The sequence below is a fragment of the Cyclopterus lumpus genome, chromosome 16, assembly GCF_009769545.1.
Source record: "Cyclopterus lumpus isolate fCycLum1 chromosome 16, fCycLum1.pri, whole genome shotgun sequence".
NCBI classification, from domain to species: domain Eukaryota; kingdom Metazoa; phylum Chordata; class Actinopteri; order Perciformes; family Cyclopteridae; genus Cyclopterus; species Cyclopterus lumpus.
This window is the reverse complement of record NC_046981.1, coordinates 11,843,996-11,980,452: the sequence shown is the minus strand read 5'-3', so window position 1 is coordinate 11,980,452 and position 136,457 is coordinate 11,843,996. Positions and strand designations below refer to the sequence as shown.

The window sequence follows — 136,457 nt, the reverse complement described above, 5'->3', positions numbered from 1 at the left end:
AAGATATTCATAACATATGTAAATATAATATTAAACTAATATACATTAATTTATAATCTCTTGGCTGCAGCCCTACAATATTGAAGAAATAATGTTTTTTCAAAATCTCACAAATTTAAATCTACTTGGATATCAGTGTTTCAAAACTAATTCATATTGCAGATTGAATCAGCACATTTCATACACTTTATGCATTGGTAATCTGTGGTTTGCAGGTGACTGGCAGTTTATGTGACTAAGTGGGGAAATGCACACAGCCCCATTCTGAGGCTAACCTTCGTATGGTTAGCAGCTCACACACTCGCACTGCGCATCTACCTCCTGCAAAACCTCAGGCGATGTCAGTGTAGCATCAGTGTGCCACGGATAAACACCACAGGACGTGTGTGCTGTGCTAATGTGTGTGAGAAGGAGGCATATCTCACCTGATGTGCAGACAAATACAGGCCAACTGTATACTCACTGCAACCTCAATCATGCAAGCTGTAGTGGAAAATCACTGTCCTTTAATTAACTTTGATGAAAAAGCTGAGACACCCAGTAACATAACAGTGTTGTTACATGCATGCGTAAGTGTGTGGTCAGCTCATTTTACCTTGTGAAAGCTGTACTTTACTTGTGCCACTTCGTGGGTCATCATCGGGTTGTTTCTACATGACTTGTCAAAGAGCAGACACCTGTTAGCCGTGCCTCTACCCGCCCGATCTGGAGCTATTATTGTTGTCAGGAAACAGATGTGAGTTCACACACTGGAAAGAAAGTCTGTTTGTGACTGTGGTCATGTGCGTCTGCACGGTATGGCTGTGTGTGAGTGTTTTTGTGCGCGTGTGCAGGGTGTGGGCGGGTGGGTTTTGGAAAGTCTGACTTGGCATTTCCTACACCCGGTTACTGCCCCTGACGTTGGGTTAAATGCACAGCCGTGTCTGGCCATACTGTACTACTGCACCACACACACACACACACACACACACACACATCAGAAGGGTGGCAGTGCACGTGAGCGTTCATGTGTGCCTAGGAGATGACCTTGGTCATCTGTGGTCAAACCCAGTGAGCTGGGTGGGAAGTGGTTACATATAGTTTGGCATTTGATCAGCCTCTTGAAGTCGAGAAAAGGCACATGCACACAGGATCAAATGTGCAGAGACATTAGGCTTAGTGCACCGTCAGAGTAATGCAATATGATGTGAGGTCGCTCAGAGCATGCAGACACACATACACATGAATCACTCAAAGTTTCGGGGCACCACACAATCATAGGATAAATTAGATAAATTAGTTCCAGATGAAGTACAACATATAGACTGTGTTAATGACATTCTCATACAGATGGCTAACACATACACACGTGTGCACGTACACACACAGAGGAGCTCCAAAAACAGCCACCCTGGGAAACGGTGAATTCCCCAAACCACAGAGTGCATGAGAGGGTGAGGGGAGTCATGGGAAAGCAGGATGCCTGCATGCAGTGCCACTGAGTGAGCAGACTGGGCTGGAGCTAAAACAGACAGAGCAAAGAAAAGACGAGAGCAAAATAATACGCGTCCTGATTTGGCAAGGAAGGATGACAGCATCTGATGGTTCAAAGGCCCATGAGTGAGATTTATCCACTGTGGTCGGTCAGCTGGCCGGCCGGTCCAGCACACGCGTAGGGTGAGGGAGGTCGATTACAGTTCTGCTTCCAGCCTGACACAGTTTGGGAAAACCCAGATCAGAGGACGAAGTAGGTGTCCGGGCCTTCGAGGTCAGGCAACGCCTATGGCTCCACCAAATCTTGGGGCCCAGAGGAAGTGGGGGGAGGGGGGCTAGCTAGGTGGAAAAGCCTGAATAGCAGGACGGGATTGTGGATCAAGGTGAGATGGTATCTGGAGGTTTTTACTTAAGGATTGGGGGAAATTAAAGCTCGAGACTATAAGAGTCTTTAGTGTTCGGAAAGTTCCAGCCAGTTTACTCAGTTTACTGACGTCTATGAAAAACTCCAAAGGTTACAAATCACGTCAAACAGCCCTCCTCTCATGTGTGGTCACTCTGATTGTTTAGTAAAATGTTTGTAGCATAAACTGCCTCCCCAATAAAATGCCTTAATGGCTTTGTATCAAAAGAAGGGTTTCACTTCAATCACTATGTGAACTAATGTAAAAAGAAATGTTAAAAAAACGAAAAAATATGAGTACTTTATTTATAGCTTCAACTGTTTTTGCAGCAACACAACTTTACCCATCCATCTCTTTAGTATCACGCCCCCTGAACTTACTTTGAAAAATCTGTCCGGCCAAACAGAAGCTGCCTCTGTATGCAGGATGTTTAAGTTTAGAGGTATATGTTCTCAGTTCCCTCCTTTTAACCCCCCAAAACACACACACACACACACACACACACACACACACACACACAAACAAACACACACACACGCACACACTTTCGATCTTTGTCATTTACCTCCATTTACTCGCCCGCTGAGTGACAAAGCAAAGCGCGTCTTTCAAAATGATAACAAAGCTAGACAGGTGAGCAAAATGGATATATTCTATTTATACGATGTATGCTTTTCAGATTTCTTTGCATGACACACAAACACTATCAAATATCAATTGAGGTTTTCCATATTAATGAATAACTATCCTAGTTTCGCTAAAAGTTGTGAAACTGAGAGTGAGAAAAAAAGCAGTGAATGTTAGTCGTCTTCTGAATGTCCATCACTCACATATTGTTAACCACAGGTTTGACGTGAGTTTATTGTGCTAACTTATTAGGATTCAAACTTGAATTCATGTGTGAATCATCCGACTAACAATACGTTAAATTGTAATTTCCTGAGTTTCTGAACAGTCTTCTCAGACTTTCCTGGCATAACATTTCTGAATAATACTAAGGTTATTTGTCACGATTCACAGAACAGCAACATTTTTGAGAATGGCATTCTTACTGATGAAATGTTGACTGGTAAAATCAGAGCGCCACATTTTTGGAAATGGATCTGGTCTTCAGATATTATCGAAGTTGCCCACATGTCATTGGCAAATAAAAAGGGAACCTTTTCTTCCTTTGTCTCAGTGTGCTTTTGCCCCAAAAAAAGTTCATCTACCATTACAAGAACATGCGCTGGGCAAGGGGCCGACATGAGACTTACCTCTGCTTTGTAGTGAAGAGGCGAGTGGGGCCAGACTCCTTATCCTTTGACTTTGGACACCTCCGCAATCGCAGCGGCTGCCATGTAGAGGTACGTAATGTCGGTCAAGATGGGGAAGCATGTGAGAGGCGCCTGTTCAGGGGAGTATAACAAGTGAAAATAGGGCATCAGATTGTTTCCTGTTCTCTTATGTCTTTATAGCTGTTGTTCCTACGCTACCTGGGAGCCTTGTGCCCTGGTTTGTGGGGTTGCGGAGGCACCGGAGAGAAGAGGCTCAGTTACTCCATCACCTGGTTCTGCTCCTGGTCTCCCTGCGTAAACTGCTCCATCAGTTTGTCCCAGTTCCTCAGCCGGACGCCCAACCTTCGCCTCAGGATCTTTGTCTCTCGCCTTTACTTCTGTGACCTGGAGGACAGCCGGGAAAGAGACGGCCTGAGAATGCTGAAAAAAGCTGGCGTGCAGATCACAGTCATGAGTTACAAAGGTGGAGGCATAAATTGGTGTGTATGTGGTTGAGATATAAAGAGAGAGCGATGTGTAATTCAAGAGCCAGAAACAACTGGAAAGTTAAGCGAGCCAAATTCCACCTAAAAATCCATTGTGTGACTTATCATGGTTGCTCTCTGGATGTCAACAATTTGATCATTTAGAACTTTTTTCCTCTCACTTTTCAGACTTCTTCTATTGCTGGCAGACCTTTGTGGATCGCAAGAAAAGCAACTTCAAGGCCTGGAAAGAGCTGCACCCAAACTCTGTTCGCCTAGCCAGAAAACTCAACCGCATCCTCCAGGTAGAAGATTTCCCAGACTTCATGTTTCTTTTCAATTAAAAGGGGTCAGTCGAACCAATAATGATTAAAGAATATATCTGATATGTTTTCTTTCTTTCTCAGCCTTGTGAAACAGAAGATTTAAGGGATGCCTTCAAGCTTCTTGGACTGTGAACAATACATCTGACCTCCTCAGGTGTTAGAATTAGGTCTATTATTACATCTGTAGTGAAAAATAAATGTTGGCATTGGTCCATCACGACAACTGCTGACACTGAGAATGAGAAAAACTGAGAAAAATAGCGTAAGTTATGGCAAGGCTTGTAACGTTAGCTGCTGCTTGCTTATCCTGTTACAATATGGATATATGAAATAAAACAATAAGACCATTTTGTGTTGTTGATGTATAGATATTTTTGCAACCATAAGTGACAAAAGAGGGAGAAGACAACAACTCTGACAAAACCCAGACTGGACAACACCGTGGAAGCACCAGCCAATCACAAGGCTGCCACGCCCTAAAGTGTACCAGGCTTCATGGGACCACCATTTACTAAAATAACATCATACAGTATTGCAGCAGACTTAAAACATGAGGTAATAAATCAAGTGAAGTACGGCCCTTTTTTTCATAGACTTCTATACAATCTGACTTCTTCTTTTTTTTAAACTTTTTTAAGAGTCGCCCCCTGGTGGCCATTAGAAATAATGCAAGTGAGACTGCAGAGGTGTTGTACATGTTAACACTTTATGTTTCTGTCGGGTAAATGCTAATTACTTCTTCCAAACTTCAGGTAAAAACACTTGTGTACGTTTTCTCACAGTCTCTGAGCCCAACCCACACATACTCATTTGATGTCACTTGAGTAATTTCCCTTGACTGGACACAGGCTCAGTCGTAGGCTACGCTTCATGATGAGTAAACTAACCTTAAGATCTGGGGAATGCCCCTTTAAGGAGTAGCGCAAACAAGTTGCGCAAACACACCGTCTATTACGGTACCGAGCCGTTAACGCCGCACGGACGCGCCACTCACCGTCACCACCACCACCGCCGGCGTGCACCGACTGAGTAAAAGTCAAGATGGCGACCGAGGGTCAGGCTGAGTACGAGTCGGTCCTCTGTGTCAAACCTGAAGTCTGTGTTTACCGAATCCCACCGAGAGCCTCCAACCGGGCCATCAGGTGAGTGAGCGGCGGCGGCGGCGGCCCGCGTGCACGAGCTGCAGCCATTCGGTGCCGTTGCCTCGGCGACCTACACTACCAACTGAGCTCATCCCATAATCTCGCAAGCAACAGCGGTGGTGTTTTTTTTTTGTGGGGGGAGGTGGGGGCTGGTTGTTTTTGCTGTGTATTTACAAGGTCATCGTGGGAGATACGTAACCAACGGTTGGGCTTTGCACCCACCGAACGGGGACGAGATGGCTCCGCGTCCGTGTGTTGGTGTGATGCTGTCGGCCAATGGCACGGAGGATACACACCGCTCACGATGCTGGAAACCACTTTCAGCGGCGTCAGCATTAATGACACGTTATTGTGCCACACAGATTCCCATCGTGCGTGTCTGACCTTAAAGTAGCAGGTGGTAACCGAATAAGCAGCGCAGCATCCCTGCAGCTGCAGAGAAGTCTTGCTCAAGGACACTTCAGCAGGGTCGACGCTGCACGATGACAGAGGGCTGTCACGTGATTAATCAAACTGAAAGACAGCGGTGTCCCGTCAGACGGCTCTCGTGAGCTTGTACGTGGCCATGCAGGAAAGCTGTCGTGTAGTTGGAAAAGGCTGCCATTGAATTGTTTATCCCACACTGCATTGTCTGGGTGCTCCACCTGCATCGTAGTGGACATCACACCAACCAGACAGTAGCACCATGAGATGCACGATTGGTTACCAGTGACCATATGTACAGCGAGTAAGGGTGATGATGTAATATAGCAGCCTTAGGTCTAATGCCTTAGTCACATTCTGCATAGACAATAGCCAAAATAGAACTACAGTGGGTCTGAGTGTTAGGATGAATCATAACAGACGCATGCGTCTCAATAAACCGCTGTCACCCGCATCACACTACATCTCCCTGTGTGTGTGTGTGTGTGTGTGTGTGTGTGTGTGTGTGTGTGTGTGTGTGTGTGTGTGTGTGTGTGTGTGTGTGTGTGTGTGTGTGTGTGTGTGTGTGTGTGTGTGTGTGTGTGTGTGTGTGTGTGTGTGTGTGTGTGTGTGTGTGTGTGTGTGTGTGTGTGTGTGTGTGTGTGTGTGTGTGTGTGTGTGTGTGTGTGTGTGTGTGTGTGTGTGTGTGTGTGTGTGTGTGTGTGTGTGTGTGTGTGTGTGTGTGTGTGTGTGTGTGTGTGTGTGTGTGTGTGTGTGTGTGTGTGTGTGTGTGTGTGTGTGTGTGTGTGTGTGTGTGTGTGTGTGTGTGTGTGTGTGTCCCAGGGCTGCAGATTGGAAGCTGGATGCTCCCGACTGGACAGGACGCATGCGTGTGACGGCCCGGGGCAAAGTGGCCTACGTGAAATTGGAAGACAAAATCTCTGGTGAGGAGGAAGCAGACAGAGCGGTGTCATTGTTTACTGGGCGCTGTTGTAAATCATTTCACTGTGTTCGCCATCCCCTTTTCTGTTACTCATCTATTCCAAGGTGACCCAGCCCACATCCAAGCATGCCGTTTATTTTGGAGCAAACAGGGTGATAATCTCTGTCTTGTCTGTGCCAGGGCTTTTCAGGTATTGGCATGCTTGTTGTCCAGATTATACTTTTATACTAAAAATGCTATATAATCTTTACAAGCATCAGCCACACATTTAATTGTTGCCCCTGTTTTTAAATCCAGACGTATCTTTGTTGAGATTTGGCTAAGTAAATGTGAAATAGATCTCCTCATGATCCAAATTCCCCATTGGGCTATTTTGCCAAAAATAAAACAAACATATTTCTTGTGTTCTAACCTACAGGGGAGCTGTTTGCCCAAGCACCAGTGGACGAGTACCCTGGCATCACAGTGGAAACAGTGAGTGACTCAAGCCGTTACTTTGTGCTCCGCATCCAGGATGACAACGGTGGGTAAACAGTTTGTTGCTAAGCTATAAATATTTGGTAAATGTGCTAATAATTTAGAACACGTTTGAACGCCAATTAAACGGTTTAATTATAGTGTGGAGAGTATTGTGAAAAGCTGCCGGGTTTAGTGTGTTTTGTTTGTCATAACTTGCACATCCCTTACTGATCTCTACTCTTTGTTGTGTTTGTTGTGTTCATTCCTCTCGCAGGCCGCAGTGCGTTCATAGGCATCGGATTTGGAGACCGAGGCGATGCCTTTGACTTCAATGTGGCTCTTCAGGACCACTTCAAGTATGCAGCTGCTTCATCGTCTGTCATGAATCATAACCCCTTCGGGAGTGAATTTATTTATTCTAGTTTATTAAACTATCTTGTAATCATCTTGTTTTTTTCCCAGGTGGGTGAAACAGGAAGATGAGTTTAAGAAGCAGGCGCAGGAGCCAGACACAACCCCAAAACTGGACCTGGGCTTCAAAGAAGGACAGACTATCACTCTCAATATAGGGGTAACCTTATTGTCATTCAATTTAATTGTTATAGGGTTGGAACAATAGTGGAACAGCAAACATGGTTACAGTTTGACGAGTAAACCTCCCAAATGTATACAACTATTTAACATATTTTAACTTTCTCCTATGCTGTGTTTTCTTCTGCAGCACCATGACACACACACTCACACACACACACACACACACGCACGCACGCGTGCACACACACTCATGCAGATTTTTTTAACCTTTTCCAGCAATCAAAAAAGAGGGACAGGTCTCGCCCGCAGAGTTCAGGTGGATTTGGGCTTCTTCCACCGCCTCCTGGGGGCAAGTTAGCCCCACCTCCTTCTGCCAGATCTACCAATCATAACACACAGCCATCTGCAGGAGGAAGTGACACTGGTAGGTAATTAATACAAACACTACAGTATGGAAAGCCGACAGGGTCATACCCCAAGGCCCGCCGTGCGTCTCTGCCTGTGGCCAGGACAAGATGAGCACCAATGTAACATGTAAACATGTAGATTGCACTTAAAACCAGCATTGGCCATTTTTACACAGCAGTAATGCGACAGCCTCAAAGGCAGTGATGCAGACGGTAAACATCAGTGATGCAGACGGTAAACATTGAGTTCAACAACAACTTAATCTAACATTCTGACGGATTTCTTCGTATCCTCAATTCAAGTTTAATGAAGACTAATTGTTGTTCCTGCTCAGCCTGCGTTAGTGTAGTCTATTTTATTATCCACAATCTCAGAATCAAATAATCAGAAGTAAGAGCTCTGCGTCTTACTTGGATCAAAACAAGCCTTTGTACTTAAATATTGTGGCCCCCATTTCCCATCATGCTTAGTGCTGGACCGAGCAGTGTGTTTTTTAAATTTGCAGTTTTGTGTTTCAAAATGCAAACATTACTTTTGCATTTGTCTGTTCAGAACAAAGTTGGTTTGGTAATTGCCAAATCTGTGCACAGTGTGTAGTTTTAGCCATCAGTTTCGTGGCTCTTCAATTTCTTTACTGCGCAGCTCGTTTCTTCTCCCGTATCTGTTGCGTGATTGAGCTTTCACTTTTTCAGATGTGCTGCTTTTGATTTAAGTTTGTCAGGTCAAATAATGTTAAGCAGACTGACAAGAATTGGTCAGTTGGGGACGTTTCCAACAAGCTGTTATTTTATGCTCTGAAGCTCAAATATCTAATTCCGCCGGTCATATTCTGGCCTTCTTTAATTTGAGAAATATTTGATTGTCATGAGTTATCAAGCAATCGTTAATCGTTAGGGAGAAGGGGGGACATACTCACCTCGACTTCATCGACATTGACATGGCAATGTGTGTATTTGGTGGTCTGACGGCAGTCTTTGTCTATTTATCTAACATTTTATCTTTTGGTTATTTGATGCAGATATGATGATCTGTATGCTTGTAACAGGTTTTATAATTGGCCTGTACGGGTTTTCAGGTTTTTTTTCAGGGAAGCTTATGATTTGGGCTGTTTTCTATTGAATTGGTTGGGTTTTAAATTGTGATTGAGTTGGAAACTGATCTGCGGTTGCTCCGCTTATGACTGCGAGTCAAAGCTTGTGCTTGGCGTAGTGTTCATCAAGTTGACGTGTATTGTTCACAGTGAGGCACGGCCCTGCATCCATCTACTGTAATTACAGTCTGCCGGGTTTTGTTTTCTCATAACTTGGAAATAGATGCATCAAGATCGTGTGTGTGTGTGTGTGTGTGTGTGTGTGTGTGTGTGTGTGTGTGTGTGTGTGTGTGTGTGTGTGTGTGTGTGTGTGTGTGTGTGTGTGTGTGTGTGTGTGTGTGTGTGTGTGTGTGTGTGTGTGTGTGTGTGTGTGAGAAACAGTGGGAAAAATGTGTTGTCATTCTCAATATCATGAGATTATACAATTTGGAGACACATTGTTGTTGTTTTGTCTAACATATCTATCAGTAAGCCGCACATTGTTCTCCCCACTGACTGGCGAGAGCTCAACCCGATCTCATCTCTAAATGTAGAGATCTGTCTAAAAGTCTAAAAGAAGGTTCAACTTTTAACATTATGGCCCGAAGGATTCATCGCGTTGCAGCGTTGCTTCCACGTCCTCCTGCAGGTTGTTGTCGCCCGGTGCAGCGGTTTTATGTCCAGTGGGGCGCAGAGTGAAACCTCGGAAGTCATCCAGAATGAACTTTCATGTTAACGGTCGGAGGAAAGTTATTCCGATGTTGAAAGCTTGTATTTCCTTGGCACCATTGGGGACTGTTGTAAAGCGGTTTCCAGTGGAGCGCATGTATCCACAGTCTTTACAATGAAAGTGGTGAGTGCAATGTTAGCAACACAAGCCAAAACTATGACGGATAGACTCCAGTTGTAAAGTAATGGAATTTGTCTTCCATTAAATATGATTATTTATCAGGATAATCCGCAGACAGTTTTCATTGGAACGACTCTATACTAAATACAACTCATGATAATGTTGTAAATGATAAGCTGTGTGGATTATCCAGAGTACATTGGAGGCTCATGAAAGACTCATTGCTTGCGAATTTCTAATGTAACATTTTATTGGTTTTAGTTGCACAAATGAAATCCCGTTGACCTCCATTGAGTATCAAATAAATATTAAAACTCTGTATGTTTAGATACCATTGGGTAGGATAGCGCTGTATGTTTATTTGTCTTGCAACATAACATCATTTCCAGACTTCATAATGGGTGGAATTACTCTTAAGATAGAAATTGTCTTGTTTAGGAACAAACCATCACATCAGACATCTATAGTTCCGTTACCATTTCAGAGATGCATGATGTTTCTGTTTCTAACCACCAGGTTGTTTTTTTGATCTGGATGCCAGTAACTCAAACTCCGACTCCACCACGACAGCCAGCTCTGACCTGTGGGGAGACTTTGACTCTGTGTCCCCGAAGTGAGAAGGGGTACACTTTGTTTTTCTCCCTCTTCCAGCTCTCTCTGTAAATGTATGAAGCACCTTTTTTTTTTTTTTTCCCCCCGTTATAGGGTGCTGTTTCTCTCCCTGCCAAGCAGGGTAACCCCCTTTACCAGTTTGTTCTATTTTAGTTCTCTTGGCTTTTGGTCTTCACCAGAGATCCACTCAGACCTCACAGTCCAGTCTTAATTTAGGCCATCATGCTCTCCATCCCCATGAGGATCCTGGTCCCTCTCCTTCTGTATCTCCCCTCTCTTGTTTTCCATTTTCCTTGTTTGAATTTGGCTTTTGCCCATTTTCCATTTCATGTTTTATTTGCTGATTTCTATCGTATACATACTAGAAATACGAGCAAGGGAGACATCATTTGAAACATCTGATGATGACTACATCTAATAAAATAGGATAATGAATGCATTTTCTGTACAGAAAAATATTTATTTTCAATGTATATATTGTCAGTAGTTTGTAATTCTTGTCATTGGTGTTGTCACCTGTGTGTTCTGTAGCTTAGTTTTTCTCCCCAGCAGTGGGACTCACTATATGCACTGACTGGCAGTCGAGTCTGTCTGTAGTTGGTAACGCATAAAGTCTCGTTGAACACTCGGATTGTTTAAATAGACTTACACTGCTGTTCGAAGGTTTGGAGTCACCTATTCTGTTATATTCAATAATGACTATTTTCAAAGGGATAAATAGAGTATGATTCAGACATAAAATCATCTTCAACTGTTGCTCAGATGGATCTTTGTCTCTTTCTGCCCTTTTCAGTTGTCAGTCTTCTTGAATAATTGTACAGCGTACCAAAAAAAAAAAGACATTTTTTGCTAACTTTTCATACAAAATAACAGTTATTTGTAAAGAGGACAACCTAAAATCATGACATAAACTGTCACAAATCCAACTTTCTTGGCAGGTGATCTCAAACTTTTGAACAGCAGTGTAGGCTAAGAGTTTACCACACAAGGATTTTTACTTGAAAGAAGCTGATTTACAGATTAGTTGTGCTCTCCAGCGCCCTCTAGTGGCTCTACAGCATTATTATGAGAGATGTCAAATTGAGCTGCAGCTGTTGAACACATATTTCACCGGGGATGGGTCCTTGGCAATGTTGTAAGTGTAAAGCAGTGCGAAATAGGAATAATTGATGTGATAGGGTGTTGGCGAAAGAAATGGAGGCTTCAAGCACTTTTATCTTTGTCTCAAGGAGAAACAGAGGAGGTTTAGTCCTTGTTAAGTCATCTTTACTCAGCTGTTAAAGCTGCGACTGGTGAGTCATTTAGGTCACGACCTCTCTCCTCCTCAATGAATAGGTCTGTGTTTTTGAACTGTCCCGTATGTCATCTCCTTAATTCTTTATGAGAAGGTGGTCCGGTCGCAGACCTCAATCACAGCATGTTGTACAAACTGAGTTTTAACTGTGAACTTCAATTCCATGCTGAGCTGTAACGTCGTTAAAGGTATTCTGATGCGGACGAATGCAACCTGGGACCAAGCTAGTTTGTTTGATGCAGTGTTTTGTTGTTATATAGTCATATACAGAGAGATGGAATATGTTGCACTGATGTCACATGTGGTATGATGATGATGATGATGATGGATATTGATTGGAGCACACATAGATTGTGTGAGTGTAACGCTCTAAACAATGTTTGTCAATGTTTGTTTACTGTTTAAATTATATGCATCTCTCCCAAATGTGACTTGTTATTCAAACTGTATATGTGTATGTATATGCAAAGGAAAACATAAAAATATCACTCAGTGGCCATCACTTTAATTTTATTTATTTTTTTCTCCTGAATAAACAGAGCGAAAAATAACAACTCATTAAACAAATAACTCATGAACAAATGTGGTTGTATATGTTTCTTTTGTGGTTACATTAGTGCATATAATACTGGATTGTATTATGAAGTACACCGATTGGGTCGTTCTTTGTACAATGAAATGACTCAGTGCTGCTATAGGCCCATTACTATAGTACCTTAAATGGATTGTAAACGATAGAAGACATATTAAAAACACACAACTGAAATGAGCTTCCATATTCAGACACAGAAGACATAGATATGACTCTGCACACACGTGCGTATGTGTGAAAGAAAAAGACAGCCCTAGGTGTTGAGTGGTGGATTTACGGTGTTATGGGCTGTTTTTATGATGACGTCCCTGGTTTGTGTCTCTAAGAGAGGCTCCATCCTCCCAGGTGGTCACATCTCCATCCTGGGCCCCATCAGGCCTTGTTTGCCCAGGTTTTGGGGTTGCTATGGCGATTGCGACAGCGTTTCCTATTAGATGACCTCTCAACACGCCTGGGCCACCCGGACAACTCTCTGCACAGTTCGGCTGTAATGTGCAAAACACAGATAATTTCTGTACGTGTATGATCACGTCTCCACAAGCTTGTCTTACTTGCAGAGCTTCTCACCTTTCCGATGCTCGTCCTGCTCGCACACGGTCCTCGTACAGACCTCGTTGTTGATCACGTAGACACGAGAAAGGCTGCGTCAGAAACGGGAGATCACATGAGAGCTGTAGCGATTGAGGTAAACACCATCTAATAATCCATTTCATCACAACACTGACGGGTGCTATTCTGGTGGTACATTTAGCTTACATTGTTAATATGCTAGGACATAAAGGCCCCAAATTGATTTCTTCAATCGGCTTTTTATTATAAGCAAGAGAGGCTTCAATTTTCACTGTTTCCTGCCAACGCTAGAACAGTGTTGGCTTATTTCACATTTTTTCCTGTGTTTCAGGTTTGGCCGCTGCTCTTAACTGTGTTTTAGCAACAGCTGAATTGAAATCTGAGGACATTTGAGGGTTGTATACCTAACCTGACCAGGAGTATCATATTTAATAAAACCCTGCACAGTCCTGACTATATATAAAAACTAAGCATGCATGTGTTTACTTTTCTTTTTAGTACTCAATGACTTTAACTTTTTAAGGTACATTTTAACATTGTTAGGGTGAGAGTACTTTCTCCACTTCTGATCTCCGTACTACTTCATGTGTGTTTTAAGAAACACATGAAGCTAGAATACGGCAAATTAATTGCTAACTTATAAAAGTAATTCTCCATGTGGCCTAAATTGCTCAATTAGAACTGGTGTTTTGTAGAAACATTGCAGACCACCTGTAGAGACAAAGAGCACCGATACATCTCTTGATGGGCCGGTGGACCGAGTACATCCTGGTGCAAGGATACATCTCCTCCCTACAGTCTGCAGAGACCGGAGAGACAAGACATATTGAAATTGGACCAACCGCAATGACAAGATGAAGCATGTGTCAGAGGTCATCTCCAATCTGCTGTCACTCACTGTCCGGCAAAAGGCTCCCAAGTGCATCAGTACTCTCTAAAAGAAGCAGAGAAAACAAGATCAGATTGGGAAAATACAAGTGACCCATTGCAACGACTCACAGACTGACGGATGCCATGCAGCTGATCTAAACGTGTGACTTTTAGGAGAAGAGTATTACCGGTCTGCTGGTCTTGGGCTACAGCTGTGAGCGCTGTGGAACAGAAACCACATGAGGGGAGTGTTTCACAGCATAAAAACAAACACAGCGACTCAACCGTAGTTAAACAAGATGATTTGTGTGTCCTGTTTGGCAGCGTTACCGTGGAAACTGCAGAGGAGCAGGACCACTGGAAGGCCGCCCATTCTTTCAACTTGTCAGAGTTTGAGCTTTTATGAGGCTGGAGGAAAACCGAAGAGGAAAAGAGTCAGGATGATTTCACAGAGTGGAACTGTTCAATATCCTCACTCAGGATTTTTGTTGCTGTTGCTGTTTCCTTTTATCTCATTGCATATAAATGCTCCCAGATCACTGTAATGTTTTCCCCAAGGTTTTGCTCCAGCTGAAAAACACAGAGTAGTTTCCATCGTTATAGAGGAGCGTGATGGCATTTTGCTGTGGAATAGTCTGTCCTACACTTTATTTATGTAGACTTGGACTGCTTGTGATCAGCTAGATAAAGTAGTACAGGAGGCAACTGTCAGAGAGAGTTTTTTTTTTTTTTTTAAATGACACACAACATTTTTTTTTTCCTCTGACAACAATTGTGTGTTTTTCTCCTTGCCTTCGCTCCGTCTCTTCCCTCTCTCCGCCCTGCATCATTCCTCTCGTGATGTGTCAGTGTAACTTTGGAGTCCAAGACGTGAGCTCTCTCAAAAGAATGTGTTTTCTTGTGCCCTATTTGAGCCTCCCCCCCGCCCCTCCTCTGATACAGTCGCACATTCTTTTCCAGCTTTCTTTTCATACAACATATTACTGCTTTCCAGCTGTACAATCATCACAAAGTCCCTCTGAGCATTGTTAGTTTTAGTTGATGATCCCAGTCACACGTTTGCAATTACTGAATTGAAACTGTGGTTTGTCTTGTTTAACTCGGTGGCTCTGTTGATCTGTTTGTGAGAGAGGCATGTTGATCACCGCTTTTACTCACTGAACTCTGCATGCAAGCGCAAATCACTCCACAATGAAATATAGATTCTGTTTACATCTCATCAATAGTAAATATCCTTCCATTGATATTTTTGGATGTGAGATATCCTGCATGTGAAAATAGAGGAAAATAGGTAAAATGAAGCATAATTAACTTATACTCACAACCTGTGCTGTCTTCCACAACTGCTTTAGTTTTATGAATCTTTTGTGTTCTCTTGTTCCCTCTCCTTCCCTCTCATCCCTCCTCCCTCCTCCCCCTGTCCTCCAAACCATTAGATTTTTGTTTTTTACTTTTTTCGTCCTGCCCCAATCTGGTAAAAAAAAAAAATCGAGCATGCAGCTATCTGATGAGTATTTCCTCTTTGGTTCACACAAACACCGTTATATTGCTTTTCTTGTGCAGGCATTTTATTAGACAGATATATTTAGTATGTTGGTGTCTCATCACCACACAAAGCTCAATATTTACTGTCATCCTCCACAAAAAGTATGGCAGTTTCTCTTGTTTATAGGCTCCATTGCATTTGTGAAGGCACTCAAATTTGACTTTTGCACTACTTACCAGCAGGTGGCGCCGTGCACATATAATATGGTCTTTGGTCTAAACAGACAATCTTATGCAGGGATCAGTCAAAAACAATGACTGAATTGATCGAACAGCTAATGCTATTAAGTGAACCACTGTAAGGATCAGAGAAAGTCTCATGTTTTGAACACTTTGTTTAGTGTTAAAATATTACCTGATTAATTGTTGAAGTTATTGATTAAGCAAAAACACCAAATATTCTGTTTTATATCGATGTAAACTGATACTGTTGCTCAAGTGGTGATGGGTATTTTTTATTATTATCTTTTAATAATTTACAAAATAAACTATCAATCAATTGCAAATGCAAAATACAAATACAAACAATTATTTCTGGTTTTTTTCTGGTTTTGAGAATGCATATCTTCAAGGGAAGTGTTCAAAACACCTGTTAAAGAATATAAAATATATTTTCTTTTAACACAATGTAACCCCATATATTAACCTGTCGGCTTTTAGAACAATTTGACTTAAGTCACAATATTGTGGGTTGGATTCTTGACCTTTTAACTAATAGGACACAAAGTTTAAATGGAATTCTGTCGGACCAAGTTTGCTCCTCCACTGGCTCCCCACAAGGATGTGTGCCTTCACCCCTATTATTCATCCTCTCCACAAATATGTGTCAGAGCAGGTATGAAAATAGGACCATTTTAAAGTATGCAGATGATACTGTTATTGTTAGTCGGCTCCAGGGCAATGAGACCAGCCGCGGTCCGGTCATCCACGACTTTGTGAAGTGGTGTGAGGAGTCGTATCTTCAATTCTTCAATTAAACATATCCAAAACTAAAGACATGATACATTGATTTTAGAAAACATGCCCACACACATGAGGTAGTATTCATTAAGGGTCAGACAGTGGAATGTGTGAAATCCTACAAATATCTTGGGTCAATTATTGACCCAAAATTGAATTTTGATGCAAACTGTGAAGCCGTGTGCAAAAAGGGGCACCGGCGTTTGTTTTGTTTGAGGAAACTGTCATATGACAAAAACACGATGACTTTATTTTATCGTGCTTTTATTGAAATGTAATGTGTGTCGAGATGAATACCTCACTTTCACTTTTCCAGTCTACCTACGGGTACAAATAAAGTAACCTGAACCTGAAGGAGATCACTACTGCATAGCATTGCTATTTATACTTCATTTATTCTTGTGAGTGGTTTGGGAATATTGTGCATTAACAGGTGAAGAGAGTTGTAAAATAAGCACTACAACTTTGTTATGACTTTACAGGAGCACATTTTTCTGCAAACATATTTGCTCAGTTGACCTCATTAGAAAGAAATATCACATACTGTCAAAGAGGTTTCCTCCCTGATAAGAAGCCCAAAGTGCTCAGCTACTCATCTGCTCAAGAGACAACTTTGACCCACGTTAGTAACAGATGGGTATTAAATCTTGCACAATTTAAATCATTGATGAACTTCAACCATTAGAATATAAGGAATTTGAACAAATCTTGCAGAGAGTTTACGTGTGCATTTGTGTGTAATTAAACATTCGTCATATCTGGCCCACAATTCCTTATCAGCTTACTTCAATTATCCCAAGTGGTATCTGTGCGATGATGAAAGTGACTATCAAGGCTATGGTTCCTGACCCTTTGTCTCAGAGGCCCTGTGTGTTGAAAAGATGCTTTTCATTGGCACTGTCGCTGCATCGGAAGGGAAACTTGACTCTGCATTGACTTGGCTAATATAAATATTGCTACACATTCCATTGAAGTCACAACTCTCCCTGGCTCTCACCCTACGGTAGGCCATGTCAGTTCAAGAGTGAGACACTCATCATCCCCTTGACTACACGGACTCGAGGTTGAGTGCCTGTGCGGTGGTCCTAACAAGGTCGTCTGGGCGAGGCCGATGACAGCTTGACAGATGGAGGCCATGTAAGCAAAAGAGAGGAGGAGGGCAGTCAAGAGAGACGATCGGTCCTTTGAACATCAACCTGCCTCTCTTCCGAAATGCTGCTCAGGTTATTGGGGATCTAAAAAGAATGGTTTAGGAAATCATGCCAGATAGTAAACACATGATAATCTTTAGACTTGTTTATTAGTTAGATGGCATTTCAAGAGGCACGCCAGCTCTGCAATACTCTACCACCGACCTCCTTTTCACCCCACCTCCTCTTCTCTCTGACTGTATAGCTGGTAGCGGTTGTGCTGAGTTTCCTATGCAGGACAACACACGCACGCACACACACACACACACACGCACACACACACTGCAGCAAGTGAACGCTCCCATTAACACTTTGTGATTCTCTGTATGCTCACTCATGAATGATTACATGCTATTCAGTGTTGCTCATCAGTGGTGATTTGAGTCTCTTCTGGTGAATCAGTGTCATTACTCTGGATCCTGTTTAAGCATTTAAAGTAGTGTTGGGGGTAAATCAGGTTGTGATGACCTAAGTGTCATCTTTACTGCGGGGATACATTTCAGACATTCGGCCATATGAACTCTTTATTTGCTCCACACTCACCATCAATCTGGCTCTTGTTTCCGTGTCCAGCTACCACTCTCACTAAATGTGACATCTTTTATCAGATATCTGTCTAAATATCTGTTACACCTGACAGCTTTTTCCAGCATGCTTCATCCATGCCACATGTGGCAACCTATGTTGCGCAAGAGAGAACTCAAAACTCTCCTCTAAAGACACAAGCAAGGGAACTCACTTACAGTTTGAAGATAATTTATAGGTAGTGAATGTGACGCCATGCCTTCACGAAGTATAAACTTTGTGCCCAAGTGAGCTTCATTTGATACTGGTTGCATGAAATCTGAATTTTGCTGACATTACATATCTAAATCTGATGATCTCGGGTTTCCAGATCTTCACAAATGTCTAAAGGTCTGTCGTAACTTGGATGTACAAACATGATTTAAAGTAAAATAAGCTGCATCTCTCTGACATAGTCGTGAGGACCTGTGTGTAAAAGCTGTGCTTGTTTCTCCTGTTTTCATCATTCCTGTGATCCGTCCTCTCAGATTTGCACCTCGATCAGCATCTTTCTGTTGGCACTCTATTGTCTCCGGTCCGCACCATGTGTTCCCATTTGTCAGGCTGTGGTCCTCCATTGACCCCACCCGAGTGTCACATGAGCCGTGTGTCCTCTGTTTCCTGGTAAACAGCGCATCCCAAACAGCGGCTACTAAAAGTCTTAATGTAAGCATACTTCGGGACACGGCTAAAGAAGCTGTACGTTGTTTCTACCGGAGACGAGAAGGGAGTGAATGAAGGGGAGACAGGTGTCACAGATAGACAACGTAGATGTGACCACAGAAGCGAAGATGAAAGGGAAAGACAAAGGCCTAAGTGTCATAAGAGGAGAAACACAGGAGGAAAAGTAATCAGCACGAGCGCCAGGGATAAAAAGAGAGCACAGTCGAGGGAATTAACAGGCATGATGGGTCACAGTGTTCTAAGAGATTGTGCTGTTACAGGCCCGCAGGCACCAATGGTAGCCTGACTTTTGCATTTGAGGTCTGTGCAGTGCAGATAGTCAGAGGGAGGTGATGATGTGCACGGTGTGTAAATAGATGGGTCTGGGATCTATTTATAAGTCCATCTGGAGTGGCTCTAAGCAGGGGTTAGCACATGCCCTACTGACATAACACACACACAACCATACTGCACATTAGCAGCCGGCTACCGACGAGGATACACTCCAAACTTGAAACTGAGACGCAATTTGAATTTAAAGTTAATTGTCTATGATGCAATTTAGTTGTACTTTTTGCAGCGGTAGTAAATTCAACTCCCTCTATTGTGAACACAAATTAATTTGAACGTTGTATTTTCTTCTTTTACAGTGGTGAACAGTTGTTAACATCGTAGCATAATTAAAAATGAGGAATGCGGGTGATTTTTCAACCAGTAATTGTCCTGTGTGACAGATGTAGGACAACTACATGCGTGCAGATTTCACGTGAGGTTTGTTTTAGTGTCAACATGTCAATCAATCATTTATCCAAGTACAGCACAGTATAATATACTATAATAAAAGTCATTTTAGCTTTAGTGTGGAAAACATATTTTAAATAAATAGTTTAAACAGATATATGTTCTGTTTGCAGTACTTTCTACTGCTTATCTTTTATTTTTTTCGACATTGCTATGCACTAAACAGCAAGACAAATTCCTTGTATGTGAAGACATGACAATAAAACTTGTTCTGATCTTTGATTCTGATATCTTGTTTTCCCTGCTGCAGGTAGTACTATGCCCTGGATTTGCATCACATACACTTGGAAGAAGATCGCGGTGGTATCACTATCAGCTTGTATTGTTCAGTCCACTTTTAGATGTGCTTCGTCTGCAGCACCTGTTGCTTCAATACGTCAAAGATGTCACTTCAGACGTACACTTTCTACAGTCTCTTGTAAAGGTTGCATAAGTTGTCAATGATTATTCAAAAATAATTGATTTAAGTATTTACAAGATGTGTTTACGTTTCAAAATTGTGTTGGAGGGTTTATAGCTCACATTGTTGTATGACTAAATTATTATTATTATTATTATCCATCCATCCATCCATCCATCCATTTTCAATACCGCTTATCCTCATTAGGGTCGCAGGGCGCTGGAGCCTATCCCAGCTGACATAGGGCGAAGGCAGGGGACACCCTGGACAGGCCGCCAGTCCATCGAGGGCACATGTAGGGACATACAACCATTCACTCTCACATTCACACCTATGGGCAATTTAGAGATCAATTAACCTGCAGCATGTCTTTGGACTGTGGGAGGAAGCCGGAGAGCCCGGAGAGAACCCACGCTGCCACGGGGAGAACATGCAAACTCCACACAGAAGGACCGCTCCGACCGGGAATCGAACCCGCGGCCCTCTTGCTGTGAGGCGACATGCTAACCACTACACCACCGTGCAGCCCATTTTTTTATTTATAATAATAATAATAATAATAATTATTATTATTATTATTATTATTATTAATAAGACATTACATATTTATTTATGAGGTTTACTAAGTTTATTTCAGTTGCAGCAGCAATCTGACAACCATATAGCATACAGCTTGATCCTATTAAAACATCTTAGCTGGTCACTTGCGCTAATCATATCAAATGATAATATATTTTGTTTTGTTACATTTCATAAACTGTGAAGTATTTATCTAAAATACAAATGATCTTAATTGTGTAATAAGGGACATATCTGTAATTGTGCGTGATCTTTAACGTTTACTTTATATGACACTGTATGTGTAACTCATGAACTGCTTCTCATGAGAAGTTTAATACAAAGAGTTTATTTTACAACAATTGCCATACAGATGTTTAAAGGCACTATGATAACACTTTTAGTTTCAAACTTTTCTTGTACTTTCTATGGACTCTTTTCATTATAAACACACATATTCACATATATACACACAGTGGAATACATCATAACAATATAAATGGTACCTTTAATAAGGATATTTATAAAAAAGATATGAAAATATAGCACCTTATACGTTTGTACTAGATTTAAGTCTTGAACTATAGACAAAAATACATGTTTTACAAACATGTTACATTCATTAAAAACCTAAACATTTTTATAATATAAAGTTTATCTCTCCCCTCTTCCTTCCCGCATGAGCTCTTCTTCGACACCTGCTCCCTCTCTTATTTTTCTGGCCTCCTTCTCTGCCTCGTCTGCCTTCCTCTTCTCCTCGATCTCTGTCTCCATCAGCCACGGCCCTCCCAGGTAGCTCAGGATCTCCTCAGGGTTCCCTCTGTGTTTGGGTTCAGGGTGGAGCAGCTCCTTGAAAAGAGTCATCACGAGCGGGCTGAGGCCCTCAAACTGTGAGGGAGGAGGGTTGTCCCTTTGGTTCTCCTTCATGATTGTATAACTGTCTATTTCCTCCTCACGCCTCCACTCACCATCCCTCATCTTCTCCTCCTTTTCAGTCTCACGGTCAAACCACTCCTTGAATCTACGATAGCCACGGTCGTCGTGGGTGCTCTCCTCCCAGGGGAAGCAGCAGGTTAAGAGGCAATAGACGAGTACACCGAGGGCCCAGCTGTCAATACATGGCTCCACCGTTATCCAAATGTCCTCCATCTCCTCCTCGGTCCCTTCCAACTCCCTCTCCTTCTGAGCCTCCTTGGCAGGTTCCACCTCAGGAGTGCAGAAGGGAGACTCATACCAGACGGCACGAACAGTAGAGCCAATGGCCCGGGAGAGGCCAAAGTCACCCAGTTTGACCCAGCGACAGGAACTGTCACACAGGAAGATGTTCTCAGGTTTGATGTCGCGGTGGACAAAGCCCAGGGAGTGGAGATGTGTGACCGCTCCGCTCAGCTGCGCCATCACCCTCTGGACACACTCTTCATCCACCCCGACCTAAAAGAAAAAGAGAGAGGCAGTCTGGGTCAGTTGCCGAAAACACACTCTATGACTTATTACCGCATTACATATTTGATGACAGATCAAAATGAGGTGAGGAGATGCTGTCAGAACAACATCTCTTGAAAACCCTCACGGTGCTTCATTCACCTCCATGAGGGGGCCCTTCTTCTTATCAGTACTCTATTATGTTGTGACCCAAACGCAGAGGACGGCTGCTGACATAAATGAGAGCTCAAAAGGGCCAGCAGTTACATTTCCCACAAAATCCCTACGAGAAAGCCACCTGCAGACATTGAGTGTAAGCCTTTTGAGAAGCTACTGTAGCTAATGGGTGGATGGGAATTATTTGGATATAGATATAGTGGTTCCAACCCGACCAAACATTCAAGCTTTTGATAAAATGCTCTCTTCTTCATTTTACAAGAAAAAGACTGGACACGCCATGCATGGCATTGACAGCACATTTCACGCCACACATCAGCCAAACTGACCTCTGACACTACCACACTGTAGAGGTCACCGTATAGACCAGCTTGCTGGGCAAAGACATAGTAGGACGGCGTGGAAAAGAAGATGCCAAGGGCCCGTGTCAGAGAAGGATGAGTGCAGTAGGAAAGGGAGAGATTGTATTCACGTAGGAAAGAGGTGAGCGAGGTAGACTGACGAGGGAAGAACTTCAGAGCCATAGGCGTTCCTGAAGGGGATGAAGCAAGACAATATGCGTTGAACATCACAACATCTTATCAGCATTGGTTAAAAAAACGGTCATCAGTCATGGAATGTGAGTGTGGTCCTTCAGTGACACTGTGAACAAATATAACTTCCCCTTTGGGTCGACTCTGTTACACAGCTAAGCCTCGGTTGCAGCAACTCTATCTCAGAGAACGTCCCTAAGTGCTTCATTAACGTTACAGCAACAGAAGTGCAAAAGGTTAAGTGAACACTATCAAAAGGCAGATCTCTCCTCACGTTACTGCACCGCATACCACACATGACGTAGAAGATAAGCAGTGGAGATTTACCATTTCACCCTTTTCAGATTCAGCAGTAGAAAGTTAAAGGCATAATACAAAAACTCTTAATTGAATATATTAGGACTGGGACACCAACCTCTCTTTCTGTGTACGGCTAACATGACCTTTCCGTAGGATCCCTCTCCCAGGAGCTTCACCACCTGGAAGTGATCGGATACCTTCAGATTGGACATGGACTGAGCTGACAGGAAGCATCGCTCATCAAGTTCCTGAGCTGCTGCCGCCTGGACACACACACACACACACAAACACATCTATATTCATATTTATGGTAGTGATGATCGGGTCAGTGGCATCAAGGAGAAAGCAGATCCACAGCTTGACAGAATGAAAAGTCTAAATCCGTCACCTGAACCTTCTACACAACTGTACATTTTAAATATGTCATGTCACTAATAGTATTCTCATGAAGTTTGTGGTTTTCTTTAACTTCTTTGCTCCCGTCCTCCTAATCAGAGTCAAATGACCATCCACCTGTCATCCCAGCAGGGATTAGTGGTGCATTCATTGTGTTATGTTATCACGTTCTTCAGATCTGGGATGATCTCCATTGTCCTAAAGGCGGGATAAACTGCAGACGTCATCAACCCAATGTCTTATCAGGCTAATCACAACATGTGGCGCTGTCACTCAGTGTCCACCATCATTCACATTCATGATGACTTTCTTTGAAGTAGATCCCTGCACCACATACTCGAGCAAACTAGGAAGGCTGAGAACAGTTACCGCGCACCGCTTAACACAAAAGATAAAACGATAACATGTTTTTAATTTTGACCTTCCACGTGTTGCGTAACTGAGCTTGGTGGTTAACCGATATTCGATTAAATTGTTCATCTGTCTCTGCGAACAAATGTGACATTGTGGTGATTATTGCAGTAGTATCAAGGAGTTTTTCTTTCTGATTTGGATTAAGATTATTTTTAAAACAGAAATGTTCCAATCACAAATAAATCTCTGATGGTGATGATAAGAGATCAAATGGTGTCGTATGAAACTTTAGATTTTATTTGAGTTATTTGATGACAGCAGCTTTAAAACTTGATGTCAGTTATGAGTTACTGCTCTAGAATTATCTGATGTGCAGCCAAAAATAAGACAGCAGGGTTCAGCCAGATAGTGCTGCTTGGCACAGATGTTATCAATACATCTTTATTTTTAAACAGAGCCAATTATGGGCCACTTCAGGATCAATGGTGTAACGATTGATACAGCTCCCTCCAACAATGCTAATTTAAATATGTACGCAAAGAAAAAACTCAGAAGTTAAAAATGGCATTATAGACATAAAATAGTGCAGAAGTTAAATTATAGTGATCAGAAATAAGATATATCCCAAATAGCCATGTTTGCATCTATTCATCTTCACAGTTTTGAACTCAAAGTGTTAAATTCCTGAATTCTAATCACGGTTGTGCTTCGTTCACAGAGTTGTTCACACTTGTCCGGGTTATCACATTATTACATTCCTCGTCAGCTCCTCATTCCACTCATGCTACAAATAAAATAATAGTTCATTACGTTTGGAGGCACTGAAACATTAACCGTGACGGATGCACCGAAAACATTTGCTGCACCAGGTGCATCCTGATATTTGCTGTGTCCTTGTGAACTGAGGTGATTATTTATCAAACCCTATTAGTTAATGGCCTTGGTATAAAGCGACAAGTGATCTGAGATTTTAAGAGGGGCTCTCAAGAGCTAAAGCCATTAACAAATCAACATTGCTCAACATTGCAAGCTGAAAATCCTCTCAACAACATTGTCTATCAAACCTTTGCAGCGTCACAGTCATTTTGCAATAAAAAGGCCTCAACGGATTTTTGCCATTCCTGCATGTCATCTCATCATAAAGCTGCAAAAACACTCTTGCAATATGATACATAAAACACCAACAGTTTGCACTGACAGGAAAAAAGTGCATGTTTTAGTTGCCACACTGTGATACTTTTATGAACTTTTCATTTAGGTGTGCATGAAAGCATCTGTCAGCTGGATTCATGCTCACAGGAATAAATTGCAATACTTACTGTCATTTTCTGTTCAGTTGGTTGATCTCTGCTCACTTTCTTTCGACTCTTTTCAGCATCTAAAGACGTAACTCCTGGTTACGGGCTATACTGTTTTTTTAGAAGCTGATACTTTAACTGCAATAGAAGCTGATATGTTTCCCTTTTGCTCCGTGGGTCCTTCCAGGAGCACAGCAGCTATATAGTGGTGGCTCATAGATGTTTTCAGGAGACCAGGATATTGACTGTGTGAATGCACACACACACACTGGGCGCCCTCCCTCTCTTTTCTTTCCCCTGTGCCAGCTCTCTCTATCTCGGCTTCTCTCCTGTTATGCTGGCAAATACGCGTGAACCAGCTACTAGGCATTTCAAACCTCTCCCCCCCCCCCCCCCCCTCCTCCACACACACACACACACACACACACACACACACTCTCTCCCACTACATAGCAGTGCCAATATTCCACCATTTACAATCTGTCACTCAGCCTGACCACATTAACCTGTAGCTATCTCCTTCCTCCCCTCTCCTCAGCTGTCACTCACTTTCTGCAATTTCAAATGCACTCTGATCCTCCTCCTCTTTCCATGTTTCTATCTCACTGTTTCTCACCCTCTCAACCAGTCTGAGTCAGGAATTCCTCACACAGTGTAGAATCTCTTATTCAATCAGCAGGTATGCTGGAATGATTGGAATAGGCCAAAAGGCTGTATCCGTGATCCCTGAATGTTACTGGGAATACTGGGTTACAGTTAAGCATGCCATTTTACTGTCCAATATCACTGTTCTTTCTTCCTGCACTGTAGGCTAACTCTGCAGGAGGATGTTAATTTAATTTCCCAATGACATCCTCAATTCTTTTAAGTCTACATGAGGAACATCTTCAAGGTTTTTATGTGCTATTTTCATTTTGTTCATCTTCCACTCTCTTGTCATTAAACCCATCTTGCTTTATCTCTTTCCAAGTGCATATTATTATCACACACTGACATGGCTGACATCTGAAAATATGTCTTACAAAACACCTTTGTTCAGTTGTATGCTCTCTAGATGCCAGCTCTGTTTCCTACAGCTGCAGGTCAAGCCTCACCTCCAGCTCCCACAGCCTCGACACCCTCCTCCTCTTTCTGTCCACTCAGATAGATTTCCCTTGGTACTACATACTACAGGACTATACTTTCCACTGGCTCAATGGCTGTTTGTTTTGTAACACAAACATCGGCTGCCATCACAACGCCGGGTCGCCGATCAGATTACTACCCCTGCTGTGGTTATGTGGCTGGCTGTGACAAACATGTACTTTCATGTTTGTGCTCACACCATAGGGTCCTTTAGCCCCTGCTGTGACAACCACCACTTAAACTCAACTTTCATCACTTTCAACAAAGTTGGTGCCAGGAGAGGGTCACTTTCATTCACAAATGCAGGGCGTAAAACACACACACACACACACACACACACACACACACACACACACACACACCCACACACACACACCCACACACACACACATATCAAGCTTAAATGCACACAGTCGCCTGCTACATGAATGTGGATTCATGCACACATGCACAAGAGCACACACTCAGGACAGCTTTATTGACAGTTACTGTCAAGTTACATAATGAACGCCTTTGCTATTTGGTTACATGTTCGTATTTTTGAGCTAAAAAAGGAAATTGTTTTTGCTTACGCGACAGATGAGATTGTCTTCTCTTTCATCTCTTTCACTTTAGATAGTATATAGTACAACACACACATGATATATTAACTGAGAGAAGACTGCAAGATTGTTTCCAAAAAGTTGACAAGTTGATAATTTCAGAAAATCCTAATCGTTAGTCATTAACTAAATATATGAATACATTAGTTGTACAGGTAACAACATGTTTACATTTCCTGATATGTTTTGTGAGACCAGTGCAATGAAAGAAATAACATAGTTTGGAAATTATGGAAACAAATCTCAAAGAGTTCAAACCCTGAGAGTTGGTTTTATAATAATTATATTATTGGTTTTTTCTTATTGTGCAATTCATGACATCTCCTACAAATAACAATGTCATGGTATAACAACATGATTAGATCCAACCCCAAATCTCTCATTCCTCCTCAGTGAAGATAACACAACATATAAAAAGCACACTTTTGAGAATTAAGGATCATCATGTTGTGGGTGATGTTTTGGTTAAAATGATAAAGTAAAGCTGCACATATAAAAGGACAAAGATCTATGAGCTTCATCTCGACTAGATTTGACTGCTGAATTAGATTTGTTTCTTAAGAGAGTGTTCTCATTAGTTCATTTGGGGTGTTATTCTGTTTTGCTAATATGTGCATCCAATTTCCATCTAATTTCCATTATTGGATGAGCCATGCCGTCACAAACTACAGAGTATGGGCAGTGAACATAAAGGAAATATAAAGTTTCTCTGTCACATAACAGTGAAACAACGTGTGTCAAAATAGCTTTTATGCCTGTTCTTAACGCCTGCATTTGTGTTGATGTTTTCATGAGATTAGTGTTTCCAAAGCAGAACAACACAGTTATATAGTTTGCTTGAGTCATGCTGCAATGATTCCTTCAGTCCCCTCCTCCCTGGAGAGAAGGCACAGATAAAAGGATAAAGAGTTGGAAGATAAAAGGGGAGTTTGTAACACACATGCACCCCAGCTGTTACTGTTGTTCTGATCTATGAGGCTTACCATGTTTTATTTATGGGTCCACTTACAGGCAAATCTGAGGGACGCTGTTCTAGTTTCACTTGATGTTAGAATTAGTTCAACGATGCCTCTTTGTGGACAGTGTGTGCTATTACATTAAGGAGGAGAAACCACACACAGTGTCATGCCTTATTAATGAAGTTTAGAAAGTGAATTTGGATCGAGATTGGTCTTAATTTAATCAAGAATGCATGTTGTTCAGTTTTGTATGACTCAATTCGATGTGACCTGTTCCAGATTACAGATCAAACAACTAAGGATAGTCAATCAGCATGCTTATGTGTCTCTAAAAAATACTTTTGTTTGACGAGCAGTCATACTGAGAGTCTGTGGAGATAAACATGATGTGTTTATAACTATCTGCGCAAAAAGAAAGCGTGTAACCTACATTGCCTGAAAAATGAATTAAAGAAATAGCCCTGTGTGTAAGAAATATTTTAAAGATGTATGGCTGCTCACTCAGACAGTTTAAGTACAGCTATCACACATTTGAACAAAGGCAGTGATGACGGTGACAATGTTTCATTCGGACTTTGGGCATCATTTTCACAATATCTAAAGTTTAGATGTAACAACCTATATCACAATGAACCACATGCCCTGGGTTATGTCTACTAAATCAGAAATAAGGAACAGGCCATTGTAAAGTGTTTAATATATTATCACAAATCAATAGTCAATAATGAATTAATTGAGACAGAAATAATGTCTGTTTTAGTTTTCAAAGAGTAAATAACTAAGTGGTCTCCTGCTGGTGCCCAGAGTCAGGACTAAACACGGTGAGGCTGCGTTTCAGTCTGGAACAGTCTTCCAGAATGTGTGAGACAGGCCTCAACTCTGACAATGTTTAAATCCAGGCTGAAAACGGTTCTATTTGACAACTGAAAGTATTTTATATGCACTAATATATTATTGTTTTTATGTTTTTATGGAATGATTTTATTTGCTTTTTTGTAATTTTATGCAGCTGTAAAGCACTTTGAATTCCCTTGTGTACGAATTGTGCTCTATAAATAAATAAAATATCTCACCACTCTCAATGGTGTCTCTTATAATTGTCTTCTCGGCTCGCCACATGGGTTTATAGGCCCAATCAAGTTCAATCATTTACCTCTGATAGGCCTGTATGAAAGCATACAAAACATTAGCAATCTGAACTATTAAAAGAAAGAGGGTGTGATTTATTTCCCCTACAGAGACAGTGGGTGGATTTTGATTCAATTTAAACCAGACAATCAATCAAACGTTACGTCCCCGGCTCTCTCTCTCTTTTGACGGCGTCAACCATTAACAAAACGTCGTTTTGTACATCTTTTCATTCGGGACTTTTTTTAATGTTCACTATTGTAACGCTAATTAATAATTCATGAGTCTTCTACTACATCCCAGCAAAACAAAGCTACAGGGGGTGCGGTCTTTCCTGTCGTCGGGAACGGAAGCGGAAATTCGGCCATCTCCTCGTACATTCAAGCTACACCAGGGTCAGTACTCACTTGATTGGGTTTTTTACTGTGGTGTGGTCGTCAGTATTTCTTGACATTTTAGGTATTGGTTTAAACGTGTGTATCCGACATTGTCCCGAAACGGGACGTGTCCTTGTTGAAGCTCGGACAGTTTAGCGGTCCAGTTGCGAACTAACTCGCAGGAGCTAGCTAGCTAACGGCTAGCTTGCTAGCTAATCTTCTCCAGCAGCAGCAAGTGATTTTTCTTTTCATGAGTCAAACTGACCGGTAACGTTAACGTCCGTTTCTAATCTGCCGTGAGTCGGTGTTGTGACGGGAATATTACATTTAATCTGACGTTAGTTTGTCTGCCAATTCGTACCGAGCTCCGCCCTCCTGTCCCCCTGTCCATACTTTACAGACTTCACTCTGGTGTCAAAGACTACTGTTTCTATTCGCTCATGTGAGAATGGGAGAGTTCCCCTTGCCAGGTGGCGGATGGACGCTGACACTTAACGTTTCATGAGAAACTAATGGTAGTGATTGCTCGTAAACGTGTCTTTCGCATACAGCTTGTCTGACAGTTGGACAACGTCAGGCTGCCCATTGCCTCTGTGTGACACCCAACGTAAGTCAACGGTGCGGGTGAGCGAGCATCACGTCAGTTGACGGATTTCTTAATGTTGCATTGCGCGAGCTAGCTTAATAACGTGAGGTGCGACAGGTGCACATGTCTGGTAACGCGAACAGTTTTCAGTTGTTGACGTTGTCTGGATGGGCAACGCGAACAGTTGTTGACGTTGTCTGAATGGGCAACGTGAACGCAAACAGTTGTCAGTTGTTGACGTTGTCTGGATGGGCACATCGGAACGGTAGTTGTCATTGTCTAGGTGGGCAACGTTAACACGAACAGCTGTTCTCAGTTGGTAACGTTATCTGTGTATGCTAACAGGGTGTGGGTAACTTATTCGTGGGGCTGTTCATGCAAGTGAGAGGGAATAAATTGGCTTAGCTTTAGTGACAACTCTTAGCCGTGTTGCTGATCTATGCAACGCTAACTGCATATTATAACACTACCTGCGATTTATTGGTACTTAATAATCCAGCTCGCTATCTGCTGATCTAAGTGAGGTCCATGTCAGTCACAATACACAATAAAGTGATCTGTATGTGTTGTCCCTCAGGTGTTTCAGCTTACATGTAGTTAATTAGACCACCCGATGCCCTCTTCTTCTTTTTTTTTAAGTGTCAGAGATTGTGGAGATATTTGAGACAACCTGGAATACAAAGGGCACGTTATGTCCCTTTATCAAAGATTAGTTGATGTGTCTGAACTTTGGTACAGAGCTTCAGGAGTCTCTGGGGCTGGATTTTGCAATAGTTTGCTTATGTTCAGTTATGCAACATGGTTTCCCATTTGTCCGATTAACACATCTAAACACGTCCTATGCTGTATGTGTCAGGCTTGGTTAACCCACTTTAAAAGTAAACCGCACAGTTGTGTCATAGTATAGCACGTTTGTCATATTACTAGTTTACCAAAGTATATACAACCTGAACAAATAGTAATTTCCAAATACATATATTCTCCAAACATTTTTATTGTTGTTATTTAATCAATTCACTTAATTCAAAACTACACAAGCATAGAGTAAGTTATGGTGTATTTAAGACTATGAGGAACAGGTATAAAGTATATTGTCTTTTACATTGCTAGAATAAACTTAAATAAACTCGTTCACGTTTTAAAAGAATTTTAAACATTCAAATTGTGTCAGTGAAAGCATGCATCTGGTCAGCAACAATGTGTAAACCTGCTGTGTAAGCAATCAAATACACACAATGCTCACAGAGGGATCCAATATTGTGCCACGAAATCATTCTCCGCATGCCATTACACCACTACCAGCAGCAGACAGGACTCTATGGCGTTAATGTAAAATTCAGATCCTGATATAAGTAATGTAGGAGTGATAGGAGCTTTAACTGTATGTTCTGAGATGCCCTTACACATATTGACTTGTTAAGTTCATATTTGAATATTATCTGTTGGTATAAAAAGTCTGTGTTTTGACCTGCATCTTTATCCACACTGTTGGAGTGTTTTTGGTAATCCATCCTAGGTAAACTCGCAATCCACTGGATGTTAGCAGCCAGGTAATATGAGTTCAAGATAACAGTTTATGATGTTAACAATCTAATTATAAGGAATGTTGATAATTGAAAATAAGTTAATGACTACATGTTGAGCAGGCAACAGATTTCTAAATGCAGTTTCTGTTCAGACAATAGTTATTTAGTACTGCTGTTGCATTGCTTAACACTGGTAACACATATATAGGTTAGTTCAATTATTGTAATTGATAATCTGGCTCATGAATGAATCAGAAGTTGGAAATGTCAACTTGAACATAAACCATGTGTCTTACTCCTAAAACATGCTGCTCCTTGTGAATCCCACTGCGGCGATAGTTATCTTGTGAAGTATGAGAAACAACACAAGACAACTTTATCCTTTCTGTGTGTAATTGGTTCCGGAATAGTCTTAACTCTTTCTTCTTCTAAAGAGAGTAAATAAGGGCTTCATGACTTGACTTCGATAAGTATGATGAAGTGTGTATGTATGTACACACACATATATATATATATATATATATATATATATATATATATATATATATATATATATATATATATATATAATGTGTCTATCTATCTATCTATCTATTAGGCATGTGTGGATCAGCAACATGTGGTTTTATTGCTAAATATCTGCAGTGTCCCTATTTCCTCATGCTTAGGTCAGAGTTAAACCTTGTTCTTATCTATTTGTAGTGATTTAGCAGTGATCTCTCAGTGCGTTCTGGTTCTTTTGTTAATGTTCATCTCAATCTTGCTCCATAGTTTTGTATTTCCTTACGCCTGAGGTTTTGGGACCCAATGTTGCCACGGGAAGAAACAGACAAACTGAGGAATAGCACTCTGTGAATGAGTGGCACGCAAGCCAGAAAAACAAAAAAGATACCAAGAGGAGAGACCCTAATTCTGCATCATTCTTGTGTAACAGGTGTGCATGACACTGTGTCTCTTCCCCTGTTGATAGCAGCAGTCACATTTCAGAATGATGTCTGCTATAGACACCTTCTTTACCACTCTTTGTGTGATTGTTTTTCTCAAGGTCTCCTGCTCTTTCATCCAGACTCTTGCCCTTGTATACATCTTCTCTAGTCTTTTGAACCTTTTGTCTTCTCGGTATTTATTTTTTTGGGTCTTTTTCATATATATATTTTTTTAAATAACAATGTGCTTTGCCTCATGTCATTGTTTGTTTAGCCGTAACTATATTTTACAACCCTTCTTCTCCATCTGCTCTTCAGATTGCAACAGAACTCGACGGCCAGACCGTTGCCATGTCGACCTCATCGCTACGGCGACAAGTAAAGAACATCGTCCACAACTATTCAGAGGCTGAAATCAAGGTTGTGTGTCCCGTTTATCTGTCTTTCTTTCTTTTCTTACACCCACATCCCCCGTATGTCCATGGCCTAAATGTAGCCCATGTATCTCCTTGGCACGTATGACATAACGTAGCTTCTTATAATCTAATGTTAATTTGAAGCAACCTCCTCACTCTTTCCCCTGGTTAAACATAATGAGCCAAATCTAATCATTATCTGTTCATTAGGTTTGCATTGCTACTCCGAACATTGTGGACCATTAAATTGTCACGAAGTATTGGCCCTAAATTATTCTTATCACGGACAGTTTTGATGGAGGATGATTTCAAGTTTGTCTCTTCCTGTGTTGTCGTCCAGGTTAGAGAAGCGACATCCAATGACCCATGGGGCCCCAGCAGCTCTCTGATGTCAGAGATTGCTGATCTGACATACAATGTTGTGGCCTTCTCGGAAATCATGAGCATGGTGTGGAAGCGCCTCAATGACCACGGCAAGAACTGGAGACATGTGTACAAGGTTTGTGTTGACGTTTGGAGTCATTGTTGTGCAACACTTCACCTGTCGCTGAGGATGCAGGATGTATCTTTAAATCTCGCTCTACTGCCCACTACAGAGTAAACTAACGAGCGTGTAGGCAATGCATAAGCAAGGGATTTTAGGCACAGCCCAAATATCGCTGCTGTTTTATGAAATGTATGAATCAGATTTTATTATTTTCTAGTCTTTGTGTGTGTTTGGGTATGTATTCAGGTGTGAATGAATGTTAAATCTAATGGGGTCTGCTTGTAGCCTACGCACTGCTTTAATATTTGTATTTCTATATTTAATTATCCTGATCTTTTCTGTGATTTTATATTTTCACCAGGCTATGACTCTTATGGAGTACCTGATCAAGACTGGTTCAGAACGTGTTGCCCAACAGTGCCGAGAGAATATATATGCAGTCCAGACCCTCAAGGATTTTCAGTTCATAGACAGGGACGGCAAAGACCAGGTACAAAAACACACCCGTGTCCACAAAGCTGCAAAGACAATTGAAAGTGATTAGAGAGTAAGGTCCACCTTTTGTGGAATGCAGGCCCGCTTTGTCAAACATGCCACTTGAGTCATCCAAGGGCATTTTACAATGAGTTTCTGACCTCTTGTGCAAACAAAGCCAGCCGGTAAATTTGTTATGGGTTGTTAACTGTTAACAAACTGTTAGACTAACAATAAGGTGTGCTGGGTAAAACTTTAACAATACATTTACTGTGCTGCATGGGAATATGTGCTGATACCTGTATTTTCTTTCAGGGGGTGAATGTGCGAGAGAAAGCCAAACAGCTGGTGACACTACTGAAAGATGAAGAGAGACTAAGAGAGGAGAGGATCCACGCCCTCAAAACCAAAGAGAAGATGGCACAGACCTCCAGCGGTGAGATTGGTACTTAAAATAGATGTTTTTAAAGATTAAAGCAATATTTAAAGTTACATTATTACACTCTGGGAGAAAGGTGGGCTTACAATAGCATAAAAGGCCTTTAGCTCCAAGTGGCTGAAGAACTAATACAAGCTCTCATCCACGCATATGCTTCTTTGTTTCTGCCCCAGCCTCCTCAGCTCCCACGGCACCCAACCTGGGGGGCAGCCTGTCAGTGGGCTCCCACTCTGGAGGGGCAGACCCTGAGCAGGCCTGGCCACAGAGCACTGGAGAGGAAGATCTGCAGCTCCAGCTGGCCTTAGCCATGAGTAAAGAAGAGGCAGAGCAGGTAACACAACGCAGCATATTCAAGACAAGCACATCTACATGAATGTTCTCCAAGATATAATTTAAAGCATAACTATAACTAACTACAGCTAAGTTTACCGTTTGTACATTCATGTGGGAACCTGTGTACTCAGAGGGATATTACTGATATTATTCACTACATACATCTAGCATTGCACTCACTATGTAATGCCTGACCTCCCCCAGACTAGCAAGGACCCTCTGGAGGACGCAGAGCTCAGCTATGCAATCACACTCAGCAAAGAGATCCAACAAAAGGTCAGGGGCAGGGAGTGTGCCCTGCTGACTGGCCATCCAGTCATCAACTTTCTGTCTTTCTGTCAATTGGAATTTCTCAAACACACATATTGATCAATCAATTAATCTATGCTCATATTTGTCATGTGTCATCTCCCTCAAGATACAAATTTGCATCAGACTACAGTAACTTTGAGATCATTTAGTTTGGTGTAGTGTCACTTTCTCTTTATGGAGTTTGCCCTCATAAAACATGTTAAAAGTAGGTGCTTATCAAATCCATGTCAAAAGTGAGCACCCAAAGAATTGATTAACTCTAATTTGATTTTTTAAAATGTGCATGGCCTTGGCAAATATTTCTCATAATTGACTAAATCAAACACGGATTGGTTTGTAAGCACTGATTATTCTTTCCTTCCTGTCATCCTCACTACTAGCATGCATTTAACTGTAGTCCTGATTTGAAATGGACACTTTCCTTTACACCTGTCTCCTGCTGTTGTAACTTCCTTGCACTGGGTTCACTGTGGGCAAACCGAGTCAGCCTGTTGTATGCAAGTGATCACCTACTGCTGCACAAACACTCCCACTTTAAAGGTTCATGCCATTGTTATTGTTTCTTAGTGGCACAATGAGACTAGGTGATTTCTATAGCAGAGATGGCTGTCTCCTCATGGATGAGTCAGTGTTTTGCGGTTTTCATGTTCAATCGTCCTTGTAAAAAGGTAGGATAAAGGTGGTATTGAGTAGGGAGCCCTGGGGCGATCTCCAAGGGGGGAGAGAGGCATTTAAAATAATAATTTAAAATAAAATAATTTAAAAATTCCACTCTTTTTCTTTTTTGTAACTTTGTGCGCTCGACCGAGCTTAGCTAAGTGACTGGTACCTATTCCTAATCCACAGCATTATGAGCAAGTGAACCACGAGCAGCACGAAACAGATTTTTTATTTTTTATTTTTTTTTTAAAGGTCAGCAAGTGAACTAACCACAGCTGCTTTGTAGCTGTCCCCGCTCCTACAGTTTGTTGAAACTGCATTTAAACCTCAGTATTCTGTTCATGATGCTTTAATATCCTATCCCACCTCGCAACAAAAGTTCTACAGCTCTCAATTTTAGTTTAGGTAGCCATGTCACAGCAGTTCTGGATGAGGTTATTTTCTTTGTGAATCAAGCATCGTCTGATTTGATCGTGTTGATCACTCGTATAATAATGCAGTGATTTGGTTGATTTGTGTTCATTTTCAGTTGACTGAAGACAATGATTTAAAGATCAGGTTTTCAGTTTCCCCCTCCCAACAATTCAGACTTAAATTGTGGAGTTGTAAACTGATCCTAAATCTGTACCTGTGGTGTGCTTTCCGAGGTTGTGTGTCTCAGGTTGCTGACATCAGTATGTCTGATTGGCAGGAAGAGCGACTGCGTAGAGGTGATGACCTGAGACTGCAGATGGCCCTCGAGGAGAGCAGGATGGAGAAAGCTAAGCCTGAGGACGTATGTGTAAATTAAGAGATTGAACCCTTAAGAAGTTTCAAACGGCAGTGGTAATGTTCATAACAACAGCATGTTCAGTTTTACTAAAAACATTCCATCTGTGTAACACATTGACAATGTGGAAGATATCAAAATCACTTGGATTCTCTAATAATTATTGCATTACTTCCTGTCCAAATGAGGCTTTGGTGTCCAAAGCCTCAATGTTTGTATTTATATTTGTATTTCAGGCCAGTTAAGTCAAATATAAATAATATAAATTAAATGCATCATTATTATTATTATTATTATTATTATTATTATTATTAATATCCATTTGATGCAGCTCATCAGTTGTCAGTTAAGATGTTGTCTGTTGATCATACGCAGACATAGAAGATGCCTTTGGGCTCACACACTTTTGATTGCTTCTGTAATTATCATTATATTCTGTTTCGGGGTGAGGTATGTTGAGATAGCCTCTATCCTTTTTGGTGTTTGATACTGATTTTAAAGTTTTGGCTTTAAATTTGTTCAAACTTAAAGATTCTTGAATGCAGTAACTGGCTGATAAACTCTAGCAGTGTACGTGTATGCCAGTGTGACTGTAAACATGTCTACATAGTGCAGAATAAAATCATAGAAATCTTGTGGCAGTTTTGTCAACATTTATTTATTTATTTATTTTTTCTTGCACAGGGGGCTCTGATGGAACTGGGTGCCGCGGACCCCTGGGGGGCTTCCGCTGCTGCCGGCGGCTCCACTGTCGGCTCTGCCGGCCCTTCGCCTCCCCACACAGTTCCTGCTGCATCAGGTCCGTGGGGCACAGACCCCACAGACCCATGGGGGATAGCGTCACCCACATCTCCTACAAATTCTGACCCCTGGGGTGGGGGAGCCCCACCCACTATAGCCCCTCCTCCGGACCCCTGGGGCGAGACATCAAACAGGGTTAACAACGTCGACCCCTGGGGGAGCTCAGGTACGCAGCTACAACACTGGTCACATACCAACGCTGTAGCCAGTCAGTCAGGTTTGTGGGAACGCCATCATCATCGCTGAGTTACAAGCAGAACCGTGTCCTGCTCTGATGATCAAAGAGGATGTGAAGACCTCTCCACCCTTACTCCTCTTCACTCCACCGGTCCATTTCCTGTCACATTACTGCCTTGTTACATTTTCTCTAATGTCACCATGCTGTCGTATCTTTCTCACTCACCTGCTTTCAGTTTGTAACGAGGAAAGCAAGCATGCTAAATCCATTCTCCCTCTGTGTCTAAACCAGGGATTTGTATCCTCTTGTTTCTACTCAGGACTGACTGGCTGTGTCTCAACCAGAGCTGTCTCTTCTCTTACCCTTTTGTGCCTTTTTACTGAATGGGGTAGCTGCTGCTTATCATCTCTCCTTTACCTCCACTGAGCTTCAGATATTGAGTAGGTGAAAGTAATATGGACAGCTACAGAAAATCTGCTCATCTGTCCTTGTCAAGTTACTGGGACTGCAGAGGTCAAGGAGAGAAAGGCCAGTGTTGGAACCCAGCCCACCTCCCTGCTTTGTGGATTGTAAATGTACCGTGTGGTGTTAACCCTCCCCTCCCCTGCGTCTCCTCCCCTCCCCTGTAGCTGTTACCCCCCCCAGTGCCGACCCCTGGGGTCCCCCAGTGCCACCCAGCACGTCCTCCTCGGGGGGGCCAGTAGACCCCTGGGCAAGGGACGGGCCTGTCCTTGTCTCTGACCCTGTCACCTCCGACATCTGGAGTGCCACCGCCAAACACACAAATGGCACAGGTACATTCACACTTAAAGCTACACGGACTCACAAACACTGAGGTACTGGTACACACTTTTAAATAAAAAGGGATTTTACATTACACACAGATTTTCAATTGCATGCACACAATAATTGTCTTGTCCCACATTTCATCCTTCTTCATCTGTTCCATATTGTGTTTTTTAAATGTTTTTTATAAGAAAGACAGTTTTTTTTTAAATTTTTTTTATTATTTACTGTTTCTATTCCACCTTGTTTTCCTTCTCAGGAGACCCAGGGCGACGAGGCTCTCCAGCAACAGGCTGTGACAGCACAGGCTCCCCGGTGCCCTTTGACTTTTCATCTCTTGGTTCTTCACTTCCTGTTCGTAAAACTCCTGAGTCCTTCCTCGGCCCCAACGCAGCGCTGGTGGATCTTGATTCCCTGCTGTCGTCTAAACCCAAACCCAAACAGCCACCGCCTCCTTCTATCTCTTCCTCTTCAGCGCACAACCCCTTCCTCCAGAACACAGGTTAGTTAGATCGTGAAGATCTAATTAAAAGTCTTTACCCACAATGCACTGCCATTCACTCACTAGTACGGAGAGAGTTTGGCAGGAACAAACTGGGTTCTTCTGAACACACCAAATCCAAAGCAAACAATTAACAGACCAACAACAAACGATATTCACGTTTCAAGCTGATCCTCTTATGAAAGAGCAACGACTTGATGTTCAGGAAATGTTTTCATTGATCACTTAAGGAAATATTGTTGACGAGATTAAGGAAAGTAAATCATGTATAGAAAAGTGTTGCAGATTTCATAGTTTGTAACTTTACATGAGAAAGTGCTGTATGAGTACACCATGGCAACAGATTTGTCCAGGGCTGCAACTATAACTAATTTTTCATTATCGACTAATCTGCTAATTATTTTCTAGATTAATCGGATTAGAGTAGATTTAGATTTTTTTCACCAATGTCCGTCACTTCCAATACATTTTTATCACAAATGTAAAACAAAACAAAAACAGAGGCATATTATAATCACTCTCCAAATTGAAACACAAATTGCACCAATTCATGGCTCCTACAGTTTTGTTTTGTGTGACTAACATTCAGTCTCATAAGACTGAGAAAAGTGAAAAATATTCACACTTTAGAAGTGGAAACCAATGAATGCATTTTGATTATCAGGATATTTGCTGATTTTATTTTCAGTTTATTAACTAATCAGTTAACTGACTTGTTTCCAGATCTGAAAACCTTGAAAATATTGATGCAGAGCAATTAAATAAATTATCATCAAATGACTCTTTTGAACTGTCACCTCTGACTCTCAGGCTCATCTCCTGCTCCTGGCATGGCAGTGACTCCGGGCAGCACCATTTCCAGTAGGGGGGTTTCTCCAACACCTGCCTCTTCCAACCCTTTCGGCGTGGCTCCACCCATGAATTGCATCTCACCTCAGCCCTCATCACTTGGCCTGAGCTGCCTGCGCTCCAGTCCTGTGCCTCCCAATCCCATGCTGGGCATGGTGCAACCAGGAATGGGCCTGGGGCCAATGAGTGTGGGTATGGGGGTTCCAGGAATGGGCCTGGGTATGATGCAGGCCAGCCCCATGGGCATGCCCTACAGCGGGCTCTCGCCAATGGCACCCCCAGGCTCGGCTCTGTTGGGGTCCGTAGCACCTCCTCAGCTGATTTTGGGTGGGCCCACTGGAACAGGAGGAGTGATGGGAGCAGGAGGATCAATGGGAGGTGGAGGAACGACGGGAACGAGCACCAACCCTTTTCTCCTTTGAGGAAGTGTCGCCACTACTTTGCTCACCTGTTTAAACCTCCTCTGTCGTACCTGCTGCCCCCTTTATTCATCTCCCTCAACACAATTTGTGTCCAAAAAGAAAGAAATGTGTACATCTCTATATTTAAAGAAAAAAGGAAAAAGTCAAAAATTCAGTTTATCCTTTCCTTAAAAAGCACTATTTTATTTCAGAATAATTTACCACATTTAGTTCCTTTCATTTCAGTATGGGTTGTTTGTGGGTGGGAAATAGAAATCTATTTATTTTTGTTTTAATCCTGTTCTGTATCGTTCTTCATGTTGTGTGTTTTTTGTTGTTTTTTTGGTCCTATCTTGAGATGAAGGTAAGTTTGTGAGAGCAGGAGGCTTTTTCACTAGTGTCACTCTACTCTGTTGTGATAGTACTGCACTGAGAGAGAGGTGGAGGGGGAGGGCACATAGCCACTAACAAACTGAACAGAGAAACTGTACCTGCCTCTTCCTCTTCTCTCCCTCTAGAACGAAGACAAACACTGAATCACTGAAATGAAGAGAGTGCATGAAGGATCATTTTTAATGAACTCCAGTCACAGAAACCGACTGAAAAACCTGCATTAACATTACAGGCACAATGTGGTCAAATTGTTTCAACTACTTCACTTTTAATTTAATGTTGAAATTAATAATAGATTTTGTTTTCCAATTTTTTGGGAAACAAATAAACAAGGAAAATCACACACTGATGCCATTTAAATCAAATGCTTCTTTCTTTTTTTTTCCCCTACCTTTTTTATTATTGTAGAAAACTTAAAAAAAGAGACATCTGTGGTCTGATGTTGATAAAGGATGGGATGTTTGTTGAATGTGTGTTTGCAGAAATGTGCGAATGAGAATATGAATGCTTATTTGTGAGAATGCAATAGTGCAAATGCCTGTTTCTGTGTAAATGTATCAATATATGTCTCCAGTTTTCTTCTGTCAGACCTTTTTTCAGAAGTGACTGAAGGAAGAAATGACATCCATTATTTTTGTTTTTAAAAATTGTCACTTGTATAAATACTATGTAATGTTGGGATTTCAAATGAGGTATTATAAGGGTCACATTTCTCTGCCAATCATATTTCACATTTTCTTTTTTTTTTTGGATTTGTTAATCAGAAGCATTATTTTTTTTTTCCCAATCACATTTCAAATGGGATCCCTGGTGTCCAGGTGTCCCAGAGCACCACTGTCCAAAGACAATTATTTCAACAAATGAAAGGAAGAAAACAAAATGGGACTTGACAACATGCTCCATGCTGTTCTTTTAATTTAGTTTGATGAATTTATTGTTATTTTATATCAACAAGAAAAATATCTCTTTTATCGGGTAAGGTTGAATTTTGTGTGGTGATGATTGTGAACATTCACATTTGAAAAGTAAAATGGAAAAAAATCAAAAGGAATTTATGAAATAAAACAAAAACACAGGGTGTGCGTTTGGCTTGTTTCATGCTTGCTCTAGTTAATGTCTAAATCACATACACATGTCTTTTGTTCTGCAGAGAACAACAAATAATGTTACACTTTATTTTCTTTTGTGAACATGTTTATAAATCTAAAATCCAACATGAAAAAAACACCCTGCCAACTACCTGCAGAAGCAAAGCTAAAGGTTATATTACAGCATATGAATTTGAATAAAGGTGAAACATTTTACAACTTTTTTTTGACCTTGTAATACAGCGTTTAGTCATTTGTGACAAACTTAGTCCCACACTTGCTCTCCGAGAAGATCCAAGTGATGCAACCTCTGCAGAGAGTTTAGTGAGGCCGCCACACTTCTCTGAAAAGTTCTGTTGTAATCGTTTCTCCACACAGACGCTGAGGGTTAACCGAGCAGAGAATCCCAGTCAAAGTCATCCTGGATCTCCTCACTGTTGCTGTGCAGACTCTTTAATGGAAGACGCTGTCGAGGTGTCATAGACTGAGGCTGCATCCCAGCTGAGGCAGAACGAGAAACACTGACTGAGGTAGTAGCACACAACTAAGAGGAAGTTAGAAATGATTGGAGGAATGTATGTCTATTTAAATAACTTCTCCTTACTTGGTTGGCCTGACATTAAAAAAGGAAACTTTTTGAGCATGAGATTTGTGTCTTACCGGTTGTGTTTGCAGGCTGTGTGAGCTGTGGTCTCAGAGGACCCTGTCCCTGCATGTGCAGAGCCCTGCGGGGCGGCTGCACTCCACTGGCGGGGTGAACTATGGGAGAGTAAGGGAGGGGTGAGGGGTGAGTGAGGCTGGCGAGGATCGGGGGGGCATTGGAGGTGAACGGTGGGACCTGTAAGGAGTGAGGTGCACCGAGGGCTAGTGGGGAGTTACTGCCAGAGGTGATCATGCCTCTATGAGTGAAGAAGCGATTCAGAGAGTCACAGAGGGAGGTGAAGAGCGCCGGGTCCACGGCCCAATCGCAGAGCTCCGCCTGCCGCATGCTCTCCAGCAGGTCTAGTGACAGAAAGCGAGGGACTTTTAGGACGACACATTATCAACAGGAGAAAAGGTCAAAGATCAAATGTAACTACAGATGATGTTTTTACTCAATATTTCTATCCTTTTGCAAATATCTCAATAATCATATTTCATTATCTGCCAACAATTACACATTCTGGCCCATAAAATGTGTGTAAAAGCTGTTACTTTAGCTGCGAATGACAAACAATGTTATTAAAGTGACACGTAGCCGTGAAGATGGTCTTCATTTTTATTTGTTGACGTTTTGAGATATCCATCTCTTAAGATTTCTCCCTGCTCCCCAAACAATGTAAACAAATGACATGTAATTGGTGGCACTCAGCTTTTAACAGATTTATGTCCTTTATGAATAATCTGCCAATTATCTCCTCAATGAATCAATAGTGTTCACTTTAAAATTGCCAACAGAATTTCCAGGAGCCAATGGGGAAATCTTCAAATTGCTTGATTTATTTGATCATCAGTCTAAAACCCCAATGTATCTTTATATTTTAGAAACAATTGTTTGGTGTTTTTACTATGAAAATGATTAATCAATGGTTAAAGAATAATTGGCAATTCATTTTAATTGTGCCTGATTGACTTAACATTTCAGCTCCTGTATTCATTAGCCTAATATACACAGTCTTATGAATGTTCTGTATGACCAACACTCAGAGAAAAATATCTCAAAACCTCAGCAGATAAAACCAAACAACCCCCATTTAGTGATTTGGGTGAAGCGACCCATTGAACAAGACTCTGGTAAACCGACCTGGGTGACCAGAGAGGTCTATGTTGGCCCAGTCTAGATTGCTGGCAATGCGGAAGCTCTCCTTCAGAGAATCTGGGTTAATGAACCAGTCAGCTGGCACCGCTAAAGTGGGAGGGAGGAAGGTAACTTTAGAAAGCAGTGATATTTCCTGTGTTGTGTTGCTGCTTTTAATTCAATGCAAGCTTTTTCTGGGGTTGAGACTCACTGTGTTGTGGAATGCGCTCCGTCTCAGGTGGGTGTGCAGCTGGTGCAGGTGGTGCCGATGGTGCATGTTGAGGAGACATTGGTAGCAGAGTCGGAGTGTGAAGTGGAGTAGTGTCATTGTTCAGAACCGCCTGCGGAGCAGCATCCGCTGGATCCAACATAAAATAAGTCATTCATCCAAGCCGCCCACGTGAATAATGTACACTTTACAGAGTTAATGGACACACACAGTACTCACACTGTGAGCCTCCCCTGTCCCGCATGGTCTTGACGAGAGATTTGAAAGACGCAAACAAGTCTGGTAAGTTCATCTCATCGAAGCTGAAACGCAGCGGAGGATCAGCGGAGGGGTTTAAAGAGGCAACAGAGGGAGACAAAAGAGGGGGTCCTGACACTGAATGAGGAAAGGACAGAGTGGCATCAGAGAAGGAGGGAGCCGCTGGAGAAGACATGTTGGCAGCGGGAATAGAAAAAGTGGTTCCGGGTGGATGGCGAGGTGGGAAGGAATTGATGGAATACGTGGAGGCAGCAGGGTTGAGCCCAGCTGAAGGAGAGGCAGCTTGATGATGGACGGGGTGGGTGGACACGGGGCTTGGCATGTAGGGTGACGGTTGCTGTGAAGATAAGACATTAGATTACATGCTGAAACCCTGCTGCACTGTGATAAAGAGGGAAGAGCGTGACTCTACCTTGCATGGGGGAGGAAAGAGGGAGGCGGGGCGGGGTGGCTGCTGCTGCTGCTGGATGGCTCCCAGCTGCTGGTGGTCTGTGTGGGAGGCTGGTTGTGGCGGATGAGAAGAAGCTCTTCGCTCTGCTCGTGTCACCGGTGTTTGAGCAAGCTGTCACAGCAAAGTGTTACGATTTGCAAAGGTATTAAAATCCAATGGGAAAGTAAAAGTAGCATTACTTTAAAAGTATTGGTCCACCCAAAATTATTATCATTATTAATAATTAAAATACAGAAAGAATTTTTTTTCATGTAGCCGTGTTTTTACATGCCTGATTTTTAGATTGCTGCAATGTCAGTGAATGCTGACTTATCCCCAAAAATGTATGTCAACCATTTTTTATGTTAACAATTTCTTCATATGAAGTAGCCCTTACTAAAACGGCTGACAGCATATTATCAAGATTAATTTTCAAGATTATTTTTTTCTGGAAAGACATTGTTTTTAAGTTTAATTTATCAATTTGCTGCAGTGGATGCACACAAACTCATGTATTCTCAAAACCTGGACAAAGTCAAACCAAAACCAGTATCTGCATGGCTGAATAGCAGTAGATCAAATGAAATTAGGAAATGTGTTTGTTTGTTGAACTGACCCTTTAAAGTAAATAGGTATCAGGAAAAACTGTGTTCCCAAACTAGTACATTTTTTGTTTAAAAATCATAATTTGCTAAGAGACTACTGATTACAGCTGTCAGGTTAATGTAGTGTAGGAACATTTAAATATTGGGAGTTGTACTTTTTTTTTTTACACTTTTGACATTTGAAGAATATAGGTTCGATAGTTAAGACAAGTTAATGAGTGAGTGTATCAAACCACATACATCCTCCTCTGGATAGGGACGCTTATGTGCCCTCACTTGATTCACCTCTGCAGGTCCATCCATCGTCCAATAGGAACCCTGCAAATCAGCACAAGTTTCCAGCTTTACTCTTTGAGGCAATCCATCTCACATGATGCAAATATATGCTGACAATGTCATAATATAAAAAGTGTACACAAAATAATTCACCTTGCCAGGGTCACTTTGTGGCCGAGGAACTTTCCTGAAGCATTTATTAAGGGACAGATTATGTCGAATGGAGTTCTGTTGAGGACACAAAGTGATCAAATAAGTCAGCCGTGCACCTGCCGACGATGCAAATATTATTAATATTGTTTACAGATTACCAAACCAATTACTTTAAACGTATACTTTAGTAACACAATTATTACTATTCTAGTAAACTAATGTGTTACTACTTGAAAAGCTTACTTTCCATCCGCGGCCAGCACGGCTGTAGTAGGGAAACATGTCACTGATCCAGGTGTAGATGTCATTCAAACTCAACTTCCTTTCAGCTGCAGCTGCTATTGCCATGGCGATGAGAGTAGCATAGCTGTGAGGGGGTTTCCCTTTGTAGTTGGAAGAGGAGGGGTCCGGTAGAGAGGGTAGAAAGTCTCCTCTCTCTCTCCCTCTGTCTTTTTTCTTGTCCCTCTCGCCTCCTCCTCCTCCTCTCTCTTTTCCGGAGCGCAGGCTGCTGATTCCCAGCTGAGGCAGCCAGTCAATACTGGTGAGACTGGAGTCCAGTTCAGAGGACATCGTCTCTCCTTTTCTCTGTCCTGGGTCTGAGGGATCCGAAGAGGGAGCACTGGATCAACACGTCCTTCTATTTGGAAACTGTTGCGACACAAGGAAAAGCTTTAGTGGATTCCCCTCTGCCTGTTATGAACGCTGTCAACCATTAAGTTCCTGTTCTTCCACCTGGCAAGTTCAGACGCTCTGTCTGCTTCTCTGGAAACAATAGCTGCTCACAAGCATTGCATGACAGCATCTAGGTGTGACAATTTCACCCAGACTTTCTATTTTCTGAGGAAAAAGAACGACTTGCTTACCTCTATATAGCCACTCGAGGCCCAAGGCCTTAAAAATGGTTCATATTTGATGTCATCAGCTGTGCTCAACTGCTGACAAACTGGTGTCTGTTCTTCCCTTCAGGTCTCTCGTCCGCATGTTGATCCCCACGCACACCTTTGGTTTGTGAAAGTTTGTGTTCTTTTGGAAAAATAAACACAAAAAAACTTACCGGAGAGCTTCCTTTTTCTCTCCCTCTGTCCTTCCCCTCCCTTTCAGACTTTACCAGAATTACGTCACTCACCCCTCCCTCTTTGTGACATCACTCTCTGCTACCGCCTCTGTGAGCTGGCCCCTCCTCTTCAGCTTCTCACAGCTTGAAGTAGAAGTCTCTGCAGCTTTGGGCTCACCCGGATATCAATAAAGAGGAACAACCTGTACGTGTGTCCTCAAACTGTTTTGACCCAGGAGACCCTCACAAGGCATGAGGCATGTTTGACTTAGAAAAATGAACACAAAACCAGGACAGCTTTATAGCAGCATCACTTTATTAGTTGGTTGGAAGCAGTGAAATTCTGCACAGTATATCTCAGACAGAATGGCAGGTGATGATCTCCCTACATAGCGCTGAAGAAGCCGAGGAGGCCGGTGTCGGGGGACGGGTGGGCCAAAAGCCTCTGGATCTGTTAATAAAGAATATATATGGATTGTCACTTTCGTGACTTATGCTGGCAGCATTATCAGAAGGCAAGATCGCTGCAGTATGAAGAATCACCTGAAACTAGTAAGATCACCTGTAACTGGTCCGACAGTGTCAGTAACAAAGTATGTAGGCGGTGTATTAAAGCTGCAGTCTGCACTGTTTGACAGCAGTCGGAGGGTATACTGCAGAACATGTATGTTTATGGCACATCGAAACAAACAAAAGTAACTGGTGTAGTCAGCACCTCCTTGAAGTTGGGGTGTTTGGCGTCTTGAACCAGCTGCAGCAGAACAGCCTCTGTGGTGGTGAGGTAAGCTCCGCTCTGCTTCAGTCGAGACAGAGCAAACAAACGGTCCGTCTGGCTGTGGAGGGAGACACAAACGTAGTCACACACACACGCGCAGTTTCCAGACACACACACACACACACACACACACACGGGAACAGATTTATATTTAATGCAGGTGATATTGATGCTATATAGCAGATAAAACAAAACATTCAAGATACCTTCTGGATGAGACGGCATCAGCCACAATATGAACCTCAATTCCCCTTTCAAGCAGGTCAAATGTTGTGCACTGTGGAAAAACTTATTCATTAACCGAAACTCTGTGGCACGTAATTGCATAACTTAGTCACAAATTGTTGGTAATTCTTAATGGCAATAATTAGTATTTTTTTTGCATAAATATACAACGAACATACACATTCAGGTACATCTTGGAAATTGTTTTAGAGGCTGTGTGAGTAATTCTTTCATTTCTCGGGCCCAATGACAATTTGAAAACAAAATCATGCAAGAATGTATTCGACACTACTGATGTGTATAGGCTTTGTCACCCTTCATTTCAAACCTGCACATAAATGTGTTTCCTGATTAATACAACTGTGGTACACACTTTAAATACATTTCAAACAGAGGGATAAGCGTGCGTCATTGAAGCCTGATGTCAACAAAAGCACACATAAATGCGTTCACTACTGGAAGTGGTCTTCATGTTGTGTTTTATGATGCTGAGACAGAAGAAGTCATTTGAACAGCTCAACTGCAATGATGTGATCTTACTGCAATACAGGCGTGTGCCTCTATTCCACACAGTATAGCCTGCTTGGGGTTCCCCAGGGCCTGCAGCTCCTTCTCCACCACATCTATCATCATGGTGAAGCACGTTTTAGCATGAGCTGCCAGGCCTTCTGCTCCCAGCTCAGGTACCGTGGGACCCAAGCCTTTGGGATACTGCTCTGTCAAAATGGGGGGGATGCCCAGAACACGACTGGCCTGTGAGAATAAGGAGAGAAATAATGAATACGTACAAATTAATTCCTGAGGCTGATCACTTGTACAACTGATAGATAATGAGATATTGGTGTGATGGAGAGTATTTCCAACCTGGAGCAATCTGGCCGCATTGCTGACAATGTTGTTGAACTGGAAGATGTTGGGTCTGAACTTCTCTTGCATGTCACACAGGAAGAGCACTGAATCCTTGGTGGAGAGCCTGCCTACGCTCGCCACTGCAAGAGCAAGGTCACAGAAACTCAGATACTTTAAAGGTACAATTCTAGAGGTATTTAGGGATGGCATTTAAATAGCTCTGAAGCTTTTAACAATAACATCTGAAGAAATAAGCATTGAATGTCATGTTTACAATGTGGTGGCTATACTTTTGAGCTTTATTTGAAACTTCTAGTGAGTGTTTCATGGTGCAGTTTGTGTCTAGAGGTTATCTTCCGTGTGCGAAATATTTCCTCCATTGTGTTGCATTGTCTTCACAACGTGAGACCAACTAGTATCCTGGATGACTGCGGTCCTCGGTCATTTTGTTATTTGAGCGAACTTAAATATAAAACAAATGTTAACTTACTGTTGTCTGAATTGTCCGATTGTGAGGAGGAGGAGAGGAAGTCGGTGACAGGTTTAACAGGACCGTGAAGTGTGCAACTGTCAGGTTAAAGTATAACGTCCCATGTGACGCCTCCTGTGTAATTAGAAACCAACAGAAAATGTAACGTTACCTATTTTACTGGCAAGTGAAATAATGCATTGAATACAACAACGGCACAATATCAACCACATCAACGGAACCCTTACGTTATCATCAAATATGGCAACATGAAAATAATAACTACTCTAGCATGTAGCGAAGAGGACACACAAGTTCAATAGCCTTTCACAGATCGTCCAAGGTGGATTGACCAATAGAATTACGAGTACTGGTGATTGACGTTTCTGTGAACCAATAGTAGCGACTGTGCACCGCGAATCGCCTCGGCAGCTCAGGTGGGTGGGAACCATAAAGTAGCCCACAGTGTTCACATGAAGATGTCTGACAACGCAGAGTCCCCAATAGAAACGCAAAAAGAGGAGTCACAACCGCCTTCGGACGAGTCGACGACAACTGATGATAAGAAAAAAAGTAAGAAAGTGTAACACATCAAATATTCTACTCAAAAAGCGAATAATACCATCTGTTTACGAGCATTGTTGATAGTGTGAGAGGAAGCAATTCCGGGTGTGTGACGTGGAAAATTATTGACAACAATTCTGGCCAATAGGAGTTATTCTTTTTTTCTGTTTACCCAATCAACAGTTAGCTTTTAACACAGTACTTCCGGTTTGAGGAACGTCTTAAGCTAAAGCTAAAATGTATCAAGGCAACATATCTCTTTGCTCTCATATGGCAAATATTTTTCAGAGGGGCTATTTATTTTCATAATGTATCAAATACATGTCACGTTAATGTCAATAGCAACGACACATATTGTACGTAAGAGTAATGTATTAAGGCTAAGCTAACAAACTCCGGTTAGCTTAAACGGTCAAACTCTCACAGCTCAGTTTATTGAACTGGTGGTTTGTTCAGGAAATACTCCTTTTTGTTTTCTTATTATTTTCATTAGCAGTGTGAGGTTGGATTCAAGGGTCGTTTTCTGTTCCATAAGTATTTATTTTGAAACTAATAAATGAATTAAAAAACAATGTTCAACTTTGCCAAATAACTTTAATGTTATTTCGTAGGTGCTGAAGTTTCACGTCTTATTAACAACATTGAGATGAAACCCAATCAGGATCAACAAGATACAGCAAATCATTCTATAGATGTGTAGCCAAGCTTCTAAGATCTATGGATATTACTTGGTCATAGGATTTAAAGTAAAAAATAAAAAATGAAATGAAGTCTCAACATAGAAGGACTGTTGCAGGTTTTTAGTAATAAAGCAAAGTTTTCCGTCACTAGACCTTCATCAAGGCAAATGTTTGACAACAGTGGATCTCAAAGCTTATAATTACAATAAGTAGAAGGGTTTTTATCTAAGTATTCATGGAGACTGTAGTCTTCACAATTGTACCAAACAGGAAAGCTATAGGAAATAAAGATAATTGAAATCAACATCAGAGGTGAATAAAAGAATTGTAGGCTATAATAAAAAAGTTTAAACACCCAAGCGACATGCTCCTTTTTATAGTGCTGATGGCATCGGCCCATTTTTAAAGACATGTCATTCTGCAGTTTCTTTAATTCTCGACTGGATACAAATCAACATCACATCAGTTTGAGTTTTTCCACTGTGGTTATGCGTCACTGGATTCAACTTCTCCAGAAATTCCTCCTAAACAGTTCATGTTTAGATTTGCCCAGTCTAGTGTGGATGGCAGCGGCAGCACTTTTACTTTTTATTTTCTCATTTTTTATAGTTGATGTGCTGCTGAAGGCAGTAGGAAACACTCCTATAATGAAAACAAAGAAGTGGGCCGTGGAAAGGGGGAGGACGATACAGTCCCTGTCTCAGTTCATCTCTCGTTTCCTCAAGCTTGATGGCAGTGAACAATTGGTAAGAATGTAGCTTGTCTGCTCGTTGGTTCACTTTCTGAAGTCCTGCATTGGACAGAGGCTTTGAAAACATGCTTCAGGTCTTTCAGTTATTTACATATAACTACTTCTGCTTTTTTTTTTCTCCAGTTCATTTATGTTAACCAGTCATTTGCCCCCTCACCGGATCAAGACGTAGGGGTCCTTTTTGATGTGAGTACATATAACACACGTTTTAATGTCGGGAGTTTCCTTAAATAGGCATAATACAATTCAGCAAAGAGGATTTAAAAGAGAAATCAAAAGCAGATAAACATTAGTCACTTTTGTCTTCTCACTTTTTTAATGTACTTAAAAACATGAGCATTGATGTTCATTCTTGACCTTTGGAACAGGACGTGGAACAAAATAACTAGACTCCAAAGTCCAGTTACTGACTTTTTCCGAGCGTTCAATCAACCGCAACAAACACAAACTCGATTTCAGTTCGTTTAGCTGATAAAGACCATAACATGTGGTTGAAATCACAGAAAAAGCAACAACTTTAACTTGCACACAATCTTAAACCAGGTCATAAAATTGCAACATAGGTTTATTGAAATATTCTGTTTTATTCAGTAAGTGATTACCGTTAAGAAGTTTTCAATAATGTAAACATTCTGAAAATATTAAATTTTTTATAGGAGAAATACTGTAAATACACGCTCAAACCGATAATGTACTAATATTTAGAACACTTAACCGCAGTATAACTGCATGTTTTTACCATATTTTCATAGTCTCTTAGACCCTAATGTAATTGTCAAGCCTTTGGAGCTCAGCCCATAGGAGTGAAATGTTCATGTGGAGCTTTGACCAGCAGAGGAGGCAATAAGAGGGATGCTCCACGTAAGAAATGCCCAAATCCTTAACCACTGATTAAAGTAACAGCAAAGACCTCAGAGTCCAGAATTCCCAGTCGACATCCGTTCTTCCTGCTCATCAGGTCAATTATATAAAATGAAATTTAGCAGTTAACATTATTGTTTTCACAGTCATTTTGGAGCTGTACTGTTGCATCACTCTTCTGCATTACTTTTTTAACGAACATTTACCATAATGTATTTTCTTCTCTCTTTTTTTCAGTGTTTTGGCAGTGATGGAAAGCTCATTCTGCATTACTGTAAATCTCAAGCCTGGGGTTAAACTGCTCTCGTCACCTCCCCCTTTCTTAAATCATCTTCCAGACATGCACACAATGTTGTTTTTGCCTTGTTTTTCTTTCAGTTTTTCTGTACATACATATTGTAAATAAATGATTGTAACTATATAAAGCTCGTTCAACTGTCTTTTTGAGGAATCACATTTGGTTCCAAAAATATCCACTTAACATTGGCTTTGCACAGCGCTGTGTTGGTTCACACACATATTCACTCTTTTCGTGTAATAATTGAGTCCCTAGTGAAAGTCTAATTTGCATAGAGCTCAGACTGATGTTAAAGGTTTTTGGGAGGTTGTGAAAAGGGACAGACACAGAAAGCGAGGGGGCACTACAGTAACAGATGGACTTAGAGGGATTACATGATTCAGGATGGGTTTGTGACATAAATTCCCAAGAAAGACAGAAAAGAGAGTAGAGTGGCGTGGAGACAGACACTCAGTCGCTCCATCAGTCTTGCATCTCCGTCCAACTATTGGACAGGAGGATTAAAGGGAGGAGTACAGCTGGAGAGGTAAGGGCCACTCCTGGAAGAGGAATACTAGTGACGGATGCAGAGGGCAAAAATGAAGAGGTTAGTGACACGGAGAATCGGTTCAAGATGGAGCAACTAAAATCAAGTTCTTAAGGAGCTTTTTAAGAGCTCTCGAACAAGGCGGACATAACTGAGGACGTGACCGTGTTTTTCTGGGATAGCAACCTCATGTTTGACCCGGAGTGCTACAAGGGACAAGAACAATATCTTTGGTGGGTACTTGTCACTGATTTTTTTTTTATCATAACTAGAGCTGAAAATATTATCGGTCAACAAAAGATTTATAATTCCAGTAAAATTGTGTGTTTTTTTACACAGCGCATCTCTAATGTGAGAATGTGATGCTTTTCTTTTTATGATTTTAACTGAGTAGCTTTGGGTTATCATTATTATTATTGATGTTCAGATAAAACAAGTAATATTAAGATGTTCTCCTTTGAATTCCTATTATGTGCATTATTCACTCTTTTCTCACGTAAAGAAACTAATCAATCATTCAATTATTACTTACAATCCCATATTGCTTTTCTTATTTAATGGAGCATATTATTCATATTATTAGGTTCAAATGAGGCAAATGGTCTCTGTCCATTTTCTAATCAGCTGCTTAGTATTTGTCGAGAAAGTCAAACATCTGAAAAAACAATGAACTTATTTGTTTCTGTTGTTAATTTTCACAAAGAATTTCAAATTTTCTTGTAAGATTACATAAAATGTATATCGGTGTTAAAGTCTTCATGTAAGATTCTGGTTAAATCTAAAGATAAACTTGCATCCAGCCTGTTTATGCTGTGAATTTGCGAACCTATATTGTTTACACTAAATATGTTCAAAAGGTTATTACTGAAGAGTAATGTTAATTGAGAAGAACTGGAGGAAAAATTGATAATATCGGGATAAATCGAGTGCAGGTTACATACTGTGTACAGCTAGCTGTCTTTAACATTTAAAACATCACATAAATTAGATATTTAGGCCGGCCGCCTTCTTCCTTGGCTGTTGTACAAGTTACACATATTAATCAACTCTTTTCACAGATACAGTAAAACATACAAATAAAATCCATGTCCAGAAACATACATATTCTTACAGATTGTAGTCCTTCGTCAACATGTAGCCACAATTAATTCCCCCCCCCCCCCCCCCCCCCCCCCCCCCCCCCCCCCAATGTTGTTACTCAATGTGTTTATGGTCAACATTATTTTAGCTACTAGAAACCACCATGTTCCCATGTAGATCCGGCATTGTGCTGAGTTCAGTTGGTTTAACTAATGCTCTGTTGTATTTCAGGCTCTGTGGGCTGATGGGGAGACATTGCATGAGAGACGGACAGCAGACATGGTCAGAAAATGCACTTCACACTAAAACACACCTAACACAAACAGATTAAAGAAGATTATCAGGGATTACTAGTAAAAATTTCATTTAGAACTGTGGTTTATCCATAATTTCATCAAAAAAAGTAATCTCTTGTTTTTGCACCCCTCCGTCTTGTCTTCTACTGACTCAGGGTCCAGCAGTGGAGTTCATGATGAGCGGCAGGGCCAGGCCTGAGTGAGTTAATCAGGAAGCAGGAAGATATTAGCCGGGATCACAGGATAACACACATTACTTGCTCTTCCATAGCCCGTCTTTACAACCAGGAGGACAGTTGTCTTCAGGCACTTTTATGGCTCACTGATATCCAACAAAGCCATACGTCACCATATGGACACCCTGGTTTTCGCCTTTATGTGCTCTATTTAACTATTTAAATGAACTTTCTTTTGCCAGGTGATGAATTGGGATGAATATAAAGATGTCCACTATCGCCTCTTTAAAACATACTAGTCTTTTTGTATGTTCTTTTGGTACAGTCACACTGATCTATTAAGTACACACACAAAAGGGTCTACAAGTGCTGAAGTCAGGGGATGTATGGCCACAATCATTCACCACAGGGACCAATAGCAGGAGATCACATTAACGCTGCGTGGCCAGCATTCTGTTATGTCCTTGCAGTTCTCCTCGAGTGAACCACCGTCCACCTAAATCCTCTCTTGTTCATTTATTTTCTTCCATCTGTCTTTTCCCACGTGTATCAACTTTAGAGCATCTCATCCACCTACCTCCCCTCTTGCTCTCTTTATCTTTCTCTCTTTTAATCACACTGACTTTAAAGTATCACTTTGTCAGCTTCGCATCGTCATCTTGTGTCTCTACTGCGACATCGTATTTATCTTTCCATTTAAACCTGGCTGCTCATCACCTCTTTAACCCAGCCCAAAGCATCTGTCCCACCCTCACGGCTCCATCTGTCCCGTTTGTCCTCTTCCCACGTGCGTCATCTGCCCCCTCTTTGCCTTCCTTTCTCTCCCCCCCCCCCTCCCCCCTGCCCCCTCTCTCTCTGTCCTCCCCCTGCCTCCCTCTTCACCTGTGTGGCCATGCTGGAGCGTATGTCCCGTCGATCTCGCTCCTTGCTCTCCCTGACCTTGACCACTCTGGCTCTGGCCCTCTCCATCCTGGCTCTCTGCACCTCTTACTGGTGTGAGGGCACCCACAAGGTGGTCAAGCCACTCTGCCTGTCGCCCGTCAAAATGAAGAACTGTGGTCAGAACAACAGCGAGCCTTACACCACAGGTAGATGTCCCATTGTCTTTTAGATCTCCACGTCATTTGTGCAGCTTTATTGTTTCTTTTTTTCCACGTGTACCGTAACTTGGATTGCTCTTCTATTTTTACTGTGTGCATTCGTTTATTTTAATATCCAGCTCCCTCCTGATTTTGACAACTTTTTGAATTTCAAGTGAGGTTCAGTTCAACATTTTCAAGATTATTGGTGAACATACACAGATTTAGCATCTCATAAATGACAATGTTGCATTCATTTTCTTTAGGTCGAACTCTACGAACAAAGGAGCAAAAAGAGTTGAATACTAAGAACTTTTTCTAGCGAAGAAGGAAACAACAAGTATACAATAGATATGTTAATAATGATGTAAGAAGTATTCACAACCTTTTTAAGTAGGTTGTTGGTGTGTTTTTCTATGTCAAATGTTAATCTGCAAAGTAATTAGTACAGCTGTCAAATACATTTAGTGGAATAAAAAGTACATGTGGTGAAGTAGAAGGATAAAGTACTGTACATCTTTCTGATAAAGTACTACCGAGTAAATGTGTTATGTTCCACACTGGTGGACAGGAGTATTTCAGAATATTAAACTATGAGCTGGCCCAAAGCAAAAGTAGACGATCCTAAACTATAAAAAGCTGCCTGGTGACTTATCCTGATGTCTGTAGCAACACGTTCACGGGCAAATCACAATATGTTGTAAACAGCATGAGTTCATGGATTCATTTGTTTTCTTGGCATCAGGCGTTTGCAATAGTCAGGCATTACTAATATGATAACTGACTTTGAATGTTGAAATGTTGTTCCTGACCAGGTGCCATACCACCCATCATCGTCACAGGCTACTCTCTTACAGACATATACTCTCAGCAGGATAATGCACCATTGCTTTAAGAATCAATAATACATTATCCAGTTCCAATGATAATCAGACAGTTGTATCATTTCTGTATTTCTTGCTCAATCTCCATAATTTGTCAAAAACAATCCTGTCTCAAAGTCTATTTACAGTCTTTTCTGGAGCTTTCAACTGCATCTCACGGCCTTCATTAGCAGACTCTGTCTCAGTAGAGCCGATCAAGTAGAATGACCAAACTCTGAGATGTGATTGAAAACTCTTCTTTGTCATTTTAAATTAAGATTAATTCCTCATGAATGTATGAATGAGCCTTAACGCTTGTTGAGGCCTCTGTTGAATGTGCTGAGCGTGTCTTGGTTTGAGTGTCATGTGGTCAATTTGTCGTTGCGTATCGTCTCTTAAATCTTCCAAAACGTGTCGAAGATATAAATTGCAGCTTTCTGACTTTTCAAAGAATTTGGCCTTGACCGTTGAACCTGATTACACCAATATTGGATTTATTTGTGTCCCTTCATAACAACCAATACCTCAAACTAATCTGAGTGGATAAACTCACAGGCTTCCTCCCGTGTGAGAAACTGATTGTCCTCGGTTTTATTTATTTTTAATCTCTTTTTGAACATACCTTGGTCCCACAGTGAACTTAATTATGGGTTTGTAATAATCTGCAGGGTGTGAGGGTAGATCCCAAAGGTTTATTGGTCCATGGGGGCGAGCGCACTGCCTGCTGCTTGGTTTTTACTTTCTCAACAGATATGCTTAATCCACAATGGGATTAACTTCTCTTACTGCATAGAGGAATCATCTTTCATCCCTACATGTACTTTGTTTACTTGTACAAAAAAATCTACCTTTACAGTGGTGGATTTAAGTCTCCCTTATGCTTCTGAACATGATGTACAAACACACACGTGGGACGGCAAGGTGCGAGCTGACAAGCCTGCATGTGACTGAAAACACAGAGGGATGTGACTTTTGAGAAAAAAGGTGTGAATAACACACTTGGTTTTGTGCTCACTGTTTCTCTCGTTCTAAAGCTCATACTCGAACACAGTCCTTGTATGTCTCTGGCAATTGGTGCATAAAGCTTTTGAGGATGGAAAATATTCAGTCAAATAACCTGTTAGGTATTTCTGAGGTGTGAGTGCATTTGCAGTGTCTGTGGATATCATGCATGTACTATAAGTTGGATCATTTGTTGAGGCTGTTTCCTAATAGGAAGAGGGTCATGAGTTTGTTTGATGTTTGCATGATATTGCTCGTGCAGGTCTGGATTGGTTTGAAGAGTAAAGTTTGCCCACAGATGTGCATGAAAGCGTTGCTGTCTTGATGTTAAGAGCTGTAAAGAATTGTTCCACCCAGCGCGTGTTGGGTTCTACTCCTGTCACCAACTCCGTTATCCATAACAGGAATTATCAAGTGGAAAAATGTACCTTGGATGCTCTTTTCATTGTCATCCCCTTGTGCGTCACACAGAGAGTCCCACCCAGAACCCCTTCAACCGCACACTGTCTCCAGCCAGGAGAGACGAGCTGGCCAAGATCAGACAGAGGCAGCTGGCCAATGCAGTTCAGTACATCTGGGAGACGGGAGAAGACAAGTTTGCTTTTAGATACTTCCACACTGGTTTCTGGGAGAGCTGTGAGAAACACAGCGATGGTGAGGCCAAAGCACACACAATCAAACACACATTATTAGTTCTTAGTTTCTTTTCAGTCTCAGTTCTCCACCTAATCGTTGCATTTGTTCTTAAAGAACTGTCTTCCTTTTGTTCATATCTATACATTCGGTTGGCAGGGGAGAAATGTCGAAGCTTTATCGAGTTAACACCTGGAGAAACACAAGGTGAGTTGTGTTTCAGCCGGTATATAAAATAAAAAAAACATGAAATTATTATACATTGTTCTCTATGGATTTGTGTGTTTAAAATTAGTTTGTATTTTCAATGTTGCAGGTGTGCTCTGGCTCTCAGTCATTTCAGAGTTTACGTACATCGGTCTGCTGGGGATGGGCTTCTTACTGATGTGGCTGGAAGTCTTGTGTTCCAAGAAAGAGATGCACTCGCTAAAGATTAATGCCTATGCAGCTATCTGTACTGTGTTATCAGGTGAGGCGCAGTGGATCCTTACATTGCACTTTGGGGGTTTTCTTTAACTAACTTAGAACAATCTCCTCCATATATGATTCTCTATTCGCATGCTCGTCTTTCTTTTTTCTGTCTGTTTTTTTGTTTGTTTCACCCCCCCCTACATATAGGTCTTCTAGGGATGGTGGCCCATATGATGTACACCACAGTGTTTCAGATGACAGTCATTGTGGGCCCCAAAGACTGGAGGCCTCAGTCCTGGGACTACGGCTGGTCTTTTGCGTAGGTGGCCGCTCTTTTGGGACAGTATAAAGCTGCATTGTTTGCTGCATGTTGTTGTTACTTACAGGATGTTCTTCTCTAAATCTCCCCTGTTCCCAGTCTTGCCTGGGTGTCCTTCAGTTGCTGTATGGGCGCAGCTGTGGTCACGCTCAACTCCTACACAAAGACCATTATCGAGCTCCGTCGCAAACAGAGGCTCCGTTTGGAGGAAGCGAGAGCCGCCACTCATGCTCCGTCCTACGATGAGGTCGTTCAAGGAGGCGGGCTCTACTCTGTCAGCGGCCTGTTGCAGTGTCCAGAGGGCATGATCGACGTAGCGTGGGCCCCGAATGGCAGTGTGGTTGGAGTGGGAAATGGAGATGTACCAACGCTAGTTTTGGTAGGAGGCTGTGGCCCAGAGGGGTGTGAAGACTGTGAGAGAGAGATGGATGAGATGGATGACGCCATGGTCCGAGTTGATTCACCTTGTTAGGGGATCTTTTATATCCATCAACTGAAAAGGCCTGAAAAACGGAAAAAGGAATGACGCTGTCGCCGTGCTGAAGACGATCAACGTGAGCAAATACGTCCTGTTTTTCTTTTCTTTCACTATGACTTTCAGTGAAATAGGAACATACAAATTGGTGGTTGAAGGCCGGTCAAATCAATGCATATCAAACTGCAAAGACTGCAATATATAAATATGTCCCACTGACATGCAAGACTTTGTCTGGGACTGTTTTCTGGGTATTTCTCAGTGCCTCATGCTAGGAAAGTAAATGTGTGTCTCTTTATGTAAAGGCATATACATGTTTAAATCATTTTATTGTTTATATATTAACATACAATGTATAAGGACAGTGATCATTTCACTGCTTAGACAGGGTCGATGTTTCTTCTCCTGTTGAAACCAGATCAGCCCGTCCTTTAGAGTAAATATATAATATATTCTCATTTATCGGAGTGGCGACATGCTTACTTTTTCAAGCTCTTCTCTTGCTTATGACCAATTTTTTATGCAATGCATGTATACCAGAGGCTACAAAAAAAACAGTCTCTCTGCAGATGCACAGACGAACCCATACGATAGACACACAGTGAAAGAAAGATTACAGAGATTTTGAAAAGTCTGCTCTCTGATGTTGAACAGAAGATTATGTGTAAACCAGTAATCCCGAGTTGGATGGAAAGAAGGAGGAATAGAGTGAGGAGAGATGGAAAGCATGTGAAGGGATGGAGGGGTGGAGGGGGCAGCGGGGGCAGCGGGTTGTGGGGGGTCAGACTGAAAGTTGGAAAGAAACACAGGCACGCACACCGACAGGCTGCACACACACACACACACACACACACACACACACACACACATACACAAACAAACAAACAAACAAACAATCTGCACCATGAAAAATGTCAGGGAAATAATTGGTTTTAACTGGATACCACGTTCAAGTATTTACTGTGTTTAATGTGAAATTATACATGCAACATTTTCAAAATGAGTGTACCAAAATGTACCTTAAATGTTTGTTGGTTTTACATGTGGGATACTCCTGGATTTAGTGTCTGGGATAAACATAATTGAAAACGTAAGACCTAAAGCGCCATTTTTGTCAACATTATATTATACAGTATGTTTCCAGGTCATAGAAGACAAATAAATTCATATTTTCAAAGCACAGATGTATGAGAAAACCTTTAATGATTGTGAATAGACACCACTTAAGAGCTACCACTTATATTAAGACATTCCTGTAAAAAATATAGTTGTCATTACCATTAATTTCTCTGTAGCCAAAATTAAATGTCAACCATTTAAAAGATTGACAATATAACTATATTTATAATACACATTCTTTATATATATATATTGCATCAATAATAACCATACATCTTCTTTTTATCTGTACACACGCTATAAACACTACGCCATGATGTGCCTCTTTTAGCCTACTTGATATAAATGTATCATCCATATGACATGAACAACAATGCAGAAAAAAAGTATTTACACAGAGGGGTTGAGTGGATCAAAGAGGAAGTGGGAGGAGCATCTGAGGCTGGAAGGAAATTAGGAAGAAATGCCAGTTTAAAAGAGTCTGTGAGTGGGCAAAGTAGGAATGACTTTATTGTTTAATTGGTTCATAGTGGATAAGACGCATGGCATTATCATTTTCAATCACTCCTTGAATGAACTCTCCTTCGGCCAGTCGCTCTGAGGGGGGAAATGAAGAGAAAACAGTAAACAGGATATACAAGTAAGAAGTGTTGGTGTAATGATGAGGTTGAATAAAGCGTCTTTTATCTCATCTAAGAAATCGGCCTTATCTCTTGTGTGAATGACAGTAGCATGCAAAGCAGTAGAGTCACTTAAGGCTCCATGATACATGGCTGCTACATACACAATAACATAATAAAGCTTGCATGACACATGAGATATGCTGTAACTGGGGGGGGGGGGGGGGGAAGAGATGTGCCCCAGGTGGATTTATTGCTTGTATTATTGTTAAGCCAAAAAGCTGTAAAAAAGTAATCTTCACTACAGGATGTGAGAACAGCTGTTGAGGAAAAGGTAGAAAGAGCTTACGCTGATTTCATCTCTCCCTAACATAAGTACATATGATAAGAACACAGTGACCTGATGTATGGACATGCGTGTGTTATTTCTTTTACCGTTGTCTTTCTTTTCGAAGTACGACCACAGCTTGTTGGCTCTTTTCTCTGGTGTGTTCTCATCCTCTGGTAGCTTGCACTGCTCCTCCTTGGGGATCAGCTTAAATATGGCCTGAGAGGGGGGTTGGGAATAAGATGGGTGATAATGCTGCATCATTTCTCTCACACAAACAATGTATGGAAAGTCACATCAAATACATGTGTGCAAGCCATGAAGCGTGTAGCCTGTAGGACAAGTGAGGACGCTCAAGTTAATTAGTGTTTTGTGTTTTATAGAGCGCCTGATGCAAAACAACTTGACATTTAGAGAGAAGCTACAGGCCAACCCTTTTTCTTATGGCTAGTCCCTGATTACTGTCATTAGTCATTGTATACTCTGTAAAACGTGTCAGAATACAACCAAATCTAGTAGCCTACAATTAAATCTTACATAAAATGTAGCCCCCAATCCCCGCATGACAGCTGATCTGCCTCCCAAATGCAGCTAAGAGAGCAATCCTGGAGGGCTTGGGCATCACAATTAAAATGGAGACGCTACAAGTTAAAAGTAAATGAATTAATAATCGAGCCGCCCATGGCACCACATTCAGGCAATCTGTGTCATTTCTCAGAGAGAATGAAGCTGGAATATGCCACTTAGTATCCAGCAGATTGTAAATAACTAAATGACTGTGCACTTTAGGTTCAGGCCTTTAAGTGTGTGTCCCACTTAGAGAGGAAGCACTCATCTCCCACATTTAAGACACCTAGATTAACATGGATTAGTGCCAAGACTCGGGCCACAGGCCAAACACCAAGATGTCCTCTCTTTTCTCCCTGGTCTGTCCCTCCATCTTGCCCCTCTGATCATGTTGTCTATATAGTTCACACTTATAGATGAATAGCATTTACTAATTTATAAGTAATGAGAACATATCTATATCACAGTCACATACACATGTGGATACCCTCAAAGATACACTGCGTTTACAGCCTCTCTTAACTCATCTGTCATATCATATTAGTGTAGGATGCTCCACCAGACTTAACTATTGTTAGTCCTGCCTTCCTCACTTACTTGATAAATGAAAACAGATATTTTGGATTATCTTTCTGGAATAAGGGTGTCAGTTTCTGTGCAAATAGTAGATTTGTTTATTGACTACCTCTGCAGAGAGTCTAATTATGTGGTAGTTTGTTGAACTTTTGGCAATGTGGCTTTAAAATAAAGCTATTTTGTTGACCGGTTGTAGACGTGATGGACACGGACTCAGGCAGGAATTAAATCCCATGACAATGACAGCTGATCTGTCCAAACCACTTACAATGCAATATCGTTAGTCTTTAAAAAGAAGATAAGACACTGTACAACCTCCATCTGACTCAGTTTTGATGATATGAAAACAACGTTTAACAACTATTATCATCGACATGAATAAAAGTAACATGGATTAGACTCAGGGCTGACGAGCAACACAAGAGGAGTCTTGCTTAAGAGTGGGTCTGCCTACATTATCTGAGTTAACCCTGTAATCACAAAGATTATCAGGGGTTTGGGGCTCAAATAGACTGGCTAATTGGGCTGGTAATTAGTACTGAGACTTAGTTTTCCACTTTTCAATGAATAACAACTAATTTGGACCACATGGACCACAAAGGGTGTGGGCAAAGTTAAAGGAAGACATGACAATATGATACAGGCCAACAATAAGTATCCAAAACTATACTACTCCAAACTAAAATGACCAGCGAGTTATATCAACAAAAGGAAGGTAAAGGAATTAAAAGGAACATTGAATATTATAAACTTAAACTTAAAAAACTGCAAGCAATGGTATTTACTTGCGTTATGTCAAGAATCCTCTGATGTAGCTTTGACATCCTCGAATAAAACATTCCTCTTAGGACTACGAGCAACAGAACTTAAATGTCTGATATTATATGTTCATAGCCGCGATAAAGATGAAGATTATGGGAGAATAACATTGTCTTTCTGTCTTTGGCACTCCTAGTCAACACGGTTGATATGACTCTCCATACCATAAGATGAATGAATCTGAAGAGGCAAAAATGTTTAGTGAAAGATACATCATCTTTAAAACTAGAACCACAATTAAAGTGTCGAATTATTCCATCCCTATCTGACACGTCGCTGTGTTCCCCCTCACCTGGCAGATCTCCGTCACCTCCGTCTTGGTGATGTATCCGTTCTTGTCCACATCAAACAGTGAGAAGGCCCACTCTAGTTTCTGTGTCGTTCTCCCAGTGGAAGTCATGTGAAGTGCGATGATGTACTCCTTGAAGTCCAAAGTGCCATCATCGTTGGTGTCAAAGGAGCGAAACACATGTCGTGCGTAGCTCTTGGCATCGCTGTCAGGGAAGAAGCGGGTGTAGATCTGCTCAAACTCTTCTGGTGTAATGCGTCCCGTGGGGCACTGCTTCTGAAAGTTCTCGTACCACTGGGAGATCTCAGTTTGAGTGAATTTGGTGTTGAGCTGGAGGTCCTCCAGGATCTGCTTTGATAGTGCGCTACTGGTAGTATTTCCCATGGTAGTTGCTTTCAGTGTCTTAGTAATCTGTCAGTTCTGACAAACTCACTGGCAAAATATTTATATTTCGTTGTCCTGTGCCACCTGAATTTTCCCTTTTGTTGAAAATATTTCACCTCTCCTGTCGAACTCTGCAAGTGATTGCTGTGTTGTGTGGGGAGCTGATGGCTGGAGCGTGGAGGATGTGTCTCAACAGTGGGACAGTGAGAGATAAGGAGGGCAGGGGGAAACACAAGCCGAGTGGGTTAATTCTGTTAATGCGGGATTTAAGGTCGCTGAGCTTTCCACTAAAATGAACCCCCGTATCCTACTTTTCTCTATTGGTTCTGAAAGTCTAGAAATATATGCAGCATATGACAGTATAGAGTTCATCATTCTGATCTTTTTTTTTATTTTTATAAATGAATAAAATTCTGAGTTATGCCTTGTGGTGGTTTCGGTCGTAGCCTTTATTGATCAATCAACAGAGGTGCAAAGCATTTCACTGTATCCTTCTGGTTACAACTTCGTGAAATTGACAGACATGTTGCTGCTACAGATTCATAAAAACGTTTTAATTACTTTTATGCGCTGACCAACACAGCAGACATGTTGTGGGAAACCCCTGTTTACATGGCACAGGGAGGGGGGGTTAAAAGCTACCTTTAAGTTCTTCAACAGTATGTCTGCTATTTCAGTAGTGGCCTTTCAAGGGGTTTAGTTGACCACTGGGACATAATTCCAGACTACCATCTGTCCAGGCAGTTTAACTCCCCTCTACTCCAATCCCACCTACGCCCTTCACATCATCTTCCCCGCTGGCCGTGCATGACCTCCTTCACGCCCTACGTGAGCTATGATGGCGTTTTACTGACTTTTCTGTCACTAGCCTAGGTTTGTTTTTACTGAGCCCAATGTTTAAACCTTTAGCCCGTCTTTCCTGACTCTGCAAAGTTCTGTTTTGTCGTTGAGCTGCCAAGTTCTCATTATTGTTATCCTTGCTTGGTCCTGAGCTTGACTTTTCCATCCACAAAGTATTGTCTCGTGCCTTTACTTAATTTTCCCTTGACTTTCTTTCTTTTTTTTTTCCAACTCAGGCCCAGCCCTTTGGGGCGCATCATCTCCATCTTTATTGTCCACAGCCATCACCATACTGGACAGTAATCAGAGCATCAAACTCACTTTGGCTGACACATTTACATCATCAGCTGTTTTCTGAGTGTCTGCTTTGTATGAGACTGAATGTTTTATCTGGATCGTCTTGTTATTCCTGACTAATTTGTTTATGTGTTACAAAGTTGCACAAATAGGACAGATGAAAGCATTTGCTGACATCTTTAGTAGCAAAGTTAATTACATTGTATTACACTATATGATGATTTTCATCCTTGTCTTATTTTTGCAGAAGGGTTTTCTTTGCTCCATAAGAATGCTCAGTGAGTCCGTCTATTGGATTACCTGACCCGCCCCATCCCACCCAATCCAACATTCAGCCAATTACCATCATCATCATCCTCTGAGTGCCATTGCCAATAGAATTACCCCCTCCTCTCCACAAATCACTTGCTGACACCTGAACAGAGCTCTAGCCTCAATTCATTGTTAGAATATACAAGGATTTGTGGCCACTGTTTATACTTGTGTTGAAGGTGAGGATTCATATACTATTGATGTTTAACCACAATCTGTAGCATCTAAGTATTAATAATTCTGTAAGTAAGTGTAATTGTTACTTATAGGAATACTGATACAAAATACGAATAGCACATATTACATTGCTTTAAAACAATACAAATAATATATATTTACTTTGCAGGCAGTGAAGCATTATACAGGTTAAAAATAGTGCAGTAACAGGTGGATGTTTATTTATAGTAGAAGTCAACACATCTATATCTGCAATTAGGCCAGAGGCTCACTCCTGGCAGCATCCCAGTTGGCTGGACACGATGAAAGCCAATAAACTGACGATATCAAGCTTCACCTGTGTGACAACATCGCTCTGAGAGCCAGCGCCGCATAAGCGCCATGTCAGCGCTGACAAAGTCAGCAGGTCAGGCCTACTCATTTGGTGTTGTTTGCACCTGATAAAGGACTCAAGCAGAAACAGAATTAGTTTAGCAATTAAAGTAACGTTTTGTGTTTGATTTTTAATTTTTCATGTCCCAAATAACCACCCAACAGCCCCAAAACAACGTGACTTTTCAACATGCCGTCTATAACAATAGAGAAAGCTCTATCATATTCATGCCCAATACTTCAATATAGTTACATTTTGAATAGTACATGTCAGGTTTCAAAGTCACAAGGTTTTAGAAGCAAAAGTACTGGGGAAATAAATAATATGCATCGTGCTAGGTGCATGAGAAATGGTGGAGCTGAACAGGAAAAAAAAGAAAAGAAAAAGAAGAAAAATCCACTCTCAGCCCAAACAATGCTTTGGTGGGACACGTCTCAACTCTGAAGACTGAAAGAAAGAGGCAAAGAGGAAGGGAGTTGTTCCTAGATAAATATCTGGTAATGGGTTGTAATGATGCTTAATGACGGACAAGAGCTTCCTTCTGAACACACGGGAAGAGAGGAACAAACAAACAGTGAAAACAATCTTGACATTTGTGTCCACCATCTTGTGAGGCCTCAGGTTGTGACGTATATGATAAGAGTAACAGCACTCGGGGCCCCTGCTCACATTTCTACACTTATTGTCCAGAAAGAAAGTCAGCAGCACTTTAAAGCTTTTAGAAAATGCTTCACATACATGGACAAAAATAAATCACATATGATTTTAAGGGACCTTTACTTAACACTGACATTTGAGGTCCTGATTCAACACTGAGGTAAGCAATGCCGTACTTTTTTATAGAAATACATATCCAAATGTCTGGTGTGAGCCCTCTTTTATATTCTATTCTACCCAAAAAAGTAAATATATGCATCTATGGGAGATTGTGTTCTTTTGATTTCAATTTAGTATTTAGAAATGTAGTGGGCTTGAGCAATTGTGTCTGCATCACATGATTTTCCATTCCTGACCTGCCATTGTCCATTGGGTTGAAGAGAGTAAGGCTTATGGTCAGGCTTATTGCAGTTCGTGAAATGAGGGCATTATAGTTATCATGCAGGCTCCAATCTGTGTTGGTGCCGAGAAAAAATATTTTCATCTGTATCTGTATGTGAACTTTAACTCAGTTGCTTTGTATCTTAATTCAGTTAAGGAGAAAAACTTGGACCGATTTTTGTATGTATGTGTTTTTTATTCAGTCAATCATTACAATACAACAAGTAAAGCCACAATCCAATATACAAAACAGAAAGACTGAAAAGGTATAGGTAGAATCACAATGCTTATATATTCCTATCCTAAATTCTTATCAATTAAATCAGATAATGAATTTGATATAAGGGGGAACAAAAACAACCTTTTTAACCCTAAAAAATAGTTTTTATAAACAATCCTTTTGAAAACCAAAAATGAGTTCTTACATTCATTTTAGCGTTGTTCCATAATTCAACTCCTACGATAGAGATACATCTTCTTTGAATCCCTTTTTTTTATTTTTTTTACAGTAAACTTACAAACATCTCTCAAATCATATTTACACTCATGAAAACAACCTTTGTACAGTCTGGCAGTGAGTTTGCTTTAGCTCTGTACATTGTCTGCATTATTTTATAATATACCAAATCATTACATTTCAAAACATGAGGTCTGACAAACAATGGATTTGTGTGCTCATAGTAACCAACATTATTCATGATACGTATCGCTCGTTTTTGTAACAAGACTGTTGAATTTATAAAGGTTTCTATACACCTCCACACAATAAGATATGGAAGTATAAGTGAGAAATACATTATATGCAAGGCCTTAGAATATAGTACATCTCTACATGTATACAGTATTGTTATTGACTTTGAAATGTTACCATTTATATATTCAATATGTTGGTTACTTTATAATCAATCACAACCCCGAGGAATTTTATCTCAAAATCTCTTTAAATTTTATTATCACAGAATTCCGTTTGATTTCCAAAAGAGATAATGTGTTAACATCGAACCAAGGTTTGATCATTTCTAGCTCCTTTTCAATAGCAAACCAAAGTTCATACAATCGTTTTCCTGAGCAAAATACATTTGTATCGTCAGCAAAAATGACCCATTTTTATAATTTAGTAACATTACAAATATCGTTAATATAAAGTATAAAAAGTATTGGACCAATCACGGATCCCTGTGGTACTCCACAGGTGACCTTCCTAAATCCTGACACCATGTTATTAACTTGCACACACTGCTGTCAATGTTCCAAGTAGCTGTCCAGCCAAGAGTGAGCTATCCCTCTTATCCCATACTTCTCCAATAATTTACTGTGATCTATAAAGCCTTCTGGAGGTCAATGTAAATACCTATACAATACTCATCATTTTCAACTGCCTTTGTTATTCCTTCCTCCATCTCCATTAGTGCAGTTCTATTTTTCCCTAAATCCATACTGATGTTCAATTATTTATAAATAGATCAAATTTTTGAACAAATAATTTCTCTAATATTTTAGAAGATTGAGGTAGATCAAATTGAGGAAGATCACATATTATTATTATTCTATATTTTCAAAACCCAGCCAACCATTGTTCACACCTTATTTAAAATTGTTGTGGAGCTCCGGAAGTTTCCAAAGATAATAAATGTATGAGGTAATCTTTTGGTAACCGTGTAAATGATGTTAAATACATTGACATCGTTTGAATATTTTACTCGGTGTAAACATCAAGTAGCTTCAATGAAGAGTTGGAACTAGGGATGAGATAATTTTCCAATCTTTAATCAGGTGAAATGAAATGTGATGTCACGTGTATTTTAATCAGGACTATGTGTCGTGTTGTAGGTTTAAGAAAGAAGAAGAAGCTGCAAGAAAAAACCTGTTTGACCATCTGACAAAGAAATAAAAAGCAACCATGACATCCAAGATGAATACGCTTGACCCTTCGACTCTATCGGATGTCACTTCTACTGTCACCTACGACCCTAAATCTGAGACAGTGACCTTACCGGGAGGGGTCGTCTCGGTGGCGGGCATCACCGTGGTGACCGGGGGTGTTGAGCTGTCTTGTGGATCCTGTATGCTGGCCTTTGGTTTCTGGGGAACTCTCATCGGCTTCAGTTGTGTCGCTGTGGGTCTGTGGGACCAACTGAACCAGTCTCAAGGAAGAATCTCTCACTTACTGGGACTGGGATTCGTGATTCTGACCATCAGTTTTGTGGTGGTGGGAAGTGTGGTGGCATTTCACCTCCTGACGAAGAAGAAGAGAGCGACGTCCAGAGAGCAGCGAGAGGACGGAAAAGAAGTTCTTGTAGAGAGTGGTAGGGTAATTAAAAAAGTCACAGTATAAAGAAGAACTATTGACAGAGGATAAGAGAAACGTGTGAAATGTCTCCATCAAATAAAATAGACTGTTCTGTAACCAATAAAGTCATACTGGGCAGGAAAAAACATCCAGTTTTTTTTTATAACATTCACTCCTGCTTCTCCCTTTATCTTTTGATCTCAATTATGTAGAAATGCTTTTTTGGTCTCCAGGATATATCAACAGCTATATATTTACTAGTTAATTGGACTATCAAGATCTTATAAGAAATATGACCAGTGTATATGTTTTGTTGTGTATAATTTGTTGCATTGATATAGATTGAACTACCCAGCAGTATATAATGTAGTTAGAGAGGCGTCATATTGCTGCCTGAAGAACATTTGATTCATTTTTACTTTATTTACTTTACGTCTACTTAAGTGAAATAATGAATACAGGACGATTGCTTGTAGTCTTTTAGATATTTAGGTATTGTTGTACCCTTCCACCGCTGCCTACCACAGTTCATGCTCATGATGCATGTACTGTATTTTATTTTGTTCTCAGAACTATATATTGTATAGACAGACCATGTCGTTTATAAATGGACTACATGTAAAATGTGTTTGTTTGTACGTGTGAAAATAATACTAAACACAAAAAGTATTCTACTACTGTATCATATAAATAATCATATTACACATGTATTCTATCACTGTATTATGGAATCTTTTGAGTGTACAACCTACTTTATGCGTGATGGAGCAGCAGTGATACTGCTCTTCAGGAGTGCTTAGTTAACCTTGGTGAGATTAAAAAGATAACAAGGTATATGTTTCAAATAAGACAGCAGATAGAAAATCCTGCTAATCGATCGATCCACACCAGCAGTTGTTACCAGGATTTTGAACTTCTGTTGTCGCTACTCGTTATACGGCTCTGCTCATAAACCTGACATTGTTCGAGTTACCTCTTTGGATTGCTTTCTTAATTTTGTTGTACTTGGTAAAAGTCACAGACTGTGTATAAGAATGCAAACTGCCCCTTTAATAAAACTAACGGTCATGATGGATATGGAAGATGTGTCATTATGCTCTGTAATGAATGCAATGCAGAGAGGGGATATATTAAGAAGTAAGGTTCAGAGAAGCAGGTCAGGGTCGTATCTTAAAGGGCTACTACGTGCATGTCAACCATGGATGTATAAAGAGAACATAACAGAAAGCAACAACATCAACAACAACAACAACAAAAAACAAAAGGCTGAAGAAAGAAGAAGAGGACCAAGGAGTGTGAAACGTGTTACCTCCATCTGCTGGACAACGAACTGTATCTGTTCATGACATGATTTACAGTCGGCCGACATGTTGGTGTCTCCTGTCACTCACTGGATGAAACATAGTAACTACCTTTGTCCGAGCGGTTTTCATAATGAATATTGCACAGGACATTTTATTTGTAATAATAACACAGAGTTTTGTAAGGATGTCGCTATTACTAAATTGCCTCCTTGCATTAACATTACACCTGGATCCCTGCACCTTTAAAAGCAGCGTTTCACAATGCAAACCTTGTTGACTTTCTGATACCACTCTTATCACTTGGAGCACCACGGGATCAGAGACGAGCTACTTCTCCGGTATGTGAACTATTTCGACAGGTATCCGACTTGGATTGCGTTCCTCCGGTCACCTGACAGCCCGCTGCAAACCTCCGTGGTCACGTGTCATCGTTCAAGTTTCAGGAAACTTTTTTTTTTTTCGCCTTCTGAAAACAGAAAACTGCCCACGTCCCGCCTCTTCTTCCCGACTACTGGTTACCGCAGACAATGACGGCGCTCTGATTGGCCGGTTCCGGGGACCCGTGGCTGTACGTCAGACTCAAACAACAACCCCTTTTTAAAACTGGTTTATGTGTAATTGATATCGTGCCCGAAGGAAAAAAACAGCTGGAAATGTCAGTATTTTCGGGGCTGTGAAATGAAAGTCACAGAGGACTCAGTCGTAAAGGTGAGTGTGTGAAGCGGCAGCCGAGCGCGCGACGACTGGGTTCGTTCTTCGGTCAAGTTACAACTTTGTATGTCAGCTTGCTACCAAAGATCTGCCAAGGTGTCTACTGTCAGTCTCGTTACGTATTTATACAGTATGCCACTTCATGTGTTTCGTTTCCGCAGGTCTGTATTCTTCTTAGCTCACCACGGAGGCTCCGTTGGTTAAGTTTCGACCCATTCAACGTGTCGCGGGTTCGAGGCTGTTTGCGGGTTTACTTGCAAACGGACACTGAGCTTTTTGTGGGAAATGTAATTTCCTTTACACATGCCAAACAACTCGTTTGGGTTGTCTCTCCTGTGCTGGACATGAGGTCCTTCTGAGAAATGCGTAGATATTTTTAAGAAAATGTGCCTTGTGTCTTTATTCTTTAACTAGATTAAAGTTTATTAGCGGGACTCTAAAACCAAACGATGTTTTAAGAACCATACATGAGCTGCATGCGAGTTGCCAGCTCATGCAAGCTGTCAGGAAATAGTAATAATGGTAAAACAATATCCATCACAATTTCCTGTAGCTGAGGGTCAGAATTGTTCACGCTGTTGACATTGAAAAAACAACTAATTGATCCAATAAGTGACAAAAATAATTGGACAAACAGTTAAACAATATATTCAGTTTATAATTACATAAAACAAAATAAAGTAGGAAATCTTCTCAACTGAGAAGCTGAAACTGCAATGTTCATTTTCGCTTGAAATGATATTTCCATGTATTCAACCCATATAAATACATACAACTAATTTGTGTCTGCCCTTGAAAATGGCGACTTTAAAGAGAAATCCATGTGTGCAATCCTGATTACGTTAATGATCTTAAATGGATATCTTTTTAGTGTAACACCAACCATTTCAATTTCATCCTTACTGAGCAGATGCTGTTAAACAAACTGCATTAGTCACAGATTATAATAGCAGATAAGCTCATGGCCACGTTGAACTATTTATAAGCTGATGGTAATTAGGGGGGAAATGCATGCCTAAACTTGCAATAAAATCAGGTGACTGACCTTTTGCAATCAAACTTTGCTGCAGTGTAGGAGAGATTAATGATCATTTTAATTATATTCTCTTCTTTTCTTTCCCAGGATGGACTCTAAAACGCCCCCCTGACATCAGATAAACATTACAGTACAGTGACGACTAGTTGAGTGCAGTCTAAGATCATGCTGCCTTTGTCAATGATAAATGAAGCATAAAGTTGTGAATGATGGGTGGTGCTGGTGTTCGCAGACATGTTAGAAAGCCAGATAAAGTAGTTGGAGTAGGTGGTGAGGAAGTGTAGTCAGAAGAGCAACAGAATCGGCTTAAAGAGTTGTACAGTATTTTACCTTCTGTGTAGAGTTGAGAAACACGTTTAGACCATTAATAGGGGTAATAAAGATAGTTGGCTGATGGAGTACAGTGAGAGAGTGCTTTGTGGGACAGGGGAGGTGGAGCTGGACCCCAACGTTGTGAGTGAAGAGGCAGGAAAACTGTATTCAGAGCTACAGGTAAATCAGCTCCTTTCCAGTTACATGTCCCTTCTATACTATTTATTGTTTTAAAAAAACACGCCATGTTTCTTCTGAATGGTTTCCCACTCTGCTGCTTTGCCCCACCAGAGAGTTATTGAGAACCATGGTGAAGGTGTGGTGGAGTCGCTGGTACCCATCTTTGTGTGGGTCCTGGAGGCGCTGGCCACCTGCAAAGCCCAGCTGAGAGACCGGGAGGTGGAGGCGGAGAGAGAGAAAGCTGAGCGGGAAGAGCTGCTGGAGAGATACAAAGCAGAGAAAGCACTCAGGAAAGAAAGTCAAGAGGTGGGGATTGATGAAAGTGGGATACAAGGTTTTAGGTTAAGTGTTTTTAAAAGCGGTGAAAGTCGGCCGTTGCCTGTGCTCAAAGCTGTTAAAGCGTGTTGTTTTCTTCAGAGGTATCTGGAGCTGGATGACCAAATTGAACAAGAAAGGAGAGCCATGAGGGGGAGGGAAACGGAGAGAGAGCGGCGAGGGAGAGAGCTGGAGAAGAAAGCAAGGGAGCAGGCTGATCATTGTGAGTATTTGAATGCTAACGGTGTGATCTTTCTTGTGCATGTCATGACTAAATACATTTTAAATCTGGCTGATGAAGAGCTACAGCCTCCACAACGTTTTCAGTCATCGTTTTCTTCTTGCAGTGATGGCCTTGGAGGACCAGAAGGCAAATCTGAGTAGAGAACTGAGCACACTGAGGCAAACTCACAACAAGGTCAGATAATGCTGTTTAGTCTCTTGTATCACCACACAGTGACTTATTAAACACATTGTTTATATATTTAGAAGACTTTTGGTCATTAATGTATTTCTTACATATCACTGATGCTTTCTCCTTTAGCTGGCTTACACATATCGGGACGTTTTGGAAAAGAGAAAAGATTCTGAAAGAGATTCTCCTTTAAGGTTATTATCATTCAACACTCCTTTATTTAAAGTCATTGTTTATACTGCAGAAAGTTTCACAAAGAAAGGCTCTAAGATGGCAGTTTGAGACCATTTTACAAATGTAAATTAAGTTTATCTTTTTAGTCACACCTGTGAACACACTAGTAAATTGTCCATGTTTTATTGTTATTAAATGAGACTTTTGTGGAAAGGGTTAGCAAGAAAGCTATAATTTCAACTTTTGAATTAAGTCTTAAAAAATCTATTTAGTTGGAATTTTCTAACTGATATACCAATTGTTGCTGTGTATTAATCAAATATCACAGGCTATAATTTAATAATGGCAACAGTTCTGCATGAAAATGTTGCAAAATGTAGCATAAAAAGTAGCATAAATTGATAAAGTTCATTCAGTTGACTTTTCTTTACTTTGTCACACTGCATGTTGCGTTTAGGAATCAGGGTCTCAAGAATAATGATTTTCCATCCAACCAAGTCAGTATGAATGAAAAGGTAAACATATTCTGATCCTACACATACAACTATATTTTGAATTCATTTTCATACAACATTTGGGAAGAGAAATATCTTTTGTTTCCTCCTTTTGTTGCAGATGATACAAAGACCATATTCACATTCTGGTCCCCCCAGTTTGGAAGATCTAGTGGCCAAGAAACAAAAGGCAATTGACATTGCTGTAAATCCCACCGCAGATAGATTTATCAATGACATCATAAGCTCCACACCTGAGCTGAAGCAATTTCATGGCAGTGGAATTATAAGGTAATAATATGAAACCATAAACTTGTGAATTGCAGATGTCAGTGAAACGAATGTGTAACCACGAACTGAACCCTAGTTCTCTTGAGCTCATGTTCACACAGAGCAAACATTCACACAGTTTTCTTTCACTTGTATCTTCATCAGCACCCCAGTTAGATCGACCCCGAAAAATCCGCCGGAAGATGAGTCGGAGATCAGCGTGGAGGAGGAGATGAGGGAGGTGGAGGAGAGGGAGTGCCAAGGAGAAGAGGTGCAAGGTGGAGAGAAGCAGGAAAAGGTTAAGGAGGAAGTGGAGGTGGAGGAAGATGATTGTATGGAGTACAAGCTGCGCAACAATGACTCTGTGTTCTCCGAGCTGTCCGACCTGAGTCTGGATTACTTGGAGAGTGTCGACCGAGGGGCCAGTGTGAGAGGTAAATAAAATAAAAAAACGTTTAAAGAGCTTTTATCACAAACATGGTTGAGGTGCTTCTGCTTCATCCTAACAAAACAATAAACTGCCTGGGAATTACACAGTTATCATTTTGTATAAACACTGAGTGATGTTCTATAATGATTGAAGCACAGAGCAAGTGATCACAGATATCAGAGGTGACTATTTAAACGGTTCTCTGGCCTTAAGTTTCATAAAGCATTACTTCCTCTTTTTTTTTTTATATATCACATCCATTTCATTTAGTTATTTCATCTTGGATGTGAAGTAAATATGAATACCAGTTATTATCACCATTTATCTCTCCGCGTGTTTTCTTTTTTCTGTGTAGGCAGTGCAGACCAGTTTGAGGAGATTCTTTCTCAGTATGAGGAACTGAAAGTCAACCAGTAAGTCCTATATTTAATTTCTCTGACCTTGCTGTGACTGATCTAATGTGCAGGGGACCTTCCCAACACCTGGGCTTCTTTCTTCAGTACAAACACATTAATAAGAGCAGAAAATGTTATTGTCACTAATGTTCGACCTGTTTTCTCTCTTTACCAAAGTGATTGTCTTCATCATCTTAGATGGCTGATCATTCGATGTGTTTTGATTCTATCAGGGAGTCAGTAGACGCTGCCCGTAAGGCGCTGATATCCCGGGTCGTAGAGCTCACTGATGACCGTTCAGCTCTTCAACTGGAGGGGACCTCTCTTCAAGGAACCGCCTCACGATTAGAGGGCCGGGTGAAGGAGAAGGAGGAGGAAATTAAGAGGTGGAGAAAATGGTTATGTCTGTTCATTCTTAAACCTCTCGAAAGGAATATTGCATTTATTTTTGTTATCGTAATTATGATATTATCATATTTTATAATACTATGTACTGCCGTTACAATAACTCTGTGCTTTGTGTGCACTATTTTTTTCCTAGACTTCGGAAAGAACTGGAAGCGTGCCAGTCTGAGGATCCTGATGTGAGTCATTTTCAAATCTACTGTATCACTCAGCAATTACATCATAGCTGCAAAGTGAGCATATGATGTATGAAACTGATGCAGACACTCCATTAAATAGCATAAATCTTTCCATTCAGGCCTCTCTACCCACATGCATGCGCAACTTCTCTCGCTCTGAAATGGCCCGTGTGGTCATGGAGAAGAACCAATACAAGCAGCGTCTGCTTGAGCTGCAGGAAGCTGTGAGACGTAGTCAGACACTCCGGTAACTATGCTACTGAATCCAACATAGTTGTTTGTACATATGTTTTTGTAACGTTGATGTCCGTTCCAATAGAACGATTAGTTTAAAACGAGAACAATTGTGTCCCCGGTTCTTAATCTCCAACCTGATTTTGCGTTTTTTTCTTTCTTTCCCTTTCTTTTTCAGAGCAACACAGGATGAGAAGTTAACAGAAGACAAAAGGTCAAGTGTTTGGAGAAAGTAAGTGTTTTTGTAGTGATTTGACATTACACTGCATCCTCTCAATTTTCAGTGAAGTTTATATCCTCGTAACACACTGCTGAGAAACATGCATGTGCTACTGTAGGATAAAGCATGCAGTAAAACGTCCTTGAATACCTTAAATAAAACTAATAACAAAGGACACAATAAACAATTGGGTAATGCCAAGATGGGATTTTTTGCCAGATTGCCCTCTGTTGATAAAGCAACCTGTTGTCAACAAACACAGTAAAATATGAATCACAAAAACAGTGGGAATGTAGCTCAGGGTTCATTTGGTTCCAAGTACTTGAATACACAGACGTTGGTGTTTTCGGATCCTGTTTGAACAGGTAAACAATGTCAGCTGAGCAACACGTGCCTGAAAGGGAAGAATCGTTGCTGTTTTTGGATTCATACTGAATCTGTCTGTAGAGGTACACACAGAGCGAAATAAACAGGCGTGCTCCTTAATTGCATGTTTGGCAACTGCTGTAGTCAGACAGTTTATGGTCTTTATAAAATATCGCACATTTTTCTTTTTTTTCTTTTTCTTTTAAGGTTCAACCGCTTGTTTGGCCTGTCCAAGGTATCTCTAATCCCACCCTCTGCCTCTGCATTCGCCATGCCAACTTCTCCATCACTCACTCGCTCTCCTCTGGGGCCTCCACAACTACCGGCGATCAGTCAAGCTCATGCTGAGTAAGCTTATGTTTCTGGTCATGCCACTCTCGCATACGCTGTTCCATTTACAGCATTATTTGCAACAAAATGTCATCATTATGAACGGCTGATTAACAGCAGAAGCATTCTCTCTAGATCTGCTGCTCTCTCTCCTCGTGTCAGGAGGCGAGAACTCTACAGAGAAATCCGCTCGCACATCTGGGGATCACTTGGAAAACGGCAGATACACGGTTGGAGCACACCGCTGGCAAACACACAGGTAGAAACACACTCATGGGTCCATGGAAATGCAGCAGTCTGAGAGGGAGTGTAAAAGAGTACATGATTTAAAAAATGAGCTACCATACAGCATTTATTTGAACTCAACCAATGAGTACAAAGTGTTTAACATACCCGGATCCGTACATTTCCACAATCCCAACAAAATCCTGGGGATTCACTGTCATCATTGTAGGAATCCCATGAACCTGTGCCAGAGCCGAAGGACGTGCCTGTTCTAATGCAACTCCGACTGCTGGATCAAAGGGACTCCACAGCCAAGGTAGATCTTTTCACTGCTAATCTCTTTAAATCCAGAACCTAGGAGCCTTATTAAACCTCTGGTGCATTTAAATGTGGGCCTTCACTTATTTTTCTCTTCAGCTGAACTGTGCGGTTGCAGTCACACCTGAGATGTCAGGAGAGGCCACAGTAAGTCTGTCATTATCCTGCTTAAATAACAACTGCAGTCATACTCTAATCACTATGTACAAAGCCATCCACGCATAACTAACACTGCCCATGGACACAACACTCATCTTTCCAAACTCCATATCCGTCCTTCTCTGCCAGTGTTCTGTGTGGGTCGTTTCTGGCCCTGTCTCCTGCAGTGATATTACTGTGATCGATCCAGCACGGTCCAACACAGTACTGGATCAGTTCTACCTCCCTCCCACAGCTCCTGCTCTCTGCATCTGTGCTGTACCTCCTATAGGTCAGTGCCAGTACAATGGGTTGCAGCAGCTGCCTACAGACAACTTATCTAATGTATACTGTACTTGTAATATCCCCTCATACCAAACTGATCGCTGCTCACTTCCTGTCCTTTCTGGTCTTGTTATGTCAGGTGACACTGCAGGAACTGTGTGGATAGGAACTCAGGAAGGAAGGTAGTGTGTGCTGAATAAACATGCTCTCTTCAATAAATACAACTCTCTCAGTAACATGGATGTTGGCAAAGCACTCCAACCCTCTCTTTGTGTCCTCTTCCTTCTCCCACTGTCTCTCTCTCACAGTATACTGGTACACTCGGCCTCTGCTGGCAGGAGGCGCTGTCTGCAGTCGGTTTCTCTCTCAGAAGGTGTTCATTCGCTCCAGTGAGTTCTGGCCGCGCCTTTTAACACATTTGTGTTCATATTTAAGTATTAGCATAATGTTAGTTTGAGTTATGTTCGTGTCTTTGTTAAGATTTTTATTTATTTTTTTAAATAAGCTGCCTTTTGTTTTGCTGACAGGTATTCCCAGGATCAAGTCATAGCTGGTTTAGCTGATGGGACTTTAGCATTTTTCTCACACAGTTCAGGTAATGTTTTTATGTTTCCTCTTCATGCTAAAATCTGACTGTCTCGATGGATCGACCTCTTCCTTTAGCATTCTTGGCCAAAATTGATGCTCAGTGGTGTAAATAATGAATCGACGAGTGCTGTGTTTGACAGGCGGCTGGAATCTACAGTCGCACTCGGTGATGCCTCTTGGATCAAACCCTTTGCAGCCCATCCGTTGCTGCCTCGCAAAAGGCGGCCGCTTGTGGGTGGGATACTGGAACAAAGTCCATGTGGTGGACGTTGTCAGCAAGAAGCTTGAGGTAAGCAACAGCAGAGGTACCTTTCATGCTTTGGTCTCATGTTCACATTGTTGTTAACCCAACCCTCATTATTCCTTATATATATATATATATATATATATATATATATATATATATATATATATATATATATATATATATATATATATATATATATATATTTGCCGTTACAGCAAACCTTCTCAGTCTCTGAACGCAGTGAGCAGCAGGTTCGTTTCCTGTGTGCTGGTGGAAGTGGTGTTTGGACATCCTGCCGACTTGACCCGATGCTCCGACTGTTTGACTGGTCCACAGGACGGCCGCTACAGGAAGTTGATTTCACTATTTTGGTCACTAAAACATTAGGTGCTTGTATTTCTTGCAAATTAATATATTTACTGTACAGTGTGCCCATCTATTAGCTCGGCAATCTACTGAAATTTAAAGCATAGCGTAATACTTTTGTTTTCCTGTTCTTCATGTTCATACTAAGGAAATACATTTCAACCTGTGATATTTTGTTTTCATATGTTATGCAGTTAAATATTTTTGCAATCTTTGTAGCTTTAACGGTATGTGCCAATTCCTCTTAATCAATCTGACTTTATAAAGAGCAGTTATTGTTACAACCAGGAGGATAATACGGCTGTAAAAAGGCTACAAACACTGGATTAATTAAGTGATTATGCCATATCTGAATTAAAAAAATAAAATCAACACATTTGGTTTTGCCAGGCAACTTTGAGCTTGACGTCGTTCCTGCAGCTCAGCTAACATGCTTCTGTCTCCCGCTGTAGGCCAGGCCTTCCTGACACTCTCACCTCTCCAGATCTCGTCTCTCACAGTCATCTCTGGCCGTCTGTGGGTGGGCACAGGAGGGGGGGCCATTTTCTCCATCCCATTATCCATAAGTGAGTTTAATTTAGATTGATTGTACTTGAATTGTTGAGCTCTATCTAACATGACCTATACCGATTGACTGTCTACAGCATCAGAGGCTGTTTCCATCCCATATTGCTCCATTTCATCAGCCCAGCTGTGTTACCATGGACATAGACAAGCTGTCAGGTTCATCATTGCTGCACCTGGTAAAGATCTGATTGTTTTGAACCAAACACACTAAACATTTAAATAATAATAATATATATATATATATATATATATATATATATATATTAGAGATCCTTCAGAGTGTGCTTCTATGCAGTGTCTGTGTTGTAGTGAAGTCTTTGCCCAACAGGTTGTTTGATCGTCTCCCCTGGCAGCAGCAATGTCACTTCCTCTCAGATTGTCCTCAGTGGAGGAGAGGGCTACATCAACTTACGAATTGGTGAGTTGAAGAAACATATCATTGTTGTTTCAAATTGTTTAAAAACGGTGATGCATCGGATCAGCGTTTCCTGCTGCATGTTGCATTTACCTACTTGTTTAGTCAGTAGATAAACTGTCGTTCTTATAGTACCGAACAGCTGTACACTTTTTCAGGAGACGATGCAAATGAGGGATCTGTTGAGTTGTCCCAAACGACACCTCAGCGGTCTGAACGCAGTCACATGATCATCTGGCAGAATCCCACCCCCTCTGTGCCGAGCCCTGCCCTCTGACATTGATCATCTCCTAGTTCTGTCCTTTTTGGAGTGAGATGAAGACGGAGCGGTCATGTACTGCACATCAGCAAAACTAGAGACAACATTGGAATTGGTGCTTTCAAGGAATGTGTTTTACATATAAATAAGGTTTAATTCTTGTTTACCTCATTCATTTTTGAACATCTATCTTTTTACTGGAGTTTTCTGATGGATGATGATGCCTTACTGTTTGCCTTCATCTAACTTCATATAATATCTGGTCAGTAATTCAGCTGCGTGATAGTTAATAGTTCTTTGCACTAACAAAGTATTCAGTTTCACTGACATACAGCTTATCATTCCTCCCAGGGGGCACCAGGTGTTTCTGTCCAATATCTTTTGATCATAACGTTTAACTTTATAATGTGGCTGCTCTTGAAGCTGTTGTGTACATACTTTGTTGTGAACTGGAAACAGGTATTGATCTTCTCTCACTGTACAACACAGACGATTAGACACTCCCTATCTCCTGATGTGGGATAATTTATATTGATTGTGATGTTGTTGTGTTTTATTTCTTTTCAAATTCTTCCCCTTCACGTTGCATATGGTGTAACTACAAACAGCACATTTTGAATGTGCCTGTATAAGAAATGTGTGATATCCCATCTTCTAAATGAACAACTTTTGTGCTTGTCGTCAGAAATTATTTATTTTCTCTATCAATTATCTGCCTAATGTATTTGGATGTCTATATTTGTTTTATGTTTTAATTTTTGTAAATTAAGGGAGTTTGTGCACTCATTGGGTCTCCTTATACTTTTTGGAAAGTAAATTAAGACTTGAGTATTTGTTGACGTTCAACTTGTGCAAAAAGTATTATTGTCATTAAAATGTTTTAAATGGTTAATGTAGTAACTTTCATTCTGAGTAACTTTGCCTTTTAACAAAATAAAATGTTAGGTCAGCAGATGAATGAACAAGAAAACAAATTAAAACAGCAGATTCATCTTTTTAATCTTCATATATTGAAATGTAGCCTTGCAACCCTGAGTGTAGTACACATAAAACTACTCAAGCAGATTTAAATTATCCCAGTTTTCGTGATGAAGACCAACAATTTAACAGCACTCCTTTGCCTAAGGCAGTTTGGCCTGCGACCTGGTTAAAACAGGTCTTTGTGTAATAGTCCAACAGTCAGTCGGTTAGTTTGCATCTTTGCGCCACACTTCCTATGTCGGGCTACTGTGAGTCCGGGGGAGCCGTATTCTGCGGCTCACAGAGCGGGCAAGGCGGTCCATAGCTCCATCGACAGTTCTCCCAAAAGCCTTGCTGGAGGTCAGACCCTCAATATTGCCGCTGTACCACATGACCCAGCCTGCCAGTGACATTACTACCAGAAGAGCTCCTGAGTACACCAGCAGATCCCCAAAGTCTCTGCCTTGGATCTCCAGTGGAGCGAAGACTCCCAGTAGCAGAGATATCACTCCCAACAGGTCCATGAGCACAGCAAACACTAGGGCCAGCTTACAGTGGGACAAGCCGTCGTATTTGGGTGCCATGGCTGCACTGAAAAAGATAAGGGAGGATCTCCTGAGAAAATGTGACCTTGTCTTCAGGACATGAAAATAAAGACAGTCACAGACATATATTATTAACTAATTAATGGTATTACACTTACAATTAATAAAAGTGATAAAGTATATTTACAATACTGGCTTCTGTTCTCACACGTTTTACACTGGCCCTGCATTTACAAATGTCAAAACAGGTTCCACACCTGTTCTGTGCGTTTCAAGAGCCTTTAAATATGCAGACAAAATACACACCAGCAAAGTCAACATTTGTAAAAGTAAATCTCAAACTTACCGACGTGTCACCAGTTTGGTCGTATATAAAATTCAACGACGACTCCAATGGGAATCATACGTTTTGTCTTTTTCCGGATCGACGCTCAAAAGCCACCAGTTGACACCGAAACCTGACACCTGGCCACGTGACCTGACACCTGTTCTACCTGTCTGACGTCTCCTGCCCTGCAAGTGTGTCGACGCTGAGACTCGACGATATTACTGCACATTTTGTCCTTTTGTTGAGTTGAAGACTCATTTTTTTTTTTTTATCGATTTATCAAATAGTTACCTCAGAAAATGACCAACTGTTACTTTACTGCACGCACAATTATGATTTTTTTCAGAATGCATTATTTTCACACCTATTTAAAACGACTCATCGCTTTAAATACTGCAATGAGTTATAATACACGTTACTCGCAACGCTTCTGCAGGACCTTTTGTTCTATTACAACCGACGGTCATTACATCCGGAAATGACGCAGGAGAGCGTTAAAAAACCAGCGATAATTGTTATTGTTAGCTTGTTAGCTAGCAGACGAACTGGTGAATGGAGATATGACAGAGTAATAACGTCTTATTACATGTGCACGATTAAGTTATTACAAACGTAACGTGGTATGTACCAATTTCTGCACAATATACTGCTGGCATGGGGGTTGCAGTGATGTCTGAATGACGCAATATAACACGAAAGTGGACTGAAAGGATGGAATCGTAATTTTATATTCGCAGCTAAATTACAGCTAACGTGAAGCCGAGCTAACGCAGTGCGAAGCTGAGTGATGTCGACTCCTCACAGGGAGCACATTACCTGTCCGCTACACACTTATGTATCAGTTCACACGTGCATGGCCAGAAAGGTGAACAGGAACATCAGATGTCTGGGCTTGTTGAAAGGTGCACTGTAACGTCACCTTCAAAAAAAAAAAATATATATATATATATTTTTTTTTAAAGATAGATATTTATGTAACAAACGTTACGTTATTTGTACCATGCATTAGTGAGAAATATTCCAGCGAGTTTTTTGTGCATTTCTTTAAAACCAGTAACTAATTAACGTTTTTTGTTCGTGGTCTGGTTTATGAGATGGAAGACGGAAACAGGACTGATGCTGCTTCCACATCCAAGAGCCAGGCAGGCTCACTCCACCTGCAAAGTAAGGTGTTTTAGACCTGCAAATGCAGATGATTTTTAACCTGTAGGTCAGGCATTTAATGAACACTGTGCGTGTTTCCTCCTGTTCAGCTCCCAAAAATGAGGACGCCTATGAAATTTCCATCCCTTATGAAGAGAGCAACTTTGAGCAGCAAGGATTTTTCAATCAGAGTGATCAGAATTTTGAAGGTGAATGTTTGAACCAATATTCACTTTTACCTGTTCAATAATTATATTCTTCACACAAAGTTTCCTTGTGCAACATATTGATGATTTCCCAAACTCTGTCTTCCTCAGAGTCGCCCCCATCTGCTGCCTCGTCTCAAGTAAACAACTCATATATGGTGATCACCAACCTGCGAACCCAGCTGCAGATCTCTATGGAGAAAAACTCTTGGCTGCAGAAAAGAATTGAGGACTTGGAAGAGGAGAGGGACTTCCTCCGTTGCCAGCTGGACCGCTTCATCTTTTCCACAAAGAGCCAGGGACAGGAGCAGAGTCAGAACCAGTACAGTAACGGTGAGGACAGGGGACAGGTGTGATAATTTGAGTATAAGTTGATTATAAAACTTTTTGCAATGCAAGTCTCTCGAGATGGAAAACAATTTTTGTTTTAACTCTTTGTATTTGTCTCTCTGTAGGTTATGAATCTAGACGATTCAACTGGAGGGTAAGAAGAGAGGAAGATCGTCCCGTTGGTAAAAACAAAGATTTATGCACTTAACTGCTAAACTAAAAATAGTTAAATATAGTTGTAGCTTAATATAGTTGTGCTTAAATGTAGCATGTTCATAGTTTACTGTATTACACATTTATTCCATCTAGAATTACAGATTCTCAACACCTTTTTCCTCTTCATAGAGCAACAGAAGTCAGAGGCTCAGCATTTCCCCTCACGTCAGTTTATCCAGCGAAGGCCCGGCCCCCCAACAATGGTGCCTTCCAAAAACCATGTGTCCAATCCACTAACCAATCAGCTTGCCTCTATAAATGCTTTGTTCAACTCTACACAATCCCAGGCCCTCTTGCAAGGCCATAGTCATAGTACTCCCAATACCACAGCCAGTGGCAGCAGTGGCAACAGCAATAGTGCTACAAGGTCATCCATGAATGAAATGAGTGGGCACAGCAACATAGGTCCAGGTAATATAAACGACACAAACCCATCACCTTAATTGATCTAATTCTTGTGGGTGAAAATGTTTCCTGTGGCTTTTATCTCTTAAATCTTACATTTTTTTATGTTCTCATCAGATCCACTTTCACTCTTGGGAGAATCTGATGAGTACTTGGAGCAGGAAGGCTACCTCGAGGAAGAAGAAATGATATCAGGGGAAGATTTACTGCAAGACACCATTAACAACAACAGACACCAATTGAAGAGAAGGCGGGTCTTCCGAGCTCCTAGAGAGCGGCAAAGAGGTATGGGAAGGAGAAAGATCCTGCAACAAAACTCAATATTTCTGTTTCATTAGTTAATGGACTGTCATATAACTGCTGTAGCTAACTATCTTCTACATTCTTGATCTTCAGTGAAAGATGCTGCTGGAGTGCTGTTTCGCTACAAGAAGATCCTGCTCACATACCAACGTCTGAAAAATATGTCGAAAGCCTTCCAAATCCACGGTGTGGACCGCAACACGGTGGCTTCCACCACACCCATCGCCGAGCTGCTACTAGTTGCTCCAGAGAAAGTGGCAGAGGTGGGCGAGTTTGACCCATCCAAGGAGAAGCTGCTGGACTATGCCCGGCGCTGCTACTCTGCCCTGGATGAGGAGACACTTAGCAGGGTGCAGGCCCTGAAGAAGAATAACCTGCTCCTGCCCATCTCCTACAGGTTTAGACACTGAGGAGAGAAAGACAGAAGAAGGGGATTTCTCTTTGGTAAACGGGTGGACTGGTGGTCAAGTTTGGAGAGAAGAGGGAGCTTGGTTCTGATGCAGCAGTACACCTTAGAGCACGGAGAGCATGTCTAGGGGCATGAGGAGTTCATTTGCTATCTCCTTGTCCTGGATATGGCCATGTGGGCTGGCTTCACTTTTCAAACAAATAAACATTTCACATCTCACTTTTATTATCAATATGATGTCAGTTTCTTTGATAAATACTCACTATTGTTCCAGTAATATTAAGGAAACGGGAGTTTCTGCTACATTCAGAAAGAGAAAAAACATGGTTCTCATTTCTTAAAGGGCAAAAATGCCATGTCTCTGTGATTCAGAATATGTATTAGCTATCAGGATTACTTTCCTTCAGTAATTAAATGAGTGTAACCAACCTAACTCATTCATGTTTTCGCCTAGAGACGTACATACCTTTCTTTGGCTAGTAGTTCATGAATTGATTGTCTGTGATTCCAGTTTCCGACAGTCTAAATGATTTATATACATAGCAATTATCTATCACATCATTTCTGTGTGCCATCCTAAAAATACGAGAGCTTTCTCTCACAATGTCTGTGTATGTTAAAATGATGCTGCACTTTTAAGAGATCATCATTTCCTTTTGTTTATATTGCTCTATGTGTTTTTGTTGCATTATTTTTGACATTGTCATTATATCTTTAACCATTTTCACTTGCCTTAATCACATTTTGGGGATTTCCTTGCGCTAGACATGGAACAGTTTTGGGCTACTTTCACTACCTGAACTAAGTTAGTCATTTTCATTATTTGTTGCTTTCCATTTATTTGGGTTTAAAGAGGAGAATGAGACAGATCACTGTTGGTTAAAATAACAAATATGTTTGTGATATTGTATGTGTTTGACTGGGCTCGGTTTTAACAACAATACTGCTGCATTACTCTGATGTTCCACTGAGGGTTGTACCAACCCTTTTTTTAAATTATTATCTGTACTAAAATACAGTAAGTGTCTTCTATTGCTTCTGGTATTGAGACTCTTGCTATAATGCTTTTGTGACAAAAAAATCCTTTTGTAAGAATTAACTAGCTTTGTAACTTTGTGTAACTTCTGGTTCTGTAAAAAACACTGGGCATTAATCAAACAAACCATTTTCCACTGAGAGTCACAGAATCAGCAAAAGCAACTATCTCACCAATACTCCGTGACAAATTCATGTGAAAAGAGCCCCTTGATGGTCTAGTTTGTAAAAGTTTTGTCAAAATTCATAATTTTCAAAGCAGCAGACATGTTAATCATATTGTACAATAATGCATGGTGTTTATATCAGTGCAGTGACATTATAATATCTCTCATTATAACTCTTGGCTTAGAAATTCCTTTTTGTTAAGTAAACAGATACTTCATAACTTCATTTTGACTAAAAAGCAAGCAGTGCAACTTCTAAGCAGGCTTTGCAAAAATCATACCAGGGTACAGTGTTTTAAAAAAAACCAATGTATTTGTCATATTCGTATGTCTGTATATTTATGTATCTTGACTGAAATGTGTATCTCACTGAAACAATGCCTATCATTCAACGTGTATAGTAAGTCACACATTTCATTAAGGCATTTCATTCCTTCCAAAAATGTAGATTTATTAATCTGTAAATCCAACATCACCACTCACTGGAAAAGGCTTATGATTGGGGAGTAGTTCTACCAATTTTTGTGTTTTAGACGGTCTATTGGGAGGTGCGCCAGATAGAGGCTCTCCTTTAGCCACTGGCATAATTCACATATAATCCCACACATTACATATACATACAATGATGTGCAAAAAGGATTTTACTTCTATTTCAAGCATCAAAGACCGGGCAACTACTTTATGCAGTAAATGGTCTTTCACCTAAAAGGAAAGGTTTCCTTTGAGCACTTTGTTTGTTATCTCCAATTTACTCTATTAAACAATGTAGTCATATTATATACATATTTTCATTATGGCATTAAGAGTTTGTGAATATCGTTAGTCAATTTGATTAACCCAGCTTGTGGTAACATTTATAAATTGATATATATATATATATATATATATATATATATATCAATTTATATATAATAAATAAATAAACACAAACACACTTAGGTACTTAAAAAAAGGATTTGTTCTGGACTCATCCTAAATTGACTGTCTTGACTTTGCCTTGAAACTTGACTTGCCAAATAAAACAACAACGCTTTAGCAGACAACAATGAGACCTAACTTAGCCGTTTGAAGAATAAGGAATAAGGAAGGGGATCAAGTGAAAACTTCGCTTATTCTCCAAATGTATCCCCGCAGGATATAATGCGCTTTAACGTCGTTTTTTCTATTGACCTTACCGGAAACCTGTCATTCATCAACTTCCGGTGTCACGGTACCTGGGAGACGGAGCAAAAAAAGCGGGCATACCGAAATCGTTATTGTTTTCGAAAGCCTTCTAGCATTTAAAGGCGTGTACATTTGACTCTTTGTCAGATAACTGCGCATTGTGTACCAGTGGCCGGCTGGGATTTTTTTTTGGCTCAGAAAATAGTCTAATTCATTCGACTTTCGCACTAGCTCGCGCGCTAACGGGCGCACGGTCTCACGCCAACGTCTGGAGGCCGCGCGCTCCTGGACTTTGCTACTAGCTAGCTGGTTAACATTAGCGAGCACGTTTTCTTTCTCAACGATTCAGTCTGTTACGCTGTGAATACAAAACATATAGCGGATGTGTGTGCGGCTAACGCTTGTTTGATACTCCGGTCGATAATTAGGCTGCGAGTTTAAGCGAATTTAATTGAGCCAACGTTACATCGGCGAGGCTCTTGTTTTTAAGTGTTGTGCACTTTGTCGCTAGCTTTAGCTATCTTCAGCTAGCCGCCGCCGACTGAACAACGCAGACGCTGAAAGCGTAGCAGCCGTCGACTCGGAAATGTCGGACTTCGACGAATTCGAAAGACAGCTCTCTGAAAACAAACAAGGTAATTTAACCAGTTTCACGACAATTTAAACCGATAGTGGCACGATTGATTGCAATCGCTTTCGCAAACCTGGGTACGTCTAATTACTGGATCATGGTCCGAACTAGCGTTAGTAGCCCACGCTCTTGATACACTGCGTGTGTATATATATATATATATGTATATGTGTGTATATATATGGGATGCAGTCTTACTAATGCTCGTTAGACTATACTGTCGGACCATATAGGGATAATTTCGATGAATGAAAGGCATCTGTAGTATTTGTAAATCGGCAGCTGGCCTAGTTACTACAAGGCAACGTGCATTGTTTCTTTGAGACAGGGCCAGGCTATATCATGGTAGTCACCCTGCCTGTACCAGCTGACTGACTGTGCAAGCTATCATTCATTCGTTGCAGCTGTTGCCTCCAGTGAACATTTCCAGCGTTATTTAATGTCACCTTTTTTGCTTTCAGCTTTCTCACAGCCTGTTGGTAACTGCACCAACAATAACCACTGCCCTTATCCCACAATAAGCTCTCTTTAACCCACATTAACACTCAATACACTGCTCCTAGCTAGAACACAACGTTAGTCTGAGTTGGTCAAGTTACACATTGTGATCCATAGAAATCAGTTCAAACTACATATTTGTTTAGGGCTCTATTTTACAGTGATTGGTAACTATTATATATATATAATTTTTTTTTAATTCATTCTTTAGTATCACCATATAAATTAAAGTTATTTAGGTGGCTTATTGCCTTTCTAATTTCCATCTGAGTGCACATATTACAAGAGTCTTTGACATGTATACTATGATGGTTATTAGTATCTATGAATTGCTTTGTTTTCACTGTTCCACTGAACATTTAATATGTAAGCACTGTTTCTGCAGCTGAAAGGGACAAAGAAAACCGTCACCACCGCCGGTCCTCCTCCCGCAGCCGTAGCAGAGAGAGGAAAAGGAGGAGCAGAGACAGGGACAGACGCAGCAAGGACCGTCGCGGGGACAGTAAGGACGAACGCAGACACAGGCGCACGTGAGTACCGTTTAAGGACCAAAAAATGTGAGCGCTTATGTCTCATCATATATTTTACACTACTGGCCTCGCAGTTTGTGTAATCACCACTAGGTAAAAGTCAAGCATATGCCACCACTAAAATAATATATAAACACTTTACATTTTGTTTTGCAGAGGTTTATAAACATGCACACACTTTTTAGATTTCAGTATCTCTTGAGTGTGTACAGGTACATGCATTTTTGCCACACGAGTCACCAGCATGTTTTCTCTACACCCTCTGTTCGGTCTTGGCATCCAACGTGTTGCCGACTATACTCCAAGCCCACTCCCATCACCTGTTCAACATTGTGGTGACTGTTAAGTGTAGCTATAGATCCTTATTTCGATTTTACTTTGGCTGAGCTGGACTGTCTCCACTGAGAATTGACTGCCCTTTTAGTTTATGAAATATCTTATTCACTAAGAGTTAGACTTTCATGCAGGCTATTTTGGATGATGATATTTTTATGTTCTCTGTCCTTGAGCCCTTTGTCACAGGTGCTAATGCCATTGTAGTAATTGGGCCTCAAGCTTATGGGACAACCATTTGAATACGAAAAGCAACAGCTGCTTCAATCTCTTTTCTATTCATGATGATTTAACATAGAATATCAAGACTGTCATAAATGGTTTTATTTAGTAGTGTGGAGTATGGTGTATGCCGTACTTGTCCTGAGTGACTGCTTGAATGCATTCTTAACATTTACTCTTGTAAAGCTTGTTCTTCTTCTTGATGGCTGTGAATGTGACCTCTAGCCTGACTGTTGTTTATGGTCTCTTTGCTAATTTTAAACAAGTTACTGGTGTTCACTTAATGTTGGCAGAAGATGTAACATTTGACCCCCCCCCCCCCCCTCCTCTTTCAGCTGCTACATATTTTTGAGGATATCATTTCTGCGTTCATTGCACCATTCATTGTTTGCTGTGAGGCTCAATGAATGCACCAGTTTGTCATTTGAAGATTTTGCGCTTTTTAAAAACGCACAGATTGCCAAAGGCTTGTGATGCATTTGGTGAGGTCATAGAAATACAGGTTCTAACTTTGTGCAGTTGAAATGTTGGTGAATGTCATTGATTTTCAGAGGTATGTGAAACCCTTCCAATGTCATTTCAGCTCACCAGCCCCTTTCCCCCAGGACAATGCTGGAAGGTAATAAAGCAAACCAACACAAAGTCGGTTTGGGCGTTATTGTGAAAACTGCAATTTAATGACCCGATTCTACGTAGCGTTGACTCATTATGTAAATATCTGTCTGGATTGGGTTTTCTGTCCCTTCATCATTAAGTGTACATGGTTTTGATTGATGCAACCCCCCACAAGTTACCAGATGTGTTTTTTTTAGGACCTGAGTTAACATCTGATCTAGTGCTGCTGAACTAATGAGGGCTATCTTTTACATGTGGATTGTTTTTAAAGTTAATTCACCTTCTGTTCCTCCCTGCAGTCGTTCTCCACACCGTGAGAAGAAGAAGAACAAGGTGAAGAAGTACTGGGATGTCCCTCCACCTGGGTTTGAACACATCACTCCCATGCAGTACAAAGCCATGCAAGGTAACCATCCCAGTTTCCATTTGTATTTGTTGTTGGTGCCATTTTTCTTACTGCATCAGTAATATGCACATCAAGATACTGTGTGGTTTGAATTAAAAATACAATTGGATTGATGAATGCTTCCTGTCTTTGCTCTCTAGCTGCAGGCCAGATCCCAGCCACAGCCCTTCTGCCGACCATGACTCCAGATGGCCTGGCTGTTACTCCCACTCCAGTACCTGTAGTGGGCAGCCAGATGACCCGGCAGGCCCGTCGACTCTACGTTGGCAACATACCGTTTGGCATCACAGAGGTGATGAACGGAACAGCATTTGGCTTTTGAATGGAAGCTTATAAACCTGAAAAAGATGTCTTAATGAGGCTGTGCCATCCTTGGGTTTTTACTAATTTTAATACAATCTTTAAATAACTCTGTTCCATAACCCCCCCCCCACCCTTTCTGTGCAGGAGTCAATGATGGACTTCTTCAATGCCCAGATGCGTTTGGGTGGCCTTACTCAGGCCCCTGGAAACCCCGTCCTTGCAGTACAGATAAACCAGGATAAGAATTTTGCCTTTCTTGAGGTAACATAATGGTCCCCTTTTAACATGTAATTTGTTCTCCCTGGGTGCGTCTAACAATGAAGAATGTAATAACCTCTAATTCTGTTTGTGTAGTTCCGTTCAGTGGACGAAACAACACAGGCAATGGCCTTTGATGGTATAATCTTTCAAGGCCAGAGTCTCAAGATTCGTCGTCCACACGATTACCAGCCCTTGCCGGGCATGAGCGAGAACCCCAGTGTCTATGTGCCTGGTACACAGCCAATTAATGGTTTTTAACCCTAAGTACTTGTGGCATAATTCAAGAGGTAGCATTAATACAAACGTCACAGGAGCTTGCTCTCTGTGTCGGTCTTTTATGTTTCTTACTGTTCATGGTCTTCATGTGTCCTGCAGGTGTTGTGTCTACAGTGGTACCTGACTCGGCTCACAAGCTCTTCATTGGCGGCTTGCCCAACTACCTGAACGATGACCAGGTCAGTATTTCTGCATGAAACTGATTTGCCTCCAAACTGGGCAACAGCTAATGTACCAAACTTGAACTGCACAACACATTAAGTTCTGTTCCAAAACGGTTAACGATTGGCATTACTACATTGGGCTCACTGAAGGGCCTCATATTACCTTGTCTACCGCATCCTATTTGTTGAATTATAAGTTTGTTCACACATATTTTTTTGGTTTATGTTGCAACAATGGTGCAAATACAACATAAATGATCAGAAGATTATTTGCTTTGATGCTTGCTGTGATTATAGCCCTGTCAAAAATAGCAACACTAAACTTTGAGCTGTTTGGTCACATGATCAGTGGACATTTTTTAAGTATTAATCTTGTCTCAGGTGAAGGAGCTCTTGACGTCGTTTGGGCCTCTGAAGGCCTTCAACTTGGTGAAGGACAGTGCTACTGGCTTATCTAAAGGATATGCCTTCTGTGAATATGTGGATGTCAACCTTAATGACCAGGTAGGCAATGCTACAGAAAAAAAGTTATCCAGATGACACCAAATTTCCACACTGGCTTTGGGTTTTGAAAGTATAATTAAAATCTTGAATGTTTTGCAGGCTATTGCTGGGCTGAATGGCATGCAGCTGGGAGACAAGAAGCTCCTGGTGCAGAGAGCCAGTGTGGGATCCAAGAACGCCACTCTGGTGAGTGTCCAAAGACGGGACAGATGACAGCAGGGTGGTGGGAAGCTGGTGGTCTTTGAGAGTAGACGGGGGAGACGGTTAACTCATTGGACAACCAATGGCTATAAACAGAGCCGTGTGATTCGCTGAGTCGGACAGCTAATTAATACGGTCATCCACATTTTCAATGCTTTTGGTTCAAAATATATAAATATAGTCTTACTTGGCAAAAAATTGTTTAAAAAAAAAGAAGAAAAATTATAGGCAACATTGAGGATTCATACGTTACTGATTTACCCACCAGAACATAAGTGCTGTTGCTCAACTGAGATCAGGCCCAGCATGAAAACTTATCGGGGTGTAAAGAAATGTCCATTCTATAACATATTAAACTAGAACGTCACTCAGCGTGCGGACCTCTGCCAAGGCTGTTGACCATAAGTGGGAAAAACGTCCAGTATTGGTCAACACACCTTTCTCTTGAATGATAAGATCATTCTAGTTTATCAAAACATGTTCTAACACACTGATATAGGTTAATATGGGGGGGGGGGGGGGGGGGGGGGGGGGGTAGGGTAGGGTAGGGTAGGGTAGGGTAGGGTAGGGTAGGGTAGGGTAGGGTAGGGTAGGGTAGGGTAGGGTCAGAAAGTTATTGATGTCTGACAATTTCCCACTTGTAAAACCTTTCCTGTTCAGTAATTCAGAATGACATTGAAGATGTCTTGCAGCTAGTCATAATACTTTTTTATGTAAAGTTTGCCATTGACCCTGTTCTAACTGTTCTATCTGTCCTTGCAGACAAGTATCAATCAGACCCCAGTGACGCTGCAGGTGCCGGGTATGAATAGCTCAGTGACTCAAATGGGTGGCCTGCCCACTGAGGTGCTGTGTCTGATGAACATGGTGGCCCCAGAAGAGCTGCTGGATGATGAAGAATATGAGGAGATTGTGGAGGATGTCAAGGACGAGTGCAGCAAGTACGGCCAAGTTAAGAGCATCGAGATACCTCGACCTGTGGACGGCCTGGAGGTGCCTGGGACTGGCAAGGTAGGAACTGCTGTATTTAATTCGATCATCCAGAATTTGATTAGTCTTGCGTTTGATGTCTGAGTATAAGACTGTTTTACCTAATTGTCATTTTGTTTACTCCTTTATAGATCTTTGTGGAGTTCATGTCCGTGTTTGACTCCCAGAAGGCGATGCAGGGTCTGACAGGAAGAAAGTTTGCCAACAGGGTGGTGGTGACCAAATACTGCGATCCAGATGCTTATCACCGTCGGGACTTCTGGTAGAGGAGGCATGAAGAGAAGAGGGGCGGGTGGGGGGAGGGAGGGAACATGTATTGTCCATTTTCGAATAAGCCCCCTGATTGATTTGGCAGAGCAATGTTTCAGGTAGATCTGAGAGTATCAATCATTTGACAAATGGCTTTGGTGATATCCAATGAATCATTTGAGATCTATGTGAAATGTCCAGCAGTTAAAACAATTTTTCGGAATTGGAGGATAGTGGGGAGTGTTTATATTGAGTCCATAACAGACGGGTCTAGGTTTGGTTGGTAAGAATCTAGCTGGGTGGGTGGGGAAGATTTTTTTGAGTAATGTGTGTAATAATGGGTCCAGGATGGGGTCAACAATTTTTATACTTTGTGAGACAAGGATGTCATTTTGGGTGGGAGGGGGGGGTACCCCACTTTAAGGTTTGTATTTAAACGGAGGCAGCCTGTTTTAAGTACATTAGGAAGAAGTTGCAGCCGGGAACTAACAGGACTCTTCTGATGGAGAAGAGGGATAGTGAAAACAGGAGTGTTTATTTGTGAGCGGGGGAGATGGAGAGGAAGATGAGGGCATTTTGGCTTGACCATCTAATCTAGACACACAGTAGCTGTAACATTCACTTCCGTTTGGCCACCATCATTAGAACGGTGGAGAAGTCCTAATTTTTTTGATTTTATTTTTTGATTTGAATAATCTTTTTGCGTTCCTTCCATTTTTATCAGACTACTGCCCCCCTCAGGACGATTGTTAGAGAATATGTTGTCTAATTGGACTCTTATCTAAATGTCAACTGTAATTGTTCCAATACTGTGTTTAGCTTCACTGATTTTCAGCTGTAATATCACCTTATATTCAGGCCGCAGAATAACGTGAGCTGCGGAAAAGAACATTTTCAACTACACCATTTTGAGTTCCCTTTTTCTGTAATTTTTCACACGTGCACAGCTTTTAACAAGTGAGGTTGTTTGTCTCAGCAGTTCAGTCCTGATTTAATTGGAGAAAATAATTAAAAGAATGATGTGGAGAGGCAAACATTGGTCTTTAATAGAGGATTTTTATCGTCCTTACCAAAAGGCCTTAATGTTATTACATGTCAATTTGCTAAATAAATAAATTTGGCTTCCCCCTCGACCAATGATGTCGGTACGTTAATAAATGTCACCAGCTTGTCCTTCAGCCTTGCATCACTAGTTTTCATCTATCCTCGTTTCCCAGCAGATTTGGGGTGTAAGATGTGTTGGATCCGGTTGTTTTTATGTGCAACGTCTCGCCTCTTTAATAAGACCAAATAAACACATGACTTGTATCCTTGACTCATGATGTACCGCAAGGTGAAACCAAAACCACACAACGTCTCTCCGTTCGGTCAACTTCCAGCATGATTTGTATAGAGGACAAACTAGATAATTTGATTGCGGATGGCTCGTCCACATTATATACTTAAGATGAATACTGTAATAGCTTGTTTGAGACATTTGGGCTCTCAAGAGATGAGTTTATAAATAACAGCCTACATACAAAGTTTCGGTATCGTATACCTTACTAAATTTCAACAAACTGAATTTCACATTTTAGTGTTTCGCTTTCTTGATTTTCTTATGTTGGTGAATTTTTACTAAATCTAAGAGTCTGTTACAGTCCGCTTTTCTCTCATCTCCCTCATCCTCTGCCCTAAAATCTGAAGACCACATGCTCACACTGTGCAGCCTGAGACTGCTTTTTGGGGGGTGCTGAAGAAAAGATTGTGTCAGTAATAACTTATGAGATGTTAGTCCTTACTTTCTGAAATCTGCTTTCTCAGTGTCTGTCATTTAATTTCTTTTCCCCTCTGGAAAAAAAAGAAGTGATTTCTTCAATGATTTAAAATCCTAAAACCCACATCTAGTTTATGAAAAACAAAAAACGGTCATTCATTTGTCCAATTTGTTTTCAAATGTTGATTAAAAACTGAATTTACATGATTTCTTTGTTCTTTATGCTTCTTCTCTTATGCACGCAGCATCCACGGACCAGGCTGCAGCACACTTTTATTCAACCAGTGAGTGATGACATTCATAGTTAATAATGCAGATTGTGCAGACGAGCCATGTCCAGATAGTTCCCATCAGTTGATGGAATAATTGATCAAGTCCTGTGCGTAGTGATAATGTCCAAACGATGGAGCCATTTCACGGTCACAAAAAGTACCCCATTAGCTTTAAAATGTCATCTATATATTACTTCCACTGCAACATAGTATGGATGATTATGTTTTTCAAATCCTGTCTTTTTGCTTTTATAATTCAGTGTTCCTATATCCAGACAATTACGGAAGTTAAGTAGAGAGTTCGACTTAAGTAATTCGCTACCTGGGAAAAAATATTTGTTTTCTAAAATATAAAATTCTGTGATTCAATTGATGTTATTCAATTTAATGGATACGTTGTTGAAGGCCCATTTGAAGGACTACAATTTAACATTAGTTTACTTGGGAGGAAAGTGCTATATAATTATTGTATAAAATACACATTGAATGTTTCAAGGCTACTGAAGAGTCGTAGTCAAATGATCCCACATCAGTCTCTAAAAGTCTTGAGTTTACAAACAGTAGGATTGGTCAGTGGAATTCAATGACATGCACATTTTCATAGCATTGTGATGTTAATTATTTAGTTTTCATATGAAGCATAAACAACACTTACAGCCACAAAGGGTTCAGAGTAGAAAACATAGATGTAAAAGAGGTAAATACAGTATGTGAGCATATTTACATATTTCCTGACCCGAGTATTCCATGAGTGCCTCGCGGTCCTCGCTCAGGACACGATGTTTACGTTTCCACTGCAGTGAAGTGCCTTTAGCTCACAGAATTAAATGGAATTAAGGCTTTCAGTTTGGGATTCACAAACCTCCGGAGCTGTCCGCACTGTAAACATGTATTTGAAGGACATAATATGAACACAATATTGAACAATATATAAGCAAACATGGTTTGAAATTGGATGTGATCCTCATTATCTTCAACTTGGTTTAATTCAGTTAATTGAAACAAATTCCGTAATCTGAATTACTTGATAAAGCCCTCATCTCTCGTCATGATGATCAGATGAGGGCTCGTCAGACAACGAACAAATGGCTTTAAAACTCGCCCTGAATATATTGGAATATGTCTCTGCTAACTGTGGGAGTTGATCATTTGCTAATTAAATACTTGGCTCTACCTCACTGAAATAGGAGAGGGGGGGGCACCGGAAGAAAATATTGTACATTTTAGTTATATAATAAGCATATAAAAAGTATGAAGAAACCGTTGCGCTCTTATTCTAGAAGCGGTGGAATGTAACTGAGTACGGGTAGACTACTCAAGTACTGCAGTACAACGTCAAAGTACTTGTCTTTCATTTCAGTATTTCCATTTGATAACTTTATACCTTGAGTACACTACATCTCAGAGGAAAATATTGTACTTTTAACTTCACTGCATTTATTTGACAATATTGGTTACTAGCTAGGCTGCTTTGCAGATTCAGATTCTTAATCCAAAATATGAATCAAATAATAAGCTATGATGTATTATTAAATGGTAAATTGTCAAATTATTAAGTATATGAAGTACTTAAAATGTGTTCCACCTTTACCAGCTGCAACATTAACGCCCATTAATGCATCAAGATTTATAATCCGATAACATACGCGACTATAATATTTGTATTTTAAATGGGCCATTATGCATAATGAGTACTTTTACTTTGGTACTTCAATATGTTCTAATGCTGACTATTTGAATGCAGGACTTACACTGTGCAGAAGCATAAAGTAGTAAAAACATGAATAATGATAAGATTGGAAAAAGAGTCCCACTCACAAAGCATGGGAAACGAGATGGGCTCCATCTTTTAAGATGGGTTGCGCACTGTGGACGGTTCTCCCCGGAAACAGGGGGCTCCGTCTCCCCCTCCAGGACGAGAGGGGGCAGCGAGCACTAAGCTGGAGGAAGTCCAGGTGTGCTGCACAGCTGGCACGACCTGAGCTGTGAGCCCGTTGCCCTCCACGAGCTAAGATAGAATCGGTCCTGTGCACGACTGGAGGAAATGTGCTGGTGGGGGTCAGCAAGCCCCCCCCTGTTGAGAGGTGGAACAATACTTCCGGTTCATTTTGAAAACAAATAGACTATCTCTGTAATTATTGTGAAACACTGCATGTCATATCATATGCGATCACATTGAAATATTTTAACATCGTTAAACTCAGATCTTATTTCCCTCATCAAACCAAAAAAACATTAAAAAAACAACGACTTTGAGACGAGAGAAGTGCAAAAACGCTTTACACGTTTCCACGTTTTTAAGACTCCTTCCTGCAGCAATCGATTGCAACCTGTCTGCAGATGAGAAATCATTTGAAAACATACTGAGCAGCCTGAAATAAGTGTTTCCATTTCAATTCCTTTCAAATGAGCAAACCCATGCTGCGTCTATTTATTTGTCGTGAATAAAGGTTAATTGGGAAAACTAAAGTAAATTAGTTCTTGTAATAAGACAGTTAATGATTATATCCGTTAATGATTTGTTGGGTGTAGGCTTACTCACAGTGAGATGCACTTCTTAACTAGATAGCCAAGTTACCATCTTCCCAAATAACTCACGAACAGAAGTTGAGTTTTAATCAGTTATAAGAGTCCGAACTCACACACCCTTTCTCTCCTCTGATTAAAGTTATATTTTACTTAAAGTCATACACAACATATTTAAAGTAGACATTAATCTCTGTGTTATTTATTTTATATCCAATGTCAACAGTTTTTTTTTTTTTTAAATATCAATTTAGTTGAGCCGATCAATAAGCTTCTTTTGGGCTTCTTTTGGTTTCCCTGTAATCTCTTGATGTGAAGATCAATGAAACTGGCTGCTGGCTGTGTCAAAATGAAGTATTTGTTTCTGGTCTTTCCCTCTTTATTGACATCAGTCCACATGAGTACACAGTCGGGGTCAGCAGCAGTACATGTCAGCTGCTGTGGTCCACTTGGAAGTGTCACTGTAAAAGTTACAGGACAGCAACAAATCTCCGACATGAACCCATGTGCTGTGTCAGCTCTCTGCTGCCCATCTCCATCTGCATCGCTACACCCCGCTGCACACAACCAAGCAGCAGGGCCACCGATGCAACACTCTCGACGCTGTTGTTCCCAGAGGGCACAGAGAAAGCAGCAGCTCTCCCGGCCAACAGAAGCCATTTCCACCAGAGGAAGCATGTAAAACAGACCATGCCTCTCTTATATGTCAGGACACTGTGGTTGCCTAACATAAGACCTATTAAATGTGAGAAGGAGCCCTGCCTAGGCCTGATGCTGCAGTGAAGGTTGCAATGACATCTCCCTCTAGTGGTGAGTGTAACACTCTGGTGATGATCATTGTCATTCTGGGCAATGCCTCCCCATCGATCCTCATTCAGAAAGATAGAACACTGCAGCAGTGGGCGAGTGCTCCGCTGCAGGAGGATGGAGTCAGTACTGTGTGTACATACGGCACTTTGCACTCAGTGTACGGGAGGCAAAAGAATTCAAACGTTCCACGGAAAAGGACTTTGACGTAGGAATAACTCTCAAAACACTGGCACAGAGAGATTTGTTTTTAGACAATAACAAAGTCACAATAGGAAAAAGCACGGGTGTAGATAAGAAAATGACTAATGGCCTATTTCAATTGAGCTGAATTTGTTTTGGGGTCCTGGCCTCGTGAATGTTGGCTCACCGTCACACTGGGACACATGAACAGAACTGAGCCAATGATGATGTTGTACAGATTACAGAAACACCTCATATTCTATTTATATTTTTTATTGTCAAAAACCCATGAAGACCAAAGGCGAGAGTGTGTCCTTACGTTCCTTACGTTCTTACTTTCCCAGACCGTCTGACCCAACAAGGTGAATCTTTAAATACAGGTCACAAATATATACTTATATTTAAAATAAATAAATAAAGCATCGACTTAAACCGCTGGGTGATGTAGTTCTTAACAAACATCATTACTCCATTCAAAATTAAGTAAATATCGTGTATTTCGGGGACTATTTTCAGCTGCCAATTTGGTGCACCGGCTTGTATTAAGGACACAAGAATCGTACGCGTGGGATTGACTGAAAGTAAACTACAGCGCCCATGTCATCCTGTGTGGCTTCAAGATGCATGATTGATTTTGGACAACAATACAGAGTTGATCAATTCATTGTTTGGGTCTTTTTATGGCTTCATGGATTTGTCGACACTAAGAATAATACAAGCTAGAGAAGAGCAAGACATAAGACACATAATGCTTTAATTGGTCAAACGTTCTCAACACTCAACGTAATGCAGCTGCGATGTGCATATGTGTGGTCAGTGTGCGCATGTTTAGTGTGTCCGAGCGTAAACCAGTACCGCTGACAGGGCTGCTTGAGTGATGTGGAGACAAGATTATTCACATCAGCATACTGTAGATTATTGATGGCCTCGGACCGCCTGTAGACACGTTCTATCAATCTCACATGATGGAGGGGCAGAGTTAGGCCGCACAATGAAAAGTCATTTTAAGGAACAGACACACATATGTAGGCATAAAACAGATAGCTATAGTCTAGATGAATCCATTCATCCTGGCTGTCATGTCCCCAACATGTTTCTTTCTCCCTGTGGAAGTCCATTTGCAAATGGCACGGTGGCTTTTTCAACAATCCCTCCTAAAGAGGAGCAGGAACTTGACCGTTTTGGACATTGTAGGTGTTTATTTGACCTGTCACAGCCTACAGCCTGATTCTCTCCTGTTCTGTCTGTGTCCCTGACTCACTCTCAGTTTGCATCACCCCCCCTTCCTACCCTCCCTGAGTGTGGCTGGCCGCTGGCGTTGGCCTGCCTCTCGCTGTGCCACGTATGTAACCTAAACTATGGAGGAGCAAAGCAGGCTGGGCCACGAGTAAAGCTTTCCACAACACCAGACTGAATCTCTGACACCTCTGGATCTTGTTCAGCGAGGAATGAAATGGAGCTGCACATTGATTTGATTTTCTCAACCATTTGATTTTGAGGCTGTGTAGTCCATACACAGTAGGTGTTGTTCTTACTTTTGTATCGACCTTTAACCTCCTTTCCCCATCTTTTTGTTTTGACTTGCACTTATTTTTTTCCTTCCCGCGTCTCCGTTTGCTTTTCACTCTCGGTCTCCGTGTCAGATTTGCACTTATACCTCACAGTACATTGTGTTGCTGTAAAACGCAATCCTGGCCCCTCTCATATAAACACAGGCTCCTCCTTCACCCTTACTTAATGTCATTAACAGGTGGGCTGTCTAAAATAGACACACGCGCGTGTGCACACACACACGCACGCACACGCACACGCACACACACACACACACACACACACACACACACACACACACACACACACACACACACACACACACACACACACACACACACATGCACGCACACACGCACACACACACACACACACACACACACAAAGCAAGGCTATCACAGACACAGACATGTTTTTAATCATGCTGTTGTCATGTTGTCACCTGGCAGCACCTCTGCTTATTGACTTAATATTCAAACATGTGGGAACAGGGGGCTGTTGAGATTGAGGGGAAAGCAGCAGTGCAAAAAAAAAGAAAAGAAAAGTAATCATCAACAGTGTTAACCAACCAGGCTGCAGCCCCCTCCCCTGTTACACTCACTTTCCATAACCCTCATGTACCTCCCTCTCCCTCTCCCTCTCACTAACTCTCCCATCAACACTCGCCCCCTCTATTAAGTTTAAAGCAGCTCTTCCTTCCTTCTGAACAACTCACCAAACAGGTCAGATTTACTCTTCTTCTCACTGAGCTAGTTGTTGCTTTATTATGCCCACATGTCACACGGGTGTCTGTGTCTGTCTTTGGTGAAATGGTTAAGAGAGATCCTCATTTTCCTCCCGTAAAACGCCCGTCTGTGTACAAGCTTATCGTCTGCTCAGCTGCTGCAGAATTTAAGTCAGTCCATTATAGTTTTGGTGAGACACACGTTTATACACAGCTTAGGATAATGATGAAGTGTTCTGTGTTATCCCATCCGGTAAAGGAGCCTGATGTGCTCTGACCCCTCTGATCATCATGTGGTTAATATAGATGTAATGTGATAAATGTGTGTAACTCTATGAATACTAACTTGGCCGTCAGCAGCTGCAGTCTTGATATTTAAACGCATGGCTGCTATTATAAACAAGTCATAATGCTTAGCTCTTAATATTAAATGATTATTTTTCCTTTACAGTGCTTACTGTGAATTAGGATCGGGTGGTAAATTGATATTACATTACATTACGTATCATTTTTCGCTGACGCTTTTATCCAAAGCGACTTACAATAAGTTTATCAACTTTTGGCAAAGTAATATCACAATGATTAATCTTACGTGGCTCGTTGTTCTGCAAATTTCTGTTCTCCAAATTAATGTCTCCAAGCGAATTGGAGGCCTGTATGAGGATGTTGGGAATATCCTGCAACACTCTAAATATACATACAGCGTACTGCTTGTTATATTTATATACTGCACACAAAATAATTGCACTTAGTGGCTTCATGTGGTGCATCGCCAACGAAAAGTGTCTGAATTAAGTGATCCACCAACTGTGTGTGGCCAGGCCTCTGGCCTCCACTATGTGACCTGGTGGACTGCACAGCCAAGTTAATTACTGCAGCCCCCTGTCTGTCAGAGAGTTCAGCCATGAATTATCACCTCTCATGCACCCTGTGCAGAGCAGCGACACCGTTGTGCCCTGTCACTCACGTTGTTTAAACGGCTCCAAAGGCCCCTTGCTCACAGTTTGGAATAGCAGAAACAACTCCATAAGCCATAAGCCTGGACCCACTTACAGTGAATACGACACACACACACACACACACACACACACACACACACACACACACACACACACACACACACACACACACACACACACACACACACACACACACACACACACACACACACACACACACACACACACACACACACACACACACACACACACACACACGCACGCACTCTCGTAAAAACAGACATGGCTTCAGATTCCAAGTGTTTGCTGGTACACGTAATGCAGGATGGGACGTATTTGTGGCAACCCATTACCCCCTCAGATCAAAGGGGATCTGTGTCTAAGCCAGAGATAGCGTATACCTGTTCGGGGAAGAGCTCTGTTGTCAAGATGGGTGGCCCAGTCTGGCGCTGTGGTGTTATCTCTCACCTTGAACCCACTCCACCCGACGTCACCGGCTCATCCAGCCCAATTGTTTCATTCATCTGCCTTTCAGGGAGACGCCATATGGCTTATCTATTGTTGGCTGAGAGCATGTCATATGGCTTTTAGGAAGGGAATACTGTAGATGCTGATAAAGCTTTTGGAAATTAAATATTACGCTGGCGATGAAAGGATTTTGCTCTTGTGAAGCATATGCTGGCTGCTCTTTCATCTTTCTGTTTCATCTCTCAATTTCAGGGGACTGGACAGAAAAAAAGACACTGGCTCTCCTGGTCCTTGCCTCCGTCTCCTCCCATTTCATAATTTCCTTACTTCATTTTTGTTTACTGTTTTTAAAACAAGACTTTTTCACACACCTCTCCCCATTCACTTCCTACTGAACCACCCTTCCATCTTTGCATCTAATATTTGCTCCTGTAACATTTAGTCTAAGTGCCTTGTTCTTTCCTCTGGTCTACCTCAAGCTTGGCCTTGAGATCAGTATGTGGTCCAACTTCTTCATACAGCAGGATGAGGATGGTCGTATCGGGGTGGCAGGGGCTGTCCAAGGTGGGGGTTTAGCTGGGATAAAAGGTGGAAGGGGACAGAGGAGGACCCAGAAGATGAGTGACAGCCAGGAGGGAAAGATCAAGCTGGCCTTCTTTGTGTCTATCATTGGAGTGACCCTGACAGTGTTGGGCATGGGGACAGAGTTTTGGGTGGAGCTGGCTCAACCAAAGAATTTCAGCGGCAACCAGACATGCCAGATGGCCCATTACGGCCTGTGGAAGGGCTGCGTCCGCACCCTATGGGTGTCCGACATAGACCCAGAAAGGACGAGCTGTGGCCCTGCTGAACTACCTGGAGGTGAGACCTCTGACTGGAGTGTTTGGGTGTCCAAGTGAGTCTGTGTTCTACACTGTCTGTCTAAAAGGTGAGCAGGTGAGGTTTCTGGAGGGCCTATGTCTGTTTTGTTTCTCCAACTGTCTGCTCATGTATGCTTCTCTAGCAAACTGAATTGCCCGGCCATGCGAGTCTACCTTTAGGCTGCCTCCATGTTACAGTACGTGCCTCAGTACGAACGTGAATTAATAGAAAAGGGTCAAACGACATTTCTGAGAGGTAGCAAGAAAAAAAAAAGCGTGGAATTTTAATTGACAGGATATTTCTTTGCCATCACCACTGATGTGAAAACAGAGGGAGCAGGCATAACTAATATAATGTATACCCTCTGGGAATACGCTTACATCTGTAGGTCTTTTATCTGAGCCCATAACGGACTGGGGAAAACTATGCCAACACTTAATTTTAAAAAACAAAAAATTCATCGCCAAAAGAGTAACATAGTGATGATTGTTGATACACATTTCACGTAATTTCCCCATGTATGTATGTAAGTATGTATGTATGTATGTATGTATGTATATATATATATATATATATATATATATATATATATATATATATGTGTGTGTATGCACATCCCCTGTATCCTTGTGAAGGGATGTGCAGTAGAGAGGATAGTTGTGTATGTGAAGCTGCCTGCATACATATGTATCTAGGTCATTGTACAGATAATGTGCAAATTGAATCATTAAAGAAATACAATGTGCAGAACCAGAGAACCAGAGGACCACAGTAAAGCTATTTTCAATTATAATGCTATTGTAACAACACAATGCAGCAGGCAGGTACTTGTAGCATTATACAATATAATCTTTGTGATTCATAACATTGTCAGTGTAATGGAGCATCGATTTCAAGTTTTTCCCTTGACTGGGTACCTAATCATCTCCTGTTGTACACACAGTACAAACAGCCATGTTTAGAGTTGTGACAGCTCCTTTCTAAAAACACTTTATTCAACTTGACCACGGTTAGGTTCTCCAGAGGCCAGTGATTATCTCCACAATGACCTACTTCTGTCTGAAAAGTGGTTCTGGAGACTGAGAGGCAGGTATTGGTAGACATTAGATAGAGATAGGCAAAGCAGGCTTCAAAGGTTCTGCTCTTGGAATAATCAGGATCAGATATCAGAGTTCTGAAGAAAAAATAAATAAATAAGAAAATCTCCTCATCCAGCAGAGTATTTATGTATATCACATATATACATAAATACTCTTCGCATGCATCACGTTGAATGATGTGTCACAACAGTGTTTTTCTATTCAGATTCAGGGCTAATTCATCTTACCCATCAATATGTATTGCATCACTGGCTACTAGCATATATATATATATATATATATATATATATATATATATATATATATATATATATATATATATATATATATATATATGTATGTGTGCTTCTGAGATGTGCTTTTGGTGCGTGAGAGCAGTCAGTATGCTTCTGACAATTTTTCTCACACTGTTGGCCCACGCCACCCGGCCCAGATGGCCGTGGGCACGTCATGTTTGGAGGAAAACAACTGTTTTTGCCATCTCTGCTTCTCCGTTTCACATCGCTGTTCACATGCCTTTGGCTCTCGTCCCGAGAAAAGTGCGGCCCCGCCGATGCTGTGCCTGTCATCTCAAGACCGGCTATCCATCTCCGCTGTCTGCTGGAGAGGGACATGACAGCTCAAAAATTATAACCTCGGCAGGGGAAGCAAGAGCAAACTGCAGTTGACTGTGATAGCATAACGTGTTAATAATCAGTAAGCTAATAAATGCTGTGTCTGCTTCAGTAAAAATATGACACAAACATATTTGTGTGTGAAATAAACGTGTGACTGTGTGTGTGTGTGTGTGTGTGTGTGTGTGTGTGTGGTCATCTTGGACCACATAATATTTAGTTGGTGAAAGTCATCACTATGCGCTTGTGAAGCCAAGTGGAATCTGACTACTTCACAGTTTTTGTCTAAATATAGAGAGGGGGAAACGAAGAAGAGGGACAGACAGGGACTGAGGAAGAGTGTATGTCTAATGCAGTATTAACCAACCCCTCTGTGTTTCCTCCCCCTCTTGACATCTCCTGCTCACCTCCTTCTCCATCTGTGGCTCCCCTCTATTTTCCCCTTTACTCACCACCCATCCATCTGCCCCCCTCACTCTTCCTTTCCCCCGCTATTCTCATCCTTTGAGCCTCTATCCATATTTCCTGCATCCCCTTCATCATTTGCTCATCCCACATATCCCCTTCCCCTCAGTCCTTATTATTGTAGAGCCACGCCTCCCCCATGTCTATCCTCCATCTGCCCCTTCTCTCTGTCTACCTCTCTTTTTCCCCGCTGCCAACCACAAATTGTGCTGTCTTTCACTCTCTCTGGCCGGCCGCACCACATGTGCAGTGCTGGGCAGTGTGTGCACGTGTGTGTGTGTGTGTGTGTGTGTGTGCGTGCGTGACTGTGTGTGTGGCGGCATGCGTCTCTGTGTATTGCAGCTAATACTCGACACTTGGATATAAATAGGAATGATGCCTGGAAGGACAGAGTGCATGGATGCATAGGAGGCACATAACAGAAGACCAGCAGCTATCCATAGGAGTGTGTGTGTGTGTGTGTGTGTGTGTGTGTGTCTGTGTGTTGGTGATCTCTTTGTGTGATACTTTTATTTACCCACAGAAACCAACTGCACCTACTTCAAATTCTTCACCTCTGGGGAGAATGCAGTCATATTCAAGAAGACAACTAACAAGAGTGAGACATTTTAATTCCTTACACATGCCGATGCACACCAACAGTTGCATTGCAGCGGGTATCAATAAAGACTTCTTCTAGGGTGCTCAGAGGACCACGCTGTTGGTTTTTGCACGTTTCAACCCATTAACTTCTGCTGCCACCCATTTTGCAAAGCAAGCCATACGCCCTCATACTGATTGATGTGTTTACCTTACTGTCCGGGCAGCCAGTTGGCTTTAGTGCAGTTTGAAGATCAGCTGAGACATGATGCTTACATCATATTGAGCATCAAGTCAACTTTAGCTTTTTGAGCAGGGACTGTTTTGATGCACTCAAGGAAGCCGAGACATTTATTATATAAGAGCTGTGAGATCAAATTGCAATCAGATGGTGCATTGTTTGCGTAAACCCAGAAGATACATAACCCAACCATGTGGATTACGGGACGAAGTTATTAGTCATACTAACAGCGTTAGGGTGGCAATGTCCATTTTTTGGTTGGTCCATCACTTTGGTCAACACATCCACTCGATGGATTGCCTTGAAATATTTAGCTTCCTACATGATGTACCCTGATGACTTTTGATATGAACTGACTCCTCCTCTTTTCACCATGAGGTTGACATGCGGTTGAGGGAAATATCTTTTAACTATTGGAAGGTTTGCTAAGAAATGTCCCCCTTAAGAAGAATTTGTTTGATATAAAAATCAATACTTAGATGTGTGACCAAATTCCTGCAAAAATTGACATTCCCGTAATTACTTGGTATTTTGTTCTAATGTTTTCATGCTAACATGCAAACTCAGAGTCAGTTGGTATGAAACACAATGTGTCCTTTCATAAAGAGATTGGGGTAAAGGGGATGTTGTCAAACTCAAACTAAAGATTCTAAAGAAGGGGTCTTTGGCCTTCAGCCATCTCCCAAGACGTGGTTAGAGAGAGAGAGAGAGTCTTTTGATTACCTTCTGTTCAATGCTGCCTGTCTCCAGTGGTTCATAAGATCCTCCTGGTCTTCTGCAGTCGGTCTGCCTGCTCTGATTACCTGATGGGCTGCAGGTGTGACCGATGCCGCGCGCTTCGTGGCTGCAGCACCTGAACCGGATGCAGCGCTCCCTCTCTCACCTCCACCTGTGCTGGATCTGCTTGGCTTTTCCCCCTGGTGTGCCACAACATATGTAACCTTTGTCATTGTGAGCATGTTAGCGTGTGTGTGTGTGTGTGTGTGTGTGTGTGTGTGTGTGTGTGTGCCTAATACAGCCTCACAGAGCCACTAGCATGACGTTAGACTCTTCAGTCTGGTTTGTTTAGTGGCTGCTGTTTGGCAGCCGGCTCGTAAGATGCCAGGAAAGAACCCGACTCATCAAAATAGTCGGTGGTGCCAACTACATTAACAAAATGTGTTTGGTGATAATTGTTAAGTCTCTGCAGATTCATTCCAAAATCTTATGGGCGCACACTTGCATCAATCAATTGCTGCCATGGATGATAAGAGAAACAAAATAAAATATGAATCAATCTAAAAACTGTAAAATGCAGCTGGGCAAAAACAAAAAAGCGGTCTTTTTGTGTTGCTTTCATTTTGATCTATCTTACGTGCTTTTTGGCATCTTCTTCCCCCCAATAGCAAAACACAAGATGGAATCTGCTGTGTTTAATAATAATAATAATAATAATAATAATAATATAAGTGTGGCAGAGTGTCAAAAAACACAAAAACGGGACTAGCACTGTTGCTTTTTGGGTTGCACCTGTTCAGCTTTGCAATGCCAAGTCGTTTCATAATCAAGGCTAATCTATAAGCCAAGGAGAATCGCACTTTGTGAGGCAAGATAATATTTCTCTGCCTTCTTTTCTAAATATCTTGCACCGCATTAACACATTCTGGCATATAGTTATAGACACTAATCCCTCTTTTAATTTATTTCCGTCTCTCCTTCACAGAGCTCAATCTAGCAGCAGCTATCTTGGCCCTTTTGAGTCTGACCATGATGGTAATGGGCTCCATCTGTATCGCCATGTCCCTCAGCAAAGGAGTACCCTTCTTTCTCAAGCCAGCCTCCTTCTGTTTCATCCTATCAGGTGGGCCCTCACTATGCTATGTTAACTTCTACATTCAAGTGGGGCAATATCCCTAACTGACTGATATTTGGTATTTATGAACAGTTGTTTGTGAATGTTACCGAGGTATCTTCTAATGTGATCTCTGTGTGCAGGTGTACTGGTCCTTCTCTCCATCCTGATATTCCACCAGTCTGTGCTGTCCTTGCTGTCCAGTGACCACTCCATACCTCTACACCATGAGCTCTCATGGTCTGTGGCCTGTGTGGGCTCGGCGGGAGCCATCCTTATTTTTGGTGGATTCCTCTTCATTATCATCTCCCTTCCTTTCAGCCCCTGGCAGAAATGCTTGCCACACAATAATAGCACCACCTAGCACTTGAATAGCAATAACATATACAAACAGTATTCTTGATTTCTTGTTTGAGAGCAAGTGGAAACGTATGTTTCTGAAGTGACTTTACTTGCTCTTGACATTTAATTTGTCGGAGAAGTCACACTTGAGTCTTAATAAAATGTATGAGGAGGTATGAGGAGTCAGCAACACATTAGAAAGAGAATGTGCAAAACATATTTCTGTGTTTTTTAGTAGAAAATAGATGGAGGGAGCCACAGAGCTACTGCTGACTGTCTAATGTTTAGCTCTGAATTGTGTTTACGTATACAAGTGTCACAAATAGGCGTGTTAGCCTGCCTATAGCTGTACATCCACACATAGTCTTTCTGCTAGCATCACAAGAGGAAATTGTGAAAAAATTCTCCGACACTTATCTATTTTAAAACGTCAAACGTAATATGGAAGGCTGTTTCTGCCAAACATTTGTTTTTAAACATGAACAGTTACCAACAAGTCCTCTACATTAAACAACAAGAACATGTATGTTTTATCCAAATCGATTTGGGAGCGTTTTGAAGCCAAAGTCAAGCCATAATTTGTTGTGAATGCGTGGACAGTTAGAGACAGTTATGGACAGTTAAGTGGTCCAGAGCAATCTACTGCACATGTGTGTCCCCTGAGCGGACCCTATGAACAGAACTACTAAGTGTCCACAGCGGTCCATGTAAGATTCTTTATCTGTCTTTTTAAACTATTACACATTAATCTGTTTTATGGTGCAACAATGTTGTTGTTAAGGTTTGGTCTGACCCCTATGTCTTGTTGGGGTACTGATGCTGTCATTCTTCTTTAGAGGACAGTCATAATAAAAAAATCTGAGATTGTAAATCAAAAGTTTGACAAAGTCAAATGATGAATATTAAGTATGACATTTTTACTTATCATCCCATAATTATGACCTTTTTTACATGCTTAACTTTTCATACTTTTTTACAGGTGGAAATGGGCTTCCACAGTTTAAAAGTCCCAAAGCGTCATCAGAGCGTATATCAGCATAGCAACATATGCTATGTTTATGATAACGCTAACAATCAGTATGGAGGAGTTACTTGTCATATGTATATAAAAGGCCATGAGTATCCTCAATATTAGACATAACTACTATGAATCTTTTTAACCATTAATATTTGATTAACATAATTTCATCATTCATTTCATTATTTATTACTTACGTGTGTTTTGCAACTATTGGGTGAATGCTGCTTCAGTATGAATGCATGTTGAATGAAATCAACAGTGAGAAGTGATTAAAATACCATTTTGTATATCAGAGAACTGTATGGACTCACTTTATAAGCTCAACCTTGTACATAAACTGAATGACTGTGTTTATATTGTATGAATGGCCCCTGTATCTCCAATGACATTTGCAATATGTATGCATTAAATACACTTTAGTTTTGTCATACGATGCTCACCTTGTCTCTCTACCAGGAAATGCAATTTTACAAAAATATATGCTCATTTCTACTCATATATATGTACAGTATGTGGCACCAGTTTTTGCTCATCATTAAAGTGATTTGACATGAAATAATTGCCTCCCGTTTGTTGCTGACATCTCAAACGTGACATTCACCCATTTCACCTCTTCCCAGTGTGACTCCTAACCTCTTTGCCAAAGATACACCTCTCCCAAACCCGCTTCTCTATATTTAGGCCGGAGCTCATCGTAATGCATTTCACTGCAGAGGTTGGGAAACCTTATCCTTGAATTTCAACTATGTAACCCCCCCCCCCCCTTCTATCCTACCCTCGTAGCTCTGTGCCCCCTCCTAGTCCAACCCTGACCTCAGTGCGTCACTTTCCCTGTTGTCTCCAGGCGAGCCCGCTGGTCACTATACTCCTCCACCCATACCTCCAACTAACCCTTCTGTCCCTGCACACACACACACAAGGACAAGGGAACCATCAGATCAGAAATGTCCCAATAACTACTCTAGCACCTGGCCTGCTGGGGAATGAGTGGCACCTGAGAGGCTTTTAACTCTCAGTGGGCAGAAACCGAATCCTAATGACACACTATCCTGGTTGTATATATAGCTGTTAATAGTTCCACTGAGACGGTGTGACATGTGGTACACAGCCACTACGGTAGCTGCATGTTTTTACATCGAAATGGTGCTTCCTGTATGTAAAAATATGAATGTCCATATATCTTAAGCTGGACAAGGAAGGAAGCCTGTGTGGTAGGAGACGTTGGCAGCCTCTCATCCTTCCTCCTTTAATCTCAGCTGCATCACAGTGACTAAAACTGGACTGTAGGTATGATTATAGCAGGGGAAGGCACTCCAGATAACAAGTCCTCAGGCTCCAGGAGCTCTAGGAATCTCAGCCCTCAGAAGTATTATCTCTTGTGTCTGAAGATTCCCACTTTCCTCCCGAACAGTGATCAACCCTCTGAGGTCAAAAGCTGCCCAGCGGACCTGATGGGAGCAAAGCAGAACGTCACAGTATTATATAATTGTTCATTCAAAAACATGCATGAGGTACCAGATGGGACCAGGAGGGAAAAAAATGATTTGTTCAGGTAGAGCGGTGGGCACAGAAAAGTATACTGATTAAGTTTTTCATTATCCTATTTAATAAATACTGCCCATCTGGCGCTGCCCATATATTTGCAAATATTATGAGTCTCATGTCTGACAGCGAAGGTCGAAGTCTTTTTAGGATCACAGCACACCAAAGATTAGCTGGAAGACCTTGAGCCTGAGTAACTACTAAGAGCAATGTGTGCTTACTAATGCAGAACAATGTGTGTGTGTGTGTGTGTGTGTGTGTGTGTGTGTGCGTGCGTGCGTGCGTGCAATATAGCTCAGTCGTAGGAAGTAACTAATGTACTTTTCAGTTAAGGATTTTACACAAACAAAGCACAATTTATAATATATGATGCATTTTTATAGAGTAAAAACTATGTCAGTTAATGCATTAATAAAAATGATTTGATACATTAATATATTCAGTTGCTTATACTTCTTTAATTTTACTTAAAGATCCCCTGCAGACATGTTTTAAGACAAATACAAATATTCCGCTAAGAAATAATTAAAATGACTTTTGATGACTTTTTCCCTCTCATTTGAAATATTGTTTATTTCAAATATTATAGACACAGTGTCTGCTACTTTACTGTAAAGTCTATTCCCAGTGTATGTGCACTGGAGGTTTCAAGTGTCCACATCACACTTGATCAAGTTGCATTTTGAACCACGATTGGCTCCCAAAGAGATGTTACAAAATATTGCTTGTACGCACACGTCTCAATCTCAGATTTAAGTTGAGCACAGAGAAATCTTCTGCAGATGAATGTGAAAAAAGACTGCTAGTGTCCAACATCACACATAAATCCTGCTGTACAGTGAAGCTCAAATATCCCAATTGCATTAAGCATTATGTTTTTGAGAGGAGGGGTTATTGCTACTTTGAATTAAAGAAACTCAAAAACGAAATTCAGAACAATTCTGTTGATCCACACGGCTCTCAACATGGCAATGGACACTTTTTCTGTCTACATAATAAATGTGAGTCTAACATCCATTCTTTCTACAGCTCTGTTTTTGGTCTCTACCAAAGGAAACATCTGTCTCTTTAGCTCTGTCTCTCCACTGTGTTCACCAGCAACCGGCTAATGAGTTTGTCTGCTGGTGCCGGGCCGTACGGTAGATTATTAGATGTTGCTATGAGAACGATAAGATCATAACTTTGATGAACAGACAGCTACATCAGCTGAAACTCACTATAAATCTGCATGAATAAAAACTATAAATAAATAAACTATGAGCAACTCCTTTCACTGTCACATTGTTTTCAAATTGTCATTAGATACATGGTAATTATGAAAATGTCCATTATAGCCGCTTTAAATAACAGGTATGAATACTTTTAGACTCTTATGCTCACAGTTATATATATATATATATATATATATATATATATATATATATATATATATATATATATATATATATATATGCTCACTCTTCAGAAGAGACCCCCCTCTTCTTTCTTTGCAGAAAAGAAACAAAAGACAGCAGTCTGTGAATATGTCTGTTATTGGTTTTTTTTATAAACTTCGTGCAATACAGTGTTTAAGTTTATCACACATTTAGATAAACCATAATCATTTGTCTAGATATATCTATTCTCAACTACATACTATTCATATTGCCCACATAAATGCTATCTGTGTGCAATTTTTATCACATTATTCTTTTTCTGAAATGAAATCAAAGAAATGAAAATGTTTAGAATCTGGAAGCGTCTGGTTTGTTTTGTTTTGTTTCTTCATTATATCATGTAGCGGCGTGTCCATGGTTTCAATCTGGATCTGCAGTCAGTCTGGAAAGTTTAGAAGAGGGGGGCGGGTGGAAGGGTGTTTACATGTGTTTACATTCTTGACATAAACAGGTCAGGAGTCAGCGCTCACAGGGAAAGCACAGTGAAAAGAATCATGTAGACTGTAGAGGTTTAAGGGGTCCTCTATGTGGCGAATCTGCTGTTGGTCATGTGATCAAAATGAGGAACACTGATCATGTGACCAAATATGGGCGGGCAGGGGAAGCAAGTATGGCAGCGCAGGGTTGGTGGATGAAACCACCCATCAGGAGTCCAGGGAGGGCACCGGGAACAAAACAGCCCAAAATGCATACCCAGTTAAAACAGTGGTCCCGAAAAACGTATCTATAGACTTTACAAATATATGTATGCGTAAATTACAATGTACATGTATCTTTTCAAAAGTTTTTTCTCTATAGTGTTTTTTTTATTTTTTTTTTCAAACCCTCTCAACCCACATATACATATTGTCTTTTTTTTGCCACTGAAAATGATGAGTTGCATGTCTCACTTTGGGACTCTTCATAGAAAAAAAATGATTAGGTTTTTTTGTTTTTCTGCTCAGGCAGTAACTTTTACCTGAATCTGTACAAATGTATTATTCTATGTCTCTTTTTTCTGCTTCCTCCAGTCAGAGGTTTCTGTTAATGCCCAAGAACAAACATCTTCAACACGACTATAGCTACAAGTACTACTGTTAACACTGATTAGAATGGAAATAAGACTAACAGAGGCCCATAGAAAACTCAGACTTATAATAACAAGGAAGTTGGTCAGTTGTCTCAGTCACTCACATTATTGTTGCATTTCTGTCAGTATCAATATTGGAAGACAATTTACAAGTAGTCAAATCTGACTTCATGTTATAAATGAAAATTATATAATATGGGGGTTAAAAAAAAAATACAGGCCCTCATTCTCCCACATATTGTGCACACTCATGCTTGACACTTTGACACAGTTACACACAGCTCACTGAGAGTCCCAGTGGCTCTGCATGGAAGAAATTCACAGTAAAAGTCGTAGAGATCTAAAATTAGAGTGAAAGTAACATGAAAATTAAAATTTTCATTCCAAACTATAGTGTTTGCAAATACGGCTAGCCTGTAATAACGCTAAGAATAATCACAACAACAATTTTACATTAACGATGATCTTGTTAATTAGCGGTAATATTGCACAAAAAAATATGTGAAACATTTTCATAATAGCCCAAGGTTAATTGTGTTTGATCATTAACAAAATAAATCATTTCTAGCACGTTAAAATATCAAAATAGTTTTATTGTGAAAGTTCATTGTTGTTGTTATTATCACTCTGTTATTACTCATCTTCTTTTTGTTCTCAGTGAGATTGAGCAGACTAAATAACAGTGAACATGGAGGGAGAGATTTAGTATTTCACCCGTCTGTCTGTCTTTTTTATCTATTTCTCGTTGAGCCACACAAACACAGCGCTCCTCTCTATCTTCCCTCTTTCATTACTACCCATCCTCCTTCTCTCCCTTTCTTCTCGCCCTCTTACACCCGCTCTCTACACAGGCGTCGTCTTCCTATTGAGGGTGTTAGAGTTGCTCTCCCTGTCCCCCTTCAGCCTGTCCAGAGTCCCCATCCCTCGCTCCCTGTCTACTGTGGACGAGGAGAAGGGTGGGGGGCCGGAGCCCACCGAGTTGGGCATCGGCGCGTTGGAGTTGGAAGAGTTGGAAGGGTTGTGGGATTTAAGCGATGGAAGTGTACCACTCATCATCACCCCCCCACCGCCTCCATCCTTTGGGAAGCAGTTGTGGAGCTGGTAGAGTGTGGCCCTGTCCACCGTTCCATACATGGGCGGCAAACCCCCCAGTTTGGGGTCACGGGACAACGTGTAGAGAGAGATGTCGCCTCCAGCCAGGGCCGTGTGGGAGCGAGAGTGGGGGTTTGGTAAGGTAGATACTGAAATGGGGCCCTGGGAAAGCAGCGCGGAGGGGGGCAGTCCGAAGTTCTTGCCCCCGCCTCCCCCTACAGGTGAGGGGTCTCGGGAGCGGGAGGGGTCGGTGGAGCGGGACGAAGAGCGGGAGCGGCGGCGGAAGCGATAGCTGGGCAGGCGGAGCATGGCGTTCGTGGTGCTCTTGAAAATGTCGGTGCGTGACCGGCAGCGCAGCTCCTTGTTCTTCTCGATGTAGATGTTAACAGCGAGCACCCCCACCATCTCGGCCATGATGAAGGAAAGACCCCCAAAGTAAAAGGACCAACCGTAGGAGTACTGCCACTTCTTATCCTCGTCCTTCTTCGGGGAGATGTCCCCCAGGGCGGCCGAGATGTACACAATCACACCAATTATGTTACTGAGGCCTGAGGGAGCACAGACATATGGTATTTACAAAAGAGATGAATACGTTTAGACAGACTAAGTTACAGTATTAGTAAACACATTCGTCATGATGATTTGTTCTTAATAGAGACAACTGCCAAGATGAAGGATGAATGTAAACACCTCTTTTAAACTCAGAATAGTCTAAACACAACCAGACACAAATAAAGCATGACAACTAATATCCACACCCACACAAGCAGTCACACACATATACGCACACATTATTATTAAGTTACCTGCAGCCACAAAGAGAATTCCTGCCCCCAGGATGATGTTTCTTTTGCTCTTATAGAAACGGCTAGCAGCGATGCAAAGCCCTCCCATCAGCAGCAGGATGGCACTGAGGATCGGGAAGATGTTGGAAGCCCTGACTACCCCTGAACAGAAGAGAAATAATGGTGAACAGCAACAACTAGAAAAGAGTGTAAATATACGTATGTATGTTGACATGAGACATCCGTCGAAAATCTGTCATTTAGATATAAAAGATAAGAGATTTCTATGACATCAGACTCTGTTTTTGATCGTATTTATGGTTCTAATTTTTTCCCAATGGATATTAGTTAACATTTAAAGGATTCAATTGGCAAAACACAAGCAGACATTTATTGTGAAGAAGCCATAGGAAACACAATGTATTTGTTGCTGACCATCATCATTCATCATCATTCATCGACCAAACAGGACACCGGTAATGTCGCAGTATTCCCGAAACAGCAGATGCTCAACGAGTGTTGACTGTAGTGTTAAAGGTGCTAAATACGAAGATTGGGAGTCTTTCTATTACCTCTCATGTGCCGGCGGCTCGCAACTAGCGGTGCAAACAGCGCTAACATTTCGCTAACATGCAAACTATGGCAACAGTGCTGACAGAGCTAACAGTGTTTACCTGAGGGGGAACCAGAGGGCGCTACGCTTCTGCAACGGCAACGTTATCTGCTGTAACGGCAGAGGGGCGGCAGTGAGCTCTAACGTGCACCAAGAGCATACGCGGCAGGTTTGGCTAGGTCAAAACTAGGAGAAGTCGGATTCTATCACACACAGCGACTTCCTTCTCTGCTCAGGAAGACGTGACTCCACCGGAACGTTACATAGCAAACAGTCGTTCGCTGCTACTTTGTGAGCCTGTGCTCAGAGTCCCGTATATTGCACCTTTAAAGTGCACTTGGCGGTAATCACGCTAGTCACCAAATCTACTGGGAATTGAACTTTTAGGATTACAACTTTAAGAAAACTGGTGCTGTTAGTAACGTAGAGTAAAACGACCACAGCTAACACAAAAAATGTTAACTGATACCGCATAACCCAGGTTTAGACAATACAAGGAGGATGCAGAATAATAGTCACTGAGAAAATAAAAATGGTTAAAGCTACTGCATTAAAAACAATACTCAGTGAGGAAATTAATTACTCAGTCCTAGACACACGATTGAATCAAGCACTTCCCATGTGGCCTTTAGTGCTTTCAGCAGGCCAACCACCCCCACACACACACACGCACGCGCACACACCCCCACGCACACACACACACACACACACACACACACACGCGCACACACCCCCACACACACACACACACACACACACGCACATTAACACTCATCTCAAGGACAACTAGGCCATGGGAGAGAAAATGCCACCTAAATGCCAGCAAAATGCCTCTCCAACATTGCAAACAGAACACACGCTTTTCTGTATGTATGCCCAGGCTCACATGTAGCGTATCATGGAGCAGAAAGATATCACTGCAGGGCACTGAGTACGAACTAGGACACTCCATCTCCCCTGACTTTATTTACACAATGTCACATGTTTATTTCTTGCAAAGGCAATCTTCTGAGGAATGAGCAATAACAAAACCAAGTTTAAAAGATAATGGCATCACATTTTACACTACTACAGTTTACACTATGTTCCTCCTCTCTCTTATTTATAACCAGTTCTCTCTCATTCATTTATCATCCATGCCGAGTAGCGCTGGTGTTGACTTACGTAGAACGTACTCTGCTCCATCATGGTCAAAGTCTGCATCTTCTGGGAAGTGGTTGATCTGAGAACACACTCCTCTCTTTACTCCTGAGATATGACAGGAGAAACAGGGGTGACCAGACACAACAAAAGACAGGAACTCATAACTGTAACCTCATGAAAAGAGAACAGCAAACAGTCTCCTGAGGAAAGAACAGATTGGCAACTCAGTCATAGCTTTGTTAGAAAATGTCTTTTTCTGAATCCAATGTGCCAGATGATAAACGTCAACATAATATTAAGAACATCACAAATTCTAAATGCAAGTTAGTAACATCACACACACGCGCGCGCACACACACACACACACACACACACACACACACACACACACGTAAATACATACAAGTATGCAGAGACACACAGGCAGACAGATAACTACCCGCATGTAGACAGACAGACGAACGGAGGGATGCTGACGCACGATGATGACAGCACACCACTGTTGCTGATGGATGGATTGTGAGAAAGATGGATGGAAGCGATGGAATGAAGAGACACAGACGGAAGGAGAGACTGACAGATGTGGGATGAGCTGGTCTCTTTCTCACAGCTCTTATATTTCCACAGGTTGCTCTGTAAAGAAACGGAGGCACGTCAGTTGAGCCACACGGATCAGCGTTATCGTTCTCAGACAAACTGTTTCAGTTATGTGCAATATCATGGACAGCCATAAACACTTACCTTCAGCTATTTGGCACTTCTCATACATATCTATGATCGTTCTGTTAATCTGTTAAAATGTTGGGCATTGTGTACAACTCAAAATTGCACCGTGTTTATTTTATATTTTATATTTGCACTCAATGTATTTGCCTTTCTTTCCAACGTTCTACTTGCTGCACAACACAAAATGTCCCTCGCGATGAAGAAAGCTCTGTCTCATCTCTTCTCATCTCTTCTTATCTTGGCGTGCTTATCTTTATCAGTCATGGGGCACTTGTACCCCAAAGGGCACTGGTTCTGCAGTTGCCAAGGGGAACGTAGCAGGATTTTGAATGGCTCAACAAATATGATGAATAAATAAGTCGAAAATATAAATAAAACAATTCACACATTGAGTCAGCTTTAACACATGAACAAAGTGTGAAAAGCTAACGAGTGTGCACAAAAGTAAAAACTGTCAGCTGCAAGTATAGGAAAATGCTTCTAGTTAGAAACGAGTCATTACAATGGTTTGATAGAATATATATTATTATTATTACTATTATAAGTAGTATGAGATACATTGTTGAAAGATACAAATGAATTGGTACATTGGTAAAGTAGATAGCTGAAAGTAACAGAAACACGACCCAGCCTCACTCAACCAAACTGACCTCAACATTAAGAGTTCATTGTATCTATTATAACAATATCCATTTTTATATAATGAATAGTATTATATAATATCTAGTTAATAATATATCAGTGAACTCATGCTGGGTGTCGATGTACCTGAGTCCAGCTGACAGAGCTGGGGGGGTTAAATATGTGCTATGAATGAGAAATCTGACAAATAAAAGAAAGTAATGACTGACAGGTAATTCAGTGCAACATCACCTTCAGTAAACCTGCAGAAGGGCAGGAGAGGAGGACAGGACACATCTCTATCTACAGCATAATGTGCCACCCACCCACAGCCATAAATCTTTTAGGTCCAGCATGTCCTGCATTTCCACTCCAGCTACACCTCACTGCATCGTTGCACTGAGAATCTTGGCTGAATACTCCACAGACATCAAGGATACTTGACCTCTAAGCCATGCCAAGATACTGTCAGCCTTACTGCACCACAATGTGAGAGAAAAGACTGAAAGAGAGGAAACTTCAAGGAGGGGAAGAGGAGGAGAAACCAGTGAAAGATTACATTTAATGTTTGGGGGAGTGAGACAGAGGGATAGCAAGTGGAGAAACTGAAAGAGTCAGGCATCGGAGGGAGTGGGTGGGGGTGCACTGCAGCAGTGCTGCAAGGGCTAGAGCGTATCTCTAATTGGCTGCTTTGCTATCAGGAAGCTTAGAGATGAGGACAAATTAGCTTTGTACAATGACCAAGCCCAGGATGGGCTGGGGATGCTTTATAAGGAGAGCCAAGAGGTTTTCCTGGAGACAGTAGTCTGCAGCAAAGGCCCAGATTGCTAACTCTCACCACCCCTTTGGCTGTAGCTGCTTCACTGTTAGCTCCACCCCGGCCTTCACTGTTGAGTGTCAGCCAGGCCGTGTAATGTATAATGAATTAGCAGCTCGCGTTGATGACCACCTGGAGTGAGAAGTCGATGGGCGTCATGGTAAACGTGGACCTTTTGTTTCAACACTTGAATTAAATTACCACAGCCTGAATCAAACACAAAGATTAATGGATTATTTGGGTACAAATGTCATGTAATTATACTGCAATTATGCAAAATTGTTTTCTTGTCACTATGGTGCGGTCTACCAAGTACAAATATAATGTGTATATGTTGATGCTAACAATGATTACTGGATAATACAGCAACGCTGCAGCTTCCCAAAAAAAAGTGTTCGAAGGTCAAGTGAAAGGCGGACACTGCTGATCCTGCTTTGCAACGCATGAAATAAAGAAATAACACCAGCGACACATGGTGACCGACAAACACTATGATTACACTTAAAAGCTTTGACATAGCCAAGAGATTTTCATTGCACCGTAATGAGATAGTTCAGTTGGATCCATCACTACCTCCAGTGTGCCACCCATCACAGCAGAGGCAAAAAGACACACATACACAAATATCAACACGAAAGTCTGTCAATTGAAATTATTCTGCAGGAAAAATGGGCACATATTACCCATCCCCTCTTACTTGACATAGGAAGATTAAGAGTAGAGATAACACTTATTTAGAATAGTTTTACATTTTGTGGAAAAAAGCTTATTTACTCTCTTGCAAGAGTCGTAAGTGAAGATATACATCACGTTATTATAAATCCCAATCTTCTGGCAAGACCCGCCCTGTGCAGCATTTGAGCGCTATGATTGGTCAAGCGTCCATGCTCGCCAAGACACTGGTAACCTGATTTCTTCATGTCCAATGGGCTATCCTAATCTTAACTACTTGAGTTTCATGCCTAACCTCAATCGTCTCTGCCCAAATCAGCCACGCAGGCCAGGTCTCATCAAGAAGACTAGTGGGATTTGTAATGACGCGTCTGCACTGTAAACATGAAGCTGCATCTAGCAGCCGGTTAGCTTACAACTGCAAACATGGCTCTGAGAATGTTCAGATTCTTCCGCTTTCGTTTTTTTTACGGATTTAATGTTCTTTCAAACATTAGCTTTCAACACATCAACCGTCTCAACCAAAGAAAACTTGTTCCTGCAAGCATCCCCTTCAGTACAAATCCCACCCATATCCCAATGTTTCCTGCAACTTCTCCTTTACCTTCCAGGCAGCATATCCTCCACAATCCAGAGTGGGTGAGCGCCCCAGGATCCTTCCTGTCCTTGTTATGGGGGTCATCCTGGGTAACGTTGGCTGTGCTGTTGCAGATGAGGGCACGGGAGTACAGCCAGTAGTCCGTCCCTATTGCCACCGTCATCAGGCCGAAGGCAGCAAATGCCCCGACGGTGGTGAGAAGGATCTGGATCCCCTTCTCACACACCATGCCTTCAGGGAGAAAAGAAGATAGGAGGGAGAAAAAGAAAAGGTTGAGAAAGTTAAAAGAATGGAATAACTAACTGAGTGTGTTTACAATCATACACAAAGTGCAGTTTATTGAAAAAGACGTCAAACATTCAGGTGAGATGATGAGGGGCAACAGGAGGTGAGGCGAACCGATGGGAGGCGGAGAGGGTGGTGATGGGAAAAGGCGAGAGCGAGGAGGAGGCGGATGTGGGAGGTGCATAAGTGGCTCTATGATGTGTCCTTGGAGGAGAGTTGGATGACTCTGCTGACTCCGCTTAACAAGACAGAATTGATGTGAAACACAACAGATCACACCCTCCCAATCTCAGTGTACTCCATATTCATGACCCTGACACCATTTCCCTCAGAATCAGCACGGCTGGAGATGAATACACAAATAAACACACACACACACACACGCACGCACGCACACACACACACACACACACACACACACACACACACACACACACACACACACACACACACACACACACACACACACACACACTCTAACGAGATCACCTTGCACCTTTTACATACAAATATGCATTGAGGCTCTCACACAAACAGCATCATACAGCTAGTCACACAGACCCAAGAATTGGCCTGTACTTGTAAATATCCTCGACTATGTTCCGCACAAAAAGTTTTCATTTCATCCACATAATGCTGATTCTGACAGGCATTAGAAAAGACTGAAGCAAAGTCTTAAACAGTCAAGACTTACCTGCCGCCGTGTTTCTATCCTTCGACTCCATTTTGAAATCTTTCTTTTCCTCGTCAGTGAAGAACGTGCTGTCCCCTCAATCCGGACAGCATCCATCGACTGTTTTCACCCGCTCCCCTCTTTCCTTCTTGCACTTGTTCTCTCTCTTTTGCCTCTTTCTCTTGCTCTCTCTCTCTTTTTCTTTCCTTCTCACTGGAAAGCTGTTGCTGGTGGAGGTTGTGGCTTGGACGGTTGTCCCGCTCTCTCCGTCCGTCCTCTGTTAGCAGAAAACTCGCACCATGGTCACTGCTCCGCTGCTGCACATGAACGAAAGCAACGGTTAAGGGATTTTTTGCATTTTATTAGTAAAGGCCATACACTCACAGATGAAAAGAAAAGAGGCCTCGTAAAGAAACAAGTAGAATCATATCAGTGCTGCAACAACTCCATTGTTCTAATATATACATATATAGCCCGCTACAATGGTCGCAATGGCAATAGTACACATAAAAAAGGCTGCTGCTCTGACAATCAATAATTTGAATGGAAATATCTGTTCTTCTCCTATTTTATTTAACCATTTTTGTGCTAATTAACAAATGTTAGCATACTAACACACTAAACTGAAACTGTGAACATGGAACACATGATACCTGCTTAAAGTCAGAGTGTTTGTATTATCATTGTGAGAATGTTAGTCTGCTTGAGTTACTATTGAGCAACTATACCTGACTACAGCCTCACAGAGCTGCTAGCAGAAGACTCGTGTTGCAGATACATTTTCTGTTGATTGACTAACATCGTTATTAACCCACCAGCTCTATATTCTACACTGCAGATGCTTTTAAAAAAAAATGTTAGCCAATATTGAAACATTGTTTACACAGATTCGAGTGATTATAAGTGACAGTATTACAGGCTAAGGACAGAATGACTCCACGGCGAGTTGTGCTGCATCTAGCCTGAATAAGAAGAGCGAGAGGGGGAGGCAGAGAGGACCAACCCGACATTGTTACCATAGCAACATTGAATTCCAAAGTCTGGATCAGCATAGAGCGAGGGGGGGGGGGGGGAAAGAGAGAGGGACAGGCAAGAGATAGAGGGAGAAAGAGGCAGAGAGCAAAGCGGAGAGAGGGCAGAGAAGAGTGAGAACAGAGATGGGAAAGAAAGAGAAAGAGAAAGAAATGGGGGGGGGGGGGGGAATATTTCAAATCACTAGCATGAGTGAGTGAAACGCAGACAGAAACACAGACAGAACAGTGCGCTAACGCTCTATCAATAGATTTGTGTGTGACCATGGTGACACAGATGCTCCCAGACAGACACACACACATGCACGTGCACTCACAAACACACGGCAATAAAGACAACGCAGCATCAGTTGCTGAAGAGAGCACGAGAAGAAACCGCTCTGTCGGTGTGTTTTCTGGATGAATTAAGGAAATAATATGAGGATGCAATAAAGCAGCACACATTATTCTACAAACATTATTTAGCAGACATAATGCAGTGCAGTCAAGTCTGTTAATATTTGATGATGCAATATGGCACCGTGATCAAAATAGGTTACATCCTGTTTGCATTGTGAGACCCAAAACAGAGCTGCCTCAGAGACAGAAGGGGAGATGGAGGGAGAGACGGTGTGTTGTGTGTGTTTTTTCTGTGTGTGTGTGTGTGTGCACATTTCCTCTCCAATGCATCTGAGGATGGGTCTAGTCCAATCTTATTGAATCCCAGTCGGCCTAATGTTCCCCTCAGCTCCCCTCAGTTAGACAGTTAGCCTCCTATCTCTGCATTCAGGCTCCTTATTATGTAAACTGTCAAATGACACCACAGTGTGGCTTATTTATACATTGTGGGCTCATATGTGCAGGCAAACAAGTGAATGTAACAGTGCATGTGCGTGTACTTGTGTGTGCGTGTGTGAGTGTGTGTGTTTTCAGTATGACCTTCCAACCCTATCAACATACTGCCTCTCCCTGAGGAAAATACACGTCCAGAAGGGATTACACCAAGACCTAAGAAATGCAGTATCTATTGTGTATGTGTGTGTGTGTGCGTGTGTGTGCGTGCGCGTGTGTGTGGTCTTTGACTACAGTATTTAATGAATGACCTTAACAATAACCTACTAAGTTATTACCCTTAGCAAAAACTCCCTTGTGTAGGAGATCATAATTGCCATTTAATTATCTGTAATTTCTATTTTCCTCTAATAATTAAGAAAGCGGGGAACGAGAGCAAGAGAGCGTGAAAGAACAAGAGGGCAAGAAAGAAGAAAGAAAGTATGAAAGTTGAACTAAATGTTTCCGACTAAGGGACTGTACAAAAATGACTTAACAATATTAAGGTTTATATTTGGGTCCACAGTGCTCCTCATGTTTCCTTGCAGCGAGCAGACTTCAGGCTACATGAACCACTGCTTGGATAACACAACCAAACAGTCATCAGTTATGGTGCCAGTTTGAAGACTTTAGTACAAAGTGAACTACGGTTCAGTCCAACCCACCACCTCATTCATTGTCACACAGTAACAACAGCAACATATAGGTTCATTTCAGAACATGGATTGATTTAAGAAATATAAGGACATGTTTTCCTTTTCCGTAGAGCCTACTCACTTTGATAGCGATGCCCTCATAGTGTGTGTGCATGCAGCACTCTGAGGAGCAGGTTGTCCTGCAGCAGCAAAGGGGAGCAAGCTGCCACAGCGACCATTATGGGTCCAGGTCTTCACTCGTCAGAAAACTTAGGAAGTAATCAGACATTCCTGTGTGACTAATTCTCAGCATTACAGAATACCTTGTATAAAATACAAACACACCCAATGAGTTGTGGTTCCAATAATGCAGCCGTAAATCACATAGGAGATTTGAATTTTGAAGCAGCTGCTCCATTAGCTATTCATTGCATAAATCAACTACCAAACTGCTTGTTGAATAAATGATGACATCTGTAATAAGTTTTTCCACACATGTGAAAGGCAAATGATCCTGTGTGGGCATGTGAGAGTATTTTCAGTGTAGATACACAACAACGATTCAACCGCACAGTCACACTAAATTGACTGTTACATGAGAGGAAGAATCAGGGGCTTAGTTAGTGAATATTACACTGGCTAATACTGACTGCTTGACCAAGAGAAAAAAAATGCACTAGGCCTACTTATGATGACAGCTCTAAAAATACAAGCAGCGTATTCTATTTTGAGTGCTTGATGCAAACATGTCTAAATATTCAGAGCAGTGACTCTTGGTCGCAATGATGATTTCTCTCCTTAATCATGAGAAAAAGCTACACACCTGAGCTCCTTGATGAGATCCCACAGCTGGCAAACACAAACACACACACATTTACATCTCGGCACACTGATGTGCATGCTAGCACAGACACACACGCAGGTGCATAGAAAGAGATCAACACGCAAACAAACCCTTGGCATGCGAGCACATGTGCAGCCTCAAACCCCCCACAACTGTCAAAATGATGACAATAAAATCATAAAATAGGTCATCTTTAAAAGCCACTTCAAAGCGTAGCCAAATTGCCATTAAGCCCATGTGAAGAGTCTACCAAGATCTTCAGACTGCATGTGACCAAGCCTCTGTCTGTCTGAGCAGAACAGCCTGAGGAGGCAGTGACAGTAACACCTTGGTCTAAGAGGCTCCCGAAATAAAGTGTCTCTGGATGACCTGACGCTCATGAACCCATGAACATATGCCTAAACACATGCACACGTGCAGCGCATGCTTCAAGACAGCCCTATTCACTGAGTAAAGTAACAGCTGATCTAATTCAAGACGGCTCTTTGAATTTATGGCTTTAATAAAGAAATAAGTGTGTCGTTAATTCATTATCCTGCTGTTTAAGTGCAGCAGAGGTGAAGGAAATGAAGTAGGAAAAGAACAGAATAATTGCAGGTATCAAAGCTTCTAAGAGAACAGTAACCCTTATTACAGGCTACAATTTAATTATTATTTGTATTAGTGATTCATGATTGAATCTGTAAAATGTCCTACAATCCGAGGACAAACAGTCCAAAGCCCAGACACACGATTTACAATGACAAACGTCTGAGAAAATTAGCAAACGCTCATAATTGAGAAGGTTTAGGAGTTTTCTTTAATAATTTTAATAAATTAGTGTTGGTGTGAAACAAAACATGCACTTTTTTAAATACGTCACCTCACTTTCTTGTTAAGAAAAGATGAGAGAGGATCAATACCACTCTCAATTGAAGTGGTATTGATCCTCTCATCCGACTTTCAGCAAGAAAGCATGTTGACCAAAATTACTATTACTTCAACTCAAGGTTCACCAACTAGCTTTTTCAAGGGCTTTCAACCCCATCTCATGGTCTTCACTAGTTAATAGAGTTTTGTGACAAATGAGAAATGAGCAAGCGTCTTCTGTTAAGGAAACATAGTTCCAGAAAAAGCTAATCCGTAGACCTGGATTTTTGATATTTTTTGTCAGATTATTGTCAATTTCTTTTCTGTCAGTCAAGTAAGGGATTAATCGATTTATCTTTACAGTTATTTACAGGTATGTCATTAGTTAATAGATGTTTTTGTTAATTATTAAAGTGATGCACACAACCTTTTCTGCACTATTTGGCATAAATCCTTGAAATGGTAAACATCTTACTAAGTGGTCTGAATTTGATCTTTTTAATGTTGTAATGAAGACGCTTTGGTCACAGGTCTCACGTTGTGTATCTTCAGTCTATTGAGCATGCTCTCCTGTCAGTCATGCTAACACTTTGTCTGCTGTATGTTTGACCTGCATATGCCTTTGCACAGACCGGTTGCCTACAATATATCACGGACACTATGGTTCAATCACAGGCTCTTACAACCCTGCTCTCAGAGGCTGCACTAACTTGAGCGAAGCACTTAAAAACACCAAAGCTGGAGGTTAATTGATGTATGGGTCACAGCCATTGAGACAGGAGTCAATTAGAAAGCCTCGGATAAAAGCCTCTGCTCTCTGGAATTATAAGCAACGTTGTGTATGGAATCAGCAAATACAGGAAGTCCTGTACTCCTTTGAGTACGATCATGGGTTCAAATGTACTTTACTTACCAAGTACAGTACATATGCAGGAGTTTGTTTTACTGGCATTGGTGCAGAGAGCAGAAGTTACACATGCATCTGATTGAATGGTTGTATTCTGAGTCTGTCCTCTGAGCTCCCTGAAGAGAGGAAGCAACATTGTGAAGCCTTGCTGGAGACCATCAAGAGAATCACAGCAAAGGCATTGACCCCCTGAAGAATATAGCTACATGACATATGTGATGATCATTGCAGAATTGCTTCTCCTCGAAGAATGAAGCAGAGTAAGAAGAAGATGAATGGCAGAACGGCCAACCAGCTATGAAATAAGGGAGAAATAGCGAGGCAAAACAAGCGGAAATATTCAGAAGTTACAGACATTGTTTCCAATCGCTCTGGACCGCTCGTGCATTAGATGATTAGGATTTGGCCGGCGCTTTAAACAACTACAGCCTGTGTGGGCTACGCACCAGTATTGACTGCAGTGAGTCACCTTACAGCGTAAACAGCAGATCTTAGAGGCGGCTGAGGGGTTTTGAACGTAATCCAAAATCCACAGAGACAATCATCAAGGCCACACACAGTACAGACGGTGTTTACCACATGGGACGTGGAGTGGCTGGGAGGGGGGCGGGGGGGGGGGGTGGCCAACAGACTGCGGAACGACTACATCTCAATGAAAGATTGCTGATCATGGATGCAGAGTTAATGGCAGTTAATGGCACTATGTTGCAAGAACTTTCCCGTCACTGTTTGGGACATGTTTGGTGTATCACTGCGCATAAGTTAGCCCAACGTGCCTTTTAAAGGGACAATTCACCCCAAAATCATATTGTTCCTATCAGCTCACTACAAGGTCGGGGGATTATCTTGAGCAGCCAGGCAGGATGTCTGGAAAGAGAGATTGCTGATGAGTATTATTTTGGGTGCTTTGAACACAACAAGCAGATCTAGACGATCTAGTCCCATTATATTGAAGAAAAGGCCAGCATTTCTATGGCCGATATCTTAGAGGCTCACACCAAAACGATTTAGCTGTATAAATAGCACTTTATACAAGGTAAAAGGTATAGGTAAGAGGAGAAATATGCATTTTTGATTTTGGGGTTAAAACTGTGCCTTTAAAGTGCAACAAAGGTTACACGTTAGGCTTAATTTATATTGTCATTAAAAGTCAGAATCCTGAAGTTATTTTGCAAACTACAGTTTCAATTAATTATTTGAACTCCATGTGTCACGATACATCTATGTACAGAATGGTGATTACTTAATTGTGCAATTAACTGCAAGTGACAAGATTTGGTTATTTCACACCAGATGATGGTAATCATTCAGAGTCGTTCCCGCAGCTTCCCGTGAAGACAGGTATAGGTTGTCGTTGACAGTGCACGGTGTCTCCTGAATGCTGCAGTGCACACTCCTATAGCATCTCCAATCACATTTCACACCTTTAGCCCAGATGTGATCTAAGCTGTGATGAAAAATGAATGATTGATAACGCGCCAGATGTTTGGTGCCCTTTTACCTCTGAATCTGGCAAGAACACAGAGGACACGTTGGGCCAGTGAGAGCAGACAGTGGGGCTGAAAGAAAAATTGAATCTCGTAACTCATCAGATAACATGATGTGGCCCAGGTCCAACACGAAGCTATAGATGTTGGCCCTGCAATGTGAGGAGTCCGGCGGCAGAGCGACAGACGCTGAAGACCACTGATGAGACACAGAGGAGCTGGGAGCAACGGGCCGAGCTCAACACAGTAATGCGGACTGCGGTGCATTCATTAATAGACTCGGCTACACATCACCCTGCCTGCATACGGCTACACGGTGGAAAATGGACGCCTAGCATCAAGCGGCCGGTGTAGAGGAAACTCAGTGGAATGGGACACAGATCCCACATCACACACAGCCACATGCACACAAACCGCTCCCGACTGTGCGACAATTTCAGCACATAAAAAAAACAGATATTTGAGTCCCAACACCTGCGGTGCGGATGCAGGGAGAGCTTCAAACGAGCTATTATAAGGATGCAATTTGCATAATAGACGTTGCCGTCGCTTTTTATAGGCCCACGGAAATAGGTGGCAAAAAAAAAAATCATTCGGCGTTTCATCAGAGAAGTGGCAGAAGTCTGAGAATGATTATCGTTATTATTTGTCCTAATTCCGTAGTGTACACTGTCAGTAGTGGGCTAAGTTGCGGTGCAACGTGAAACAAATCAACGTGGCGTGTAAATGACACTGAATAAACTGGGATCCATTAAGCTGCAAAGTAGAAAACAACAGTGACACAGTGTCATCTTAATCATTGAAAGAAGCTGGTAGAGGTCTTACCTGCAGGCGGTTTTATTTCAGAGATTCGCAGCGCGTCGCACTCCCAAAGAGATGGAGATGGAGGGGGAAAAAAAAGAAGAAGATAGGGGGTGGACGGTGGATGGGCTGAATAACGGCTCTATCGAGGCAACGCAATTAATAAATAGAGAGGGGGTGATTAGAGTTGGTGGAAATAAAAAGATCGTGAGGGACTGGGTTCTCAATTCCTGATTAAATGTAAGTCCAGTGGTGGAAAAGGGTTGAACATGCATACAAAAAAAGGCTAATACAAAACACGTCACTGAACACGGATTTGTCTACAGTGGATGTGGCCGCTGCTTGTGTGTACTCCGGGAGAATGCGTCTCCCCCCTCCCCTCCGGTTGCACGAGCGCTCGCCTGCCTGCCTGTCTGCTCCTCTTTCTATTTCTCCCACACTCAGACCGACGCAAGCAACTTGTCGCATCCTACCAACAACTCCTCAATGATGTGAATGATGACGGATAATGTCAGAATCGACACAAGATGAAATCTACACTATGTCGCGCGACAAGATCACGGCGAAGGTTTAACCCCCCCCCCCCTCATCTCATCTGTCCTCTCTCTCCCTCTTCTCTCTCATATTGAGGGAATTGGTCTGGATGTGCTTATTGGAGCGTGTGCCGCGCGCGCAGGGCTGTGCGATTGTAAGTAGCCTACTAGCCATGACCGGGTTGTATGTGTTATTGATGTGAAGAACATATATACATATATTATTATTTTTTTTGCTGGAGAGCGACTGGAGTGCCAGGGGGACACTTTTCCTCTGTGATGATGATGATGATGATGATGATGATGATGAGATGATGGGGCCGCGCTGGTAAGTTCTGGGAAATGCAGCACGAGCGCAGCCCTGCAGAGAGAGAGAGAGAGCAGAGAGAGAGAGAGGGAGAGAGAGAGATAGAGAGAGAGAGCGAGAGAGAGGAGAAGAGAGAGACGAGATGAGAGGAGAGAGAGAAGAGAGAGAGAGAGAGAGAGAGAGAGAGAGAGCGAAGAGTTGTGTTAAATAGTGGATTAAAATATCCACAGGTCAATATTAATGTATCAATATGGACAGATATTCATACGGAGCCATATAATATAATTGTGATAGTTGACTATCATTGGCATAATTATTTAATATTTAGTGATCACGGATCTATCTGTTTGTAATATAGACTAAATTGTGTCATGCACAGATCTATAAACATGGATCTGCAGCTGAAGCTACTGGTCGCAAAGCAGTAGACAAAACTGAGCGGACAATGACCTTCAATAGCTTTAAAATGGCTTTGCTACCCAGTTCACCTCTCTCTCCTCTCTCTCTCTCTCTCTCTCTCTCTTGCTCTCTTCTCTTTCTCTCTCTCTCTCTCTCTCTCTCTCTCTCTCTCTCTTGCTCTCTTCTCTTTCTCTCTCTCTCTCTCACACACACACACACACACACACACACACACACACACAGACAGACGCACACATACACAGAGAGGGAGAGCTGGAGAGAGCTAATACAGAGTGACAGGTCTTTCATGCAGTAATGGTGATGGTGAAAAGAGAGATCCACTCAACCCACACTGCCACACACATTAAGTCAAACACAACGCATACGCAGACAAACAAAGAAGCTAACACACGCCAACACACACTAACACACACACTATTACAGAAAAGTGGCCACATAGCAACCACAAGTCACAATTGAATCTCAATTGTTTAGCCAGCAGTCAGGCTTTATTCATCAGGAGAGACATACACATGCCTACACACACACACACACACGCACACACACACACACACACACACACACACACACACATACACACACACGCACGCACACACGCACGCACACACACACACACACACACACACACACTCACACACGCACACACACACGCACACACACACATACACACGCACGCACGTAAACACACACACACACACACACCCACACACACACACACCTCTCAGTCAGACAGACAGCAGAGTGCTCACGCGTTTTAGCTTTATTGACCTGTGGATGTTTGATGTTTGACTTCCTAATATAACACCTCTTTCTCTGACTTGCTTTTTCTTACACACACACGAGCACAGTCACACATTATTATTTCCTATTTGCAGATTTGGTGTCTTGCTTTCAAATTCTATGTCGTTCTGGATTGTTTTCTGATAGAAATATTGAGTTCTAGATTTCAGTTTGTAATCCATTGACCAGAAACAACACACTGCATTATTAGTTTACAAAAGTATTTATTTTAATTGTATGACAACATATTTGTGTACGACAAACCAGATTTGAATTGGTGTTTTACTTCCCTTTAAGTTAACTTACTTTGTACTACATTCATTCAGATATTTTGTAATGCTATTTCTTTCATCTCAGGCGGGTTATGATAAACAATTATAAACGTTCATGCCAACAAACACAGCCAGTCACACACAAACGCATACACACATACAGCACTGATCAATTGTTGCCTTCAGGCTGTGGTGGCTTGCCGTGACTGAGGAGGGAGCCTGGTTAACATCAGTGGTTCACCGCAGTGCAGTGTGCATTCACTTACAATAGTTCCCTCCATCACACAGACCAGCCAGGAAAACACTCTTCACCTTCTCATTATAAGTGCATGAGCGCTACGATTCACATAAAAATGAGGGCGTATCTTTCAGTTCTGTCCTTATTATAATTATTATTATGTTTATGTTTTAAAAAAAGAAGAAAAATAGAAAGATATCAATTCAGAAGCAGAAAACCAGAGCGGGTGAACAGGTTGAAATGAACCCATGTTTATGTTTTATTCATGTTTAGGGGAAAGCGAGTGTCACTTTCAACAGGAATCTTAATTACAACTGCTATCGAATTATGTAACTCAAGATTATACAGCATCAGTTGCATTGAAGCATTGAACAGTATTTGTTTTACCCATTTTTTTCTTAACAAAGATGGTCATGTGCAAGAAGTCCACGCTTTATGCAGAAGCAAGCACAGCTACACCCTTTTATGTAATCATGTAGAGGCAAAGCAAAAAGCTGGGGGTAGTAGAGAGGGAAAAACAAAGAGGTACAGAGATGAAAAGGGAAAGAACTGCCGCAGTTTAAGAGGCAGCGAATGATTATCGAATGGTTCTATGAATAAAAATGTGATGCAAAGGAAGAAACCGAACAGCTGTCCACAGTCACAAAGGTCATGATGGGGTCATCAGTAGTCAAAAGGTTACAAATGTGGATTTAAACCGGAAGGTTTAGATACCTATTGGTTGGAAACATCTAGATCTTCTTCAACAGCTACTGCTGAGTTGCCCTTGAGCAAGGCACTTAACCCCTAACCGTAAAAGCAGAACCAACAACAGAAGGTCACAGTGACACTGGGCTTCACCTATACTAACTTGTGCCAATGCAAAAACAAAGAGCCGGGATGAAGAACCACGTGCTTGAGCAACCAAACCCTGCAGAGGGTGGAAATATGATGATATCTCCACGATCTCACTTTATATTCTCCCCCGTATGTGTGAAATTGCACCAATCCTCTGTAGGATATCAGTGTGTTTCCCTCTCTCCAGCATCACAGTGATAATGAAAACCAGCCATTACACAATGCCACAATGGTTTTATTCTCATTACAGAGATGTATCGTATCGATGTGTCCCTGTGCATGATGTGCCTTAAAAACAAACAAACTAAATCAACTGTTCTACTGTTTTTGATACGCAGGTCCTGCTCGTCTGCCCAAGATTATACGACTCTGCATTGTTGAGATACTGTACAGTATTTAAGAGCACCTTGATCTGAACATTACAGTTCTAAAGCATCTGAAAATATATAACTTACCTCAAAATGAAGCACAACATGACAAGTGCATGATAAAGTAAGCTAAAATATCCCACAATGTCATACATGCCTACAATGTGATGTTAAAAGAGTGACTCATCAATTAGTCCATAAAAAAAAAAGAAAATAGATCAATAATTGTATTCCTTTTCAAAGCAAAATGCCAAACATATGCTGGAAGATTGTATGCGTTTCTGCATAAATGGAGAAAGCGTTTGGTTTTGGACTATTGGTTGAATAAAACAAACTAATTAAATAAATAGCGTTGAGCTTTGGGCCATTACACTTCTTCACTATTTTCTACAAAACAATGAATCTAGATTAATAAGTAGATTAGGCGATGATGAAAATAGAGAGCTCAATATCACGTTTTCATTTAAACATACATTTTCAGATACTTTGGCACAATGTACCAACACAAATGGGAACCGGAAATATTGGAATTAAAGAACGGCCTATACTTTGTCCATGTCCTGAGGACTTGCGTTTCGTAAACAGTGGTATTGTCCTTTGAGCATTAAGTGCAAATGTTATCAATGCTTCCATCTGTGAGTTTTTCAGATATATAAACAGCATTGAAGCTTTAAAAAAATACTTCTAACCAGTCGTTAAAGCATAAATCGTGCTCCGTGTGCAGTTCAAAATGGCATGTCTTGTTGCACCCGTCCAACTCATCTGTGCTGCACCATCAACTGACACACAGTGCAGGTCCGTGAAGAACGAAGAGTGCATGAAAAAGTAGTGACCTGGGCTCGGATCTGATCCAGGGTCAGTGCTGAACAGTGGCCAGAAGAGGGCATCAGACCGCCACATCCGTGTCGGGCGGGTCCTCCTTCTAACCGTCGCTGCGTCTGCGTCGTTGGTTGTGGTGCTTGTTGCAGTCTTCATCCAAAGCTGAATGAGTCAGACATTTTCTTAATGTGACTTGTGCCAAAGCTTCATTCATAATCTAACAACAGCTATATAGAAGTCCTCATGTGCAATTGTATGTACAATAAATTTAGAAATTGGTATCTTAATCGAATATGTAAAACATAAAGTAGATTTCTCCTGATGATATTTCAGAACATAGTCCACTTCTGTCAGTTTTTTTTTTTTTTTTTTTTTTACAAAGATTAACAGCATTCACATACAGTGTTCTTATTTCAGAACTACTCTATTGTTACCTAATACTTTCATTATTAATAATAATAGTTATAACAATAATAATACGTTGACATTGTGAGTTCTGAAACTGGATTGATGATGTAAGAAATTCAGAGAAGACAAGAATATATTTAACCATATTTACCTTTCGGTAAAAGGGTATGTAGTCTGTGTATTGTTATGAATCATGTATGTATAAAACTATGTGCATCCTCAGTCTTTGTGATCAGTGTTTTGCATTGCACATTTCCAAATGCATACACATTTCCTGCAGCACTGCAGTATCTTCGTATTATACCGCAGCCCCTCGCTCTCCCTGCCTCCCTCTCCCTCCCCTATATCTCCTCTGTCACTAAACCTAACCTCTAAAGTCTGTCTAGGAATCACTTTTTTTACCTCGTTCCATCATGAAAAACTGAAATTCTTCTTTTTCTTTTCCAATCTTCTCTTGTTTTGTTTTTTTCTTCGCCCATAGCACTTTCTGGCATACCTCCACAATCCTGTTAAATCTCCAACACCTCCTTTGTCCTTGGTTCATTATTGTTCCCACGCTACATTTTATTATGTCTGATCACCTCTCTCTCCACTTAATCTCACATGATCTGTGCTCCAAATTCAGCATTTACTCTCATCCACATCTAAATGTACAGTGTACGTGATTATGAGGAGCAAGTGTCTCTCCTTGCCTCCCTAATGCTCCCTCTTCCTAACAGGGGGAGGCGCTCATGTGCATGTGAGTGTGATAGTGGGGGGGAGGGACGGGCGACGGAGGCATGGCCATGGGAAGAGCTTGGCCTTGGGGATGTGAGGCGTGCGACCTGGTGAGGGTGTGTGTGGAGGGGTAGCCAGCAGACTGCGGGGGCATTTGGTAGCTCCCTGCGGAAGAAGACCCAGAAGGCGGGCTGCCCTGCCCTTGGAGGCTGTTTTTGGGGGGCACCGGGGGTGCCTGGTTGAGCTGAATGGAGATGTCGCTGGAGGCTTCGGAGGTGCTGCGGCCTCGCTTTGGCGGAGGCCAGGATGCTTCAGGGTGGAGGAACTGCCCGCTGTAGTCGCTACTCTCGGACAGACGGGGGCGGTAGAGTGCAGGGTGGGGGCGGTACATCTCCTCCTCGGCGTAGCGCTTCATAAACAGATAGACTGACATCACCCCGGCCCCCTGAGACAGCGCGTGAGAAAGGAAGCAGTAAGAGATAAGGGGGTGATAAGATGCCACAGTGAGTTCAGAGAAAAATACACTTTCAAAGAAGTAGTAACAAGTGATGGCGAGGAATATGAGATTAAAAGTGACTGATAGGCCAGAGGTGTGAACAGGAATGTAGGAAATAAAGGGCTGAAAATATGTGCTTTGATTTAGAAAGATAAGAGAACACTTTAGCTCATATATAACAGATTGAAAGGGAAAGAAAGGCGAAAGGAGGAGATATGAGTGTGGAGAACAGATGGGGAGAAAGGAGAGGAGAGAAGAGGGGAGGAGGTTAGTGTCCACTGCAACACATTAAGAGCAGTGCTGCTAGTGATGATGGGAAAGAGGCAGAAGGAGAGTGTGTGTGTGTGTGTGTGTATGTGTGTGGGGTGGGGGGGGGGGGGGGGGGGGGGGGGGGGGGGGCAGATGATTCACATGATACCTCTCCATGCATGTATGCACACATGAGCACACACACAAACCATTGATGCCTCACCATGTCTACAGAATTATCATCATCTCACTTTCTTACACACTCATATAACACTCTTTGCGTGTAACATATGAATGCGAACAGACACACACTCTCTCACTCTCTTTCCCATATAGCTTGCCACGAACAACAACACAAACACACAGACACACACACACACACTGAGCTTAGACCGACCTCTTTGAGTAAGAAGGAAGAGGCAGCGAAGGCGAAGGACCAGCCATAATGGTAGTTGAAGAACTGCTCGGGCTCCCTGGGTCGGTTCATCACCTCGTCATTAATGCTGGAGATGTAGAGCACCAGGCCGACCACCAGACTGAGGCCTGCACACGGCACATTAACAACGACAGCGAGTCAGAGAGTCAGATACAAGAGAGAGCGAGGAGGTCATTATATGGCCATCCAGACAGCTGCAACCAGTGTGGCGAGGGTCGAGGAAACAGAGAGAGCGAGAGGGCGAGAGAGCGAGAGAGCGATGGGATGTGGAGTTACCAGACCAAGCAATTAGCCTCCAAAATGCTAACATTAAAAAACAGATGACGGAGAGACCTGAGTGTGTGTGTATGTATCACAATGACAGATAAAGAGATAAAGATCAATGACTTTGAGAGATAAATGCCTCATAGAAACAAAACAATGTAATTATTATTAATGGGAAACATAAAAAATATATATTACAAAGTTAAGTTAGACCTTTTGATTGGTTTGTCTTCTTGTTGTTTCCTATGTCTGCTTATGCTTATTGGTAAGGACATTGTAAGCGACTTAACTTCCTACCTCCTGCAGTAGTAATTTGTTCTGCTAATTCCTGACTAAAAATCGTGTAGGAAGTGGTACCGTTTTAGTGTGTGGTTTAGGTAACATAAGCACTTCTAATTAGGCTGAAAAAGACTGTGGTCATGGTTAATTGTTAAAAAACTGGGTTGCCTGCAGATTTCCATTTCAACTAAATCATTTTATTTCCTTTACTCACCCTGAGAACAAAGTACCTTTAATTTAATTGTAATCTTGCAATGTCATATTTTGATTACTGACTGAACTCGTACATTTAGAATTTGGCCCTTTTTGAAAATCCCATTTAAGAAATGTTTAAAAAGAGAGAGAGAGATAAACACCGAAAGAACGTAAACACTGTAAACGTACAGTGTGTTACAGGACTCTAATCATCGTATGGAAAACCAGAATAAGCTTTCAATTGCCCTTTTTAGCCAGAAGCAACATATACAACATTAAAACCCCTTCCTGCAAGAACACTCTTAGAAATGTTAAATGCATGAGAAACAACATATGGCCAACATTGAAGAATCAATATTCAAAGAAAGCTGCATGCTGTAAGCAGCAAAATGAGTATTTTTAGCCTTCCTTGCTAAATTTA

General features: G+C 41.5%; 17 protein-coding genes and 1 long non-coding RNA gene across 33 annotated transcripts in view; 10 read left to right on the top strand and 8 right to left on the bottom strand.

Moving 5' to 3' along the window:
* The first annotated feature begins 2,402 nt into the window (after nucleotides 1-2,402).
* On the top strand, nucleotides 2,403-4,259 carry aicda (activation-induced cytidine deaminase). Its single transcript, XM_034553720.1, has 5 exons — nucleotides 2,403-2,510; nucleotides 3,058-3,223; nucleotides 3,335-3,617; nucleotides 3,808-3,923; nucleotides 4,026-4,259. Exons 1-5 carry the CDS (start codon nucleotides 2,491-2,493, stop codon nucleotides 4,074-4,076), a joined length of 636 nt encoding a protein of 211 aa, XP_034409611.1. The 5' UTR covers nucleotides 2,403-2,490; the 3' UTR covers nucleotides 4,077-4,259.
* LOC117745417 lies at nucleotides 3,078-5,148 on the bottom strand. Its single transcript, XR_004611233.1, has 3 exons — nucleotides 4,939-5,148; nucleotides 3,353-3,538; nucleotides 3,078-3,265 (listed from the first exon to the last, which is right to left on the bottom strand). It is a non-coding gene; the product is annotated as an uncharacterized LOC117745417 (long non-coding RNA).
* LOC117745414 (adaptin ear-binding coat-associated protein 1-like) lies at nucleotides 4,792-12,233 on the top strand. Its single transcript, XM_034553719.1, has 7 exons — nucleotides 4,792-5,086; nucleotides 6,332-6,432; nucleotides 6,850-6,954; nucleotides 7,165-7,246; nucleotides 7,353-7,461; nucleotides 7,701-7,848; nucleotides 10,268-12,233. Exons 1-7 carry the CDS (start codon nucleotides 4,986-4,988, stop codon nucleotides 10,366-10,368), a joined length of 747 nt encoding a protein of 248 aa, XP_034409610.1. The 5' UTR covers nucleotides 4,792-4,985; the 3' UTR covers nucleotides 10,369-12,233.
* Nucleotides 12,234-12,602: 369 nt separating this feature from the next.
* Nucleotides 12,603-15,077, bottom strand: mfap5 (microfibril associated protein 5). 2 transcript variants are annotated; one of them, XM_034553721.1, is made up of 7 exons: nucleotides 15,012-15,077; nucleotides 14,020-14,097; nucleotides 13,878-13,910; nucleotides 13,718-13,753; nucleotides 13,531-13,618; nucleotides 12,817-12,890; nucleotides 12,603-12,734 (listed from the first exon to the last, which is right to left on the bottom strand). In XM_034553721.1, the coding sequence occupies exons 2-7, from the start codon at nucleotides 14,060-14,062 to the stop codon at nucleotides 12,622-12,624; spliced, it is 387 nt and encodes a 128-aa protein (XP_034409612.1). In that variant the 5' UTR covers nucleotides 14,063-14,097; nucleotides 15,012-15,077; the 3' UTR covers nucleotides 12,603-12,621. The 2 variants fall into 2 exon arrangements, with proteins under 2 accessions (XP_034409612.1, XP_034409613.1); XM_034553722.1 differs by having other exon boundaries at nucleotides 15,015-15,041.
* A 5,947-nt stretch (nucleotides 15,078-21,024) lies between these two features.
* sbk3 (SH3 domain binding kinase family, member 3) lies at nucleotides 21,025-23,392 on the bottom strand. The gene is made up of 4 exons (XM_034554352.1): nucleotides 23,366-23,392; nucleotides 22,918-23,065; nucleotides 22,299-22,501; nucleotides 21,025-21,801 (listed from the first exon to the last, which is right to left on the bottom strand). The coding sequence occupies exons 1-4, from the start codon at nucleotides 23,390-23,392 to the stop codon at nucleotides 21,025-21,027; spliced, it is 1,155 nt and encodes a 384-aa protein (XP_034410243.1).
* Nucleotides 23,393-28,932: 5,540 nt separating this feature from the next.
* epn1 (epsin 1) lies at nucleotides 28,933-40,955 on the top strand. Of its 4 annotated transcripts, none has more exons than XM_034553893.1 (12): nucleotides 28,933-29,059; nucleotides 32,398-32,499; nucleotides 32,836-32,994; nucleotides 33,344-33,472; nucleotides 33,772-33,892; nucleotides 34,069-34,226; nucleotides 34,433-34,504; nucleotides 35,892-35,975; nucleotides 36,654-36,936; nucleotides 37,578-37,742; nucleotides 37,994-38,236; nucleotides 39,047-40,955. In XM_034553893.1, the coding sequence occupies exons 2-12, from the start codon at nucleotides 32,431-32,433 to the stop codon at nucleotides 39,505-39,507; spliced, it is 1,944 nt and encodes a 647-aa protein (XP_034409784.1). In that variant the 5' UTR covers nucleotides 28,933-29,059; nucleotides 32,398-32,430; the 3' UTR covers nucleotides 39,508-40,955. The 4 variants fall into 4 exon arrangements, with proteins under 4 accessions (XP_034409784.1, XP_034409783.1, XP_034409786.1 ...); XM_034553892.1 differs by having other exon boundaries at nucleotides 33,772-33,901; XM_034553895.1 differs by lacking the exon at nucleotides 34,433-34,504.
* Nucleotides 40,778-45,828, bottom strand: foxj2 (forkhead box J2). Of its 5 annotated transcripts, none has more exons than XM_034553899.1 (11): nucleotides 45,559-45,828; nucleotides 44,939-45,343; nucleotides 44,696-44,770; nucleotides 44,507-44,584; nucleotides 43,644-43,793; nucleotides 43,193-43,568; nucleotides 42,956-43,102; nucleotides 42,751-42,876; nucleotides 41,826-41,969; nucleotides 41,628-41,726; nucleotides 40,970-41,468 (listed from the first exon to the last, which is right to left on the bottom strand). In XM_034553899.1, exons 2-11 carry the CDS (start codon nucleotides 45,263-45,265, stop codon nucleotides 41,356-41,358), a joined length of 1,635 nt encoding a protein of 544 aa, XP_034409790.1. In that variant the 5' UTR covers nucleotides 45,266-45,343; nucleotides 45,559-45,828; the 3' UTR covers nucleotides 40,970-41,355. The 5 variants fall into 5 exon arrangements, with proteins under 5 accessions (XP_034409789.1, XP_034409790.1, XP_034409791.1 ...); XM_034553900.1 differs by having other exon boundaries at nucleotides 41,865-41,969; XM_034553898.1 differs by having other exon boundaries at nucleotides 40,778-41,468; nucleotides 41,628-41,969; nucleotides 42,751-42,852.
* Nucleotides 45,829-46,043: 215 nt separating this feature from the next.
* On the bottom strand, nucleotides 46,044-48,745 carry isoc2 (isochorismatase domain containing 2). 2 transcript variants are annotated; one of them, XM_034553903.1, is made up of 7 exons: nucleotides 48,690-48,745; nucleotides 48,089-48,202; nucleotides 47,614-47,738; nucleotides 47,290-47,502; nucleotides 46,731-46,801; nucleotides 46,465-46,582; nucleotides 46,044-46,200 (listed from the first exon to the last, which is right to left on the bottom strand). In XM_034553903.1, coding segments are annotated over exons 2-7 (594 nt in total). In that variant the 5' UTR covers nucleotides 48,090-48,202; nucleotides 48,690-48,745; the 3' UTR covers nucleotides 46,044-46,134. The 2 variants fall into 2 exon arrangements, with proteins under 2 accessions (XP_034409794.1, XP_034409793.1); XM_034553902.1 differs by lacking the exon at nucleotides 48,690-48,745 and adding an exon at nucleotides 48,316-48,440.
* On the top strand, nucleotides 48,507-51,336 carry atg12 (ATG12 autophagy related 12 homolog (S. cerevisiae)). Its single transcript, XM_034553905.1, has 4 exons — nucleotides 48,507-48,640; nucleotides 49,921-50,057; nucleotides 50,186-50,248; nucleotides 51,161-51,336. Exons 1-4 carry the CDS (start codon nucleotides 48,541-48,543, stop codon nucleotides 51,218-51,220), a joined length of 360 nt encoding a protein of 119 aa, XP_034409796.1. The 5' UTR covers nucleotides 48,507-48,540; the 3' UTR covers nucleotides 51,221-51,336.
* Nucleotides 51,337-54,191: 2,855 nt separating this feature from the next.
* Nucleotides 54,192-58,347, top strand: si:ch211-149k23.9 (germ cell-specific gene 1-like protein). Its single transcript, XM_034553906.1, has 6 exons — nucleotides 54,192-54,387; nucleotides 56,715-56,897; nucleotides 57,036-57,083; nucleotides 57,193-57,345; nucleotides 57,495-57,606; nucleotides 57,706-58,347. Exons 1-6 carry the CDS (start codon nucleotides 54,192-54,194, stop codon nucleotides 58,076-58,078), a joined length of 1,065 nt encoding a protein of 354 aa, XP_034409797.1. The 3' UTR covers nucleotides 58,079-58,347.
* A 1,361-nt stretch (nucleotides 58,348-59,708) lies between these two features.
* Nucleotides 59,709-62,783, bottom strand: rcvrn2 (recoverin 2). The gene is made up of 3 exons (XM_034553904.1): nucleotides 62,403-62,783; nucleotides 60,256-60,367; nucleotides 59,709-59,797 (listed from the first exon to the last, which is right to left on the bottom strand). Exons 1-3 carry the CDS (start codon nucleotides 62,781-62,783, stop codon nucleotides 59,709-59,711), a joined length of 582 nt encoding a protein of 193 aa, XP_034409795.1.
* A 4,949-nt stretch (nucleotides 62,784-67,732) lies between these two features.
* Nucleotides 67,733-70,303, top strand: LOC117745808 (transmembrane protein 100-like). Its single transcript, XM_034554351.1, has 2 exons — nucleotides 67,733-68,126; nucleotides 70,287-70,303. The coding sequence occupies exons 1-2, from the start codon at nucleotides 67,733-67,735 to the stop codon at nucleotides 70,301-70,303; spliced, it is 411 nt and encodes a 136-aa protein (XP_034410242.1).
* On the top strand, nucleotides 69,965-80,180 carry si:dkey-17m8.1 (C-Jun-amino-terminal kinase-interacting protein 4). Of its 3 annotated transcripts, none has more exons than XM_034553178.1 (28): nucleotides 69,965-70,122; nucleotides 71,249-71,653; nucleotides 71,765-71,959; nucleotides 72,071-72,191; nucleotides 72,316-72,386; nucleotides 72,513-72,577; nucleotides 73,015-73,072; nucleotides 73,173-73,342; nucleotides 73,487-73,755; nucleotides 74,107-74,164; nucleotides 74,380-74,532; nucleotides 74,688-74,730; nucleotides 74,850-74,977; nucleotides 75,143-75,196; nucleotides 75,758-75,898; nucleotides 76,043-76,139; nucleotides 76,335-76,421; nucleotides 76,523-76,570; nucleotides 76,712-76,853; nucleotides 76,986-77,028; nucleotides 77,155-77,235; nucleotides 77,374-77,441; nucleotides 77,575-77,723; nucleotides 77,897-78,068; nucleotides 78,500-78,613; nucleotides 78,692-78,790; nucleotides 78,943-79,032; nucleotides 79,188-80,180. In XM_034553178.1, exons 2-28 carry the CDS (start codon nucleotides 71,555-71,557, stop codon nucleotides 79,304-79,306), a joined length of 2,934 nt encoding a protein of 977 aa, XP_034409069.1. In that variant the 5' UTR covers nucleotides 69,965-70,122; nucleotides 71,249-71,554; the 3' UTR covers nucleotides 79,307-80,180. The 3 variants fall into 3 exon arrangements, with proteins under 3 accessions (XP_034409069.1, XP_034409067.1, XP_034409068.1); XM_034553176.1 differs by having other exon boundaries at nucleotides 69,966-70,122; nucleotides 76,016-76,139; XM_034553177.1 differs by lacking the exon at nucleotides 69,965-70,122 and adding an exon at nucleotides 70,127-70,221 and having other exon boundaries at nucleotides 76,016-76,139.
* Nucleotides 80,181-81,592: 1,412 nt separating this feature from the next.
* LOC117745108 (coiled-coil domain-containing protein 106-like) lies at nucleotides 81,593-85,731 on the top strand. The gene is made up of 8 exons (XM_034553179.1): nucleotides 81,593-81,741; nucleotides 82,216-82,285; nucleotides 82,375-82,473; nucleotides 82,582-82,803; nucleotides 82,926-82,982; nucleotides 83,146-83,427; nucleotides 83,539-83,706; nucleotides 83,818-85,731. Exons 2-8 carry the CDS (start codon nucleotides 82,216-82,218, stop codon nucleotides 84,132-84,134), a joined length of 1,215 nt encoding a protein of 404 aa, XP_034409070.1. The 5' UTR covers nucleotides 81,593-81,741; the 3' UTR covers nucleotides 84,135-85,731.
* A 794-nt stretch (nucleotides 85,732-86,525) lies between these two features.
* u2af2a (U2 small nuclear RNA auxiliary factor 2a) lies at nucleotides 86,526-93,990 on the top strand. Of its 4 annotated transcripts, none has more exons than XM_034553317.1 (12): nucleotides 86,526-87,134; nucleotides 88,014-88,158; nucleotides 89,297-89,332; nucleotides 89,628-89,734; nucleotides 89,875-90,026; nucleotides 90,182-90,298; nucleotides 90,392-90,548; nucleotides 90,674-90,753; nucleotides 91,120-91,242; nucleotides 91,342-91,428; nucleotides 92,206-92,454; nucleotides 92,565-93,990. In XM_034553317.1, the coding sequence occupies exons 1-12, from the start codon at nucleotides 87,086-87,088 to the stop codon at nucleotides 92,697-92,699; spliced, it is 1,437 nt and encodes a 478-aa protein (XP_034409208.1). In that variant the 5' UTR covers nucleotides 86,526-87,085; the 3' UTR covers nucleotides 92,700-93,990. The 4 variants fall into 4 exon arrangements, with proteins under 4 accessions (XP_034409208.1, XP_034409211.1, XP_034409210.1 ...); XM_034553318.1 differs by having other exon boundaries at nucleotides 86,530-87,134; nucleotides 90,392-90,530; XM_034553320.1 differs by lacking the exon at nucleotides 89,297-89,332 and having other exon boundaries at nucleotides 90,392-90,530; nucleotides 92,565-92,699.
* An 8,435-nt stretch (nucleotides 93,991-102,425) lies between these two features.
* On the top strand, nucleotides 102,426-107,983 carry cacng6b (calcium channel, voltage-dependent, gamma subunit 6b). The gene is made up of 4 exons (XM_034554136.1): nucleotides 102,426-102,789; nucleotides 105,492-105,566; nucleotides 107,491-107,628; nucleotides 107,763-107,983. Exons 1-4 carry the CDS (start codon nucleotides 102,426-102,428, stop codon nucleotides 107,981-107,983), a joined length of 798 nt encoding a protein of 265 aa, XP_034410027.1.
* Nucleotides 107,984-113,872: 5,889 nt separating this feature from the next.
* Nucleotides 113,873-120,325, bottom strand: cacng8b (calcium channel, voltage-dependent, gamma subunit 8b). Its single transcript, XM_034553915.1, has 4 exons — nucleotides 120,103-120,325; nucleotides 116,684-116,767; nucleotides 114,928-115,068; nucleotides 113,873-114,669 (listed from the first exon to the last, which is right to left on the bottom strand). The coding sequence occupies exons 1-4, from the start codon at nucleotides 120,323-120,325 to the stop codon at nucleotides 113,873-113,875; spliced, it is 1,245 nt and encodes a 414-aa protein (XP_034409806.1).
* An 11,696-nt stretch (nucleotides 120,326-132,021) lies between these two features.
* Nucleotides 132,022-136,457, bottom strand: part of cacng7b (calcium channel, voltage-dependent, gamma subunit 7b) — an 11,493-nt gene continuing 7,057 nt past the window's right edge. The window contains exons 4-6 of one of the 2 annotated variants that reach the window (XM_034554030.1): nucleotides 135,260-135,405; nucleotides 134,331-134,562; nucleotides 134,113-134,171 (exon numbers count right to left, since the gene is read on the bottom strand). In XM_034554030.1, the coding sequence (XP_034409921.1) occupies nucleotides 134,113-134,171; nucleotides 134,331-134,562; nucleotides 135,260-135,405 (437 nt within the window). Of the gene's footprint in view, nucleotides 134,563-135,259; nucleotides 135,406-136,457 lie in introns of both variants that reach the window. The other variant, XM_034554029.1, reaches the window with a different exon arrangement.

What these genes read in the sequence shown, in the direction of transcription:
- aicda (XM_034553720.1), top strand. Translation starts at nt 2,491, where the DNA reads ATGATAACAAAGCTAGACAG. An exon ending in ATGATAACAAAGCTAGACAG is followed by an intron (nt 2,511 to 3,057) that starts GTGAGCAAAATG and finishes CCTTTGTCTCAG; the next exon opens with TGTGCTTTTGCCCCAAAAAA. An exon ending in AACTCAACCGCATCCTCCAG is followed by an intron (nt 3,924 to 4,025) that starts GTAGAAGATTTC and finishes TTTCTTTCTCAG; the next exon opens with CCTTGTGAAACAGAAGATTT.
- LOC117745414 (XM_034553719.1), top strand. Translation starts at nt 4,986, where the DNA reads ATGGCGACCGAGGGTCAGGCTGAGTACGAGTCGGTCCTCTGTGTCAAA. An exon ending in GCCTCCAACCGGGCCATCAG is followed by an intron (nt 5,087 to 6,331) that starts GTGAGTGAGCGG and finishes TGTGTGTCCCAG; the next exon opens with GGCTGCAGATTGGAAGCTGG. An exon ending in ATTGGAAGACAAAATCTCTG is followed by an intron (nt 6,433 to 6,849) that starts GTGAGGAGGAAG and finishes TCTAACCTACAG; the next exon opens with GGGAGCTGTTTGCCCAAGCA.
- mfap5 (XM_034553721.1), bottom strand. Translation starts at nt 14,062, where the DNA reads ATGGGCGGCCTTCCAGTGGTCCTGCTCCTCTGCAGTTTCCACG. An exon ending in TGGGAGCCTTTTGCCGGACA is followed by an intron (nt 13,619 to 13,717) that starts GTGAGTGACAGC and finishes CGGTCTCTGCAG; the next exon opens with ACTGTAGGGAGGAGATGTAT. An exon ending in GGTGCTCTTTGTCTCTACAG is followed by an intron (nt 12,891 to 13,530) that starts GTGGTCTGCAAT and finishes TTTCTGACGCAG; the next exon opens with CCTTTCTCGTGTCTACGTGA.
- sbk3 (XM_034554352.1), bottom strand. Translation starts at nt 23,392, where the DNA reads ATGGAGATCATCCCAGATCTGAAGAAC. An exon ending in AGCCGTACACAGAAAGAGAG is followed by an intron (nt 22,502 to 22,917) that starts GTTGGTGTCCCA and finishes CATCCCCTTCAG; the next exon opens with GAACGCCTATGGCTCTGAAG. An exon ending in ACAGTGTGGTAGTGTCAGAG is followed by an intron (nt 21,802 to 22,298) that starts GTCAGTTTGGCT and finishes TTTTTCTTTTAG; the next exon opens with GTCGGGGTGGATGAAGAGTG.
- epn1 (XM_034553892.1), top strand. Translation starts at nt 32,431, where the DNA reads ATGTCGACCTCATCGCTACGGCGACAAGTAAAGAACATCGTCCACAAC. An exon ending in CGACCCCTGGGGGAGCTCAG is followed by an intron (nt 36,937 to 37,577) that starts GTACGCAGCTAC and finishes CCTCCCCTGTAG; the next exon opens with CTGTTACCCCCCCCAGTGCC. An exon ending in CCCCTTCCTCCAGAACACAG is followed by an intron (nt 38,237 to 39,046) that starts GTTAGTTAGATC and finishes TCTGACTCTCAG; the next exon opens with GCTCATCTCCTGCTCCTGGC.
- foxj2 (XM_034553897.1), bottom strand. Translation starts at nt 45,265, where the DNA reads ATGTCCTCTGAACTGGACTCCAGTCTCACCAGTATTGACTGGCTGCCT. An exon ending in GTGCTGGCCGCGGATGGAAA is followed by an intron (nt 44,771 to 44,938) that starts GTAAGCTTTTCA and finishes TGTCCTCAACAG; the next exon opens with AACTCCATTCGACATAATCT. An exon ending in AGACCTCTCTGGTCACCCAG is followed by an intron (nt 41,970 to 42,750) that starts GTCGGTTTACCA and finishes TTCTGTCACTAG; the next exon opens with ACCTGCTGGAGAGCATGCGG.
- isoc2 (XM_034553903.1), bottom strand. An exon ending in GATGCCGTCTCATCCAGAAG is followed by an intron (nt 46,583 to 46,730) that starts GTATCTTGAATG and finishes CTCCCTCCACAG; the next exon opens with CCAGACGGACCGTTTGTTTG. An exon ending in AACACCCCAACTTCAAGGAG is followed by an intron (nt 46,201 to 46,464) that starts GTGCTGACTACA and finishes CTTTATTAACAG; the next exon opens with ATCCAGAGGCTTTTGGCCCA.
- atg12 (XM_034553905.1), top strand. Translation starts at nt 48,541, where the DNA reads ATGAAGATGTCTGACAACGCAGAGTCCCCAATAGAAACGCAAAAAGAG. An exon ending in AACTGATGATAAGAAAAAAA is followed by an intron (nt 48,641 to 49,920) that starts GTAAGAAAGTGT and finishes CATTTTTTATAG; the next exon opens with TTGATGTGCTGCTGAAGGCA. An exon ending in TTGATGGCAGTGAACAATTG is followed by an intron (nt 50,058 to 50,185) that starts GTAAGAATGTAG and finishes TTTTTTCTCCAG; the next exon opens with TTCATTTATGTTAACCAGTC.
- si:ch211-149k23.9 (XM_034553906.1), top strand. Translation starts at nt 54,192, where the DNA reads ATGCTGGAGCGTATGTCCCGTCGATCTCGCTCCTTGCTCTCCCTGACC. An exon ending in CAGCGAGCCTTACACCACAG is followed by an intron (nt 54,388 to 56,714) that starts GTAGATGTCCCA and finishes TGCGTCACACAG; the next exon opens with AGAGTCCCACCCAGAACCCC. An exon ending in AACACCTGGAGAAACACAAG is followed by an intron (nt 57,084 to 57,192) that starts GTGAGTTGTGTT and finishes TCAATGTTGCAG; the next exon opens with GTGTGCTCTGGCTCTCAGTC.
- rcvrn2 (XM_034553904.1), bottom strand. Translation starts at nt 62,783, where the DNA reads ATGGGAAATACTACCAGTAGCGCACTATCAAAGCAGATCCTGGAGGAC. An exon ending in AGGTGACGGAGATCTGCCAG is followed by an intron (nt 60,368 to 62,402) that starts GTGAGGGGGAAC and finishes CCCCCCTCTCAG; the next exon opens with GCCATATTTAAGCTGATCCC. An exon ending in CTTCGAAAAGAAAGACAACG is followed by an intron (nt 59,798 to 60,255) that starts GTAAAAGAAATA and finishes TTCCCCCCTCAG; the next exon opens with AGCGACTGGCCGAAGGAGAG.
- LOC117745808 (XM_034554351.1), top strand. Translation starts at nt 67,733, where the DNA reads ATGAATACGCTTGACCCTTCGACTCTATCGGATGTCACTTCTACTGTC.
- si:dkey-17m8.1 (XM_034553176.1), top strand. Translation starts at nt 71,555, where the DNA reads ATGGAGTACAGTGAGAGAGTGCTTTGTGGGACAGGGGAGGTGGAGCTG. An exon ending in TCAGGAAAGAAAGTCAAGAG is followed by an intron (nt 71,960 to 72,070) that starts GTGGGGATTGAT and finishes TGTTTTCTTCAG; the next exon opens with AGGTATCTGGAGCTGGATGA. An exon ending in AAAGGGACTCCACAGCCAAG is followed by an intron (nt 76,422 to 76,522) that starts GTAGATCTTTTC and finishes TTTTCTCTTCAG; the next exon opens with CTGAACTGTGCGGTTGCAGT.
- LOC117745108 (XM_034553179.1), top strand. Translation starts at nt 82,216, where the DNA reads ATGGAAGACGGAAACAGGACTGATGCTGCTTCCACATCCAAGAGCCAG. An exon ending in GAGTGATCAGAATTTTGAAG is followed by an intron (nt 82,474 to 82,581) that starts GTGAATGTTTGA and finishes TGTCTTCCTCAG; the next exon opens with AGTCGCCCCCATCTGCTGCC. An exon ending in TCAGAACCAGTACAGTAACG is followed by an intron (nt 82,804 to 82,925) that starts GTGAGGACAGGG and finishes GTCTCTCTGTAG; the next exon opens with GTTATGAATCTAGACGATTC.
- u2af2a (XM_034553317.1), top strand. Translation starts at nt 87,086, where the DNA reads ATGTCGGACTTCGACGAATTCGAAAGACAGCTCTCTGAAAACAAACAA. An exon ending in GCTCTCTGAAAACAAACAAG is followed by an intron (nt 87,135 to 88,013) that starts GTAATTTAACCA and finishes CTGTTTCTGCAG; the next exon opens with CTGAAAGGGACAAAGAAAAC. An exon ending in CCCCAGGACAATGCTGGAAG is followed by an intron (nt 89,333 to 89,627) that starts GTAATAAAGCAA and finishes TCCTCCCTGCAG; the next exon opens with TCGTTCTCCACACCGTGAGA.
- cacng6b (XM_034554136.1), top strand. Translation starts at nt 102,426, where the DNA reads ATGTGGTCCAACTTCTTCATACAGCAGGATGAGGATGGTCGTATCGGG. An exon ending in CCCTGCTGAACTACCTGGAG is followed by an intron (nt 102,790 to 105,491) that starts GTGAGACCTCTG and finishes ATTTACCCACAG; the next exon opens with AAACCAACTGCACCTACTTC. An exon ending in CTTCTGTTTCATCCTATCAG is followed by an intron (nt 107,629 to 107,762) that starts GTGGGCCCTCAC and finishes CTCTGTGTGCAG; the next exon opens with GTGTACTGGTCCTTCTCTCC.
- cacng8b (XM_034553915.1), bottom strand. Translation starts at nt 120,325, where the DNA reads ATGGTGTGTGAGAAGGGGATCCAGATCCTTCTCACCACCGTCGGGGCA. An exon ending in TGGAGCAGAGTACGTTCTAC is followed by an intron (nt 115,069 to 116,683) that starts GTAAGTCAACAC and finishes TCTTCTGTTCAG; the next exon opens with GGGTAGTCAGGGCTTCCAAC. An exon ending in AATTCTCTTTGTGGCTGCAG is followed by an intron (nt 114,670 to 114,927) that starts GTAACTTAATAA and finishes GTGCTCCCTCAG; the next exon opens with GCCTCAGTAACATAATTGGT.